General features: G+C 31.6%; 4 protein-coding genes across 8 annotated transcripts; 1 reads left to right on the top strand and 3 right to left on the bottom strand.

Moving 5' to 3' along the window:
* Positions 1-9,337: 9,337 nt before the first annotated feature.
* LOC124914261 (calmodulin-binding protein 60 A-like) lies at positions 9,338-44,019 on the top strand. 4 transcript variants are annotated; one of them, XM_047454786.1, is made up of 8 exons: positions 40,885-41,015; positions 41,190-41,265; positions 41,350-41,407; positions 41,751-41,800; positions 41,931-42,409; positions 42,809-42,972; positions 43,073-43,156; positions 43,249-44,019. In XM_047454786.1, exons 5-8 carry the CDS (start codon positions 41,971-41,973, stop codon positions 43,711-43,713), a joined length of 1,152 nt encoding a protein of 383 aa, XP_047310742.1. In that variant the 5' UTR covers positions 40,885-41,015; positions 41,190-41,265; positions 41,350-41,407; positions 41,751-41,800; positions 41,931-41,970; the 3' UTR covers positions 43,714-44,019. The 4 variants fall into 4 exon arrangements, with proteins under 4 accessions (XP_047310726.1, XP_047310734.1, XP_047310742.1 ...); XM_047454793.1 differs by having other exon boundaries at positions 41,002-41,015; positions 41,205-41,265; XM_047454770.1 differs by lacking the exons at positions 40,885-41,015; positions 41,190-41,265; positions 41,350-41,407; positions 41,751-41,800 and adding exons at positions 9,338-9,594; positions 9,677-9,734; positions 9,998-10,047.
* On the bottom strand, positions 20,336-23,067 carry LOC124914288 (calmodulin-binding protein 60 B-like). Its single transcript, XM_047454805.1, has 6 exons — positions 22,965-23,067; positions 22,821-22,878; positions 22,403-22,452; positions 21,787-22,265; positions 21,557-21,720; positions 20,336-21,029 (listed from the first exon to the last, which is right to left on the bottom strand). The coding sequence occupies exons 1-6, from the start codon at positions 23,051-23,053 to the stop codon at positions 20,493-20,495; spliced, it is 1,377 nt and encodes a 458-aa protein (XP_047310761.1). The 5' UTR covers positions 23,054-23,067; the 3' UTR covers positions 20,336-20,492.
* A 9,457-nt stretch (positions 44,020-53,476) lies between the features above and the next one.
* Positions 53,477-56,609, bottom strand: LOC124921472 (calmodulin-binding protein 60 A-like). Of its 2 annotated transcripts, none has more exons than XM_047462140.1 (8): positions 56,480-56,609; positions 56,230-56,305; positions 56,088-56,145; positions 55,695-55,744; positions 55,086-55,564; positions 54,523-54,686; positions 54,339-54,422; positions 53,477-54,246 (listed from the first exon to the last, which is right to left on the bottom strand). In XM_047462140.1, the coding sequence occupies exons 5-8, from the start codon at positions 55,522-55,524 to the stop codon at positions 53,782-53,784; spliced, it is 1,152 nt and encodes a 383-aa protein (XP_047318096.1). In that variant the 5' UTR covers positions 55,525-55,564; positions 55,695-55,744; positions 56,088-56,145; positions 56,230-56,305; positions 56,480-56,609; the 3' UTR covers positions 53,477-53,781. The 2 variants fall into 2 exon arrangements, with proteins under 2 accessions (XP_047318096.1, XP_047318097.1); XM_047462141.1 differs by having other exon boundaries at positions 56,230-56,290; positions 56,480-56,493.
* A 37,965-nt stretch (positions 56,610-94,574) lies between these two features.
* On the bottom strand, positions 94,575-100,326 carry LOC124914328 (calmodulin-binding protein 60 A-like). The gene is made up of 7 exons (XM_047454849.1): positions 100,304-100,326; positions 99,940-100,000; positions 97,620-97,669; positions 96,636-97,111; positions 95,993-96,159; positions 95,703-95,912; positions 94,575-95,594 (listed from the first exon to the last, which is right to left on the bottom strand). Exons 4-7 carry the CDS (start codon positions 96,949-96,951, stop codon positions 94,842-94,844), a joined length of 1,446 nt encoding a protein of 481 aa, XP_047310805.1. The 5' UTR covers positions 96,952-97,111; positions 97,620-97,669; positions 99,940-100,000; positions 100,304-100,326; the 3' UTR covers positions 94,575-94,841.
* Positions 100,327-119,843: the final 19,517 nt, after the last annotated feature.

A 119,843-nucleotide genomic window follows, 5' to 3' on the forward strand; every position in this document is an offset into this window, starting at 1 on the left:
TTGGTTGTTCGTAAGGTTTCGTATCTAGTAAGGTAGGTGCTCCATCCGTTGCTCTAAGGATTGGTTAAATACTGATCAGAAGCTAACGGTCGAATCTTCAAGAATGATACGTGGCGCTCTTCTATTGGAAAGCCTCCATTGTACACAGCAGGTTCTGAGCACAAGGATCGTGGCCGTACCAAACTGGTAGTGCACCGAATATTCCATCAGGGATGTACCTGCAAAAGGGGTAATGTGAGGAAAATTATCTTACGTGTCATTCCTTAATTGGATGCATATAGCTGTTGTCCTGATCTTCGCAGGAAAATGGGGCAGGAGTAGGGTACAGCTATAACACGTGGGTAGGAGAAATGCTAGATTCAAGTGTACTGCTTGAATAAGAGCATTAGACGTATTTCAGTTAGACAGATTAGTCTAATGAAATAAGTCAACTCCTCTTGATGAAAAACGTCTATTAGACCGCCTGGTCTAATATAATTAGACTCGCGTCTAATATCAATAACCATTAGACGGGTACGTCTAACTCCACTGAATTAGACTACCACGTCTAATTCTGGTTCTACTTCAGACTTATCTGAAGGAGTTAGACCCACGTCTAACTTTCACTAATTAGACAATCCGTCTAATTATAATAACCATTAGACGGGTACGTCTTACTCCACTGAGTTATACTACCACATCTAATTCCCGTTCTACTTCAGACTTATCTAAAAGAGTTAGACCCACGTCTAACTTTCACTAATTAGACAATCCGTCTAATTATAATAACCAATAGATGGGTACTTCTAACTCCACTGAGTTAGACTACCACGTCTAATTCCGGTTCTACTTCAGACTTATCTGAAGGAGTTAGACCCACGTCTAACTTTCAATAATTATACAATCCGTCTAATTATAATAACCATTAGACGGGTACGTCTAACTCCACTAAGTTAGACTACCACGTCTAATTCCGCATATTCATTAGACCATCCGTCTAATTCTTTACGTCTATTAGACTTACACGTCTAACTCCGATAAGTTAGACTGTACGTCTAATTCTATTAGACTTACGTCTAATTCCGTGTATTCATTAGACTACCCGTCTAATTCTTTACACTTCTATTAGACTTACACGTCTAACTCCGATGAGTTAGACTGTACGTCTAATTCCGTGTATTCATTAGACTACCCGTCTAATTCTTTACGTCTATTAGACTTACACGTCTAACTCCGATGAGTTAGACTGTACGTCTAATTCTATTAAACTTACGTCTAATTCCGTGTATTCATTAGACTACCCGTCTAATTCTTTACACGTCTATTAGACTTACACGTCTAACTCCGATGAGTTAGACTGTACGTCTAATTCTTTTAGACTTACGTCTAATTTCGTGTATTCATTAGACAACCCGTCTAATTCTTTACACGTCTAACTCTGATGAGTTAGACTGTACGTCTAATTTCATTATACTCACGTCTAATTCATGCGTCTATTAGACTGCCCCCGTCTAACTCCGTTGAGTTAAACTGAGTGTCTAATTTTATTAGACTTGCGTCTAACTTAATGCGAATGGAGATCAAAATCGGTCTAATGACCCTCATTAGAACCAAGTCTAAAGACATGTTTGTCTTAATACATGTTTGTCTTAATACACCTGTATCAAAACTTATAAATTATTTCATCATCAAAATATCAGAGGATAAATTATTTCAACACTTAGTCAAAATAATTTGACCCAACATTGTATTTGTCACAAGAGATGTACATTGAGAAAGCTAGAAAACTCGGTCGGGTTCTACGGTCCTAACTTAGAAAATCGGTCCTAGGCTAAAGGGAGTGCTCTCGGTCATAGGTTAGAAAACTCGTTCGGGTTGCACGGTCCTAGGATAAGATCCTTAGTCCTTGGTCTTCGGACCCGTGTTAGTTTTCTCAGTCCTTAGTCTCAAACCTGGGTTAAGTTTCTCGGTCCATTGCCTTTAGAACAAGCTATGTTTTATCGGTCGGTTTTCTCAGACCCAGGCTAAGATCCTCGGTCCTTGTTCTCAGACCTAGGCTAAGAACCTCAGTCCTTTGCCTTGGTCCAATAGGACCGAGTGTTCTTCATTTGGTATGAAGAATTGTAGGTTTATAACTTTTAATACAGATCATGAAAACATGATCTGTAAGATGCAAACAACTCATATGTATATAGAGATCATTATTCCTAACCCTAAACCCGATCAATCGAGCTTTACAAGGATTAATTTCTCAACTCGATTTCTAGGGTAAAAATTGGGAACTTTTGATTCAGGCCATCTCTTGCCCTTATTCTTGTTCTAACAGATTTGAAATGATGTTTATAGTTAACACAACAAAAACAAGAACATAAATCAAGTTCTATAACAATTTTTAAAATTGAAATTAATTTCTTTTTAATTTTAGTTGGATCAAACATGATCGACATATTGATTTTATGATTTGGAAATCATCCTAACATGTTTACAAACATGTTAGGTAGATAATTGAATCAAAATTCAAGTTTAAAAGCTCAAGAACACGAAATTCAAAATTTCCAGATTTTCAAATCAAATTTGATTTTTTTATTCAGGTTGATTTGATGAAATATCTTTCGATAGAAAGTTTAGAAATCATCTTATGATCAATTTCGACTATACAGAGCACGATATTGACCATGAAACGAGATCAACCCGATTGAAATAAAAAAAATCAATTATTCATCACAAATTGAAGTATAACAAGTCTGGAAGCTTACTATTGATTGAAAAACACTCCAATAACTTTAAGAAAGCTTTTTAAAGCTCAAGATCGAAGTAGGGATGGCCAGAATGATTTCTTCAAAAATCAGTCGTCAAAACTTTGTTTGAGATCTTTGTTCAGGCTGTGATTGTGGGATTTTCTAGGATGAATTGGAAGAAGAACTCATAATGACAATTTATACTCGAGCTAAGTTGGTTTCATGGACAAATTCAACTTCAATTTCTCTTCTGAAATTGCTTCTTCTTCGTTCTATTTTGTCTTCGGCAGCCTAGTTAGAGGATAAGGTTTGAATTCAAAGTTTAGGGGTAATGATGGCGCGGAAGAGACATGCTCGTGGTTGAAATATTGAAGGATAAAGATAGAAGATGATGGAGATAAGGTTTCTGGAAGGTCGCCGACATCGATCGTGGGCCTCTAGTGTTCGTGAAGGAGACGAAAAAAACAACGTCGTTTTGTTTGAAATAAACGATCCGTTGTGTTACGTTGGCGTTCCGTTAGTGGATCCGGTGAGGACCCGGGCGCGTACATCCTTCGTTACATCCGGTTGTGTGGAAGCGTCTTAGCGTTGGATGATGCCCAAAACGCTCATCTAACGGCCACAGATTCTGCTGCAACAATTAAATATATTTTTTTCACACAAGATCATCCGTTTATATTTTTTAATAAAAGAGTTATTTCAAATCGATTTTTTAACTAATTCTTGCGTTTTTCTTCACCAAATAAATACACAAAATATTTTTGATAACACAATAAAAATTATGTTCATTTATTTTATTTTTGGGTATTTGGGATACTTATTTAATTGTTTTAAGCTATAAATTATACATAATTTATGTTTAAAATCACAATTAAATTATTTCAACCTCTTTTTGGGTTTAATTTTGGTAAAACAAATACAATATTTTATCTTCAAATTATTTTTGGATTTTTAATTAATTTTCCTAATTAGAATGTAATTATTAAAATAATTAGTCCTAATTTGATCATAACCCCTCCTTTTGAATATTTTGAATTTAAAAATTCAAATTATTATTATGAAAATAATAATATTATTATAAATTGGGGCATGTCAAAATTCCATACTTACAGAAACCATATCCATTAATTGGTTGTAACATCAATCTGGTATTTAAACCAATCTGTGTTATTAGAATAACATTGAATGATATTTAAACCAATCGGTATTATTTAAATAATACAGATTAGTGTTATAACCAATCGATAAAAGTCTACTGATAATATTGATTGGTGTTCAAACCAATCAGTTTAGTGCTAAAAACCTTACAAAAAATGGGTGAAAATTTTGTCGCGTTTATCAAGTCATATTAATGATTGGTTTGCCTACCAATTGGTATTTGTTACGTCATAATACCGATTGGTTTGTCTACCAATTGGTAATGCCCATATAATTAACAAAACAACCCGAGAGTTTTTCCTATTACCGTCTGAATCATTCTTCTCTTCCCCAAATTGCGTCGTCCCTTCTTCTATTCCCCTGAATCACGATGTCCAATTGTTGTCGTCCGAATCGCCGTCCCGCTACTATTGTCCAAATCGTCGTTCCCCTGCTACTGTCCGTATCACCGTCCTCTACTACCGTCCGAATTACCCGATCTTCTTTGCCACAAGTCTTTGACTCAAGTCTCCTCTTCCTCACTGCAAGCCCCAAATTGATATATATATATATAGGTTTAAGTTTTGATAATATATATTTTTCTAATATGGATTATGTATTGATTTAAGTTTAGATATAATTTTTTATATGAAATTAGTTTTGATATGTATTTAGGTTTTGATATAGATTTTTTGATATGAAATTAGGTTTTGATATAAATTTAGGTTTTGATATGATTTAAGTTTTGATATGGATTTAGGTTTTTATAGGGATTAGGTTTTGATATGAATATAAATCTTGTATTAGATTGTCATTCTAGATCTTGTGTTTTTTCAATAGTTATAATGGATATCCCTGATAAAAATGGATGATCTATACGGAAAAATATCGACATCTTCCGGAATATATTCAAAGAGTCGTCTGGCCGAATTACTAATATTGCATGTTCATTTAACAGTAATAGAGAATATTTTGACAAACAAGGTGTAAGAAAAAATTCGATTTTGTGTGGAATAAGGAAAATCTATACATTTTGGAATTGTCATGGAAAAATGACAACGCAATGATAGTATTGATGTACAGATTGATAGTAGCACTAATGTACAAAATGAATAAAATAATTTGAGACAACTTCATACTGATGCTACCGTGGATGTGAACTTAGAGCGCAATAAATTTGATGGAGATGATTGTATAAGAAATATCATAAATGACTTATATTCACATGGTGTTGTTGCATCAAATGTGGGTCTTATGGGTAATAATTATTCGAATAGGATGCTAAAAAAAATATATAGGCTCTTAAATAAATCTAATGAAGCGTTATATGAAGGCTCTAAAATTTCAAAGGCATCAAAATTATTAAAACTACTCCACCTTAAGAATATTGAGTAATTGACAAATTATTCATTTAACATGTTATTAAAATTGTTAAAGGAAGTAATATTACTGTTGAGTTCCAATCTTCCCGATTCATATTATCTTTGTAAGAAGTTTTTAAAGATGTTGGTCTTTCTTATGAAAAGATAGATGCTTGTAAAAATAGATGTATGTTGTGTCGAAAAGATGACAAGCTTTTGAATTATTGAAAAGTGTGTGGAGTTTCTTAGTGAAAAAATGAAGAATCAAGTGCAGAATTTAAGAAGAAAGCAAATGGAAGAACTATCCTTCATAAGGTTCTACGTCACTTCCCACTAATATTGAGATCGCAAAGATTATATATGTATTCTAAAACTGCTCCTTTAATGATGTGTCAAAAAGATACAAGTGTTGATGAATTTTGAGACATCCCGCTGATTCTTTGGTATAAAAATCATTCGATGAAGATTATCATGATTTTACAATTGAGCCTCGTGATGTAAGACTTGGTCTCGCAAGTGATTGATTTCAACCATTTACAAATGGAAATACATTGTATAACATTTAGCATGTGATCCTCATACCTTATAACGTTCCTTTGATACTTTACATGAACTCTTATAATTTTATACTATTTATGTTAATTATGGATTCAGAGAGTCTAGACAATTTAATTGATGTATATTTATAGCCATTAATTGACGAATTAAGTAAGTTATGGAGTACTGACGTAGAAACTTATGACATCTCAACTTCTCTAGTTTATTTTAGACAATTAACGATTTTCTTGCTTATGCAAACTTGTCTGGTTGGAGTACAAAGGGAAAATTAGCATGACCATCTTGTAATAAAACACTTACTCAAAGAGATTGACAAATGGTAAGTAAGAGTGTTACATGTGTCATCGACGATTTCTCCCACTCAATCATAAATTTTTGTAGACAAAAGGAATTGTTCGATGGTACTATTGAATCGAGAAGTGCCCCTCAATTATTATTAGGATGTGAGATTCTTAGACAAGTACGCGATTTGAATGGTAGAGTTCTCACTCGAGATCCCACTAAAACGGAAAAGGAGAATCATCAAAGTTGAGGTGACAATTGGAATAAGATGAGTATTTTCTTTGAATTATCTTATTGAGAAGATTTATTGTCGAGACATAATTTAGACGTGATGTATATTGAAAAAAATATATGTGATAGTATTCTTGGAACCATCATGGATCTAACAGGAAAGACCAAAGATAATTTAAAAGCATATCAAGATTTGGAGCTCATGAATATATGTCATAATTTACATGCAGTTGTTGTGAGTGGTGTTCTTCAATATTCAGCCAGTACTTATACATTGCCTCTAAAAAAAATTGAAGCTATGTCTATTTTTAAAAGACTTAAAAATTCTAGAAGGGTTTTGCTCGAACATTGGAGGATGTGTAAATGTTAAAGATTTAAAGATTTTAGGATTAAAAAGTCACAATTTCCATATTTTACTAGAGTATCTTATTCCGCTTGCGACATGTGGTTTACTTGAGCATGAGGTATATGAAGGTCTTGTGCACCTTTCAAAGTTCTTTCATATGTTGTGTTCAAAATCACTATTGAAAGTCGACTTGGAACAACTTTCAAATGATATTGTTGCAACACTGTACAAGTAAGAAAAAAATATTTATGCCCGCATTTTTTGACATTATGATTCATTTGCTTGTTTATTTAACAATGGAGGCTTTGATTAGAGGGTTGGTTCTACATAGATGGATGTATATGATAGAACAATATATGAGAACTTTGAAATTATATGTTTGAAACAAATGTCATCCTGAATAATCAATTAGTAAGAGTTATCTAGTAAATGAAAGTATCAGCTTGTGTGCTACGTATTTTCAAGATTCCTCAGTGCACATTTCACCCCAACCACTGAGTTCTTTTGCCATATTTTCATCTGTTGAAGATCTATCATAAGGTAGAACATACATTTACGAATCAGATGATCGAGAATTGTCTCATTCATATGTGTTAAAATTTGTGAAGAAGTGGAGCCATTTTATCGGTATGAATGTTCTCAAATTATTTTATATGTATGAATGTTATCAAAAATATTGATTATGTGTTTAATTTGAATATGTAACGAGTATATCCAAGAATGCTCAAGCGGACGATGCGATGAAGAATATAACAAATGGTTCAAAATAGAGTGAGTTAACTATTGTGAAATATTTTTTTGACAATTTCTTTAAAACAATTATAAATATCGTTAATTGTAAATTTTAAAGGTTCAACAACTTTCTGACGAGAGCGAAAGAAGTATAAGATACAAACGTTAAAAAATGGTTTCACACAATATACGTCAACTTTTATTTGTTATAAAGTAAAAGAATATAAATTCACCACTAGAAGACATGATCGTGGATTGAAGACATGGAATAGTGGGATACTCATGATTGATTGTCATGACACAGAAACACGAAATTATTATGGTGTGTTTACATATATAATTGAGAGTAATGATAGAGAGAGCGAAATAATTATAACGAAAGGGGTAGCAAATGACCTGGAAGGGTGATTAGATTGATGACTAAGTATAACATTTATTTTTCTTTTTTATCTCCATTAATAATTTCTCTCTCCTCAAATGTTTATAATTTCTCTATAAAAGCTCCATTATATATGTAAGCACAATCAATCAACTATAAAAGCTCAATCAACAACATTCAACTAACACACCATATATGTTATTCTCTTTTAGTGGTTTTTTTTATGGTTTTTTTTATCTATGTTAATTATTAGTAGTTTATGGTTTGAGTTGGATCATGTTAGTAGTTATGAATTTGTCTCCTAGTGGTCCAAATTCAAATGAAGTGAAAGATAACAAAAATAATGGGACTTAAGACCCATAACACAATGAACTATTATTTATTTTAATTTGACTCAATTTTAATATTGATTTTTTTATAATAATAAAAAATAAATTATTAGAAGAGATAAATAATTAAAACTTCGTTTATAGTGAGTGGTATGTACAATAATTAAAAAAAGAATATTTATATTAATAGAATTTTAAAGAGATAAATTATTAAGTGTTTTTTAATAATAATAATTGAAAAAAATATATATATTAAATGTGTCATATTCAATCGAGAGAAAATATAAATATTGAGAAGAGTGAAATAATTAATGGAGATAAAAAAGAAAAATAAATGTTATACTTAGTCATCAATCTAATCATCCTTTATTTGTTACTTTCTTACAATTATTTCGCTCCCCCTATCATTATTACTCTATAATTGAAATGCAATACATTTTTGGTAAATTAATTGATAAATACGAATTTGTTAGCATAAATTGTAAACGAAAGTGTCAATATCAAAATGAGTTGTTTATATTAACAACCCAAACAAAACAAGTATTTTATGGCAAAGACATTGGTGATAAACCGGGTTGGAATATTGTAACAAAGACTAATCCTAAACAGTCAAATGTATGATATGCAGAAAGAACAGACAAATATTGAAGAGAGGCAGAACTTGACAAGGAAGGAGTGAGTCGAGATGATGTGTCTTATGTCACAGTTTATGTCTGGCGGTTCATCAATAAATCTTACAATGTTTGCACAATTTACTAATGTCGGTCAATCATTGGGCCAAGGTTCATCCACATCAATTCCACCCGTGCAGCCCAACAACAAGACGACGGTGATTCTGAGAAAAAAATCGTAGATTAAATAAGGTAATTATAATTATTATTTTGTGTTTGTTTAAAACATTTGTTATGTATAATTAGAATTTAAATTTTGATGTGGTACTGAACAATTTAATATGATTTAATTTTAGTGTAGAATTAATTTTTAATATGATTTAATTTTAGCAATTTCATAGTTTATTTTTTGGTGAAAAACTGATTTTATAAATGTGGTATAATTATATTGTTTGTTATGAATTTATTTTAATAAATTTAAATTATTAAAATAATATTTGATTGGAGGAATTTTTATAATTAAAAAAAACAACCGGAGCATCTTATAAAAACTTTTTGATATTGATTTCAATCTTAAATGCAAATAAAGATGGGGTTAATATATAATAAGAATAACTTAATATTCTTATGAGGTGAGAATTGCCGTCAACTCAACCAAGTTCAATCCCTTATTCTGCACTTACATTCATTCTCGTCTCTTACGCCACTCGGAGAGAGATTACGCGGTTTGAATTGTGCAAATAAATATTCGTAATTTTCTGCTGTTTTTCATCTCTCAACCCTAACAAACAAACAACCCAATTTCTTCTTCTCTTAATCATGTCAAACAATCTTCCGACGTCAGGACTTGCTAATTCCCAAATCAATCCAGCTGTTTTGGAGGAGATCATCTGTTCCGACTTTATAATAAAGTAACGTTTTTGTTCTCTAATTGAATTGATCTGAATTTCACTTTTCATTCATTAATCATAAATGCCTTTGTCTCTTCTGCAGAGAGATCGACGGCGCATCACTTCTTCACATAGCTTCCGAGCAGATAGTTCGACCAATTGTCAGTAACTTCCTTCCTTTCCTTACTAACCCACTTTTCTCTTTCTTTTCATCTTCTTGATTCCATATTTAGTTCAGGGGTTTAGAATGATAGTTTAGAAAGAGATGATAAAATTAGTATGGATAACTTTGATATTTAAATAGACTGAAATTATTGATTAGATTGTTGATATAATGTTTGAGTTTTAAGATAAAAACTGAGATTTATCCCAAATAACTAAACATCAAACAAGCCTATGTTTCACATTTCCTTTGTATGTGTAGGTAAATAAGGAAAATGAACAGCAGCTGAAATATCTGAACAATGGAAAATGGTAAGATTCTACATAGATAGGATCTTTCACTGTTTTCTCCAAGACTTGTCTTTTGGGTTAAAGTTAGTTTCCACTTGACTGACTAATGCTTGAAATGATGCTATGCAGCTATTCTGGTGCCGGCAGCTCTTCTGAATCAAGAGACTTGGAATTACAATTCTCATGTAATGTTTCGGAAACAGTATGGACAGCAGACACCATAAAGGGTGAAGGGAACAGCTCCATTTTAGTAACTCTATTTAATGTTCATACGGGCGAAGCTGTCATCTCCGGACCAGAAGCTTCAGCAAAATTGGAAATAGTTATCCTGAAGGGAAGCTTTGACAGAGATGATTGGACGGCAGAAGAGTTCAGCCAAAATATTATAAAGGAAATGAATGGGAAAAATATCCTCAAGGGAAATGTTGTTCTTGAACTAAAAGACGGCATAGGAACATTGACCGATCTCTCGATCTTGCATGATCGGAATTGGAAGCGGGTTAGTAAGCTAAGGCTTGGAGCAAGATTCATAGATGGTTTTCAAAATATCAGAGTAAAGGAAGCAAAGACAAACACTTTCACTATGAAAGACAGAAGGATGAAAGTTTGTGATACGAGAGCATTTGGGGTTAGGTTTTCTAACTCTTCATAAGTCGACGGATTATTATGAAGTCGGCATCTTATATGTAATTTCTTTTTAATAAGTTGTGTAATATAATTTTTTTTTTATTTTGAATAAGATGTGTAACATTTATACATTGTAGCAGTTGATTAAACTGCAACATTTAGATTTTACTCCACAATGGGTTTGTGGATGAAATATGTTGTTGAGACATTAGTTGAAACTGTTTTTCTTTCTTAGAGCAATTTCAACGGAGCTGCAAACTGATACTAAAAATGGGATTATCAATAACCATACGTAAAATGGGATATCCCAATTTCCCTTTTCAAAGCACGTAAATATGCGTGGCTAAGGTACATAGACGTATATATTTATTTTTTTATATTTTAGCCCTTTAACTTTTATTTTATCTATTTTATATTAAATTTATTTATATAATTAATTTATATAAGTTATTTATATTTTAATTTTATATGTTTTATTTGTTTATATTTATATTTTTATCATATATTTTATATTAAGCTTATTTATATAATTATTAATTTAATTCATTTATATAATAATTTTATATAACATAAAATTTATAATAATATTTAAAAAATACAGTGTTATAATTCTAAAGAAAAAATAAAATAAAAAATAAAACGAGTTAGCTGTCTTCTCTCTTATTAAAACCTGGCCTTAGTGGCCTATCCTTCCTTAATAAACCTAAAACTTTTTCAATCTCCAAACATTCTCAAATATTAAATAACTGTTTTTTTCTTCTTTTAAATCTTGGAAGATTGTATTTATAGTAAGACTATTTCATTTAAAGTTTTTATGTTAAAATGAATGATTTTGAGATTTTAACAACAATATATTAAAGTGTACACAAAACTTCAACTAATTTTTCATATTTCCCTGAAAACAATTTTATATTAGAGTATCGATAGATAAATATCATCATTGAAAGTTGGTTTCAAGAATTCTAATATTTCAAAATATTCATGTTATTCTTTTGAAAACTAATTTATTTTAATCACATGGGTAATTATTGAAAATCTAATAAAAAAGCTAATGCAAGAAGGTAATCTTAATGTAACACATTTGTATTGAAAGTTTATCTTTAAAATTAAAAAAAGATTAAGTATGTAGCCCGCAAACACACTTAATTATTTAACCAAGTGTAGAACTTGCCGCCCAACGGGCTCGAACCTAGGAACTTAGAGTTGGTATCCACCTCTTTTTGCCGCTAGGCTAGAAGAGGAGATTTATCTTTAAAATTATAATTTAGTTTCAAAACATTATTCTCTTAATAGTTAATACATTTAATTAATAGATAATGATCTTTGAATATGTAAAGTTGCATTAATGATCAAATTGGGGCAACTCCGGGCTTAGGTAATACAATTTTGATTATTGATCACAAAAGACACTTAATACGTGATGAGTACTCATTTCTAATTAAAGAAATATAAATATTGAACCTCTTAATTATTTTTTTATCTTTAATTTGTCAAATACTTTTCCTTAACAACACCTATTTACATAATTTATTATTATATTTAGAATATAATAGTTTATATATTTTTATTTAGTTATTAAAATAATAAATATAAAAACAATATTTTAACTCTAAATATTTATATAATTTTTAAATAATTTATTAATTATATAATTATATATCAATTACACATATATTTATATTTTTTAACTTAATATTTATGTGTATATATAAAAATAATGATTGATATTAAATTGTCAAAATTATATAATTAGTTATTTTGTTTAAATTATATATTTTATATTTATAATATTTATGTAAATATTTATCTATATAAGAAGGGCACAAAGTGACAGTGATCGCAATTGGTATATCGGTACCCAATTTTGTGTGGGCTGTAAATTTACATATTTTATTATTTTTTAAATATATTAAATATAAAAATTAATATTTTAACTTAAATATTATATTTGGACTATAATATATCTATAATTATTTAATTTAAATTATAAATTTTGTATTTATTTATAATTTTATAAAGTTATTATATATTTTATAATATTTATAATATTTACACACAAACAAGTATCCAATGCTGAAAAATACTATCCTAAATTGAACTCTCTTTATTATGATATATTTGTTCACTTATAAGCCAAGTCATTTAAGCAACTAGTCAGTGCAACATTGTTATTTATTTATTTTTAAATTATATATTTAATATTTTAATTTAATTATTTAATTATAAAATAATTTAAAATTAATTATTATTTTTAATTTTTAAATAAGAATAAAAATTCTAATTTATATATAAATTTATTTATAATAAATTTTATTTAGAATAATTATTTAAATATTTAAATAAACATGAATCAAATCATGTAAATAATAATAATTTAGATTAAATTATTTTAATACAATGATTAATAGTTCTAAATTTTTATTTATAATATATTATTACAATATATAATATATTTTTTAAAATATTATAATTTTATTTAAATAAATTTTAATAATTTAATTTAATTTTTGTTGGGTGTTTTTTCTTATTTATTAGATAAGTTTATAATATGTAAAATAATTATTATATATTTTAATAATAAAATATAAATTAAAATTATATATATAAATTTAGAATTATTAATCTTATTAAAAGATGTCAAATTAAAATAATTTTAATAAAATATTTTATTTTTAATTATTATTATTTTAAGTGAATTAATTAATATTTATTTTTAAATAAAATGTATTATAATAGATTTATAAATATATATATATATTAAAAATTAAAATTATTATTTAAAATAAATTATTATTAAATTTAATAAGTATAAATAATATATATATATATAAATTTAAATTATTAATCACATTACAGAATTCAGTATAATATTTAATTTTATTTTATTATATTTTATAATAAAATAATTAATTTAGATATTAAATATATATTATTAAAAAAATAAATTCAAAATAATGGTTTTATGTGTCTTTAAAGAAAATTCATGTGTTCTCATATTAACAAATATTAACAAAATTTAATATATTTAAAAATTAATTATTTATTATGATTTGAGTAAGCACTAATAATTTACCCACTAATTTATAAAATTAAAAAATTATTTTAATTTAATTTTAAATAAATAAAATTAAAATATTTAACTCATGGTCAAAGCCAATTAAAACAATTAATTAAACTAATTGATGTGATAATTAATGTCTTATTAATTAAGGAAAATTATCAAAATAATGAAAATAAATATATTTGAGATAAATGTTATACTCATTTATCTTAAAATAATTTTATAAAAAATTAAGGAATAAAATAAATAATTTAAAATGAAATGAGGTACCCATTTCATCTCTCAAAATTATTTATTTAATCCTAAAAATATAAAATAAAATAAATTGATAAAATATTTGCCATATTTATTTTAATATTTTGTGTATTTAAAATGATCAAAATTAAAACTAAAAGATTGAAAGAAAAATCAATTTCAAACAAACCTCTAAGGTTTTAAAATAAAAATAAAACCAATAATCGGGTGTAGCCGAAATTGGGAGATAAAACGACAACCGCAACCAAGGCCATCGGATGAGCATTGAATCTCAATTCAACGCTCTAGGCGCTCCCGCGTAGCCCGTTGTAGCAGAAGACGCGTGCATACGCGAGGAAGAGGATCCACTAATGGGACGTTAGCGTCGTCCTTCAAAACGCAACGACGCTTGACGGAACGCTCAAATGCGCTCAAAATGACGTCGTTTTGAGCGCCACCTTCGTCTTCAACGCGACGCCACAACAGATAAGATCAAAGACCCATATTTGATCTCCTCTTTTTGGAACTCCCTCGTTAATCAACCATTTCGGCTTATTTAAAGCCTAAAATTATCACCCTATGATGGTGATAATTTTTCCTACAAAATAGGGATTGTTAGATAAAATTAGACCGGTTCACAAAACTTAACATAAATAAATCTTTCATGCAGGAACAAGGAACCGGACCAGTCAAACAATTAAACCGGCTAAGAAGACTAGTCGGTCAAGTTATTAAACCGAACAGGACATTCGGAACATGACCGCACAAAGAAAGGATCAGCCAAAGCTTAAAACCGGAAACATCAGACAGCCGATCAGCCACAAGGCAGAGGAATAACCGGAAGATGTCCGGTTAAACCACTCACACCGGAAGCCATCCGGTTAAGTCGAATGACCGACCAGTACAAGAAGACAATTCGGGTATCTGTTGAGAATGATACCAAGGGAACAGACTGAACACTTCCATATCCATACAAGTTTGAGGAAAGTCTGCAGGCTGCAGAAGACAGTCCTACAGGATCTTTCCACTTCGGGATAAGTCAGAAAGGAGATCTTCCAAGTACAGACAACTGTTTAACAGACAGTGTCCACTTTGAGTAAAAGACAAACCTAGCAGGTTTGTCTTACACACCGGAAGAACAGACTGCCAAGTCTGTGAGATTGACCGCCAGGTCTGAGATTGACCGCCAGGTCTGAAAAGATGACCGCAGGGTCTGAATCACTGAATCACTGAATCACTGAACATCTGAACCTCTGCTCAGCCAATCAGATTCAAGGAAGTGAAATATGACTGTTGGCATATTTCACCTATAAAAGGGGCAGTTGAAGAAGAGTAAATGCGGGACAACAAGAGATTCTAAGAGCATTTAATTTACAAGTGAAAAACAGTGTGTTCTATCTCTAGAGAAAGCCTGAGTGCTAAAGTTGAAGTGTGTATTTTACAATTTCGGTGTAAATTGTAAGAGTGTTATCGAGCAGGAAATAAGTCTCGATCGGATTGTACTTGTATTCCTTAGTGAATATCCTTCTCGCGGTTTCGAGAAGAAGGGGTGACGTAGGAGCTTTATCTCCGAACATCCATAAAATCTGTCTTGTTACTTACTTTCTGCCGGTTCCATTTTCTAACCGACTGACACCGCTCTAACCTATTTAACTCTATTCAAACCAGACCGCCAGGTTACAAAAACCGACCCATCAATTTTTCAAACCTTCATCATCCGAAACCGGTTCTGCCTATCATACAAGTGTGTTGTTTCAACCTGAAACAAACCTCTTTCGCGCTTGAACCTAGTTCAAGGGTTTGTAACAGTTTGTGTAGTATTGAAACTCCGGTGTTAATCTCTAACAGGATTAATCACCACCCTTTGAGTGAGACGCGCTAACCGGTCCAACCCCGGTCCTCTAGCCGCGACCTAGATCCTAACAGGGATGATTCATCCCTATTCTGTCCAACTTGAGGAAAAACAACCAGAATACCATAAATGGATTTTGAATGATTCAATCTAATTGAAGCCTCAACCGACATTGGGCAACTATAAATAGCCCCCCTTAAGTCGATCCAAAGGCAAGAGATCCAGTCTCCACCTTCCAATCTTTGATTTTCAGAAATCCGCCATTAAAGTTTCGAGCATTTGGATTTTTTGAAACTTTGGATAAGACCTTAAAGCTTGGATCTGAGCATCGTAACAACTTCCCTAAGGTCTAAGGAGTGTTCTTCAATCATTGGTAAGGATTCAGTCACCCTCTAATTTATATTTACAGTTTGCATTTGAAATTTTTATATTTTAAATTTCATAAACCTGTATGTTTGTTGTTTATGGTGTTTTTTGGTTGAATAATGATCCTAAGATCATTTAGTAACTATCTGGATAAGATAGAACTGATCAATCGATCTTAACAACAAAAACCCGAATTTGAATTTTTAAAATTCAAAAATCGAGTTTGTTATTCCTGGGCTAATTATGTTGAATCACAACATAGAAAACATCCTAACATAATTGTAATGATGTTAGACAACTATTTGAATAATGTTTGATCAAAATCAAATTTTTTAAAAATAATTGAAATTTTATGTTCTTGATTTGGTCAAAACGAACATTCATTGTTCTTATATTGGTACTAATCAAGTATATGAGATATAAGGAAACTATTGAATATCTCATTTCTCCTTAAAACAACTTTAAAATAAAAAATCAAAAGTTTGATCACAAACTGTTTTGAACAAATTGATCATCATTCGGGTTTATTAATACCTTGAGATGATGATCAAAATGTTCCTAGGAGCTTTGTGAAACTACCCAAACCCTTGGATTAAAGATTCCGAGCTAAAAAAAACAAACTAAAAAATGAATATTTGTGTTCTTGAGGACCAATACTTGCTAGTCTAGGACCGAGAGGTCTGACCGAGAATCTTCGATCTTGATCAAAACTTAGGATTGAGAAATTTGAACCGAGGACAGAAAGATTCGACCGAGGATCTTAGCCCAAGACCGAGTAGTTCAACCTAGGACTGAGTATCCCTAAACCTATGACCGATGAACTTATCCTAGAGCTAACCCAAGACCTATGGGTTTATACACCCAGACCGAAGTTCAGCTAGGAACGAGAGTCCTTAACACCTATATCGTGGGACTTTGGCACCCAGACCGAAAATCACGAGCCTCGACCGAGAGGCTCCTCAACCTGGTTAGAGAATCTTTTGACCTCAACCGATAAAAACGAACCTGAGGCTTAGGACTCTAGTCCTAAGCCTGTTTGGTTCCACTTTTCGAAACCCAAAATTATTTTTGTAATTTTGGAACCACAAATCATTTTCTAAAAATCCTAAAAAATTATAAAATGATTTCAAAATATTTTTGTGATATTTCCACAAAAAAATATTGACTAATGCATGTTTAGTGTTTATTTCTAAACCCTAACACCCTTAAAAATGACTGATGTTCTTTAGGTATAAATCCTCCCTAGTTCTCATCAACAACAGGTATCAGGATTTTAAATATTGTTGTTTCAATATTATAAATAACGCTAAAACCTAGAAAAATGACTAGGACTGGAAGAATAATTGCTTAAAACTCAAACGATATATAACCGATTTTCCAAAGCCAATTTTATAAGTAGAGACCATTTTTAAACAGTTATGAAGGATGAAGCGCGAAAGTCTTTTCTTGAGTATCACCAAACTACGAATTAAAAGAAACTTTGGTCAATATGTTTATACACGTATGCCAACTTTTATAGAATTTCAAAAATCAATCGGCGATTCTGTTTCAAATAAATAATATTTTTAATTAATTTAATTAATTTAAACTAATGGATTACTAAAATTCAAATTGTAATTTGATCACCGCAAATCCATGAATTATTTAAAATTGAACCCCGAAATTAAATATTTTTAATTAATTTCAAAGATTGTTAAATCATTTGAAAATCTTTTAAATAATATTTTATTTTAAAAGAAAATTCATGACACGCAAATCGATGTTGAATTCTCGAACCTCGACTTTTTTCCGCAAAACCGATACAAAGGATTTTTCCGGGGGTTACAACATTATGGAGACTCTACTAGGATTAAATGTTTAACTCGTAAACATAAACTTGACTTTTAAAATGTTTATATCACGTTTCTCACTTAATAGGCTTATCTTGAAAGGTACAACACTTAAAAGACGTGTATCTTATACCCTATTTTAATGCCTTCATGTGTAAAGGGTACATCACCCTCTTCTTACTAACAAAGAAGTATACAACCAAGATCAGTACTTCTACACCTATGTGCAAATATTATCAATGAGGAATGACAACTAGTTACAGACCAAGTGATGTTACGAGAGGAAAAACTAGAATGGACGGGATCGACCCCACCCTTTGGCAATGTGTCGTTCGATAGGACATAGACGTTTTGGAGGTGAGGGAAAATTTCCAATTGAATTGATATTCCCTGGTTTATGGCGGCGGTTTTACGCCTTCCACTATCGGTGAATGATACTTTCTTATGATTCCCTTAGAATAAAAAAAACCTGGTTACTATCATCAAGTCGGTTGTTTGTCGTGTTCAAACAACCAAAAGACCTTGTCATTACAACCCTTATGTGAACACTATATATGTATTATGTGTATGCATGTATAGTCTAAGTGATCATCTTAAACACGTTCCTTCATTTCAAAACAAACATGTTTGTAAATGTTTTGAGTTTCAATCTTAGACGATGTCCATGCTGACGGATATCGAGTTAATCCCATGGGTTGAAAACTTTCATGAAAATGGGTAGAACCATGGGATTTACGGACTAACCCCCATCACGAGGTTCACAAACTTCAAAATAAATCTCACATTCATGATGCAAATACAAAGGAGATGGGTGCATACATGACGTGTCTACTATATGGGAGAAAGGGCCATGTGCCCAACCAAAGAAGAGTTTCGAGCTATCCTAATGGCGGACAACAAACACATTATGCACCTAAAACCACATGTAGAATCAATGTCTTTGAGGAAGATCTTGCAAGAGGAATACAAATATAGCAAAACAACATTCAAAACAATCCTCAAGAACAATGCCATTGACTTCTTGAAATGGACAAAAATGAAAATCAGGAATGGACAAATCCCTCTAACCATGGGATCCTCCTTGATGACAATGACAATTCTTTTGGCCCATTTTTTCATGGCTCCAGCGGATGATAAACCATCTTCCAAAATTTTAGAAGTAGCCTATCACATGCGTAGAGGAAACAAATACCCCTCAGGCATCATCCTGGATGAAACTCTGATGGGTCTAAATGACTCATTCGTAATCTCTTCCGTGAGTAAAAGAGGCTCACCTATGGTCTTCTACATCTGGATGCTTGACAAGCTCGAGAGCCTTCCGCTAGCATGATATAAAAAACCGTGAAAAAATTATTACAATAAAAATATGATAACATATTACTTTTATTTTTAACCGTTTTAAGTTTATGAGCGGGTCAACTCACAATCCGACCCAAGTATCCATTTACTCTCACATATATATCCAAATTAACCACAGATCTCGACCCAGCAATCCGGACATTTTAAAAATTAAGCATCATTATATATATATATATATATATATATATATATATATATTAGTTAGTTAAAAAGTTGAACTTATATTGTTAAAATGTCCCGCGTTAATCAAATTTGGTGTTGAATTTAAAATATAAAGTGTTATTTGTCTAGTTGGTTAAAATGTTGTACTTCTTTTGTTATGTTGCAAGTTCGGACCATACTTATAGTTTTTTATTTTTAACCGTTTTAAGTTTATGGGCGAGTCAACTCACAATCCGACCCAAGTATCCACTTACTCTTATATATATATATATATATATATATATATATATCCAAATTAACCACAACTCTCGATCCGGTAATTCGGATAATTTAAAAATTAAGCATCATTATATATATAAAGATTAGTTAGTTAAAAAATTGAACTTATATATTATTAAAATATCCTGGATTCATCAAATTTGGTGTTGAATTTACAATTTAAAGTGTTATTAGCCAAGTTGGTTAAAGGTTGTACTTGTTTTGTTAGATTACAAATTTGAACCATATTTATAATTTTTTTAATTTTATTTTTAACCGTTTTAAGTTTTTGAGCGAGTCAACCCACAATTCGACTCAAGTATCCATTTACTTTCACATATATATTCAAATTAACCATAACTCTCGACCCAGCAATCCAAATATTTTAAAAATTAAACATTATTATATTTATATATATATATATATATATATATAGATTGGGATATTCTCCGCAATGTAGAGGTTGGTTGTTAGCGGTGAGAGCACAAACCAAGAATTAAAACAAAATTCAATATTGTTATGATAAATTCAAGTTTACATTACTATGAAAAAAAAAATAAACATAAAACATACCAACCAAAAGTTTATATCTTCTTTTCCTTAGTCAAATTCTCTATACAGAAAAGAAAACCTTATTAGGACACAGGAACTAACCATCACAGGCCTGAATGCTCGATCACCAATGATGTAAAATTGAATGAATTCAAGCTTGTAGTTCTCAATCAAGCCCATCAAACCAAGTTCCATTCAAGAATGGATCCGGGATACTAAATGATGATACCCGATACATATGATTATTATTCCCGTTAAAATCATCCATATGTGGTACTTGATAGATAATATTCGGATCAGTTTGGTCAATTGCATTCCATGAATGGTTACAAGAATTCGAGATGATTTCCCCTGTTGTAGTAATATCATGCCCATTTTTTATGAGGGAATCATAAAAAAGTGAAGCATTTATCTCTTCTTCACTGAGGATAGCAGTTCCAACAGGTGCCACTGCACCAACATCCTCATCACCCATCATGGGAGAAGAAGGGAAAGTAAAAGGTCCATTAGAAGCACAAGTTGTAGCAGTAGGTGAAACTAAAGGAGGTATAGTTTCATCCAAAACAACTTCCTCTTCCTTCTTATCAAAAGGACAAGAGAGTTGATTGATGAAGCATGCCTTAAGTGCAGCACTTCCCTCGCATTTAAGAGCATGATCTATAGTAGCCTTCCTTTTCGCATCACTCCAGCCACGCCCAAGGATCTGCATCTCCAACCAACCAAATGATCTCAGAAAGAGTAATCAACCAATGCCAAAAGGAACTAATTGCATATCTTGTTGCTGTGTAAGAGAAAGTGTTTAGGTAAGCATGGTTGTTCCGATCTCAATTCAAATCCAAATATAGAAAAAACGTCAATAAATTTTTGAATCTGTATGCTTGAGTAAGTTCTTTTCCCAAACATTATCTCATCTAGATCCAAATCCAGATCAAATACATGACAAAAGAAAGTGTCTGGATCTGAATTCAAATTCAGATCCAGAAACATCCAGTGTTTCTAAATGGGAATGCAAACTTTTACATACTAACAAACAACTTCTAAATAGATCTCTTGCTACCCAGCGGGGACAGCACAAGGTATTTATGTAAGCATGGTTTGAATCGGGTTAATGGTAAGACGTTATTTTGGATTCAAAGTATAAATGCTTTATTATCTCAAAATGATACATCATTTAGTCCTTCAATTTAACTTAATATTGATATGCACAAAAGTAGAACAATTAGCTCTTACCTTCTTGAGCTCTTCAGGGCGTGTAAAATTTAGACTCAGAAAATCTTGTATAGTTTTTATGCCTCTTTCCGTCAAACGGTCAACAATAGGTCCACGTTGTCCAATGTTTTTTAGGCACCATACATTATCCATAAGAGATAATACTTCTACACCCTTCCTATTTTCTGCAAATAAACAAGCAAATAAGATACACAATAATCCCGTTTTAAAGGAGTATAATCAGCACTGACCTTTCATCCTTTTGTCTTTCATAGTGAAAGTGTTTGTCTTTGCTTCCTTTACTCTGATATTTTGAAAAGTATCCACGAATCTTGCTCCAAGCCTTAGCTTACTAACCGGCTTCCATTTCTGATCATGCAAGATCGAGAGATCGCCCAAGGTTCCTATGCCGCCTTTTAGTTCAAGAACAACATTTCCCTTGAGGATTTTTTTCTCATTCATTTCCTTTAGAATATTTTGGCTGAACTCTTCTGCTGTCCAATCATCTCTGTCAAAGCTTCCCTTTAGGATAACTATTTCCAATTTTGCCGAAGCTTCTGGTCCGGAGATGACAGCTTCGCCAGTATGAACATCAAATAGAGTTACTAAAATGGAGCTGTTCCCTTCACCTCGTATGGGTTCTGCTGTCCATACAGTCTCCGAAACATTAGATGAGAATCGTAATTCCAAGTATCTCGGTTCAGAAGAGCTGCAAGCAGCACCAGAATAGCTGATGCATAGAATCATTTCAAGCATTAGTCAGTCAATGGAAAGTGGAAACTAACTTGAACCCAAAAAAGACGAGGCTTGGAGAAAAGAGTGAAAGATCCAATCTATGATGCACAATGAAATGTGAATCTTACTTACCATTTTCCATTGTTGAGATATTTGAGCTGCTGTTCAATTTCCTTTTTTACCTACACAATACACATACAAGAAATGTCAAACAAACAAACACAGATATAGTGAAGTGAAGTGCATACCACAAATCTGATGTCATTAATCTAAAATAGAACTGTAGATATATATATGTTACAAATGGAGCAATCAGATATTGGATTCAGTATCAAACAAACAAAGTGGGACCCAACAAAGAAGAAGAAGAAGAAAAGGAGTTTTTACAAAATAGTAGAACAGATACACAATAGTACTTAATAATCTGCAAATAGGATCGATCTCCAAGGCAGGCATGGATAAACTAAATAAGGAATCAAGAACATGAAAAGAAATAGAAAAACGCTTAGTAAGGAAAACATCTTTAGAAAGAAAGGAGGAAGTTACTCACAATTGGTCGAACTATCTGCTCGAAAGCTATGCGCAGAAGTGATGCGCCGTCGATCCCCCTGCAGAAGAGACAAAGGCATAATGTTGCTTAGATTAACGATTAATGGAAAGTGAAATTGAGATCAATTCGAGAACAAAACGTTACTTCTTTATAAACTCGGAACAGATGATCTCCTCCAAAACAGCTGGATTGATTTGGGAATTAGCAAGTCCTGACGGAAGATTGTCTGACATGATTATTAAGAGAATTGTTTGTTAGGGTTGAGAGATGAAGAAGAACAGAAAATTGCAAATAATTTGATTGAAACAACTTACATTCATATTTATTTGCAGAGCTTCAATCCTCCGCGTAATCTTTCTCCGAGTGGAGTGGCGGAGATAAGAATGCAAGTGAATGAGGGTTTGAGAACAACCAAATGTTGGCTCAAGACCATGAAATATAATATTAACACCTATTAATTAATTAAAGGGAATACACTTTCTTATTAGAATCTTTTATTTAAATATTCACTACTAGTGGGTGGGTGATATAGAGTTTTTTTAATCATTAATTCATTCAAATTCAAATCAACTTGGAGCACCCTCATTGTTCAATCAAATTTACACATTACCTCATTTACCACCTCATGAATGAAAAAGTGTTCATCATTCAATTTTAGATTCCCAAACTATTCAATCATTAATTTCCTAATTGGTAGATAATGATTAATTTGATGCTACCATTACAGGCTTTACATGTATCTCACTTATGAAGTGACAATCATTACATTTCTTATTACCTTTTTTATTTGTTGATTTTTTTTCTCTTTGTACATATGACGTTTTCTTAATGGATAAATGCACTACATGTACTGGTAGCATCGAACTAACCGTAGATAATATTAGTTATTGAATGACTTGTTACGGGGATTAGATATGCTGTAACATTTTCTTCACCAATTATCAAAACAATCATTTTCATTCTCATTAATAATGTTTAGATTTATCAAAAAAGTAAAAAATATAGTTTTTAGTTAGAAATATTAATCATTCTCATTTTCATTAATAATGTGATTTATCAAAGAAAAATTATTATTATTATTTTGTCATTAAAACTAGTTTTGATTTAATTAAAAAAAATTCATATAACTTAGGGAGAGAATACGTTGTATCCTATAATGAGCCACAATATGCATTATTCTTCAAATTGTTTGGTTTGGTATGAGTCAAACAAAATCAAACATCGTTTCACCCTTTTTTCCATCTATCATATCACTCAAATCATAAATCAATATACTAAAATACTTTTTATTTTAATTTTTTTATTTTATATATATTAATATCTTTTAAGTTTTTTATCAAAAATAATTCTCATTTCCTCAAAATCATTTACCATCATTATTTTTTTCTCCCACTAAATTTTTGGAATAATTTTTTTAAATAATTCCAATTTAAACAAGCTCTTATATTTTTTACAGTTGATCTTAATTAGAAAAAAAAAAAACATAAAATCAAATGAACCAAGTCAATTTTATATATATAACTAGACATGTCTTAATAAATAAATGCTTTTAATTTTATTTATTTTTAAATCTCAATATCACAAATTCTAACGTAGTTGATTTTAATTTTCAGGATTAAATATGACGTGAACATATTATTTATATTTGTTGTCAAATTTAGAAAATAATGATTAACTTTATATATATGTAGAGGACAAGCAACTTATAATGTTAACATAATTTTAAACTTAGTTGTACATTAACCCACTGTCTTTCATAATGGAATTATACCATCGAACCAACCACAACAACGATCTCGAACAGAAATTAAGAATAATAGATAAATAAGTCCTATATTAAATAAGGTTTAGGGTTAGATTTGTTAAGGTCGTAGTTAGTTCTTAATTAGCTACTTGCCTTAATAAGAAAGGCTAAGGGGGATTAATCCCAGCCCAGCCAATTTGTTTTTTATATATCCTATTAAATGACTATTAGAGAAGACTTGTATTATTTATTTGAAAGAAACCCCAGATATTTTGGGAATGAGTGATGATATAGAAGTTGTTTGATATTTTAACATGAGTTATTTTATTATTATTGGGAATGAAATGAGAACAGTAACTATGGTTTTATATCCTATTTTTTAATTAATTTTATTTTTCTCATACTTTTTATTTATATATATATATATATATATAAATGATTAGGTGAGAGAATTTGGTGAGAGAATGACTTGTTATAATTTTATTTCGTTGAAAAAATCAAATAATTTCTCTCTTTCCTCCCACTTTTACATTTTCCAACCAATGAAAGTGATGTCAAGTCATTCCTTCACATAATCATTTCTATATATATATATATAATATTTTTTTATGGAAGGTAATATATATAAATATAAAACACAAAAAAATATTTTTAATATTTTTTAAAAAGAAATTTAGTTAGTAAAAAAATGAAATAAATAAATATTGAAAATAAAATTAGGTGAAAAATATTTTTAATTAGAATAAAAATATATACGAGAGAAAAAAATAAAAATAAAAATATTTTTATTAATATATTCATAAAAATTAGTATAATAAATTTAATAATTTTTTTTTGTTATATATAATTTTATATCAATATTAATAGAAATATTTGTATTTAATATTAATATAAAAGATATAATTATTTTTATTATATTTTTGTTTATGTGTATGAAAAAATTTACATAATATATATTATATAGTTATTCAAAATCTAACTTATAAAATATATATACATACACAAAATTATAAATTTATTTCAACAATTTAACAATTCAACATTGGTAGTTGAAATGGAAGCGAAAATGTTGGCGGCTTTTAACACAAACATTGGTGAAAAAAATCTAAGAATTCGTCTATGAAGAAAATGTTGGCTTGAGTAATGCAAACATTGGTGATAAAATCTAAAGGTTCATCCATGGAGGAAATGTCGGCTTAAAGTAAAGAAAACATTGGAGAAAAAGTTAAGAGTTCATAAGGGGGTAATTTAGGGATTAGGATAATGCCCAAAAATGTTTAAGAATGCATACTCGGTTATTAAATAATCAAAATCATTCTAAATATAAAAACTTAAAATTAATTAGTCAATTAGTTTTTTTAATATTTTTATTTTTTTCAAATAAATATATAATAATAATTAATATTAGACTCTAATACATAATTTATATAACAGTAATGGTCCGGCGAATAAAGGATATTCGGTTTAATCACCGAATATTCTCTCATCCTTTCATTAATTTATAATTTAAATTAATTTTTTTTTATCTCCCTTATTAATCAATTCATCTTTTTTTTTTATTTTACGACTCTCTAACCTATGAAATATATATAATTAGTTGGAGTAATTATAATTTTTACATATATTAAAGATTATAGATATTAAGTTTCTTTTATTAATAAATATTGAATTTTTTTTTAAATTATAAATATATAAATAATAATTATATTTTGTCTCTAGTTTCTTTTTTTTCATAATTTTATCTTTAATCTAATTTTTCAATAAAAATAATTTAAAAATTAAAAATGATATGTTTGGTTAAATATCATAACTCAAAAATTAAAAATAATTCCACGTTAAATATTTTAATAATATTTTAAATATTTTAATAATATTTTTGATTAAAAAATAATAGGGGTGGACTTACTAATTAAATTAATTTCTTTTTCTTTCTTTTAACTGATTAATTATCTATTTTAATTTTTTTATTCTTAATTATCTATTTTAATTTTTAATTATTTTTATTTTTATGATTCGTCCTCTTTTTTCTCTTTCTCTTTTTATTTTTATTTTGATTTATTAATATTTTATTTTTATAGCGTATAATTATTTATCTAATATTTTTTATAATCTCTAACCCTTTAACAAATTCAAATCATCAATCAACCTATTCTTTTTTATATTTTTTTTTTTATTTTGATTAATAATATCAAACTCATATTATCAACATATTAGATTAGTAGTGAGGTAATCATTTTTATTTTGATTATTATAATTACCTTTTTTTAATAATTGTTAATTGCATGTATCTTTTAATAAATTTAGGTAGAGAAGTTATTATGGAAAAAGAAAAAAATGATACAAATGAGGTGATTCAAAATAACAATAATGCAAATCAATAATCATCGCCAAGTTTAAAAGAATCGACAAGTTTAAAAGAGGTAAATCCTTCTAAAATTGAAATGTCGTTTTTATCCGAAGATGAAGTACATAATTTTTATAAATCTTATTCGGAGAATATTGGTTTCGGTATTTCCAAATTAAGTGGTAAAATGGAGACGATGAAAAAAAAATATTTTTCCATTGGATGTGCTAATAGTCGTAACAAAGTATCTAGGTCAAAAAATTTACTAAATCCAAGACTTTTGATTAAGACAAATTGTAAAGCTAAGAGTAATATAGTTATTCAATGTGATATAAATTTTGTAATAAGTGGTGTACACCTTGAACATAATCATATATTGAGCCCAGAAAAATTACGATATTTAGATCTAATAAAGTATTGGATGTAGCTACAAAGAGAAGATTGGAACTAAATGATAAGCTGGAATAACTTTAAGTAAAAGTTTTTAATCACTTGTAGTTGAGGTTGGAGGCTATGATAATTTGTCATACGAGTGCTTTTTTTGTCGAATGCAAAGTAGGAACTCAAATTTTTTCTATGCTCTTAATTTATATGGTGAATCTCGAATTATCTCCGCCACTCGCTACCCTGTTCCGGCATGCTTTCTTTCTCTTCAGTCCGATGATAAATATTTTTGGGCAGATGCAAGATTAAGAGTTGCATATGATTATTTTTCTAACGTCATTACTTTTGATACAACCTATTTGACTAATAGTTATGATATGTCTTTCGCTCCATTTGTTGGAGTGAATCGTCATGGTCAATCTATGTTACTTGGATGTGGACTAATATCTAGTGAAGATACGGAATCATTCATATGGTTGTTCAAAACTTTGTTGATATGTATGTTTGGACGTGCTCTAAATTCCATAATCACCGACCAATGTCGTTAAATGACAATTACAATTGCAGAGGTATTTCCAAATTCTCATCACCATTTTATGTCTTTGGCATATAATGAAAAAAAATTTCAACTAAATTAGGTGGTCTTGCACAATATAAAATGATAAAGAAACAAATGAATAACATTGTATATAACTCACTTACAGTTGATGAGTGTGATGAGAATTGAGTGTGATGAGAATTGGCAGATTATGATTGAAGAGTTTAACTTAGAGAATAATGTATATCTTTGAATGAAGTACGTAATAAATGGATGTCTACATTTGTCAAAGATAAATTTTGGGCAGGTATGTCTACATCTCAAAGAAGTGAAAGTATGAATGATTTTTTTGATGAGTATGTGCATTCTAAAACATCATTGAAACAATTTGTTGAGTAGTATGATCATGCTTTAAAGAGGAAGATTGAAAATGAAAAAGTTTTGGATTTTGCTTCTTTCAATTTTATTATCCCCGTAATAACTGGTTATCCTATTGAGAGACAGTTTAAAAATGCGTACACTAATAAAATATTTAAATTATTCCAAGATTAATAAGAGGTTTGATGTTTTACAATGCCTCATTAGTGAAGGAAGAAGGGGCAACTATAATGTTTGAAGTAGTAGAAACTATTTTGTCAACAAATAAAGAACCGATACGAAAAGTTTGTTTTGTAGTGCGTTATACTATGTTAGATTGCCAAGTTAGTTGTCTTTGTCGAATGTTTGAGTTTCGAGGTATTTTATGTAAACACTATGTTGATAATGAATGGGGTGATTGAGGTTCCTCAAAATTATATTATTGACCAATGGAGGAAAATGTGAAACGTGGGTATCAAAGTATCACTAACAATTATGATGATCATAGTTCTGTCGAGGAAAGACATTGTTGGAATGTTAGTTTTGGGATAGTTTGGGGGGTTATTTGTAAGAGTGCTTTTATGCCTCTATATAACTCTAGTCTTTCATTTAATAAGAAGAGCTTTTTCCTTTTTATATAAAACTACTTGGTATTAGAGCTAGGTTTCACATCTAGGGTTTTGTATCTAAAAACTGTGCAACAGCCGCCGGCCTCACCAGACCTCCGCAGCCCCTATCAGGACCTCCGCCCACCAGGGGCGCCGCCGCCTTGCTAGGGACAGAACTAACCCGCCAGTGAGGGTTTGGATCTGGTCTCCTTGATGTTTTGAGATCAAGAACGGGTTAAAAGGAAGAGGAAGAAGTTCAAGATAATGAGTTTTAGATCTTATGGGTTAAAGATCGTGTGATCGTGGTTTTGGGGAAGAAGGAAGATTTGACTCAATCTCGTGTAGATTAGAGTCAGATCGATGACAGGTGAGGGTTCGAACATGGGTCTTGCGATGAAAGAGGCCTTGGAAAAACTGAGTGGTGATGAGATCGCAATGTTGATGCGAGCATTCAGCTTTGCCTCTAGTGACACGGCACCGAAACCAACCCCAGCACCTACACCAGCACCCGCACCAGCACATAGGGTGGAGCTTCCCCCGATTGATGTGAAACTCGATGGTCCAGCTTCGTATCTGCGCTGGTCACGTCGAGTGCGATACACACTAGTAGGGAGGAAATTAGAGGGGTACTTGATTGGAGCGGTTACAAAGCCGGTTGAGGGTACTCCAGCATGGGATGATTGGAGGTCCATTCACATGTTGGTGTATGTCTGGCTCTTAAACTTGATGACTACACCGATTGCGGCCAATGTTGATGGTATGGAGGATGTGCGATGTGTCTGGGAGAAGCTGAAGAAGACTTATGATGGAGTGGGGAACAACCTGAGGGTTTACCAGGTCCAAGGGGAGATCGCTGCTTGTGTACAGGGGAAAGGACTGTTCAGGAGTATGCCATAGATCTGGAGCGCTTGTGGCTGGATCATGACTATTGCACGAGGACATTGTGTTGCATTGATCCTGCGTACAGGAAGACTGAGGCTTGCATGCAGGATAGGACCATGGGGTTTCTCAGAGGTCTGGCCCCAACCTTTGAGTAGAGGACTGCAATGTTATTGGCTCAGCCGAAGATTCCCTCGCTTGAGGAGGCAGTCTCGGCCATGATACAGGAGGAGACCCGGATTGAGCTCCAGGCCGGGGCAGGGGGACTTCCAGGGGTGAAGTCAGCCCTAGCTGTCTCCAACTCAGGTGGTTCCAGGTTTAGAGGTGAGACCCGGGAGTGCTACAATTGTGGAGAGGTAGGCCACTTGATATCGGCTTGCACCAAGTCACCAAAGGCGAGGAACTCCGGTGGACGTGGTCAGTCTGGTGAGCGCGGTCGTGGTCGTGGCCGTGGCCGCAGAGGAGGTGGAAGAGGGGGCTACCGGGCAAACCTGATGGTAGCAGGTGAAGATAATGGAGATGGTGTGCAGGAGGAGGAGCTCTCTACGGAGGATCAGGAGCTCTTGAGATCCTACTCCCAACTTCTTAGGAGAAAGGGAAGAGGTGCGGTAGAGAATGCATCTACCTCGGGTAACATTGCCACTTATGCTCATTCAGTTGCAGGTACTAGTGACACCCATGCTCTTTCCTCTATATCTACCGTTGGTTCACTATGGATTATTGATTCTGGTGCTTCCAGACATGTTACGGGTACTGTTGGAGAATTTTCTTCTTATACTCACTTGGAAATCCTTGAGAGTATTCGAACAGCCGATGGTACGGCCCAACCCGTAGTGGGTAAGGGTACTGTGCGATGTACTGACTCCTTGACTTTGTCCAATGTTTTGCATGCTCCATCTTTTCCAGTAAATCTCTTATCCATTAGTGCTATTATCCTCCAACTGAAATGTGTTGTCACTTTTGATATTCCCAAGGTGATCTTCCAGGAGAAGGGAACGGGCAAGAGGCTTGGGACTGGCACATGGCGTAATGGCTTGTGGTTTCTTGAGAGAAAAGAGATGGACTCAGCCCTCGCATCTGTGGTGGAGAGATCCGGAGGAGTGAGGAGTAGTGTGGAAGACTTGTTGTTGCTCTACCATAGGCGAATGGGTCATTCTTCTTTTAATTTGTTAAGTCGTTTGTATCCAGCTATGTTGAAAAAAAGCTAATAAAGAGAGACTGGTTTGTGATGCTTGTGAGTTTGGCAAGCACACTAGGAGTTTGTATGTCAGTACATGTAGTAGGAGCACCTGTAGTTTTGATTTGATACATTCTGATGTGTGGGGGCCTTGTTCCACAACTTTTGTTAATGATTTTCGATATTTTGTGTCTTTCATTGATTGCTTTTCTCGTACTACTTGGCTGTATTTGATGAAAAACAAGAATGATGTGTCTGCTTGTTTTAAAAATTTTCACAAAGGGGTTCAGACTCAATACGGGGCAGTAGTGAAGGTATTGAGGTCTGACAATGGGACAGAGTACACAAACAATGAGTTCAGAGAGTACTTATCCTCTCAGGGAATCCTGCATCAGACCACGTGTCCGTACACACCAGAACAGAATAGGGTGGCAGAAAGAAAGAACAGGCATCTCCTTGAGGTAGCAAGAAGTATGATGATCTCAATGAATGTACCAAAGTACTTGTGGGGACATGCAGTCCTGACAGCAACGAGACTGATCAATAGGATGCCCTCACGTGTGTTGGAGTGGAAGTCCCCGCTTGAGTTATTGAAAGGTGAGATTAGTGATAGTCTCCCCTTGAAGGTATTTGGTTGTGTGTGCTTTTTGCAGAACCACAGACCAAATGTGGGAAAACTTGATCCGCGAGCGGTTAAATGTATCTTTATGGGATACTCGGCTACTCAAAAAGGCTACACATGTTGGAGCCCAGTGGAGAGGAGGTTTTTTGTTAGTATGGATGTCACGTTTCGAGAGCATGAGCCATACTATTCTTCCCAGGATACATCACCCTTTGGAGACTCGCTTGATAATGGAGGTATGGCGAGAGGGGGAGAGTAGCAGTGGTAGTGAGAGGAGGATGGTGGGCGTGAGCGATGTCCCTTGTGCACCGACAGGTGAGGAGGTGCCAGAACGAGGCGGGGATGACCCTGATAACGGTGGTACTCAAGCTCAAGGGGAGCTGCGAGTATACATGAGGTGAAGGAAGCAGATTGAGGATACCATGCCTACAGTGCCGCTTGTGTCAAGTCCCTTGTCCCTGCCTACCTCGACTTCTGAGACACCACTCGCTGAAGAGGAGTACACAGGTGATATGATTCCTCCCTCTTCCATTCCCACTCACATGTCCGTAAGGAGGACTCCTCGCCTCAATGCGGGAGTTCCCCCTGATCGATACGGTTTCCCACATGATATTGCCCAATTTGTTTCTTACTCTCACATCTCACCTGCACACGGAGCATTCATTGCATCTCTGGACATTGTCTCTATCCCTAAGTGTTGGCAGGTTGCTAAGGAGGATCCAAAGTGGAAAGCCGCCATGCTTGAGGAACTTGAGGCTCTCGCAAAGAACAAAACCTGGAAGCTTGTGCCATTACCACCAGGGAAGAAGGCGGTTGGATGCAAGTGGGTTTTCACTGTGAAGCAAAGTCCAGAGGGTCGGGTTGAGCGTTACAAGGCCCGGTTGGTGGCAAAAGGGTACAGTCAGACGTACGGTATTGACTATGATGAGACTTTTGCACCCGTGGCGAAGATGAGTACAGTGCAGACACTTGTTTTCTTAGCAGCGGATGAGAGTTGGAGGTTACATCAACTTGATGTGAAGAATGCTTTTCATCATGGTGAGTTGTTGAAGGAGGTATACATGGAGGTCCCACAGGGTTTTGGCACGAAACAAACGGAGGGTAAGGTGTGCAGACTTAATAAATCTCTTTATGGGCTGAAGCAGTCCCCTCGAGCCTGGTTTGACAGGTTTAGGAGGGCTATGGTAGGCATGGGGTACCGGCAGACCAATGCAGATCATACAGTGTTCTTCAGGCGACATGAAGTTCACATTACGATGCTGGCAGTGTATGTGGACGACATGATTATCACTGGTAATGATGAGGGTGAGATTGCATTATTGAAGAAGAGGTTGAGTAAGGAGTTTGAAGTGAAAGACTTGGGGCAACTCAAATATTTCCTTGGGATTGAGATAGCTCATGGTGTAGAGGGGATTGTCTTATCTCAAAGGAAGTATGTGCTGGATTTACTTACAGAGACAGGTATGCTTGGGTGCAAGCCTGCGGTGGCCCCGATCGATCAAAAGTCTAAGCTAAGTGCTGAGGCAGGAGAGCCAGTTGATAAGGAGAGGTACCAGAGGTTAGTTAGTCGCTTGATTTATTTGAGCCACACTCGTCCTGACATCTCCTTTGCGGTGAGTGTGGTGAGTCGCTACATGCATGACCCTAGGGAGGGTCACATGGATGCGGTGTACCAGATCCTGAGATATTTGAAGAGTGCACCAGGCAAGGGGTTGATCTTTCGCAAGAATGGGCATTTGAGTATTGAGGGATATTGTGATTCAGACTGGGCTAGTTGTGCCGATGACAGGAAGTCCACGTCTGGATATTGCATGTTTGTAGGAGGCAATCTGGTCTCCTGGAAGAGCAAGAAACAGTCGGTAGTTGCGAGATCCACAGCCGAGGCAGAGTACAGGGCTATGGCTTTAGGTGTTGCAGAGATGATATGGTTGAGAGCTCTGTTGGTGGAGCTCAAAATGGACCAAGAGGCACAAATGAAGCTGTGGTGCGACAATAAGTCAGCTATTAGCATTGCTAATAACCCTGTGCAGCATGACAGGACCAAGCATGTGGAGATTGACTGATTTTTTATCAAGGAAAAACTGAATAGCGGACTACTTAAACTAGGATATGTAACTACTAGAGAGCAAGTGGCTGACTGTCTCACTAAAGGGCTTAGTTCGTTAGAATTGTCGAGACTATGTGACAAGATGGGCCTTGTGGATATCTTTCGTTCGTAGGCTCATCTTGAGGGGGAGTGTTGGAATGTTAGTTTTGGGATAGTTTGGGGGTTATTTGTAAGAGTGCTTTTATGCCTCTATATAACTCTAGTCTTTCATTTAATAAGAAGGACTTTTTCCTTTTTATATAAAACTACTAACATCGACACAAAACTCTCACTCCATTGATAAATGAGGTTCAACAACTTAGAGAAAAATCTGACGAATGTTGTTCTCTGTTGATTGAAGTTTTGAAAGACGTGAAAGACAAACTAATTGCTATTAATATTGAGCATTCAATGACGGAAAATAATTGCAATTTGTCGTTAATACCTCAAAATGATGAAAAGTTGAAAGAAGTGTCTACATCTAGTACAAAAATAATACACTCCCCAATCTCCATTAAAGGTACAAGCTCGAGTATGAGAAGATATGTGGTGTGGTAGAGGCTCGATAAAATGTTTGATTTATTTTATTTTAGGAAGTTATAGAATTACTATTTTATTAACAATAATATTACTTTTATATATGTTTTAATTGATGATCGTAGATATGAATGCTCGCTTTTTGGTGGTCAATTGAAACACATGATAAAAAAACATTGATGATTGTAGATATGAATGCTCGCTTTTTTGTGGTCAATTGAAACACAATGATAATCAGATTTATTAATCATATTTTGTATTCCTCTTGTTATTATTATATTATTATTATATTAAAAGTAATTTTATTATTATTTTTTTAGTTATTTTTATGAATAATTTTATTATTACAGCACATTATTATTTGTTCAAAAATATTATTACGATATTTAATGAGATATTATTTTTAAATTTTGAGTTATTTTGTTTGAAAAGAGACGAGAGAAATAGAGAAGAAAAAAAGATAAAAAAATTAATTTATTAACGAGAGAATAAATTAATTAGTTGAAAATTAATAAGAGAATAAATTAATTAGAAAAAATTAATTAGTAGAATTTAGTCCTAAAAAGAGATAAATTAATTTTAATAGAAGAGAAATAAATTAATTAGTGAAAGGAAGGAGAGATTATTTTAAATTTTTGAGTTATGATATTTGTTTTGAAATTTTATTTTTAATTTTTGAGTTACTTTTGTTTGGAAAGAGAGATTAGAGAAAAAGGGAAGAAAAAAGGATAAAAATTTAATTTATTAATTAATTATTCTAAAAAAAAAGAGAGATTAATTAATTAATAAGAGAATAAATTAATTAGTCATATATATAAGAGAATTTAGTCGTAAAAAATGATAAATTAATTTTAATATAAAAGGAAAAAAAATTAATTAGTGAAAATGAAGAGAGATAAATTAATTAATTAATGAGAAGAGTGAGAGAAATTAATTAATTAATTATATATATATATATATATATATATATATATATATATATATATATATATATATATATATATATATATATATATATATATATATATATGAGAATACAGAGAATAAACCAAATATCCTTTATTCACAGACATCCCTATATTACTCTTTATAAAATTATTAGTGTTAACACTTCATAACTAAGGTTTAAATCCTCAAAGATTTGTTTTATTGAAATTATTTTTATTTTTATGTAAGGAATTTAGTATTTGATAAAAGTACTTAAAGAGTTTAATATATAATATTAAGATAAAAAATTAAAATGATAAATATTTTAATTAATAAATTAAATAATGCATGAAAATATATTTTTTGAATTTAAGTTATTCTATTAACATCAAACAATCCCAATGATAATTATTGATTTAAATTAAATAATCTTGTTATTTGATTAGACGATTCTTTGCCATTTGATTTCAGGTGTCACAAATGATGTCATTTCCCTTATTAAATCAATTATGCCATGTGATGATTCTTTGCTATTTGATTTTAGGTGTCACAAGTGATGTCATTTCATTTGTGAATCAATTGTTTTCCATTCATTAAATATTTGGAACAAATCTATCATATTATTTTATTTTTATTCCATTAAAAAAATAAAACAAAAAAATCCCTTTAAATATATAAAACTTAAAAAAAATTCCCCAAAACATGATTTATTTTATGTAAATTCCATTTTATTTATTGTAAATAAAAAATGAAAGATCTAGTAAAATAAAATAAAATAAAAAACCTTTCAAGAATTACATAACATTGAAAATGTTTTGAAAACATATTTCTAAATATTTTTATTTTGTAATCAATATAAAAAAATGATTGGGAAAATGAATTAAGAAATTTGAGAGGGAATTAAGAAATTTGAGAGGGAAACGGCCACCTAAAAAATAACAAATTTTCTCTATCTTTTTTCTCTTCACCATTTATCATTTTTACAAATCAGTGATATGTGGTGACACGTCATTCTCTCTCATTTTCTTTTTAAATTCCCCTATCACTCCTTATAATTTATTGAGCAAACTATTATTTTAACTATAAAATTAAAATTAATTTATTAATACAATTTAAGTATAAAAAGTTTCATCTAAGAATAAATCTCTCCAATTCAATTTTTATTAAAAATAAGTTAAGTTGAGTTAAAAAGATGATATTGATATCTTACATTACTTTTCTTTTTTTTTTAATTCACTTTCTAACTTATGACCTTTTATATTAGTTTAACATTTTTTTTGTTTGGAATCCAAGATTTTTATTTACTAGCTTGTTTGATTTTTTTTTTTTGGAATTTTACCTAAAATTCAATCTTTTTTTACTTTATTTATTTTATAACTTTTTTTTTATCTATTTAAATATCAAAATACTATTTTTTTCATCTATCTAAAGAGTGAAAGATAATTAAATTTTAAAAAACTATTTTTTTTTAATTAAGTAAAACTAAAATTTTATTCAAATAATTGAATTTTGTTCTCCTAATTAGAGAGACCCAACTTGGTATGAACTTTGTTTAAGCCCACATTATTTATTCATCTAGGTTATCTAGTTTTTGTGAATTGAACCAAAAAAAAACAATAGAGGAGAGATGAGAGAGAACATATTCATGGTTTTGGGTAGTAGTTGGAGAAAATTTCAGTTTGTTGCAGTTTGCACTGTTTGATCAACTTCAAACGTTGACAGCTTGTTGGTTATTTATGAGGCTATGTTTTGAATGGTGAAGATGCATTCTGAATCTTCTAAGTTAATCAAACAGAAAACCAGAATTGTAGAATTGGTATGGTTGGTTGATCTTTCTCTTTCATTTTCTTAGTTATAAGATTGTTTTGTTATCTTGATGCAATTGATTAGACTATAGTTTGGTTATATCTAGAGTGAACCATTATTTGTAATTTTGCTGATGATAGTAGATTGTTAAGTGACCTATACACCGTCCCGTGGTTTTTTAATTTTGATTTAGAAAAGTTTATCCACGCTAAAACTTATCTTGCATTGTCGATTTAATTTCATTTTATTTTGCTCATATCTTATACTCAATTTATTGAGAGAGTGTTATGTTTTGAAAAATATATTTTCTCATCAAAATGGTATAAGAGCTTAGTTTTATTGAAGTATAATGATGTAGACTAACACATCTAGAATGATGAGCTTGAATGGTTCTAATTATAATATCTAGAAGGCTAAAATGGAAGATTTATTGTATGTGAAAATTTTTATTTACTAGTGTTCTCTTCAGCTAAGCCTGTAGAAAAAAGTGTGGATGGTTGTAAATTTTTGTATAGACAATTAGTATATGGTTATATACTGGTCAATGAGTGGATGATAATATTTTGAACCATATGATCTCTATTGCTGATGCTCGTACTCTATGGACTAAACTTGAAAAATTGTATGAGAGAAAGAAATGCAATAAAAAATTGTTTTTGATAAAAATAATTGATGTCCTTAAAGTATCAAGTTGGTTCTCCGATGACTGCCCACTTGAATACTTTTTAGAAATTATTAATCAATTAGAAGCAATGAAACTCAACATTGATGACGAAATACATGGCTTATATTTACTTGGTACTCTATCTAACTCATGAGAGACTTTTAGAACAAATATGTCCAATTATGCTCTAGATGATGTTCTCTCAATGGATTTAGTAAAAAAACAGTGTGTTGAATGAAAAGATGAGACGAAATACACAAGACTATTCTTTACAATCCGAGGTCATGATTACACAATCTAGGAGGAGAAGTAAATAGTGAGATGTAAGTAATCATAACAAATCTCGTGGGACTTCTAATAAGTGGACAAATGTTGAGTTTCATCATTGTGGCCTGAAGGAGCATATCAAGAAAGATTGTTTTAAATTGAAGAAGGAGAACAAGAATAAAACTCAGAACACATCAATTACTTCCAACCATGAAGAAGGTAAAAATCATGATGATGTTGCTATTGTTGATAATTTTCTTATTGTTTGTTATAATGATGTTGAGAATATTAATGTGTCTTGTGATGAGATGGACTAGATTGTAGATAGAGTTACTTCTACTCATGCTACATCACGATGAGATTTTTTTTCAACATATGAGGCTGGTGATTTTGGTATTGCTCGTATGGACAATACTGATCAAGCTAAAATGGTTGATATTGTTAATATTTGTGTTGAGATGACCAATAAAACTACTCTTGTTCTAAAAGGGGTTAAGCATATTCCTGATATTCGCTTCAATCTTTTATCGATTGAAAAATTAGATGTTAAATATTTATGTAATTTTTTTGGTGATGAATGGAGGCTTAAAAAGGGATCAATGGTTGTTGCTAAAGGCAGGATGCTTTCAAATTTGTATATTGTTCGTTCTGGAATATCTAAATGTTACATCAATACTTGTGAAACTGATTATTCTTCTGAGTTGTGGCACAAATGTTTGGTTCATATTAGCGAGAAAGACTTAAATATGTTGGCAAAGAAGAATGTGATATGTGAGGTTTCAAAGGTGCACTTGAAGAGATGTCTAGATTGTTTGGCTTGAAAATAAAGACGAGTGTCATTTAAATCATCTAAATCAAAAAGAAAGTCATAATTATTAGAATTGGTGCATTTTGTTATATGTAGGCCAATGAAGTTAAGATCACTTGGTAGTGCATACTACTTTGTAACCTTAATTAATGAATATTCTCGAAAGATCAAGTACTAGACACATTTAAAGTGTTTCAAGTCTCAATTGAGAGGGAAATTGGAAAAAAATGTGGTGAAAATGCAATCTATTCGCGCGGTTCTTGGTTTAGCCGTTAATCTTAATCTAGAAGTTGAACAAATGGATGTGAAAACAATCTTTCTTCATGGAGATTTAGAAGAAGAGATATGCATGAAGCAACTAGAAGGTTTTCAAAGAAGACTGTGTTTCTAAATTAGTGAAGATTTTTTACGGTTTGAAACAAGTGTCGTGACAATGGTATCGTAAGTTCAGTTCAGTTATGATTGAACATGGGTATAAGATGAATAAGACAGATCATTGCGTTTTTGTGCGAAAATTCTCTGATGATAATTTTATTATTCTTTTGCTCTATATAGATGATATGTTGATTGTTGGAAGAAATATTTCTTAAATTAGTGAGCTAAAAAAGACTTTGAGTAAGTCGTTTGCCATGAAATATTTGGGACCAACACGTAAAATTCTTGGGATTCAAATTATCAATGATCGAGATACCAGAAAGTTGAATTTATCACAATAGATGTACATTGAGAAAGTTTTTTGACGCTCCAATATAGACAAAGCTAAAGTGATGAGTATTACTTTAGCTTCTCACTTTAAACTTATATATATTGATTGTCCTTCTATTGATGATAAAAAGTTGTCTTTGAAGAATATTCTATAAACTTCAGCAGTTGGTAGTCTTATGCACGCTATGGTTTGTACTAGATCTGATATAGCGCATGTTGTTGGCTTAGTGAGTAGATATTTATCAAAATTTGGGAAGACATTACTAGGAAGCCGTGAAGTGGATTATGAGATATCTTTAGGGAACGACGGATCTTCAACTAACTTTGGGATGTGAGAAACTTATGTTAATTGGATATACTAATTTGAATATGGCCGGAAACTTGGATAATCAAATATCTACTTCAGGATATTTGGTGACTTTTGTCGGGGGAGTCGTGTCTTTGTAATCTAAATTGCAAAAGTGTTCTACTCTTTCTACTACTGAATTCGAGCTTATAGTTGTAGTGGAGGTAACAAAAGAGTTATTGTGGTTGAAAAAAATTCACAATAGAACTTGAGTTGAGACAAGAAAGGTTCGTCTTAATTTGTGATAATCAAAGTGCAATTCATCTTTCCAAAAATTATTCATTTCACTCAAAGTCGAAAAGATGTTAGAAGTCGAAAAGATTCATATATATGATAATGGATCAGATATTATGACAAATGTGTGACATTTGTCACAAAATAAGTTTGAGTTATGTCGCTCGGTTGCCGGGTTGACATTGCCCTCCAACTAGTCGATTGGGGAGTTTGTTGGGTTTTGTCCTTCTAGTTGTAGAGACTCAACTTGGTGTGGGCTTTGTTTAGGCCCACATTATATAATGTGAATGAACATTATTTATTCGTCTATGTTATCTGGATTTTGTGAATTGAACAAGAAAATCAGAGAGATAAGAGAGAACAAAGAACAATTTCAGGGTCTGGGTAGCAGTTGGAGAAGATTTCCGTTTGTCGGAGTTTGCACTGTTTGTTCGACTTCAAACATTAACAGTTTGTTGGTTATTTATGAGCTACCTTCTGAACGATGAAGATATGTATTCTGAATCTTATAGTTTAGTCCAATAGAAAACCAGAATTGAAGAATTGATATGGTTGATTGATCTTGATCTTCTATGTTCTTAGTTGTTATTGTCAAGATTATTGTGTGACATTGATACTATTGATTAGACTCTAATTTGATTATATTTATAGTAAACTCTTATTTGTAAGATTGCTGATCATAGTAGATTGTTAAGTGTTTTATACATGTCCGTGGTTTTTATTATTAATTTGAAAATATTTTCCACGCTAGAATTTGTCTTCATTGTTGCTCTAATTTCATTTTGCTCATCATTTATATTCAATTTATTGAAAAAAATGTTATATTTAAAAAAAAAATGCATTTTTTCATGAAAAACTGAGGCTTTGTTTGTTATGAATTTATTTTAAAGAATCCAAGAATAATGTTTCACTTTTTATATATATAAAAAAAAACAACTAACAATATCACACTTATGGATATTGATTTAAATCTCAAATGCAAATGAAAGATGGTGGTAATATAATAAGAACGGCTTAATATTCTTATGACGTGAGAATTGCCGTCATTTAGTTAGTTAGTCATCCAAGTTCAAACCCTCATCATTCACTTACATTCTTATCTCTACCGCCACTCGGAAGGAGAGAGATTACGCGGTTTGAAGCTGTGCAAATAAATATGTTTGTAAGTTGTTTCAATCAAATTATTATTCATAATCCTACATTGTACTACTGTGTGATCCATCCATCCTCAGAGAAAAGCGTAAAAGAAAATTGAATTTTTTTCTGTTGTTGTTCATCTCTCAACCCTAACGAACAATCCCTAAAATTATTCTTCCTGTCTTAATAATCATGTCAGACAATCTTCCGTCAGGACTTGCTAATTCCCAAATCAATCCAGCTGTTTTGGAGGAGATCTGTTCGGAGTTTATAAAGTAACGTTTTTGTTCTCTAATTGATATGATGTATCTCAATTTCACTTTCCATTCATTAATCATAAATCTAATATCTTTCTGCAGAGGGATCGATGGCGCATCACTTCTGCACATAGCTTTCGAGCAGATAGTTCGACCAATTGTGAGCAACTTCCTTCCTTCTTTCTTTCTTTCTTTCTTTCTAAACATGTTTTCCTTTCCTTACTTACTAACCGCTTTTCTCTTTCTTTTCATCTTCTTGATTCCATATTTAATTAGTTTATCCATCATGCCTTTGCCTTTCTTTGGGTCCTACTTTGTTTGTTTGTTTGTTTGATACAGTAATATTTATGCTTGCTCTTTTATGTTTGAATCCAATATCTGATTGCTCCATTTGTAACATGCTCCTTTATTTAGATTAATGACATCTCAGATTTGTGGTATGCACCTCACTTCACTATATCTGTGTTTGTTTGTTTGACATTTCTTGTATGTGTATTGTGTAGGTAAAAAAGGAAATTGAACAGCAGCTCAAATATCTCAACAATGGAAAATGGTAAGTAAGAATCACATTTCATTGTGCATCATAGATTGGATCTTTCACTCTTTTCTCCAAGCCTCGTCTTTTTTGGGTTGAAGTTAGTTTCCATTGACTGACGAATGCTTGAAATGATTCTATGCATCAGCTATTCTGGTGCTGCTGGCAGCTCTTCTGAACCGAGATACATGGAATTACGATTCTCATCTAATGTTTCGGAGACTGTATGGACAGCAGAACCCATACGAGGTGAAGGGAACAGCTCCATTTTAGTAACTCTATTTGATGTTCATACTGGCGAAACTGTCATCTCCGGACCAGAATCTTCGGCAAAATTGGAAATAGTTATCCTAAAGGGAAGCTTTGACAGAGATGATTGGACAGCAGAAGAGTTCAGCCAAAATATTATAAAGGAAATGAATGAGAAAAATATCCTCAAGGGAAATGTTCTTCTTGAACTAAAAGGCGGCATAGGAACCTTGGGCGATCTCTCGATCTTGCATGATAAGAATTGGAAGCCGGTTAGTAAGCTAAGGCTTGGAGCAAGATTCGTGGATACTTTTCAAAATATCAGAGTAAAGGAAGCAAAGACAAACACTTTCACTATGAAAGACAAAAGGATGAAAGGTCAGTGCAGATTCTGCCCCTTATGTGAAAAGATCTTTATTATGATATTTATTTCTAAACTGGATCAAAATGATACCTGTAAAATAGTTTATAATTCCTAACCTCCATAGGAAAGGTGCAGGCAGGTCTTTAAGAATATATTGGAACTCATTTTAGTGTGCATCTATGATCTATGAGGACACCACTTGTATAACTAATTGAGCTCTATTACAAACTCATCTTCTTATGTTAAGGCACATTGACTGCGTAGTGTAGATATTCAAGTAATTCAATTCAAGAGTACAATGTATATTGTTTTTTGTTTTCTGAAACTTTCATGGTATGATTTATTCTTCCAGTTTCATTGGGATTCAGCCACATATACAAAAATACTAAAATGAGCTCATTGTGTATCTGCAGATAATAGGAAGGGCGTAGAAGTAGTATCTCTCAGTGATAATGTAAGCCGCCTGAAAAACATTGGACAACGTGGACCTATTGTTGAGCGTTTGATGGAAAAAAACATAAAAACTATAAAAGATTTTCTAAGTCTATATTTTGCACGCCCTGATGAGCTGCGGAGGGTAAGAGCTAACTAACTGTATCACTACTTATTGAGTGTCTTATGGCATGCAATTTTTCCTTTTAATTCGGCATTGGTTGATTACTCTTTCTGATATGCAGATCCTTGGGCGTGGCTGGAGTGAGGCGAAAATGCAGGCTACCATAAATCATGCTCTTAAATGCAAGGGAAGCACTGCACTTAAGGTATGTTTCTTCATTCAAGTTTCTCTTGTTTTTCTTCCCCTATTTCACTCATTTCCATATCTTTCTAATTCAAATTCTAATTTTGATGGCAGTGTGATGCACACAAACTTGTGAAATATGCTTTTGATAACAAGGAGGATGGGGAGGGAGTTGTTTGGGATGAAACTTTACCGCCTTTAGTTTCACCTACTACTACTACTGCTTGTGCTTCTAATGGTCCTTTCTCTTTTTCTTCGTCTTCCATCATGGGTGAGGATGTTGTTGCAGAGACATCAGTTGGAACTGCTTTCCTCAGTGAAGAAGAGAGAAATGCATCACTTTTTTATGATCCTCTCTTAATCATAAAAAATGGACATGATCATTCTACTGCTACTACTACTTCAGGGGGGATAATCTCGAGTTCTTATAATGATCATTCTTGGAATGTTATTGGCGAAAATGATCCTAATAATATCTTTCAGGTACCAGATATGGATGATTTTAACTGGTATAATCATCATATGTTTCGGATACCATCATTTAGTTACGAGGATCAAATATGGAATGGATTGCAATGAGGTTTGATGCTTGCTCTCCAAACAATGTTCCTAAGAAAACAAAAACAAAAACAAAAGTGAGCTTCTTTCTTTCTGTCTATTTTACCATTTTTGTGAGCCGGTGATAGTTCATGGGTCCAACTGCACAAAAATCCAGATGGATATCTATCACATGGAGCTCCTTTCTCATTTTGTGTAGAGAAATTGAAAAAAAAAAAAAAGAAAAAAAAAGAAGAAAATATAATCCTTTTAATTTATATTTATGTTTATTTTATCATTGTAATGTAAACTTGAGGTTACCATAGTAATATTCAGCTTGTGTTTTAATTTGTGTTAGTGACTCCAATTGTTTTCAATTTCGAGTAAACTGTTCTAAGTTATAATACTTTTTTTTATGCTAAAAGAATATGGGTTTGGTTGAATCATAAGACTCGTATTAGCTATTATGAAATGACTAGTTGAATACTTGAAATTTAGATAAAAAAATAAATAAAAACAAATTATCTCCCTTCCATTCTATCATTTTTATATTTTTCTTTCTTTTCCCAATAAATCTCTTAGCAGTCCACACAATTCCCTTTTCATTTTCTCACCCATTTCTCTTAGCAGTTGTCAATTCTCTGTTAGTCCTAAACTTAATGCTATGTTAGTCCTAAGCTAAGTTTGACTTGATAACTTCAACGAGTTTATATATTTGAGTTGAAAATTTGGCTGCGAAAATTAGTCCGAATAATGCTATAATAAAAATTTTAAATGTTGCGGCATCATTTGAACTACCAAATTATCCTGAAAGTTCATGTTCACATTTTGGTACCATAATGAACATGTATGCAGACTTCTTCATGTGGAATGAGAACAACATAATTAATAATAATTTTTTGGGTTCTGGGTTCTTTTTGCAATGTTGTTATATATTATTGTGACCCAAATGAGTTTTGATAGGGGTATGAGTCTAGACTCGTGATATAATAAAATAATAATTAATATGGGGTCTGTTATGCTCAGTTATATGACTTATAAATATATGGTCTTAATTAGAGTTTTATTTACAACATAGCACGCAAAATATTTGTCATTCGTCTCTATCTCTAAATTATAGTTTTTTACTTTAACCATAGTAATTTTTTCCTCCTCTGCTCGTGGTTTTATCGTTTTGAGTTTTCACGTAAATTTTGTGTTATTTATGTGTTTTCTTGCTTTATATTTATCTCTTCTTTATCTTGATTATCTTAGATTCATATTATATTTTTTAACCGTTGTCTTTGCTAGGTTCCTAAACATAAAAATGACTTAAGGTTCGTTAAATTTGAACGGAAGAACTTGGTTCAATATGCAAATAAATAAATATATATATATTTATATATATATATATATATATATATATAAATATATATATATATATATATATATTTATAGGGGGCGTTTGTTAAGTGGTACTAGTTATATAGGTATATATAGTAAGGGATATAATTTATATAGGGTATTAAGATGTATAGATTATATAGATTATTAATGGTTGATTGGAAGAATAAAAGAAGTATAAATTATATAGGTTTTATAATTTTGTGTTTGGTTGTTAGTACAAATAAATAGTAAAAATAATAAAAGACTATTTCATCATTGTATTTATATTAATTACTTTAATATTTATCTTTTTTATTAATTATATTTTAACTAATAAAAAAACTAATCATCATATAAATATTTTTAAATAAATAATAATGCTATATAATTATATAAATTATTTGTATATATATATAATTTTTTTATATTATTTATCAATAATTAAAATTATTAAATATATAATAACAAAATTATTAAATCTTAATGAAACTTATAATGAAAAGAGTTACTGCTCTCATGAAAACAAATCATTGGTCTCTTTTGAATTAAGATGGCCTCCAGAGAGTAACTCCACCACAATTAGACAAGAAAATAAATTGTTCTAAAAAATTAGGTTAAGAATAAGAAAAATTATTTAAATATTTAAGAAAAGAGAAAAAAAAAATAGTGAAGGATTAAAACTGGAAAAAGAAAAAATTAAAAGTTAATAGGGTTAAAAATATGGAAAGAAAAAATTTAAAAAGTTGTACTTGGTCATACTTGTTACAATATTATACCTAGTTTGAGGTATAAGTTATACTTATCACCCTCACTGTTTATATAAATATTTTTGACCAAACATCAACTAAGGTCTACTATTAATACTAATATCATATATTTACAATATTGTACCTCTAACCAAACGGAGCTCTAACCAAACGGAGGCTATATTGTATAACTGAAAATGAAATGAAAAACATACTATTTCTGTTTTGGTATAAATGAAATGAATAAATTTAGGGATTTGTGTTTTGAGAAGATTTTCGCAGTAGTGAGATTTGATAATTTAGTCCAAATATAATATTGAGGTTTAAGTATTATTTTTATATTTAAAAAAATAAAAAAATATGTAAATTTACACTCACACAAAATTGGGTACAGATATACTAATTACATGGAGATAAATAAAAATATTCATATATAGGTCTTAGAAATATAAATCGGATTTGAAATAGTTTCTCAATATTTAATGAATAAGTTACTCTTTTTTTTCTCATTATTTAAGGAGACACACAAAAAAGATCATTACAATTTTCCGTGTGGTTTGTTAATAGATAAACATTTACATAATAATAAATTAGGTAAAGGGTAAAGTTAATCAAAAGTATTTGACAAATTAAAGGGAGAAAAATAATTTAGAGGTTCAATAATTATATATCTGTAATTAGAAATGAGTACGCATTAATTGTCTTGTAATCAATAATCAAAATTGTATTATATAAGCTGTGGAGTTGCCCCATTTTGATCATTAATGCAACTTTATATATTGACAGATCTTTATCAGTTCATTAAATGTATTAAGAGAATAATGCTTTGAAACTAAATATTATGTTTATAAATATAAGTCTTTCATTATAAATGTGTTATATTAAGTTTAGCTCTATTTGTTAGCTTTTTTTATAAAATCCAATGTTTATATTTTCAATAATTACACATGTGATTAAATTAAATTAGCTTTCAAAAGAGAATAACATGTATCTTGTAAACTTTATTCAATACAAAATATTTTATTTGCGCAGATTAACTGAAATTCTCGAAACCAACCTTTAATCATGATATTTATCTATAGGATGCTATAACATAAAATTGTTTTCAAGTAAAATGAAAATTAGATGAAGATTTGTGTACACTGCAACATATTGTTGTTAAAAGCTCCACCAAATCAGTCATTTTAATTAAGTACTGAATTAAACTTCAACTTCAAATGAAATAATCTTACTATAAATACAATCTTTTAAGATCTAAAAAAGAAAAAACAGTTATTTAATATGATTTAGTGGGGAAAAAAACATAATCCTATTGATGTACGGTAAAACTATAATTAATAGCTAGAATGTTTGGAGATAGAAAAAAGTTTGAGGTTCATATTTATTTGGTTTTGAACAAGTTAAGAATATTTTTCTTATTCTCACCTAGAAGAAGAAGATGGAGAACACGTTTTATTTATTTATTTATTTCTTTAGAATTAAAATACTATGTGATGTAAGTAGTTGTTTTGTGATAGTGGTTTTGTGGGTATTATTATGTGGTAGTTGTTTTGTGATAGTGGTTTTGTGGGTATTATTATGTGGTAGTTGTTTTGTGATAGTGGTTTTGTGGGTATTATTATGTGGTAGTTGTTTTGTGATAGTGGTTTTGTGTAATGGTTTTGTGATAGAGATTTTTTTATAGTGGTTTTGTGATAGTGGTTTTGATGGTGATTTTATGATAGTGGTTTTGTGATAATAGTTTTGTGGAAGTATAATTGTAGTTGTTTTTTGATAGTGGTTTTGTGATAATGGTTTTGTGGAAGTATTATGTGGGAGGAGATTGTTATACCACAACAAAGATCCTCCTCTATATCCACACAACACAAGGCAAAAAATTTCAGACGGTTAAAATTTGGAGAAAATATATATATATATATATATATATATATATATTTTGGAAAAGGGAGAAAAGATTTTTGACTTATGGTAAGTAATCCTCTCCCGTAATAGTATTACGTTAGTGATTTTTTTTATCCAATTTTAGGTAGGGAGAATATGTTTTCCTTTGGATTAGGATGAGTCGGTATCATTATTTAAAATTAGTAGATTTTAAAATTTTATTTAGGATTCACATTTATTTTTGTTTGTAATTTTGTTTGAGAAATGATTTGGGGAGAAAATTTGAAAAAGGGAAATGTCGTGACACGATCTAATTCGTTAAAAAAATAATAAAAAGTTTTTTTATCTTTTTTCCGGCCAGTGATCGGTGACATGTCCTCCCTTCCTATTCACTTCCCATTTTTTTATACAACAGAGAACGATGATGACGAAAATGGATGGTTGTTGATGTATTAAATTGGTTGAATATGACAAGTTTATTTATTTTAATTAAAAATTATTAAATCATAAACTTATTTAATATTTATTTTAGTTAATAATTAATTGAAATAGTTGTTATTTGTTTCTTAATTTTTTTTATTAGTTGTTAAATGGAAAGAATGTCAATTTTACATACCAAGTTGTAAGAAAGTGTCAAATTTACTTATTAAGTATCAAAGTTTTATTTATATATACTAACTTGTCAAAATGTGTCAAATTTATTTTAAATAACAAAAAAGTTAAACGGAGTTAAAATTTTTGTCACATGTAATATCCACCTATTTTTTTTTTTTTAATTTACATTACTTTAATTCTTTTTCCATTCAAACAAAACATCCAAAATTTTCCTTTATCCATTTTTTTTCTCTCTTTACCCATTAATTCTTCATTTTCATCTAATTGTCCTATTCATCTCTTCACCTTTAATATGAGTAATTATCATGAAATAAAAAGCTAAAATCCATAGCAGGTGGGATCCCATTAATGCCATGGAAAAATTTTAACCCACCGTTAATCATATCTGATGAAGAACCGTCGAAATCTTTGGAATCAACTCAAAGCCTATATCAGGATTTCATTTTCCTGTTTTTCTGACATCTCCGCCGATCGGTACACTACGGAGGGCCCCACTTTTTGTCCAGTACCTTCTACAAGTCTTGCATAAATGTCTTGGCTCCGCGAGGCTGTAGTTGTTGTATTAACATAATTTTGTATTTGGAGAATCGCATATCGAACACTTCATCGGTTGTTCCGCCACCTTCACCGCCGTCATAGTTTTTAGGCCACCGGGTTGTTCTTCCGTACCAATATTATTATTTGACTTTGACATAGTTGGTTCTTTAATTTTCTGGGAAAAATTGAGAAAGAAAAGATTTTTATAGATGATTAGTTCATTATTTCATAATTTAATCTTCATTGCAGTAACTAATACTCTATCGGATCAATTTTAATTACAACTATAACCTAAACAAGAATAGACAATCAGAGCTATAGAAATGATGTTCATGAACATTATAGAGATTTAAAAAAAAATAGATTACGCATATTAGAGATGAAGAGGAACAGTTAGAAGAAAATGAAGACTTGGGGGTAGGGTTGTAAATGAGCCGAGCCGAGCTCAAACTTGCTGAAGCTCGAGCTCGACTCGATTAAGTATTTATTAGCTCGACTCGAACTCGAATGAGCTCATTAATTTGAGCTCGAGTTCGACTCGACTATATTACCTACAAGCTCGGCTCGACTCAAAAACTTGAACAAAAATTTAATTTTCAAGCTCAAACTCGAGCTCGAACTCGAACTCGATTCGAGCTCAAATTAAAATATCAAACTTTCATACATATTAATAATTTAAAACATGATATTTCAAAATTAATATATGAAACAATCATAACTATTGAAAATTCTAAAATATAATAATCCAAAACATTAAATCACCATTACTAATCAAAATTCTAAAACATAAAATTCAAAAATTAAAGTACAAAACTATAAAAATTGTTTGAACATTTAATATATTAATCTTTTTAACTCATGTTCTTCAATCATAGTACACGTACTTCTACCTGCATTCAATAATATAAAATGTTTAATCTTAAAAATAATTAATATAAAAAATAAATGTTAAAACAAATCGCTAAACAAATAATTTAACTTATTTTAAGAGATAATTTTTTGATATGTCTTCTCTTTCTGGAAATGTGAAAAATTAATTAAATAAGTAATAAAATTCAGTATGTAATTAACATATGTCAATTTTACCTATAGTATAGGTAAAATAAATTATCAAACATCTAATATAAAAAGAATTAACAGAAGAATCTAACTTATAACAACAATTTATTATTTTTTTTATATATTATAATATATATTATTAATCTCATAAATTATTTTTTCTCTAAACATATTATATATAATATATATATATCTTTTTTCTCTCCATATTATATATAATAAGAGGAGTGATAGAGAGAGGAAATTTGGTGAGGGAATGACTTGACATCACCTTCATTGGTTTGGAAAATGTAAAAGTAAGAAGAAAGAGAGAAAAAAGAGAAATTATTTGATTTTTTCAGCGAATAAGATTATGCTAAGTCATTCCCTCATCAAATTCCCTCACCTAATCATTTCTCATATAATAAATATATTAACTTTTTTTTCTCTTTAAATATTATATATATTATACTTTTATTATATAAAATATATTAACATTTTTTATCTCTTTCAATATTATATATAATAAATATTTTTTATATATAATATATTAACTATTTTTATCCATAAATAATTATATATTATAATATACTAATTATTATATCCATAATATTTATTTTTATTATATATAATATATTAATCTTTTTTTTATCTCTTTTTAATATAAAATATAAAATATAATATACTTTTATTATAAATAAAATATTAACCATTTTTATTTCTTTTTATACTAAACTAATTATTATATCTTAATATTAATTTTATTATATATAATATATTAACCAACCAATATATTTTTATTTCTATATATTCTTCCAACCTAGTTATAGAATAATCAAAGTCTAAATTTATCCTAATACATAAAAAAAATATATATAACTATAAATTTCTTTTAATACATGAAAAAAAAAGATAAACAAGACTTACATTACCACTGAATGAGAAAATGAATAGATGAAGAGTAAAAAATATTTGAAGACTAAAAAATAAGAGATTAAGAGCTAAAGAATGGTGAAGAGTGAAAGAAGAAGATTGGAAAGAAGAATGAAAAAAAGAAGCGAAGAAAGAATGAAAAAAAAGCGATTAGATGAAGAAGATTAGGTTAGATGAGAATGAAAGAATATGCGATTATATAAGAAGTTTAGATTATATGAAGAGAAGAAGAGGCGATTAGATATGAAGATTAGGTTAGATAAAGAGTCAAGATTAGATTAGATGAAGAGAAGAAGAGACTATTAGATAAGAAGATTATGTTAGATAAATTAGATAAGAAGATTAGGTTAGATAAAGAGTCAAGATTAGATTAGATGAAGAGAAGAAGAGGCTATTAGATAAGAAGATTATGTTAGATAAAGAGTCGTAGATAATAGATATGTTAGAAATTAGGGTTTTACTTATGAATTGTGTGCCTTCATAAAAAAATTATATATTATATACTTAGGCTCGAAAAAGCTCGACAAGCTATCGAGCAAGCATTATATGAGCTCGAGCTCGACTCGAATTTTAAACGAGTCGGCTCGAGCTCGGTCAAAGTCAAGCTCAAGCCGAACTTTGACCGAGCGGCTCACGAGTGGCTCACAAGTAGCTTGACTCATTTGCAGCCCTACTTGGGGGTAAAGACATAGAAAGAAAAATTTTGGATGTTTTGTTTGAATAGAAAAAGAATTAAAGTAATGTAAATTAAAAATAAATAAAAAATAGGTGAATATTACATGTGGCAAAAATTTTAACTCCATTTAACTTTTTTCGTTATTTTAAATAAATTTGACACTTTTTGACAAGTTAGTATATATAAATAGAATTTTGATACTTAATGAGTAAATTTGACATCTTCTTACAACTTGGTGTGTAAAATTGACATTCTTCCTGTTGTTAAATTGTAAAAACTGTATCAATAAATAAATAAAAGTATTATTTGTTTTATCATTATATATCATAGCCAATAACCAACCAAACAGGACATAAAAAAGTTGTGAGACTGAGAGAGTAAGAAACCTAGATATTCACTTAAGAAAAATAGAGATGACTCAAGAAATCCACTTTCAATGAAGCCTTTCAATTCTTTATTTCTCTTTATCCTTTCTTACACTCAACAAATATAACTACTAATTTATAAAGATCTAGTTAAACTTCTCTAATCAATATATGGATTCGGACAGATCTTTTATTAAAATGATTTTTTTATTTTATTTAGGACACCTCACAAAAACGTTTGAAAATATCTTCAACAGGCAAAGTTAAAAATTATTTAGAATTCATTAAAGAGTGAGTTTGGAAAAAATGTTAAAGTGAAATTTTTTAATTTAAATTATTTGTTGAGACACTGAGAGACTAAATGAGTTTAGACCATGAAACAGTTTTTCAAACTAACCTTGTTTGATGTTCACTTTCCCAAACTAACCTAGTTTGTTTATTTATTCCCAAACTAACCTAGTTTACTATTTAAACTTATTATTATTATTATTTTTTTTCAAATTTATTATACATATATATGTATATTTAAATTATTATTTATATAAACTAAATTATTTATATTTTGATATATATTTTAAATTATTATTTTTATAAATTTAATTATTTATATTTTGATATATAATTTAAATTATTTTTTTATAAATTTAATTATTTATATTTTAATATAAATATTTAATAGTTCATTAACTTAAGACATATTTTTTTACAACCATTAAGTTAGAAAGACAACACATTAAAATTGATAAAATTTTTATTATGAAATTATATCACAAAAAGTTGTCAAAATTATTGTGATAAAAGACAGCCTAATAAATATAAATAATAATTTGAATGAAAAGTTGTCAAAATTATTTTAATAAAAGACAACCCAATAAATATAAATAATAATTTGAATAGTAAAAAAAAAATTTATAGAGATAAAAATCATACTGCCACATATATATAAATATATATATATAATAAATTTGAAATGTAAATATATATATATATATATTAAAATATAAATAATTAAATTTATAAAAAAATAATTTAAATTATATATCAAAATATAAATAATCAAATTTATAAAAATAATAATTTAAAATATATATTAAAATATAAATAATTTAGTTTATATAAATAATAATTTAAATATATATATCTATATATATATATATAATAAATTTGAAATGTAAAAAAAAAATAAAAAAACTAAGTTTGAATAGTAAATTAGGTTAGTTTGGGAATAAATAGTAAACTATGTTAGTTTAGAAATAAATGAACAAACTAGGTTAGTTTGGGAAACTGTTCTTAGACCATGTTACGTATAGGTTATTTAAATAAATTATAACACAAAAACATAAACATTGCATCACTTTTTCTCTTCTCTTTTTAAGTCTTTTTTTACCAAAGATATACCCATCTCAAAATAATCACCAATCATCTCAAAATCATTTAAATAAGCAACACTCACTATTGGGTAAAAAAAATCTTTCAAATCTTACCAATAAGAGGGATTTTTTTTAAACTAAATTTAACTGGCCATTTCATAATAGCTAATACGAGTCTTATGATTCAACCAAACCCATATTCTTTTAGCATAAAAAAAAAGTATTATAACTTAGAACAGTTTACTCGAAATTGAAAACAATTGGAGTCACTAACGCAAATTAAAACACAAGCTGAATATTACTATGGTAACCTCAAGTTTACATTACAATGATAAAATAAACATAAATATAAATTAAAAGGATTATATTTTCTTCTTTTTTTTTCTTTTTTTTTTTTTCAATTTCTCTACACAAAATGAGAAAGGAGCTCCATGTGATAGATATCCATCTGGATTTTTGTGCAGTTGGACCCATGAACTATCACCGGCTCACAAAAATGGTAAAATAGACAGAAAGAAAGAAGCTCACTTTTGTTTTTGTTTTTGTTTTCTTAGGAACATTGTTTGGAGAGCAAGCATCAAACCTCATTGCAATCCATTCCATATTTGATCCTCGTAACTAAATGATGGTATCCGAAACATATGATGATTATACCAGTTAAAATCATCCATATCTGGTACCTGAAAGATATTATTAGGATCATTTTCGCCAATAACATCCCAAGAATGATCATTATAAGAACTCGAGATTATCCCCCCTGAAGTAGTAGTAGCAGTAGAATGATCATGTCCATTTTTTATGATTAAGAGAGGATCATAAAAAAGTGATGCATTTCTCTCTTCTTCACTGAGGAAAGCAGTTCCAACTGATGTCTCTGCAACAACATCCTCACCCATGATGGAAGACGAAGAAAAAGAGAAAGGACCATTAGAAGCACAAGCAGTAGTAGTAGTAGGTGAAACTAAAGGCGGTAAAGTTTCATCCCAAACAACTCCCTCCCCATCCTCCTTGTTATCAAAAGCATATTTCACAAGTTTGTGTGCATCACACTGCCATCAAAATTAGAATTTGAATTAGAAAGATATGGAAATGAGTGAAATAGGGGAAGAAAAACAAGAGAAACTTGAATGAAGAAACATACCTTAAGTGCAGTGCTTCCCTTGCATTTAAGAGCATGATTTATGGTAGCCTGCATTTTCGCCTCACTCCAGCCACGCCCAAGGATCTGCATATCAGAAAGAGTAATCAACCAATGCCGAATTAAAAGGAAAAATTGCATGCCATAAGACACTCAATAAGTAGTGATACAGTTAGTTAGCTCTTACCCTCCGCAGCTCATCAGGGCGTGCAAAATATAGACTTAGAAAATCTTTTATAGTTTTTATGTTTTTTTCCATCAAACGCTCAACAATAGGTCCACGTTGTCCAATGTTTTTCAGGCGGCTTACATTATCACTGAGAGATACTACTTCTACGCCCTTCCTATTATCTGCAGATACACAATGAGCTCATTTTAGTATTTTTGTATATGTGGCTGAATCCCAATGAAACTGGAAGAATAAATCATACCATGAAAGTTTCAGAAAACAAAAAACAATATACATTGTACTCTTGAATTGAATTACTTGAATATCTACACTACGCAGTCAATGTGCCTTAACATAAGAAGATGAGTTTGTAATAGAGCTCAATTAGTTATACAAGTGGTGTCCTCATAGATCATAGATGCACACTAAAATGAGTTCCAATATATTCTTAAAGACCTGCCTGCACCTTTCCTATGGAGGTTAGGAATTATAAACTATTTTACAGGTATCATTTTGATCCAGTTTAGAAATAAATATCATAATAAAGATCTTTTCACATAAGGGGCAGAATCTGCACTGACCTTTCATCCTTTTGTCTTTCATAGTGAAAGTGTTTGTCTTTGCTTCCTTTACTCTGATATTTTGAAAAGTATCCACGAATCTTGCTCCAAGCCTTAGCTTACTAACCGGCTTCCAATTCTTATCATGCAAGATCGAGAGATCGCCCAAGGTTCCTATGCCGCCTTTTAGTTCAAGAAGAACATTTCCCTTGAGGATATTTTTCTCATTCATTTCCTTTATAATATTTTGGCTGAACTCTTCTGCTGTCCAATCATCTCTGTCAAAGCTTCCCTTTAGGATAACTATTTCCAATTTTGCCGAAGATTCTGGTCCGGAGATGACAGTTTCGCCAGTATGAACATCAAATAGAGTTACTAAAATGGAGCTGTTCCCTTCACCTCGTATGGGTTCTGCTGTCCATACAGTCTCCGAAACATTAGATGAGAATCGTAATTCCATGTATCTCGGTTCAGAAGAGCTGCCAGCAGCACCAGAATAGCTGATGCATAGAATCATTTCAAGCATTCGTCAGTCAATGGAAACTAACTTCAACCCAAAAAAGACGAGGCTTGGAGAAAAGAGTGAAAGATCCAATCTATGATGCACAATGAAATGTGATTCTTACTTACCATTTTCCATTGTTGAGATATTTGAGCTGCTGTTCAATTTCCTTTTTTACCTACACAATACACATACAAGAAATGTCAAACAAACAAACACAGATATAGTGAAGTGAGGTGCATACCACAAATCTGAGATGTCATTAATCTAAATAAAGGAGCATGTTACAAATGGAGCAATCAGATATTGGATTCAAACATAAAAGAGCAAGCATAAATATTACTGTATCAAACAAACAAACAAACAAAGTAGGACCCAAAGAAAGGCAAAGGCATGATGGATAAACTAATTAAATATGGAATCAAGAAGATGAAAAGAAAGAGAAAAGCGGTTAGTAAGTAAGGAAAGGAAAACATGTTTAGAAAGAAAGAAAGAAAGAAAGAAGGAAGGAAGTTGCTCACAATTGGTCGAACTATCTGCTCGAAAGCTATGTGCAGAAGTGATGCGCCATCGATCCCTCTGCAGAAAGATATTAGATTTATGATTAATGAATGGAAAGTGAAATTGAGATACATCATATCAATTAGAGAACAAAAACGTTACTTTATAAACTCCGAACAGATCTCCTCCAAAACAGCTGGATTGATTTGGGAATTAGCAAGTCCTGACGGAAGATTGTCTGACATGATTATTAAGACAGGAAGAATAATTTTAGGGATTGTTCGTTAGGGTTGAGAGATGAACAACAACAGAAAAAAATTCAATTTTCTTTTACGCTTTTCTCTGAGGATGGATGGATCACACAGTAGTACAATGTAGGATTATGAATAATAATTTGATTGAAACAACTTACAAACATATTTATTTGCACAGCTTCAAACCGCGTAATCTCTCTCCTTCCGAGTGGCGGTAGAGATAAGAATGTAAGTGAATGATGAGGGTTTGAACTTGGATGACTAACTAACTAAATGACGGCAATTCTCACGTCATAAGAATATTAAGCCGTTCTTATTATATTACCACCATCTTTCATTTGCATTTGAGATTTAAATCAATATCCATAAGTGTGATATTGTTAGTTGTTTTTTTTTATATATATAAAAAGTGAAACATTATTCTTGGATTCTTTAAAATAAATTCATAACAAACAAAGCCTCAGTTTTTCATGAAAAAATGCATTTTTTTTTTAAATATAACATTTTTTTCAATAAATTGAATATAAATGATGAGCAAAATGAAATTAGAGCAACAATGAAGACAAATTCTAGCGTGGAAAATATTTTCAAATTAATAATAAAAACCACGGACATGTATAAAACACTTAACAATCTACTATGATCAGCAATCTTACAAATAAGAGTTTACTATAAATATAATCAAATTAGAGTCTAATCAATAGTATCAATGTCACACAATAATCTTGACAATAACAACTAAGAACATAGAAGATCAAGATCAATCAACCATATCAATTCTTCAATTCTGGTTTTCTATTGGACTAAACTATAAGATTCAGAATACATATCTTCATCGTTCAGAAGGTAGCTCATAAATAACCAACAAACTGTTAATGTTTGAAGTCGAACAAACAGTGCAAACTCCGACAAACGGAAATCTTCTCCAACTGCTACCCAGACCCTGAAATTGTTCTTTGTTCTCTCTTATCTCTCTGATTTTCTTGTTCAATTCACAAAATCCAGATAACATAGACGAATAAATAATGTTCATTCACATTATATAATGTGGGCCTAAACAAAGCCCACACCAAGTTGAGTCTCTACAACTAGAAGGACAAAACCCAACAAACTCCCCAATCGACTAGTTGGAGGGCAATGTCAACCCGGCAACCGAGCGACATAACTCAAACTTATTTTGTGACAAATGTCACACATTTGTCATAATATCTGATCCATTATCATATATATGAATCTTTTCTGTTAGAAATTAAAGTAATAATAATAATAATTAAGGAGTCTTTAGTTGTTAAAGAGAGCCTCTTGGATTGTCCAAGACTCTTGATCTTATCTAGTAATGAGACCCTTCATGTCTTTTGTTTAATGTCTTAGTTATGCTTTATTTTTAAGGATTGTAATCGTGTTCTTATTTACATCAATTTCAATAGACAGATTCTCATTCCAGTTTGTTTTTCATTCTATAATTTTCTATTCACTTTCATATATATTTTTTCACTGTTCAATCATCGAAGTCTTGATTGTGACTTCTTTACATGGTATCAGAGCTTTGGTAATATTGTTGAAGAAGATATCGTTGTTATTCGATATGGAAAGTGGTGGTCGTGTAGCTGGACTCGGTTTGGAGTTATTAAACCAGTCAAACTACCGGATATGGAAAACTTGTATGGAATCGTATCTGATTGGGGAAGATTTGTGAGACATCGTCGTAGACGATGATGATGTAGCTCTTGAGGATGTTGCTGAAAATGCGGAAGCATCGAAGAAGCGGAAGAGACTCGACGCGAAGGCAGAATTTGTGTTGAAAAGGTCAATCTCCCACAATCTGTTTGAGCACATCATCGGTTGTGGATCTGCTCGTGAGATCTGGGAAACGCTTGATCGTCTTTTCAATAAGAAGAACGAGGCTCGTCTCCAGATGCTTGAAAACGAGTTGGCAGCCGCAAAGCAAATCGGATCTGTCTCGGAGTTCTTTCTTAAGGTAAAGAACATATACTCAGAAATTTCCTTATTGAATCCAGATGAGAAAATCTCAGAGGCTCGAACAAAGAGGCATATTGTTCGAGGACTTCGACCTGAATATACACCATTCATCACATCGATTTCAAGGTTGGGCTCAACAACCTTCACTCGAGGAGTTTGAAAATCTCTTGTCATCTCAAGAGTCGTTGGCCGCACAAATGGCTGGAACGAGTATAAAGGAGGAGTCGAACAATGCGTTGTTTGTAAAGAAATCGAGCTGGAAAAAGGGAAAGTCGAAGAAGGAAGAAACAAGTCAAGATTCTTCAAATATTCCTAAGAAGTCCCTTACACTAGTGAAAAAATAGGTTTCTGTAACGATGCTTAGTAACGGCGGTCGAACGCTCTTACTGAAGATTTTTATCAGTAACGGCTATTAAAGACCGTTACTGTTATAAACATATCAGTAACGGCTTTTAAAGACCGTTACTAATAGAAGGAAACGGATATAAGAAAGAACCGTTACAAATAATAACAAGTTAATTTTATTTTTTCAAAATAAATGTATCAGTAACGGTTTTAGTATAACCGTTACTGATACTGTCTCATGATAAGATTTGTGAGAATCTTATTAGTAACGGATTTGGACAGATACCGTTACTGATAAGTATCAGTAACGGTTTTAGTATAACCGTTACTGATACTGTCTCATGATAAGATTTGTGAGAATCTTATTAGTAACGGTTTTGGACAGATACCGTTACTGATAAGTATCTGTAACGGCTTTAGTATAACCGTTACTGATACTGTCTCATGATAAGATTTGTGAGAATCTTATTAGTAACGGTTTTGGACAGATATCGTTACTGATAAGTATCTGTAACGGTTTTAGTATAACCGTTACTGATACTATCTCATGATAAGATTTGTGAGAATCTTATTAGTAACGGTTTTGGACAGATACCGTTACTGATAAGAATCTGTAACGGTTTATCTAAAGCCGTTACTAATACTCTAATTTTATCCGTTACGCCGTTCTTTTTCTTTTTTCTTTTTTCTTCTTTCTTTCTTCTCTCTTCTCCTTCGTTTTCTTCCTCCGCAACCGTCGTCGATCTGCAAACAGGTAAGTTCTTCTTCTTCTTCTCCGCTATGTCTTCTTCTTCTCCGGTTCCGCCACGGGTTCTTCCTCTTCTCTGCTCTGTCTTCTTCTTCTCTGGTTCCGCTGCGGGTTCTTCTTCCTCTTCTCCGCTCTGTCTTATTCTTCTCTGGTTCCGCTGCAGGTTCTTCTTCCTCTTCCGCCGCTGGTTCAAACAGAATTCTTCCGCCGTCGCTAGTTCTTCTGCATTCAGGTAAGTAAACACTTCTTCATTTGTTTATCTTAGGGTTTCACTTCTTCTGCATTCTGATATTTATTTGCTGCCCTTGGCTTATTTATGATATTGCTTTCTTCATTGAACAAGATAGATGGCAGTCTATCTAGTTTATTTTTCTTAGGGTTTATCCTTATCTTGATTTATTGCCAGTTTTTTTGATGCATAATTTAAGTTGAATCATAAACTTGGAACTTGATTTTGGGTGTTTTTGGAATCATAGTTTAGCTTGAAATTATCCAAGATGAAATCATCACAGAGTGTATTTGAAGCTGAATGAGATGATTTGGCAAACAATAAACGTTCAGGTAAGTTCTTTCTTTCAATATTTGACAAAATTTGTTTCTTTTTGAATGTATTTCATAAATCCAGGTTAGTTGATTCGATTTCTATTTCTCTATTTGGCAGATTTTTTTTATGTTTTGCCCTGTTTGAAGTTGTCCCTTCTGTTGAGTGTCTAACGCTGCTTCTCTTTCAAATCCAGGTTAGTGTATCAAACACTAACCTCGATGATGATGATGAGACACAACCCCCGTCTGAGGAGCAAGATGGAGGTACTGGTGTTTGATTAAGTATTTTGTTATGATCATATATAATTCTGTATTTAATTTTAGGATCAAGATAGTTTTTGAAATGTATGTGTTATTTGAATTACATTAATTAATGGTTTTTGTGGATTTAAGATATGATTGTAGTTTGTGGATGATTGTTGTTTTGAAATGATGATTGTGGTTTTTTATTATTGATGATTATGGTTTTGGTTATTGATGATTGTGGTTTTTGGTTGTGGTTTATATTTAAATATATAAAAAAAACGATTATTGTTTAGTAACGGTTTTATACATTAAAAAATCGTTACTATAATTTTGCTCTGTAACGGTTTAACAAAACAAAGACCGTGACTGAAACTTCTCAAGCATCAGTAACGGTTTTCGAAAACCGTTACTGATATCCAATACATTCAGTAACGGTTTTACCTCGGCTAATACCGTTACTATTATCCAATGACTATTAGTAACGGCTTTCGAATGCCGTTACTGATGCCTAAGAAGTTTCTGTGACGAGCGTGTCTGTAACGAATGGTAACGGTTTTATTTGCCGTTACAGATACTTATTAGTAACGACTTTTGATACTTTTAGTAACGGTTTTCGCCCTTACTGATACCTCTTTTTCTACTAGTGTTAAGTGTTTCAGGTGCGGCAAGACTGGACACTTCAAGAGAGACTGTCGAGTAAATTTGAATGGAAATTTTGCTGGTTCAAATTTCGGAGAAAAGTCTAACCAGCGTGTTGAGGAGGACTGGGACAAGGCTTTTCATGTCGATGTGACGACTTCGAAGGAAAAGAAAACAGAGGCTTCTCATGATAAATAGGAGATCGATCAAAGGTGGATCGTCGATTCAGGGTGCGGACATCATGTTACTGGAGATGGTTCTGTGTTCTCGTCGAGTCGAGTTCATAATGGGGGCGCTGACATTGTCACGACAGATAACTCGGTTCACGAAGTTAAAAAGGAAGGATCAGTTGTCATTGAAAGCGATAAAGGAGAATCTATTACTCTGAAGAATGTCTACCATGTTCCAAGAATTCAGAAGAATCTATTCTCGGTTGCAAATGTTGTAGACGCTGGAAATCTGGTGTTGTTCGGTCCACATGATGTGAAGTTCTTAAGGAACGTGAAAGAAATCAAGGCGGATGTGGTTCATACTGGAACTCGGGCAAATGATCTCTTTGTCCTTTCAGCTTCAAATTCATACATAGAAAAGGTGAACGACAAAAGCATCTCTTTTCTATGGCATGCAAGACTTGGGCATGTCAATATGACTAAGCTTAGTGTTATGTCTCGAAAGAAACTTGTCGAAGGTCTACCTGAAGATCTGAGAATTGAGGAGGGCAGTGTGTGTGAAGGATGTCAATATGGGAAGACTCATCGAATTCCATTCGACAACTCTGTATCGAGAAGTAAGGGTCCTTTGGATCGAGTTCATAGTGACTTGATGGGACCAACTCGAACTGCCTCATACTCAGGAAGTAAATATATGCTGTTGTTTGTGGATGATTTCTCCAGGTTCACTTGGGTGTACTTTGTGAAAGAGAAGTCTGAAGTGTTCTCTAAATTTCTCGAGTTCAAGGAGACGGTAGAAGGAGAACAAGAAAGGAAAATTCGAGTATTGCGAACAGACAATGGTGAGGAATTTTGCTCAAAAGAGTTTGAACTGTTTTGTAGGCAAAATGGCATAAAAAGAGAACTCTCCTGCCCTGAGACCCCGCAACAGAATGGGATAGCCGAAAGGAAGATTCGACACCTTACAGAGACTTATAAGTCTTGGTTGCATATGAAGAATATACCAAGGCAGTTATGGGCAGAAGGTATGAGTTGTGCTGCTCATGTCATCAATCGAGTTCCGCTTAGCCCGAATGAGTTCAAATCTCCATTCGAGATGCTTTTGGTTTTAAGCCAAATGTTAAACATTTTTGAGTTTTTGGATCTACTTGTTATGTCCATATTCCAGACTCGAGAAGGAGCAAATTGGATGCGAAGGCAGTCAAATGCGTGTTTGTCGGCTATGACCAGAGAAGGAAAGGGTGGCGGTGTATGGATCCGTCAACTCACAAATGCACTGTGTCGAGAGATGTTGTTTTCGACGAAATTTCTTCGTACTATATGAAGGATGTTGAAGAAACTGTTCAGACTGATCTTCCCATTCCCACGTCTACGAGAAGCTCCTGTAGTAGTGATAATAGTGACAGGGGAGCCCTGACATAGCTCAAGATACTTCAGTCGATAAAGGAGACAAAGGTGAAAGGTTACTAGGAAGTCCACATCAGGAAGAATCAAGTCAACAACAGAATGGGGAATATCGACCAAAAAGGAACATTGTAAGGCCCCTTCGATTTAGGGATGATAATTTTGTAACAACCTTCTCTTGTTTCTTGGCAAACGCAATAGACGACGAAGAACCCACTTCTTATAATGAAGCAAAAAATGTCAAGGAATGGGTGACAGCAATGGAGGAGGAAATGCATGCTCTCAAGAAGAATGAGACATGGGACGTTGTTCCAAAGCCTCCTGATACTCAAACAGTCACATGTAAGTGGGTGTATCGAATCAAGCGAAAGGCTGATGGAAGCATAGATCGATACAAAGCTAGATTGGTCACTTGAGGATTCTCACAGAAGTATGGAGAAGATTACGAGGAGACATTCAGCCCAGTTGCGAAGATGACGTCAATTCGCACTGTGTTGGCCTTAGCAGCAAGTTCTCGATGGAAGTTGTGGCAATTGGATGTCAAGAATGCATTTCTCTACGGAGAACTTGATCGTCCAATATATATGGAACAACCACCTGGATTCGAGAAGACTGATGGTTCCCAGTTGGTCTGTAGACTTAAGAAGGCACTATATGGATTAAAGCAAGCCCCGCGTGCTTGGTATGGAAAGATTGCGGAATATCTTCAATTTTGTGGGTACAAGGCTTCAGAATCCGACTCAAGTCTATTTATAAAGAAGAATCATGGACAGATGGTGGTGGTGCTTCTTTATGTGGATGACATAATCTTGACAAGCAGTAACTATGATGAGGTTGCTCGTCTACAAGAGGAGCTCTCGCTTCGTTTTGAGATGAATAAGCTTGGTGAACTTGGAACCTTCCTTGGTCTACAAATCGAAAATTTCGATAAAGGGTTGTTTGTATCGCAGATCAACTATGCAAAGAAGTTGGTAGAAAATTTTGGTATGACTAATGGAAAAAAGAGTTATACTCCTCTCGACGTAAATCCTAGACTTAGTCGAGACGAAGGAACATGTCTACCAGATCCTCGTCCTTATCGTGCTCTTGTGGGAAGTTTGATTTATCTGACTATAACAAGGCCTGACATTGCTTATGCAGTTGGAGTGGTGAGTCGATACATGCAGGAGCCAAGGAAACCACACCTCGAAGAAGCGAAGAAAATTTTGAAGTATATTAATACCTCACTAGATATTGGTCTACTATATGAGAAAGATGCGAAATTTGTCTTGCAAGGATATGCAGTTGCTGACTTTGCTGGAGATCGAGACGATCGAAAGTCCACATCTGGGTTTGTTTTTCTTTGTGGAAACACTAGCATATCTTGGAGTAGTAGGAAACAAGGATCGGTATCCTTGTCTACAACAGAAGCGGAATACAAAGCATCAACTCACGCAACACAGGAGTGCATATGGCTTCGTAGACTATGGGAGGATTTTCATGTCAAATTTGATCATCCAGTTCCTATACATGGAGATAATTTGAGTGCTATTAAATTGACTTCAAATCCTGTGTTTCATGCGAGGACAAAACACATTAAGTTGGAGCATCACTTCATTCGTGAAAAAGTACTAGAGGGAATCATTGAGATGGTTGCAGTAAGGAGTGAAGACAATGTTGCTGATATTTTCACAAAAGCACTTCCTAAAGGTCCGTTCGAAAATCTACGATCTAAGTTGGGACTAGTTCATCGGGCATCACTTTAAGGGGGAGTGTTAGAAATTAAAGTAATAATAATAATAATTAAGGAGTCTTTAGTTGTTAAAGAGAGCCTCTTGGATTGTCCAAGACTCTTGATCTTATCTAGTAATGAGACCCTTCATGTCTTTTGTTTAATGTCGTAGTTATGCTTTATTTTTAAGGATTGTAATCGTGTTCTTATTTACATCAATTTCAATAGACAGATTCTCATTCCAGTTTGTTTTTCATTCTCTAATTTTCTATTCACTTTCATATATATTTCTTCACTGTTCAATCATCGAAGTCCTGATTGTGACTTCGTTACATTTTCGACTTCTAACATTTTTTGATCCAAATCATCATGAATCCAGTGATAACGGACTTCAATGTGTTTCAACTTTGAGTGAAATAAAGAATTTTTGAAAAGATGAATTGCACTTTGATTATTACAAATTAAGACGAACCTTTCTTGTCTCAACTCAAGTTCTATTGTGATTTTTTTTTCAACAACAATAACTCTTTTGTTACCTCCACTACAACTATAAGCTCGAATTCAGTAGTAGAAAGAGTAGCACACTTTTTCAATTTAGATTACAAAGGCACGACTCCCCCGACATAAGTCACCAAATATCCTGAAGTAGATATTTGATTATCCAAGCTTCCGGCCATATTCAAATTAGTATATCCAATTAACATAAGTTTCTCACATCCCAAAGTTAGTTGAAGATCCGTCGTTCCCTAAAGATATCTCATAATCCACTTCACGGCTTCCTATTGATGACTTCCCAAATTTTGATAAATATCTACTCACTAAGCCAACAACGTGCGCTATATCAGATCTAGTACAAATCATAGCGTGCATAAGACTACCAACTGCTGAAGATTATAGAATATTCTTCAAAGACAATTTCTTATCATCAATAGAAGGACAATCAATATAACTAAGTTTAAAATGAGAAGCTAAAGTAATACTCATCACTTTAGCTTTGTCCATATTGGAGCGTCAAAAAACTTTCTCAATGTACATCTATTGTGACAAATTCAACATTCTGGTATCTCGATCACTAATAATTTGAATTCCAAGAATTTTACGTGTTGGTCCCAAATCTTTAATGGCAAACGACTTACTCAAAGTCTTTTTTAGCTCACTAATTTTAGAAAGAGTAATGATAGGGGGAGCGAAAAATTTGTAGCGAATGGGGCAGCGAACGACGTGCAGCGCTGATTAGATTGCTGACTAGGTATATATTTATTTTTATCTTTTATCTTCATTAGTAATTTTCTCTCTCTTCTTATTACTTACATTTTCTCTCTCTATTTTAAATAAGACTGGTTCAATAAAATAAATTCAATTTTTATTATTAAAAAATAGTTAATAATTTATCTCTTTAATTTTTATTATTATAATTTTTTAAAAATTATTATAAACACATTTTAATTATTTCTCTCTCAATAATTTATTTTCTTTTATTTTTTGAAAAATTAAAATTCATAATAAAAATGACTCAAATTAAAATAAATAATAGTTAATTGTGTTATATTTAATTAAAAACATTTACTTGAGTTAATTACTATTTTATATTAATAAATTCCATAATTTAAAGAGTATAAATAAAATAAACTTACCAAAAAAACATGATCCGTAACATAACATCTACTTTTACAAATACAAACAATATAATATAATCCATAAATTATCTTTAATCATTATGCAATAATAGTTTTTACGAGTCTTCTATCGTTAACATCGTTAACATAGTGACATCTAAAACTTCATATCTACCAGATAAATTAGAAATAATATATAATATAAAATAAAAATAATTTAATTTAATACTAAAAATAATTGTCTAAAACATAATAAATCAAACCTTTTGTCGAGCCTTTATAATCGATTTCTTCACAAGATCAATTAAGAAGTTTTGATTTATTATGTTTTAATACTAAAAATAATTGTCTAAAACATAATAAATCAAACCTTTTGTCGAGCCTTTATAATCAATTTCTTCACAAGATGAAATAATTAAAATGTGTTTATAATAATTTAAAAAAAAATTATAATAATAAAAATTAAAGAGATAAATTATTAACTATTTTTTAATAATAAAAATTGAATTTGTTTTATTAAACCAGTCTTATTTAAAATAGAGAGAGAAAATGTAAATAATAAAAGAGAGAGAAAATTACTAATGAAGATAAAATATAAAAATAAATATATACCTAGTCAGCAATCTATCTAATAAGCGCTCCAAGTCGTTCGCTGCCCCATTTGCTACAAATTTTTCGCTCCCCTATCATTACTCTTTTAGAAATATTTCTTCCAACAATCAGCATATCATCTATATAGAGCAGAAGAATAATAAAATTATCATCAAAGAATTTTCGCACAAAAACGCAATGATCGGTCTTATTCAATTTATACCCATGTTCAATCATAACTGAACTAAACTTACGGTACCATTGTCGCGACACTTGTTTCAAACCGTAAAAAATCTTCACTAATTTACAAACATAGTCTTCTTTGAAAACCTTCTAGTTGCTTCATGCATATCTCTTCTTCTAGATCTCCATGAAGAAAGACTGTTTTCACATCCATTTGTTCAACTTCTAGATTAATATTAACGGCTAAACCAAGAACCGCGCGAATAGATTGCATTTTCACCACATTAGCAAAGATCTCGCCAAAGTCAATACATTTTTTTTTGAAAAAACCTTCTACAACCTACTGAGCCTTATATCTAGACTGTGAAGTATGCTAATCTTGCTTCAACCAATAAAGTCATCGATTTTTCAAAGTCTTCTTTCCCTTAGGCAGCTTTGTTAGCTCAAAAGTGTTAATCACACAAAGAGAGTGCATCTCATCCTCCATGGCATTCATGCATTCTTTTTTATTTTCACTTTCCAATGTTTCTTAAAAAACTCTCAAGTTCTCCACCATTAGTGAAAAATACATACTAATTTGTTAGGTATCTAATTGAAGGACGTCTATGTCGAGTTGACCGTCTTAATTCATTAGAAGACATGGACTCCTCAACATTTTTATTTCCTTGCTCATTTTCATTTTCAGTATTATGTTCACTGTTAAAGCCAGCATCAACAAAATCATTAGTATTTAAAGGATTACCAACATGTAAATCCATACATTGATTTTAGTTTGATCATTGTTTGTGTTTATCGAGTTAGAAGTGACTAGAACTGGATTCATTTCAATCATATTCCCATTTACTTGAGTGGGAACAACCCCGTTATTTGCTCAAATACACCTCACATATTTTTCCAATTTTCTTCTCAATTGAGACTTGAAACACTTTAAATGTGTCTAGTACTTGATCTTTCGAGAATATTCATTAATTAAGGTTACAAAGTAGTATGCACTACCAAGTAATTTAACTTTATTGGCCCACATACAACAAAATGCACCAATTCTAGTAATTATGGATTTCTTTTTGATTTAGATGATTTAAATGACACTGGTCTTTATTTTCAAGCCAAACAATTTGGACATCTCTTCAAGTGCACATTTGAAACCTCACATATCACATTCTTCTTTGCCAACATATTTAAGTCTTTCTCGCTAATATGAACCAAACATTTGTGCCACACCTCAGAAGAATAATCAGTTTCACAAGTATTAATGTAACATTTAGATATTCCAGAACGAACAGTATACAAATTCGAAAGCCTCTTGCCTTTAACAACAACCATTGATTCCTTTTTAAGCCTCCATTCACCACCAAAAACTTACATAAATCATTAACATCTAATCTTTCAACCGATAAAAGATTGAAGCGAATATCAAGAATATGCTTAACCCCTTTTAGAACAAGAGTAGTGTCATTGGTCATCTCAACACAAATATTAACAATATCAACCATTTTAGCTTGATCAGTATTGTCCATACGAGCAATACCAATATCACCAGCCTCATATGTTGAAAAAAAAATCTCATCGTGATGTAGCATGAGTAGAAGTAACTCTATCTACAATCTAGTCCATCTCATCACAAGACACATTAATATTCTCAACATCATTATAACAAACAATAATAAAATCATCAATAATAGCAACATCTGTTGGATTTAAATATATATGTAGAACATATTATTAGATTAAAGTCATGGGCTTAATGATTATGAAATGAATAATTGTAAATACCCGTTTAGTATTTGTTTATTTGGTGATGTGACAAAACAAGCATTAATAATATGGCGTGCCTTCTTTTATTGTGGGCTTTAACAATATATGGGTTTCAACTAGGGTTAGGTCCCTGAGATAAGTATTATTTAAGAAACAGGAGAGGGAGATTCAAAAGAAGAACTCTCACGCCTTCTCTCTCTTAACTCTCCTCTGTTTTCTTGTCCTTTGATTTCCCCCGTCAATATCAGAGGAGAATGAATAATACTTAGTCTTGGAAGACCTAGCCGTCCTTTCAAGAACAGATCAATCTGGATCTACAATGGGATCATCTTTAGGTACGCTTCCGCTGCGTTATAATTATAGTCTATATTCATGATTAAGATAATGATAAACATTCTATCAGTTGGTATCAGAGCTATCCTATTTATGAATCGATAATTTTTATAATAATCGTATTTGAATCTGGATTGGTTTATTTATTTATTTTTTAATTAATAATAAATAAAATATATTATTTTATTTTTATTATCATTACTATTAAACTACAAGATAAACAAGGAAATAATATTCTCTATTAAGAAAATAAAATAAATAAGAAATTGATAATATAATATTTTATATTATTATTAAATAAATAAGGAATTGATAATATAATAATATTAAATAAATAAGAAATTGATAATATAATATTTTTTTTATCATCATTAATAAAGAATTTATATTATATTAAATAATATTAACGACTAAGAAATGAATCATTAGAATCTGTTTTATTAAATTAGATAATAATATTAATAATCTAATATTTATTTCATTTAAATAAAATAATTTTATCTTCAGATGTCACCAAAGTGATCTCTATTTCGTAATTGTTTTATTTAAATTCTTAAGGATGGTTGTATATTTTTTTTTATTTCATGCGTTTATTGATTAACCCAAAGGTTGATCAATACTTGGCAGAAATATAAACATACTCGTGGTAATAAATCTGTGACAGTTATAAAGTTTTCATGTGGATTATATTTTTATCTTAAGATAAATTTATTAGTTTTACAGAATTTATTGTCAAGATTTTATTATTGCAACAAGAGTACCGCTTACAATTAAAATTATTATCCAAAGATTTGGTTTTAATGATGTGTTTGGTATCTTGCGATGAGGTTAACCATAATTTGTTTATTATTTAAATATTTGTAATAATCTGAGTGTTTATATTTTTTGTTAACTTCAAGATCTATTTCTTTAATATCTACTAACTATCCAGTCCCCATTTTATTGGGGGACAACTTTAAGAACTGGAAAGAATCCATTTTGATTCATTTGGGCTGTATGGATCTGGACTTAGCATTAAGGATAGACCAACTCGCTTCTCTTACGGATGTAAGCACTGCTGATCAAAGGCAGATGTTTGAGAAGTGGGAAAGGTCTAATCGTTTAAGTCTGATTATCATAAAGAAAAGCATTCCAGAAATATTTCGGGGTACAATATCTGATGATATCACTAAGGCTGAAGAATTTCTCATCGAGATAGAAAAACGCTTTACTAAAAGCGATAAGGCAGAGATGAGTACTTTTCTTAAGTCACTCATTACCATGAGGTATCTCGGGAAGGGGAACATAAGGGAGTACATCCTTAATATGTCCAATTTCCTTTCAAAACTGAGAGCACTCAAGTTAGACCTTTCAGAGGACATGTTAGTCCTATTGGTCATACTCTCACTTCCTACTCAATACAATCAGTTCAAAGTTAGTTATAACTGTCAAAAGGAGAAATGGACTCTTAATGAACTCATTTCTCACTGTGTTGAAGAGGAAGAAAGAATGAAGCACAAAAGGACTGGGGAGGTACATATGATTGGAACCTCGAAATATGTCGGCGGTAATAAAATAAAGTTTAAAGCCGTGAAGATTGAGACTTCTAAGGCTCCAGTACCAGCTCCTCAGGCTCGTCCTATGGAGAAATCTTGTTTCTTTTGCAAGAAGACTGGACATGAAAAGAAGGATTGTGCCAACTATCACAATTGGTGTGTGAAGAAAGGTATTGTTCTTACTTTGATTTGTTCTGAAGTTAATCTAACTTCAGTGCCTCGAAACACTTGGTGGTTAGACTCTGGTTCAACTACGAACATCAGTGTTTCAATGCAGGGTTGCCTAAGCCACCGAAGCCCAATTGATGCTGAAAGACGCATTTACTTTGGAAATGGGGAATCGGTCGAAGTGGAAGCAGTTGACAATTTTAAATTGTTGCTAAGTACTAGGAATTTTCTTGAATTAAAAGACACTTTTATTATACCGTCATTTAGACAGAATTTGGTTTCTGTTTCTTATTTGGACAAATTCGGTTATTATCGTTCGTTTGGAAACAATGAAGTTACATTGTCTTTGAATTAAAATTTGGTTGGTTTTGATACTTTTATGTTGAATTACAATTTATACATGCTTGACACTTTAACTTCATATCATGAAACCCTAAATGTGAAAACGGGAGGTACTAAGCGAAAATTAAATAATTCAAGTTTATTATGGCACAAACGTTTAGATCATATTTCGAAAAATCAAGTTGAAAGACTCATTAAGGATGAAATCCTTAATTCCATAGTTTTTTTTCGGATATTGAGGTTTGTGTTAACTGCATTAAAGGTAAACAGACCAAAGTGAAGAGGACAAGTGCTTATCGAGCTATAGAAGTCTTAGAGTTGATACATACAGACATTTGTGGGCCATTTTCCACACCTTTGTGGAATGGTCAACAATACTCTGTATCATTCACAGATGATTATTCTCGATATGGCTATCTTTACCTCATAAGGGGAAAATCTGAGGCAGTGGACATGTTCAAAGCATTTAAGGTTGAAGTTGAAAATCAACTCAACAAACGTATTAAGATTATCAGATCTGACTGTGAAGGTGAATATTACGGTAGAAATGATGGATCGGGTGAACAACGTCCATGCCCTTTTGCTGACTTCCTTAAAGAGTGTGGAATAGTCTCTCAATACACCATGCCGGGTTCTCCTAGCATGAATGGTGTTGTAGAGAGACGTAATCGCACATTAAAAGATATGGTTCGAAGTATGATATGTCAAACTACTTTGCCAAAATTTTTTTGGGGGGAAGCATTGAAAACTGCAGTCTACATTCTTAATCGAGTACCGACTAAAGCGACAATCAAAACACCTTATGAACTCTAGACTGGGCGTAAACCTAGCTTACGTCATTTTAGGGTGTGGGGATGTCTAGCTGAGGCAAGACGTTATATGCCAAATGAACAAAAGCTAGCATCTCGTACGGTGAGTAGTCACTTTATTGGTTACTCAGAACGGTCAAAGGGGTATAAGTTTTATGATCCCACATCAAGAAACATTTTGAAACGGAAACTGCCACGTTCTTTGAGAATGTTGAGTTTGGGGGGAGAAATATAGTTTTAGACTTTTCTTTAGAGGATCAAGAAATCACCAAAGTGATTGACCTGACACCTCAAGAAGGATTAGTCATTCCGACTCGCATAGAGTTTCAAGATACAATTGAGGAACCCATTCAAATTGAACGGGAACACCAAATTGTAGCTGAAGAAAAAACTTAAGAAACTCAAGAACATATTGTTCAAGAGCCAACGTTATTACGTAGATCCACTAGAGAACGGAGAAATGCCATTCCGAATGATTATGTGACATTTCTTCAAGAAAATGAGGACAATGGTGGCATGACTGAGGATGATCCTATCAACTTTTGTCATGCCATGAAGGGTCCTAATTCGGATAAATGGATCGAAGCAATGCGTGATGAGTATAAATCAATGCAAGACAATAAGATTTGAAAACTTGTCCTATTGCCAGAAGGTGCAAAACCCGTTGGTTGTAAATGGATTTTTAAAACCAAACGGGATCCTAATGGTAATGTGGAGAGGTATAAAGCACGTCTTGTAGCTAAAGGTTATACTCAGAAAAGGGGAATTGACTGTAAATAGACTTTCTCTCCGGTTTCTTCGAAAGACTCTTTTAGGACAATCATGCCTCTAGTGGCACATTTTGATTTGGAGCTTCATCAGAAGGATGTAAAGACAACGTTTCTGAATGGTGACATTGATGAAACAATCTATATGGTACAACCTGAAAGTTTTGAGGTCGATGACCCGAAACAAATGGTTTGTAAATTAAGAAAATCTATCTATAGACTAAAACAAGCGTCTCGCCAGTGGTATCACAAATTTCATCAAATAATTCTTTCATACGGTTTTGAAATGAATGTAGTTGATGATTGTGATATCAAAAGTTTAGAGGGAGTAAATTTATTTTGTTTGGTTTTGTATGTGGATGACATTTTGCTTGCCACAAACGATATGAGCTTCTTGCACGAAACTAAGAAATTTCTTTCAAATAACTTTGAAATTAAAGATCTTGGTGAAGCATCTTTTATATTAGGGATCCAAATATACCGTGAAAGATCTTAGTATATTCTTGGATTATCTCAAAGGAGCTATATCGATAAAGTGCTTGAACGATTTGGCATGCAGAATTACAAACCAGGAAATACCCTAGTTACCAAAGGAGACAAATTCAGTTTAAATCAATGTCCAAAATCAAGTTTAGACATCCGGGAAATGCAAAAGATTCCATATGCTTTTGCAGTTGGAAGTCTTATGTATGCACAAGTATGTACGCGTCCGGATATTGCGTTCATAGTTGGTGTGTTAGGCAGATATCTCAATAATACTGGAATGGATCATTGGAAAGCAGCTAAAAGGGTGATGAGATACCTAAAGAAAACAAAGGATTATATGCTCACATGTTACCAGCTCTACTATGGAGACTATATTTGTGGCTTGTTTTGAAGCATCACATCAGGGAAATTGGTTAAAGAATTTTGTCACAAGGCTGCGCATTATTTCGGGGGTCGAAAGACCTATTAAGATTTTTTGTGACAATAATTCAGCTGTTTTGTATTCCAATAACAATAGGAGCTCGTTGAAGTCAAAGCATATTGACATTAAGTTCCTACGTGTGAAAGAAATAGTACAAAGTGGTTAGATTTGCATCGAGCATTTAGGAACAAAATCTATGTTAGAAGACCCCTAACTAAAGGTGTAACACCTATGGTATTTTACGGGCATACTGCACGTATGGGTGTGTTACAACATAAGGAAGCTTCATTATAGTGGGAGAGTATGCTATAATTAATTTTTTGTCAATTGCACGATGTTTTCTAAAGCACTTTTCTGATCAGAAATAAAATTTATTTTTGACACTTTTGTACATTATATTTAAAGATAACAATATCTTTAAGTTTGGATCAGAGAAAATTGACATATTCAGATCACATTAATGTGATTTTCTCTCTACATGTTTCATAATTGATCTATGTCGTTTGATTGCAGTAGTATCAGTGATTATTGTTAGTTTAGCCATAAATATGACGAATGCTTCTTTAGTCCTATATGGCTATGATTGATGGACCAGATTGTTATAAGCCTTTTATTTTTATTGACTGATAAATTGAGCTCTTGAAGAATAATGTGTTCATTCGGATACATATTAATTCCAGTGGGAGATTGTTGGATTTTGGATTTAAATATATATGTAGAACATATTATTAGATTAAAGTCATGGGCTTAATGATTATAAAATGAATAATTGTAGATACCCGTTTAGTATTTGTTTATTTGATGACGTGACAAAACAAGTATTAATAATATGGTGGGCCTTCTTATATTGTGGGCTTTAACAATATATGGGCTTCAACTAGGGTTAGGTCCCTAAGACAAGTATTATTTAAGAAACAAGAGAGGGAGATTCAAAGAAGAACTCTCACACCTTCTCTCTCTCAATTCACCTCCGTTTTCTTGTCCTTTGATTTCCCCCGTCAATATCAGATGAGAACGGATAATACGTAGTCTTGGAAGACATAGCCGTTCCTTTCAAGAACAGATCAATCTAGATCTACAATGGGATCATCTTCAGGTATGCTTCCGCTACGTTATAATTATAGTTTATATTCATGATTAGGATAATGATAAACATTCTATCATTTAGTTGATGACAACTCTACTATTAGTGAGTTTTCAGCTGATGACAACTCTGTTGTTAGCGAACTCTGTTTTTGAGTGACTCTACTGCTAGCAAACTTCTGTTGTTTGAGCAACTCTGCTGTCATCGAACTCTACTATTTGAGCAACTTTGCTCTATGAGTGACTCTGTTGCCAGCGAACTTCTGATGTTTGAGCAACTCTACTACCAACAAACTCTATTGTTTGAGCAACTCTGCTGCTAGCAAACTTCTGGTGTTTGAGCAACTCTGCTACCAGCGAACTCTGTTGTTTGAGCAGCTCAGCTAATAGTGAGTCTGCTGATAGCAACTCTGTTGTTAGCGAGTCTTTAGTTAATGGTAACTTTACTGTTAGCGAGCTCTGCTTCTAGTGAACTCTATTGTTTGAGCAACTCTACTGCCAATGAACATTATTGTTTGAGCAACTCTACTGTCAGCGAACTCTGCTGTTTGAGCAACTCTGTTGATAGCGAGTCTTCAGCTGTAGCAACTCTGCTGTTATTAAGTCTTCAGTTGATGACAACTCTACTGTTAGCGAGCTTTGCTGCTAGCGAACTCTGCTATTTGAGCAACTTTGCTGCCAACGAACTCTGTTGTTTGAGCAACTCTACTGCTAGCGAACTCTGTTGTTTGAGCAACTCTGTTGCTAGCGAGTCTTTTGCTGATGGCAACTCTGTTCACGATGTGTTGCCTAGAATAAATGTCTTTGATTTTACCTGTGCATTAACACTTTGTTGAACTTAGTTTTATTCATTAATCAAAACCATGCGTGTTCATTTTAATTATTCTAAGTTCATTTTAATCAATTAAAACGTTTTTCATAATTCAACTTAAGTTAACGATTTCTCTTTTAACTTAATTTAACGATTTCTTCTTTAACTTAATTTAACAATTTCCCTCTTTTACTTAATTTAACATACATATTAATTTAACTATCACAATCAACGACAACGACAACATCAATTCATATTGTGTATTTTGATGTTAATTTCATTTCTCAAAATGAAATTGTTTAGAAAAAAATAATTTTTTTTGAAAAAATAGAAGAACATGGCCTTGTTCTTGTTTTAATAAGGTCATGTTCTTGTATATTCTTCAGCTAAAACATGACCTTATTCGGTACCTTTCGGGTTCAACGGACGATTTATTTAATGTTTCCGACGTTGTCTCTGTTGCATTCTTGAAAAGAAGCTATACGTTATCTACAAAAATAAAAAGTCTTTTGCATAGCTAAAGCTGAAAAACCTATAATTACGACGAAAAATTTTGTAGTGTTTGAGTTTACGCAATAAATAGATCTAGAATTTTGGGTTTATAGACAATTTTCGTCGAAGAGAGTTGAAAGAGAGATAAAATGACATAAACGTGTGGGAAATGAATTTATAAATTTTTTTCATTTTTATTTCGTTTCTCTCCTACCTACATATGTGATAGATACGTTCAATTCGTATCCTTTGTTTTTGTTATATTGTCTTTGTCCGTATCATTTCTTTAAGGAAAAATATGTGTATCATTTATAAGCTCGATTCATATTAAGTTTCTTGAATTTTATTTAAGGTTTGAATAAAATATTTATTTGACTTAATTTAAAGAAAGAATAGTTTTTTAAAATTTATTATCATTCTATTATTTAAATAAATGAGATATTAAATGAATAGTATATTGGTATTTGAATAGATAAAATAAATAAAATAGAAAAAGATAAAATATTGAATTTTGAGTAAAATTTCAAAAAATAAATTCAAACAAGCTCGTAAATATAAATGTTGGATTCTAAACAAAAACGGTAAAATACAGTGGATTAACCTTCTAATTAATAATAATAGTAATAATAATATAAGAGTTTCAATCTACTAATATAACTTGAGTTTTTTTTTCTTAATCTTGAAAAGTAACCAATATCAAAAAATTTATTTAACTTAAGTCATTTTATTTAAGTAAAAATTAAATTTGAGATATTTATTTTAAAATAAAAATTTTAATACTTAAACTATATTAATAAATTGCTTTTAATTTTATAGTTAAAATAATAGTTTACTCACTAAATTATATTGATTCACAACAAAAATTAGTGATTAGAAAATATGCTCTCAAACTAGTTTACTACTTTGAAGGTTGTTAGTTTTATTTTAGTGCATCTTTCATTTTTTATTTTCAATAAATAAATAATATTTTTTGAGTTTTTTATTTTTAAGTTTTTATATTTTTTTAAAGGGATTTGTTCGTTTTTATTTATTTTTTATTAATGGAAGAAAAATCAAATGATATGATAGATTTGTTACAAATATTTAACGGATTGAAAACAATTGATTCAAGACGAAAATGACATCACTTTTGACACGTGAAATCAAATGGCAAAGGATCATGAATTAAAAAAATTAATTTTTAAATGGTAATTACATTGTTATTCTTATATTTTCATTCTCTCATATAATCATATTCATAAGTTAAAAATACAAAATATTTAAAAGAAGTGATATTTGAGTATTATGTATATTAAAAAAATATGATTTGATGGATGAAAATAAGTTATTTAAATTGGACAATTTAACGAGATGATGACCTTAAAAAATGTTCTTAAAATGTGCAGATAAATTTAATTACGCAAATGACTATTTTAAAATATTTTGACGAAATTATTCCTGTCGCGTAACGCGAAGCGCAGGATCGTCACGCGAGAGGAAATCCTGTGAAATTACCACGTCGCGTAACGCGAAAGGGTACGATCGTCACGCGAAGGGCACGATCGTTTTAGACTTTTTACAGATTTTTTCTTCGCATTACGCGACGTGAGTAATTTTGTCAAAATATTTTGAAATAGTTATTTGCGCAATTAGATGTATTGCATTTAAGATTTTTTATGGCCATTTCGTCAAATTTCCTTTTAGATGTTTAGGGTTTTAAAAACCAAAACCAAAATGGACAAGCCCGTGTCACAAGTGATGTCATGGTGGGACATTCCCTTATGAATCAATTGTTGTCAATTCATTAAATATTTGTTGAATAGACATTTACTTATTTTTTAAAATTAAATTAGATATTTTAAACCAATATTTTTTTATTAAAATAAACTCAGGTTGGTAAGCTTCCTCTTTGTTAGCCGTTTGGAAATGGCTAAAAGTTAAAGTATTAATATAATAAAAAAATATATCCAAGCGTTCAAGCTTCTTTTTTTTTTTTTAATTTGCAAGAGCTCCAAATACTTTATATAATTTATTTACAATCACTCTAAATTGGAACTTTTAAATAATTTTTACATAACTAAGTTCTTGGGTTATTACACACATTGTTATCCTTATATTTAAATATTGAAATCCGATTATCGAATAAAAAAACTCAATTTTGATTAGAAAAATTAAGAAATGAAGTTGTTGTTCTTATCTCTAACTCAAGAATTGCAACCAAATAAGCTCCCTAAGAAATTTTAAAGGATGTTAAGAACATTTTCCAATTCCGAGATTTTGTTGACTTTTGAACAAAAACAAAATTTTCTTAAATTTCTCGGATTTTGAATTAAAAACTAATATGGAACTATTCTAGGTTAGTTTAGGTCGATCAAGATTAGTTCTAATGGTCATAAGGAAGATATCCACGAGCTTGAATTCGAGTTTGGTAGAATTCGAATTTTCGGCCCAGTTTCGTAGTTTCTTGTGAAGCTCCGACCAGGCCTCCTCACGTTGATTGAGGATTTCGTGAGGTTGCAAACAATGACTTTCTATATGGTTAATTTCGGGATTAAATGTTTAGAACAAAAAAAAAAATGAAGTATGGAGGTTGAAGACGGGTCCTTTGCCTTGGCCAAAACTCGGACATCAGCGTTTGAGTCAACTCTATCACCCGCGCCTGGTCCACCCGCGTGTCGACCCAACTCCCTCTCCACGTCCGTTGACTCTTGTTCAGACTTCAGACCACGCCTAGACCGCTATCCGCGAACCGTCCGGTCCAGTAGCCCTTAGGCCTAGTTTGCTTTGGGCCTTTGATATTTAAATGTTTTTAGCCTTTTAAGGTTTTAAATAATTTTTTTAAAACGTTTTAAAATAATTATTAAAACAAAAATAAAAAAAGCTTTTATTAAGGACCAGTTTGATTCCTTCTTAAATATTATGTTAGGTATTTATTTGTATATACAATTAGCCTTTACAAATTCCAAAAATTAAAAATTATAACTTTTTATTTTTTATAAACTAACTTTGTTAAATCAAATCTAATCATATACACAAATATAATTTAAATTATAAATTTTCAATACATTTTCATGATTCAGATTTGGATAATCCTTTAAAATAAAATAAAAAGTATAAAACAATACATTTTAAAAATTGGTCAGAAATTTAAAATAGAGAACGTTATTACGACAGAACAAAGGAAAAAGTTATTTTCCGAGTATAACTAAGTCCCGAACCGCAAAACATAATCTCTAAAATACGTAAAAAAAATATTTTTCTAATTTATGAAAAAAATTATGTGCAACTCTACTATAAAGTTGATTTTCAACTCATTTAAAATATTTTTTAAAATTAGGTGGAAATTAAAAACTTCAATTTAAAAAATAAAATATAAATAAAGAACCGTAAAATTAAATGGGAGAAATAATCATCTTGAAGCAGTTCATGAAAATGAAGAGCAACAAACTCAACAACAAGATGACTATGATAATATCACTGATAATTATGATTGTTTTTGATGGCCTAAGGCCTCAGATCATTAGATTGAAAGAATTGTGTCATTTAATTCAATGTCCAATGACTAAACTTGAATAGGGATTTGTAATGTTTTGCTAGAAGCAAACTACGATTAATGTGTTTAAACTTATAGCTATAATAATTGGATCCTATGAGGTCACACACTTAGAGTTGACGAATAAATTAAGTGAGAATGATTTCTAATTAGTGTATATATTAGATATTATTAATAATTAGAAATATAATTTTATTGTTTTATTTACATAAATGGTAATATTAATTACGTAAACGTAATGAAAAATATCAAAGATTGTCTGTAATTATAAATATTATTTTATGATTTTATTTATGAAATAAAACAATCATAAATGATAATATTAATTACAGAAATGGAAGGAAGAATATTAAAGATTGTCTGTAATTATAAATATTATTTTATGATTTTATTTATGAAATAAAATAATCATAAATAGTAATATTAATTACGAATACGGAAGAAAAAATAATAAAGATTGTGAGTAATTATAAATATTATTTTATGGTTTTATTTATGAAATAAAAAAATCATAAATGGAAATATTAATTACGAAAACGAAAGGAAGAATATCAAATATTGTCTTTTGATATTTTAAGAGGGAATACTTATAAATTAGCAAATCAAACAATCGAAGGCAACAAGATCTAAACGGACTCGTGTGAACCGACTAAAGGAGAAACACGTGTGGCTCTTATTTTTCTATATTGCAAGATCTATGAGTTCGCATCGAAGGTATAATTTAATAAATTATATCTTTAATAGATCGATTATACATGAATATCCTGATTAGATATTTAGATTAGATCTTTTCCCGCAACATATATCTAATAAACTTTCAAAAAATGGTATCAGAACTAAGTTGCATAAAATTATTGTATATAGTTATTGCTAATTTTGATACAATAATCGATAATAGAGATCTTGTTGAATTTTTTATTTGTTTGATAATCTTACATGAGTAAATGTAAAAACTAAAATAATGTATATATATATATACTCCTAAAACATGTTTGTATGATCTAATCTGGAATATATATATATATATATATATATATTATTTTAGTTTTTACATTTATTCATGTAAGATTATCTATCAAATCAAAAGTTTAACATCTCTATATTATCATTATTGTATCAAAATTAACAATTAATATATACAATAAATTAATGGAACTGAGTTCTGATATCATCTTTGGAATGTTTATTAGATATATATTGCGGAAAAAGATCTAATTATGATATTCATGCATAATCGATCTACTAAAGATATAATTCATTAAGTTATACATTCGATGCGTGAACTCGGTAGATTTTGCAATATGGAAAAATAATAGCCCCACGTGTTGCTCCTCTAGTCGGTCCACATGAATTTGTTTAGATTTTATTGCTTTCGATTGCTAGAACAAGAGAACAACAAAGACAATTTTATTGTATCTTGGAAAAAATGTGAAATATCGCAAAAAAAATATTTCTCTCTCTAGTTGATTAAAATGAGAGTTATGAAAGATGGGCGTGTTAGAGAGATGGTGTGATTTGCTAATTTATAAGTATCCCCTCTTAGAATATCAAAAGACAATTTTTGATATTCTTGTTTCCGTAATTAATATTATCATTTTTTATTTTTTTATTTCATAAATAAAACCATAAATAATATTTATAATTACAGACAATTTTTGATATTCTTCCTTCCGTTTCCGTAATTAATATTACCATTTATGATTGTTTTATTTCATAAATAAAACCATAAAATAATATTTATATTTACAGACAATCTTTGATATTCTTCCTTCTGTTTCCGTAAAATAATATTATCATTTATGATTATTTTATTTCATAAATAAAACCATAAAATAATATTTATAATTATAGACAAAATTTGATATTCTTCTTTACGTTTCCCGTAATTAATATTATCATTTATGATTGTTTTATTTCATAACTAAAACAATAAAATAATATTTTTAATTATTAATAATATCTAATATATATAATTATTAGAGATCATTCTCGACTTTATAGGACCCCCCAATTATTATAGCTATAGGTTAAAACCATTAATCACAGTTGGCTTTAGCAAAACATTACGACTCCTAAAATAATTGGATTAAATTATTTCCGTTAATTGTCCTATCCATGTTTAGTCATTGCACATTGAATTAAAGGACACAATTCCTTCAATCTCCCGCTTGTCCTTAACAAGTGTGCAATATAAGATACATTTGTCTCTTAATGTCTTATTTGATGATATGATGACATTCATATATATTGTCAAATATGTTTCTTGAACTTTGAGTTTGAACTTTCAATTAAATGGATGATTCAAATAATCCATTCGAGTATGGCCATGCATTTTTAGTTCTCGCTCTTCAAGTGACTGAGACACCATTCCAGTTCAATGTATCATAGTATACACAAAGGGAATCTAATAGTTCTTTATATTGAAATCAACGATGAAAGAGAGTATAAATATGAATGACCATGGATACTCAAAAATATGATACCCACGAGTATTTTCCATATGGGATCGGAGATGGATAAAGCAAATTGAGTTTGAGAGGATAGGGAATAAAAATGAAATATCCATGAGGTTTGGAGATGGTTATGAGTTTTTAGAGAGAGAATTTGGTGAAGGATTAAAGACTTCAATTTTTTTGTTATTCATAATGAATGAAATACATGAATATTTATATAAAATAAAGATAAGTAACCAACCATTACTTTAGTTGATCCCACTAAGGTACCGAGCTAACTAAAACACAACACCCATGATGTAATTTATAACTACTAATTTATATCTACTAGTTTGAATATTTCCACACTCCCATCAAACTAGTAATTCTAGATTAACTTAGAAGACATATAAGATCTTGATACAACTAAAAAACAATGGCTTTAAGGATCATCGCCAAACAAGAGGTCAATGTTAAGATTCTCGCAAAGTGGCGTCGTAAAAAATCTATATAGTGACCCACTTGTTTAACATAGTGGGTGAAATTTTGCAGATAGACGACGCTTGAGTTTTGCAGTTGTATTGCCAAAATAATGGCTTAAATCATCGTCGTAACAAGAGGTCGATGTCGTTATTCTCGCAAAGTGACATCGTGAAAAATCTATTGAGTGACATCCCACTTGCTTAACATACTGGATGAAATATTGCAGATGGACGACGCTTGAGTTTTGCAGTTGTAAAGACAAAATAATGGCTTTGATTATCGCCGTAACAAGAGGTCGATGTTGATATTCTTGCAAAGTGGCATCGTGAAAATCTGTTGAATGACATCTGTCGTGATCTTCCTGTCAATCACGATATAAATCTCACAATAATAATTTCGTAGAATAGATAGAGAAGAACAGAATAAGAATAGAATAGGTAGAAGAACAGATTGAATAGAAGAATAGATTGATAAAGAAACAAAATGAATAGAAGAACAGATTGAATAAAAATTGGGAGTTTAGGGTTAGGGTTACTAGGAGCGACGACTCTGGTAATTAGAAAGAGAAAGTATAGCAATTAGAATACCAAAAATACAATACCCTCTACTTAACAATTATAACCTTATTTATAGACTAACAAATTATAAAATAACCCATAAAAGATATAACTACGTCTATTTCAAGCCTAAGCAATTTTGGAAATATAATCCTCATTTTTGGAAATATAATCCTCATTGTTGTGAATATTAGATTCACAACATCTCCTTACCCTTAAGAACTTCCTTGCCCTTTTCGAATGTGGCTTCTGCATCGGAAACTGTTTACAGAATTCAGGAATTTGGGCTGATAACAGAGTTGTAGGCTCAACATTCATAAAAATAGTTGACCCCCAAAACAATCGTAACCCTTCTTCACATTACGAGCTACGTCGTCCCCTATCATTAAATAAAAGGAACTGCCCTCATTATCACCAAACAGTCGAATCTTCTCACCGGATAACCTAGCTTTCATAACTCTCTCCTCGAAATCAAGGCTCACTAGTCCATATTTAGTCATCTAATCAACTCCCAAAACCATATCATAACCTCCCAACTTAATCGTTCGAAAGTCTAGTATAAAATCATGACTCTACATTTTCCAAGCCAAATTCGTGCATAATAATCGACTAAATATTTTACCTCCGCCTGCAATAGTCACCCCCATAAGCATTGTTTCCTTTAGAACACAACCCAACTGAGATATAGTACCCTCATCAATAAACGAATGCGTACTGCCACTATCAATTAATATAGTGATTTTCCTTTTCTTGAGCTGCCCAAGAATATTGAGCGTAGCATTATTAACACTTCCATTAAGAGCGTGCATTGAAATCGAACCCCCATCATTATCCCTTTCGACTCTGGCCTCCTCTTTAGCCTTAAGACAATCATTTTCGTCATCATAGATATATTCGGCTTTGGACTCCTCTTTAGCTTTAAACCAGTCGTCTATCTCGTCTTACATTGCTTCAATATTGAATAGTTGATGATGATTGGGGTAAACATTATCTTTGGAATACTTCCCATCACATTTGAAACAAATACCTTTAGCACGTTTTTTTCTCATTTCTACAAACGTGAGATCTCTAGCTGGTATTTCAGTAGTATTTTCGTTAATAGTTGGTCTAATCGTACCTTGTTGGCTATTGCTCCATGGAGGTTTTGGTTGTGTTTCATTTGAGGTCTGAGTTGGCAATTTGGTGAACAATTTTTTTTCCTTACTAAGAGGTTCGAGGAATTCGTCCTTCACCTTAACTAGTTTTATTGCCCGATCTAATGTTACTGGTCCTGCCATCTTTAAAACCTCTTTAAATTCAGGTTGTAAGCCTCCCATAAAACTCTTCACATAGTATTCGTCGTTCTGTGGAAAGCATTTAGCTACAACCAATGCTCTTAGCTCTCGCCATTCATAGATATAGTCTTTCAAAGTCTCTGTCTGTCTCAACTAATTAAATTCTATTATCACATATTGGTGTCCCTCTTCTTAAAATGCTAATAACACCTCTTCAGAGAATTTTTCCCAATTTGGTAATGGACGATCTATCAGATAATCGTAGAACCACATATCAGCCTCACAAAAAAAAAAAAATAAGACACGCAACTTACCTTTTCTTCTTCAGGCATGGTGAAGTGATTGAAAAATTTATTGACTCTTCTGATCCATCCCCTAGGGTTTGAACCATCAAATTTGTCCAGATCCATCTGTGGTTTCTTAATAAACATACCTCCCATAGTCCGTATCGAATTAGGACTTGAAGTTTGCTTCCGATTACTAATAGGAGTCTCAGTTGTTCCAAAATTTTGTCTGACCGACTATTTGTCTGGCCTTCTGTAAATACCATCTCTCTCATAAGGGGTTGTTACGTATCTAGATCTCGGCTGTAGTGGAGGTGTATTTGAACCTCCTCCTTTGTCTTCGGTTGATTTATTATTTGTGTTCGAATTCTTAGTTTCCAATAGCCTTATTATAGATTCATACTTTTCAGCGCTATCTTTCTGCATAATCTCGAAGTTATGAGCAGTTTCTTCAATATTCTGATTAATTTTGAGATTCTCTAGCTGCAGTAACTAGAACTTATCATTAATTTGTGATTCCATCATCTCGATGCGTTCAGTCAGATTTTGGATCATCTCTTCATTACTTATGTTACGTGAATTCACCATTCTCAACGGAAGTTTGAGGATCGTAAGCTCTGATACCACTTGTCGTAATCTTCATGTCAATCACGATATAAATCCCACAATAATAGTTTCGTAGAATAGATAGAGAAGAACAGAATGAGTAAAAGAACATAATAAGAACATAATAGGTAGAAGAACAAATTGAATAGAAGAATAGATTGATAAAAGAAACAGAATGAATAGAAGAACATATTGAATAGAAATTGTGTTAAGATCGGAATTGCCGATAGGGGACCGAGGTTCGGCTAAAGGAGACCACTTATAAACACACACACAACGGTTGACTCTAATTCGGTTAAGAATTAAAACCGGTCTAAACACTTCACAAACTGTCACAAACTCTTGAACCGGGTTCAAGTGCGGAAGTAGTTTGTTTCAGCTTGAAACAACACACACGAATCGTTTGGAGATGAGAGTGGAGAGAATTCGGTTAAAGTGAAAGAAAATCGGTTCAGTTGGTTTAATGTTACTTTGGTTCGGTTGATAATGTAAATGAAATATGGAAATAATGCAAGACAACGGTTTTATGGATGTTCAGAGATAAAGCTCCTACGTTACCCCTTCTTCTCAAACAGTGAGAAGGATATTCACCAAGGAATATTCAACAACACAATAATACACGATCGAGTCTTATTTACCGCTCGATGTACACTTTACAATACTCACACAGTATTGTAATACACTTTTACACTTTATGTAAATACACAAAACTCAACAGCTTGTTCTTATCACTCAATGACTTGGTAGCTCTTCGAAAGATTTAAGGTTCAAAGCTTAGATAAAAGATCAGACCGTGAGAGAGATTAACTGAACCACAAAGAATCTCAAAGAAAGCAGATATTACACGAGCCAATGATCGAGAGAGCGCAAGAGTCGAGAGTATTTTCTTCAGCCTTTGTGTTTCCTTTTATAGTAGAAATATGACAACGATCATATTTCTCTCTCATCCGGTGATTGGTCAAAAGGATCCGTGCCGGTCTGGATTAGGTAACTTACGCGCTTTGTCTTTGTACACATAGCATCTGTGCAATGGGCGGCCGCCTGCTCCTTAAAGGTTGTTTGTGGACTTAGGTAAGGTTAGGTAATCATTATCCTGCACCATGCCTGGTTTCAGAACCTTCTTTTGTATATTCCCAAGGAATATTTTGTTTGTTTTAACACGTTATCTTTAATGTATTTATTATTGTTTGGATGATCTGCCCGTTGGAGATATATGGTAGCTTTAGATTTTTCAAGAGGTTGAACCAGCCGGATATATTCAGTCGTATATTTTCGGTTTGCAGTTCAACCGGTCTTAAGGTGAAGCCGGTCCGGATTTCTAAAAAGATAGATCAGTTGAGGAATTTCGGTTTGAGCTTTTTTAGAAGAATCGGTTTGACCGGTCTGGTTGAATATAAGCACTTGCAATTGTTTAACCGGTCTGGTTGAAGATATGCAGCTGCACATAAAATTGAATTTGGTTAAGTTCTTTTTAGATAGTTAATTACTTGTTAGTTGACTATCTAATTTTTCTAACAATTTCTCCATTTTTGATTATTTAGAATAAATATTCAAAATTTATAAATGTCGGTCGGTTTAAAAGAGTTGATGAAAATTCTAACAAATTAGGAGTAGGGGTGTTCATCGGTTCGGTTTTCAGGTTATTCGAGTTCCTCGATTCGGTTTATTTGAATTTTTAATTTTTTTAGCCAATTCGAAAACCAAACCGAATTCGAATAAATTTTAATTAAACCGAACCGAATTCGAATGTGATATTTGGTTCGAATTTCGAATTTAAACCGAATTCGTTTTTTTTTTTATTTTTGGAACTAGCATAACTCAAAATAAATTGAACCAGCCAATAATTGAACCCGGGTCTATACCGTGGCAGGGTATTATTCTATCACTATACCACTGATGCTTTTGTTTTATTTTTCTTTTATTATAATTTGATTATTTTGAACTTTTTCTTAAGCTAAGTTTGGAAAAATAAATAATAAAAAATGGAAAAATAAATAATAAAAAATGAATTCGGTTTTCGGTTTTGTTTTCGAGTTGAAACCCAAACTCGAAAACCAATTCGAAAACTATATTTGAATTCAAATTAGTTTGAAATTCGATTCAAAAACCGAAAATGAAATTCGAATTCGGTTTATTCGAATTCGGTGAATTTGAATTCGCTTAGGTATTCGGTTCAGACCAAATATTGAACACCCCTAATTGGGAGTTTATGGTTAGGGTTATCAGGAGCGACGACTTTGGCAATTAGAAAGAGAAAGTATAACTATTAGAATACCAAAAATACAATACCCTCTCCTTAACAATTCTAACCTTATTTATAGACTAACAAATTATAAAATAGCCCCTAAAAGATATAACTACGTCTATTTCAACCCTCAACAATTTTGAAAATAGAATCCTCATTGTTGTGAATATTAGATTCATAACAACATCTCACTTGTTTAACATAGTGAGTGATAGAATGTCATAGATGCACGACGCGTGAGATTTTTTAGATAGTGGTGCTATAATTTTTTTTCCTTTTTGTTTTTTTGATACATCTAAATTGATTACATTAACCTTTTGAATGACTAAGCAAAGTGAAAGAGGGACATGGGAAGAATTGAGTAAATTGTTTAAATATATTTAGATTATGGGTGTTTATGGTGGATTAACTATACATAAAAATGTACTTAAAATATGAGATAATAGAATCATTTGAGTTCTCCTCCAATGGTTGTTTCCACCATTGAAGGATGTTGGAAAGTTTATTAGATATATGTTGCGAAAAAGATCTAATCTAAATATTTAATCAGGATATTCATGCATAATCGATCTACTAAAGATATAATTCATTAAGTTATACATTCGATGCGTAAACTCGGTAGATCTTACAGTATGGAAAAATAAGAGCCCCATGTGTTGCTCCTCTAGTCGGTCCACGCGAGTCCATTTAGATCTTGTTGCCTTCGATTGCTAGAACGATAGAACAACAAAGATGATCTTATTGTCTCTTAGGAAAAATGTGAAATATCGCGGAAAAATATTTCTCACTATAGTTGATTAAAATGAGAGAGATGGAAGATTGGTGTGTCTAGAGAGATTGTCTGATTTGCTAGTTTATAAACATTCCCTCTTAAAATATCAAAAGACAATCTTTGATATTCTTTGTTCGTAATTAATATTACCATTTATTATTGTTTTATTTCATAGATAAAATCATAAAATAATATTTATAATTACAGACAATCTTTGACATTCTTCATTCCGTTTCCTTAATTAATATTACCATTTATGATCGTTTTATTTCATAAATAAAACAATAAAATAATATTTCTAATTATCAATAATATCTAATATATATACAATAATTAGAAATCTTAATATATTCGTCAATTCTAAGTGTGTGATCTCATATGACCCAATTATTATAGTTATAGGTTTAAACTCATTAATCGCAGTTGGCTTCTAGTAAAACATTATGACTCCTAAAATAATTGGATTAAATTATTTCTGTTAATTGTCCTATCCAAGTTTAGTCATTACACATTGAATTAAATGACACAATTCCTTCAATCTCCCACTTGTCCTTAACAAGTGTGCAATATAAGATACATTTGTCTCATAATGTCTTATTTGATGATATGGTGACATTCATATCTATTATCAAATATGTTTCTTGAACTTTGAGTTTGAACTGTCAATTAAACGGTTGATTTAAATAATTCATCCGAGCATGGCCATGCATTTTTAATTATCGCTCTTCAAGTGGCCAAGACACCATTCTAGTTCAATGTATCACAGTATACACGAAGTAGGAGGACTTCTCCAGTCATGTATGACTATGGCTCCCACTCAACTTTTGACACTCCCAACTACAACTTTTATAACTCCCTTTAATAGAAAGCATTTAAAAGTGTCAAAGAATGTCAATCATCAAGCAAGATCACAACATACTCATGTCTGAGGAATCTACTAATCATGGTTTAACTTAAAATTCTACAACTTTTGAAAAATCTTAAGATGGCCAGTCTTACATGTATCCTTCATACACATATATGTAAATAACTAGACATCTCCATGTCTCTATAGCCCATGAAACCTGATACTATCAGTCAACTAATAATATAGTAATATATAAAATTATCTATGTCCATTTGATGATTTAAAACTATAGATTTTTTAAAATTCAAAACTTCATTTACTTAATGAGGTTTCATTCACCAGAACATTTAAGGTGATCTCATTTGTTAATAATAAATTATTTGGATATATTATTCAATATTGATAAGAACAATATATAAATAAGGATGAAATATCATATATCATAAAATTATGCAGTCAAACATAAAATCAGTTTCAAACACTCATAAATTCATAATATAATACAAAAGTAAAATTAAAGTCATTCTCCAATGTGCTTGAGACCCTCATCCCTAGTGTGACTTTCATGTTTGGGCCTAGGCATAAGTTTGGTCAATGGATTTGCAATATTGTTATCAGTATGCATCTTACACATCTTAATATCACTCATATTGATGATGTGTTGAATAAGGTGATATTTTCTCATAATGTGTCTAGATTTGGAGCTCAAACTTTGTTCATTTTCCTGGGCTATGGCACCATTGTTGTCACAATATATGTCAATAGGTTTTGAAATGCTATGAACAACACTTAGTTCATCTAGGAACTTCCTTATCCAAATAGCCTCCTTTGCTGCTTCACTAACAACAATGTACTTAGCCTCTGTTGTAGAATCCACTACTGTATACTACTTGGAGCTCTCTCATCTTACAGCTCCTCCGTTAAGGATGAAGACATAACCCGATTGAGACTCAAAGCCATCCTAGTCTATCTGAAATCTTGTATTAGTATAGCCTTATACGATTATTTTTTCATTTCCCCCATACACTAAAAAATCATCATTGGTCCTTCTCAAGTATTTTAGGATATTCTTAGTTTCACTCTAGTGTGCTTCTCCAGGACTTGACTGGTATCTGCTACACATGCTTAAAGCATATTCAACATTTGGACAAGTACATATCATGGCATACATGATAGATCCAATAGCATAAGAATATGAGATCTTGGTCATTTTCTCGAGCTCAACAAGTGTTGTAGGATATTGCGTCTTACTGAGATATATGTCATGTTGAATGGGTAAAAATCCCCTTTTAGAATCATGCATCTTGAATCTTTCCAGAATCATATTAATATAAGTTCTTTGACTTAATCCAAATAGCATTTTAGATCTATCTCTATAGATCTTGATTCCAAGTATGTACTCGGTATTGCCTAAGTCTTTCATTGAGAAGCATTTCTTCAGCCATTCTTTGACGAACTTTGGCATCAGAATATCATTCCCAATAAGTAGTATGTCATCCACATACAAGACTAAGAATGTTATATTACTCCCACTGAACTTATTTTAAACACAAGGATCCTTTTCACATCTAATGAATTCAAACTCTTTGATCTTTTCATCAAATCGAAAGTTCAAAATCCTAGATGCTTTCTTAAGTCCATAAATAGAATTCTTAAGCTTGCATACTTTCCCAGCATGATTTGGATCTTTAAAACCTTCAGGTTGTGTCATGTACACATCCTCTTTCAAAAAACCATTTAGAAAGGATGTTTTGACAGCCATTTACCATATCTCATCGTCTTAATATGCAACAATAGTTAGGACTATCCTAATGGATCTAATCATAACAACTGGTGAAAATGTTTCATCATAGTCTATACCATGAATTTGTTTAAAACCTTTGGCAACTAATTTTGCCTTATGAATAGATATATTTCCATCTTTGTCATTTTGAGTTTAAAGATCCATTTTCTCCCTATGGGTTTTACCCCATTTGGAAAATCTATTAAGTCCCATACTTGATTTTCAAACAACGAATCCATTTCGGACCTCATGGCCTCAAGCCAATTTTTGGAGTCTAGACCCATCATTGCTTGATTATAGGTAGAAGGCTCATTATATTCTAGTATAAGAACATCAAGACTTGCACTTAAGATAAAATCATTGTAACGTCTTGGCATAACTCTTGGCCTTTCTAATCTACGAGTGGGTTCAACTTGTTCAACAATAGAATCTGGAATATCATTCACTCTCATTTATGGTTCCTCTTGTTCTAATTCTTGAATGATCTGAGGCCCTAGGCCATCAAAAGTAATCATATCATCATTGATATTATTATAGTCATCTTGTTGTTGAGTTTGTTGCTCTTTATCTTCTTGAACTATTTCAACACGATTATTTCTCCCACTTGACTTGTTGGAAAGAAACTCTCTTTCCAAAAAGACATTATCCCTAGCAATAAAAATATTTTGCTCAGATGGATTGTAAAAGTAATATCCCAAACTTTCTTTTGGATATCCTATAAAAAATATTTATTTAATTTTGGGACAAGTTTATCAATTTGTAAACGTTTTATATAGGTTTTACATCTCATATTTTAAAAATTGATAGCTTTAGAGTTTTATCTATAGTCTTTGATGAAGTCCTGTTTAGTGTTAGTATAGCGGTAGTGAGGGCATATCACCAAAAAGATATCGTAAGATTAACAAAACTCATCATTGATCGGACCATGTCTAACAAAGTCATATTTCTCCTTTTAGACACAACATTTAACTGTGGTGTTCTCAGGGTTGACAATTGTGTTACAATACTAAAATGTTTCAAATGATGATCAAATTCAAGGCTCAAATACTCACCACCACGATCATATCGAAGTGCTTTTATTTTCTTGTCACATTGAGTCTCTATTTCATTTTGAAATTCTTTGAATTTTTTAAAGGATTCTGATTTATGTGGCATAAGATAAACGTACCCATATCTACTCATGTCATCAGTAAATGTGATGAAAATCTATAGCCACCTCTAGCTTCTGTGCTCATTGGCCCACATACATCAGTATGTATTATGCCTAGTAGTTCAGTAGCCCTTTCAAACTTTCTTTTGAAAGGTGACCTTGTCATTTTCCCCATCAAACATGATTCACATGCAACAATGGATTCATAATATATATCTTTTAAAATTCCGTCTTTGTGGAGCTTCTTCATGCCATTCACACCAATGTGACCCAATCAACAATGCCATAGGTAGGCTTCACTCAAGTTACTTAATTTTTGTCTTTTGTTAATTATGTTATGTAATTCTGATTTGAGATCCAAAATGAAAATCTCATTATTCATCTAAGCACTCGCATAGAAAATATTATTCTTAAAAACATAAATACTCCCATTTTTAATATTAAATTCAAAATCATCGGAATGTAATCTAACAACCGAAATAAGGTTCTTAGTAATGTAAGGAATATAATAACAATTATTCAGTTCAAACACTAATCTAGAAGGTAAAGATAGATTATAAAGTCCTATAGTAATTGCAACAACATTTGCTACATTTGCAACACGCAAGTCTATCTCCCCTTTCTACACTTGTCTTCTATTTCTTAGTCCCTACACATTTGAAATAATGTGAACACCACACATGTAGTATCAAATATCCAAATGGGACAATTATTTAATGTAAGGACATCGATTGTCATAATATCAATAACATAAATACCTGAAGTGGAACTCACAATCCCATTCTTTTTATCTTCCAAGTACTTGAGACAATTTCTTTTTTAGTGTCCTTAGGACTTGTAGTAAAAACAATCATGATCAAAAGTTACTTTTGGCTTCTCACCACCCTTGGGTATGACAACTTGTTTGCATTTTCCTTGGTAATTGTTCATTTTCTTAGCCACTTTCTTAAAACCCTTCCCATTGTTGATATTCAGAACTTCTTTCCTCTTGTCATCAATCATATTGTCTTCAGTATTTTTCAGCATGTTATGGAGCTCATTCAAATCATGTTTTAGACCATTCATATGGTACTGCATTCTGAATGGTGCAAAACCATCATGTAAGGATCTAAGAACAATATCAGTGGCCAACTTTTGGTTATATGGGGTCCCTAGATTTTCCATCCTCTTGAATAGCCCAGTAAAACTAATTACACGAGGACTCACAGGGTTTCCCTTCACAAGTTTGCTATCAAGTATAGCCTTGTGAGTTTCATATCGTTCTATTCTTGCATGATCTTGAAACAGTGTTTTAAGTTCAGTTATGATGGTATGAGCATCAGAGTTCAAAAACATCTTTTGCAATTCAGGTTCCATCGCTACAAGCATTAGGCAAGTGACAGACAATGCTTTAGTTTTTAACTGCATTATCGTTGTCTTCTCCTCATTTGATGAGATTTCTATCACTATAGGGATAGGTGTAGCCAGGACGTCCTCACGTCCTTCGGACCTAAGAATGATTCTCATATTTCTTTCCCAATCAAGAAAGTTTGTTCCATTGAGCTTGTTTTTCTCAACAATTGAGCGTAAAGAGAATTTAAAATTATCGTTTGTCATTATCTAAAATATATAAAAATTAGTTAATGTTTGAAATTACAAATACTTATGATTAAACAATTTAACAAATATGATTGCGCATTTTATTCAAATTATTATAGTCCCTCATGAATAAAATTATTCCAAGATCCCATTACAAACAGAAAACCAATGTATTGTGTTTAAGGTAAGTAACAATTTACTAATTATAAACATTCATTTATAGTTTTTGGTTGATGATCCACATCCAATGTAAGAACTGACGTTTTGATTACCTTTTATTCAAAATAGAATAATGCAAACCAAATAATAATCTTTCATGAATCTCCATCCATGAACCCAATGGCCTTAAATTTATTAAAATTATTTATAATATATAATTTAATAAAAAAATTTATGAATTATAAAATAATTCAACCATATTTTCATGATAATAAAGATATAAAATCATTATTTTCCTAACTCTTATAAAACAATTAAAATAAAATATATTTATTTATTCAAACAAGTTCGTATGATCTAATCTCTGGAATATATATATATACATTAGTTTAGTTTTTACATTTACTCATGTAAGACTATCAAACAAATCAAAAGTTTAACAAGATTTTTATTATCGATTATTGTATCAAAATTAACAATTAATATATACAATAATTTTATGCAACTTAGCTCTAATATCATTGTTGAAAAGTTTATTAGAGATATCACTGGTGAAAAATGAGTCAAAATCGAGAGTAAAATCTCTCGATAATGACCCTATATCTCTCGGTATAGACCTAATACCGAAAGTTTCGGAAACTCTCGCCATTCGTCGGTATTGCCACTTTTGGTAAATATAATTGAGTGTTTACCAAGAGATATCGTAAACTTTTCAGTTTAGATACCAGAGAGAAAACCCAAGAATTATTTATAAAACTTTCGATTTTTTTTGAAAGAGAAAAACCAGGAGTTTTCCTTATAACTCTCAGTTTTTCTCCTTTAAGAAAAACCGAAAGCTTTCTAAATAACTCTCAATTTTTCTTTTTCAAATAAACCCGAGAGGTATATGAAAAACTCTCGGTTTTTCCCTTTCAAGAAAAACCAAAAACTTTCTAATTAACTCTTGGTTTTTCCTTTTCAAATAAACCTGAGAGGTATTTGGAAAACTCTCGACTTTTCTCTTTCAAGAAAAATCGAAAGATTTCCCAAATATCTCTCGGTATTTTGAAACCGAAAGCTTTCCAAATAACTCTAAGTTTTTCTTGAAAGTGAAAACCAAGAGTTTCCATTTAACTTTCGATATTACCCATATAAAATGTACAAAATAAGCTGATTGTTTTGTACGCAACCAAAACTTGTTCAGTCAAACCAATATATATATATATATACAAATAACATTCATAAACCAAATGACTATTATCATTCCAAAATATTATATTAATTCAACCAATTAAAAACTCAATAAACAATTTTTTTTTTCTTTTTTAAACAAGTTTTTTTTAGACAAAACTCAAAAAAAAAAAAAAAAAAAAAACAAAAAAAAAAAACTCAAATGACCAACATCAAACAAACTCAAAGTATACATTACAGTGAAAATTATAAAATATGAATTCCACAAACAGAATTTTTTTTTTTTTTTTTCATAAATCAACTGTTTCTATCAACCAGAAAACCGAAGGAACTCCATGTGATGGATACCTGGATTTTGTAGGAGAACCCATGAACTATCACCGGCTCGGCTATTTAATGGGCATTGCGGTCCACTACTAAAGATAGAGTTCATCCTCGTTATTAAATGATGGTATTCGAAGGACACAATTCTAGTTAAATCGATTCATATTCATCATGACTGATAGCAGAAGGATATTATTGGGATCATTTTCGAACATTGCATACCCATGGTCATCAGGGGAGAAGATTTCTCCCCCTGTAGTAGGATCATGTCCATTTTCCAAGCCATGTGAACTGAACAGAGGGATCTTATCCATAACTGAAGCATTTCTATCTACTTCACCTTCCTCTCCCCAACTGAAGACATCTGTTCCAATTGTTGCTTCAGAAGCAACATCATCATCAATCATGGAATAAGAAGAAAAAGGTTCATTAGAAGAAGCACAAGTTATAGCAGTAGGTGAAACTAGAGGATATATAGCTTCAGTTCCAATTGTTGCTCCAGAAGCAACATCATCATCCATCATGGAATAAGAAGAAAAAGGTTCATTAGAAGAAGCACAAGTTATAGCAGTAGGTGAAACTAGAGGATATATAGCTTCAGTTCCAATTGTTGCTCCAGAAGCAACATCATCATCCATCATGGAATAAGAAGAAAAAGGTTCATTAGAAGAAGCACAAGTTATAGCAGTAGGTGAAACTAGAGGATATATAGCTTCAGTTCCAATTGTTGCTCCAGAAGCAACATCATCATCCATCATGGAATAAGAAGAAAAAGGTTCATTAGAAGAAGCACAAGTTATAGCAGTAGGTGAAACTAGAGGATATATAGTTTCATCCCAGACAACTGCCTCTTCTTCCTTGTTATCAAAAGCATCTTTGACACGGTTGCGTGCATTACACTGACATCCAAATAGAATTATACTTAGAAATGGGTAAAACTGGAAAATACAAATAAATTAATTTAAAAAAGAAGAAGAACAAGAGAGAGTTTATTGGGAGAAGCATGCCTTAAGTGTTTCAGAGAGCTTATCAAAAGGAATGAATTGGCTTCCCTTGAAGATCCCCAAAACATTAAATACCTCCGTATAAACTACTCCATAGTTCTCCTCAGAATCATTTGGGTGTGGGGCCAAGTACCTTTTCTCAAGCTTCTTGCATTTAAGACAATGATCTATCGTTGCCTTCAATTTCCTTTCAGTCCAGACACGCCCAAGAATCTGCATATATCCAACCAACCAATGCTAAAACGAAATTGCATGCTATAAGACACTTAACAAGTATAACAGTTAGCTCTTACCTCCCTGAGCTCTTCAGAGTGCACAAAATATAGACTCAGAAAATCTTTTATAGTTTTTATGCCTCTTTCCGTCAAACGGTCAACAATAGGTCTATGTTGTCTAATGTTTTTTAGGCACCATACATTATCCATAAGAGATACTACTACTGCGCCCTTCACCATATCAGCTGCATATGCACAATAAGCCCAGTTTAGTAATTTTGTGGTTGTGGTTCAATCCCAATGAAACTAAAAGAATAACTGGTTTCTATTAGGGAGCCTGCAATTTTCAAAGGTATGGACTCTCATACCATGAAAGTTTTACAAAACAAATAGGAATATATATTGAACTCTTGAATTGATTTACTTTAATACATGTTATGAATATATACAAAAAAAAAAATCAACTATGCAGTCATGTGCCCTAAGATAATACTTGCATAAGACGATGAGTTTGTAATAGAGCTCAATTAGCTATTTAAGTGGTTTGCTCATAGTTCATAGATGCAACCTAAAATGAGTTCCAATAAATTCTTAAAGACCTGCACCTTCCCTATGGAGGTTAGGAATGATAAAACTATATTTCTGGTATCATGTTGATCCAATTTAGAAATAAATATTATAATAAAGATCTTTTCACATATGAAGCAGAATCCACACTGACCTTTCATCCTTTTGTCTTTCATAGTGAAAGTTTGTGTCTTTGCTTCTTTTACTCTGATATTTTGAAAACTATCCATGAGTCTTGCTCCAAGCCTTAGCTTAGTTACCCGCTTCCAAATCTTATTATGCAGAATAGAGAGATCGTCTAAGGCTCCTATGCCTTCTTTTAGTTCAAGACAAGCATTGCCCTTGAGGATTTTTTTCCCATTCATTTCCCTTAAAATATTTTGGCTGAACTCTTCTTCTGTCCAATCATCACTCTCAAAGCTCCCTCTTAGGATAAATATTTCCACTTTGGCTGAGGCTTCTGGTCCCATCTTGACAACTTTTCCAGTTCGAGGATCACGTAAAGTTACTAAAATAGAGCTATTCCCTTCACCTTTTATGGATTCTCCAGTCCATACTATTTCCAAAACATTACATGAGAAATGTAATTCCAAGTATGTTGGTTCAGAAGAGATGCTAACACCAGAAGAGCTGCATTGAATTTCAAGCATATGTTAGCTGTATGATAGTGTCTGACTTGAGATATCTTATGGATGAATCAGAGAAGGCATAACATATATATACCTAATAATATTCATTGTCAAATTGGATTTTCAGGAAATGTCAAACAATACAAATAAATCCCTAGTTATAACTTTTCTCCTGTTCTAGTTGGCTTGACGCCGATATTTTTCAAATCAATTTTTCAATCAAATAACTTTCCATCAAGCTAATGAGATTTTCATATAAATCCCTCAAAATAATTTTCCACTTAAAAGAGAGGTTCTATCACTTAACTTTTCAGAAATAATGTAAAAAAATATGAGACAAGAAAGCACCATTTTCTCTTAAGTTTCCAATGCGAGATAGGTTTTAAACTGACTTTACCAGAAAGACAAGGCTTTGTATTTTTTCCAGCCATCTTTCCCTCCCTTGTCAGGGGAAATACAACAGTAAAACTAGAAGATCCAACCTATGAACAATGAAATGTGAATCTTACCATTTTCCATTCCTCAAATATTTCAGCTGCTTCTCAAATTCCTTTGTTATCTACACATACAAGTAAGAGTGAGCAAATGGTTAAATCCCAATCTCTTTTATCATTTCCATATTAAATAAATTAAATCCAAATTATATTTATCAATTTCGTAATCCAAACTATTATATTGATTAATATATATTAGATTTGGATAGGATTGGGTATGGTTTGAATAATACAATTTAACATTTTTTTATCTCATTCCTTAATAAGTTTATTTATTTTACTTCCTTTTTGCTAATTAATGTTTAATACGTTCACTTTACCTTTTTTATAAACCACTTAATTCAAAAAAATAAAATTATTGTTATATTTAAAATTTTTAATAATACATTTTATTATATTTTTTTATTTATAATAGTATTTTATTTATGCAATAGTAATTCTAAATTTATTTTATTTACTTGTACTAATAATAGACCTCTAATTTGTTAATAGAATGAATGAATTAAGTTTTTAACTTAAAACATTTTTATTGACTAAATATAAATTTAATGGTTACAAAAAAAAATATGACCTACCTGATTATTATAAAAAAAGAGAGTTGAAAACAATAATAGATTTTGGTGAAATATAATCTAATAAAAAAAGAATTGGAAAATATATGTTTATTTGAATAAAATCATAATCCAATCCAATCCAATCCGAATTTAATTGAATCCGAACTCAATCCAATTCGAAATAGTTAATCCAAATTAGTATTTCGGATTAATCCGTTAAATGCTCCGCCCTGCATACAAGAAATGTCAAATACAGATAAAGTGATTATTTGCATGTCACTAATCTAAAACCTGTGTTGCACGGATACTTCAAAAACGAAATTTGGAATATCGGATACGGCAAAACACGTATCATTGACTTTTCGTAGGGTTGACCAATCCGATACGGTTTGGATATGGCTTGTATATGTTTTGGGTAAAAATAAATAAAAAAGAAAATTTGAAGGACATCAATATTTGACTTAATTAAAACTTTTTTAAAACGTAATTCTTTTCTTACTTTCTCCCTTTCCTAAACATCCATTGTAATGGATATTATGAAAAATGAATGTGTTTATATTTTTATTTATTTCAATATTAAATTTATATAAATATTATACATATAATTTGCGTATCTTAAATGTATCGTATCCTATATTTTCAAAATTTACCGTATCCCTGTATCCGTATCGTATTCGATAGTACCCGTATCCGTGAACATAACAAGATATATGAAAAAAATCTCAAACTTTTAATGAATCAGTAGATAATGCAAAATTACAAATGGAGCAGATTAGATTCAAACATATAAAACAAGACGTGTGAGGAAGACAACACATCCTGAAGTTATCATTTCTTAAAGTTCACTAATGAAGTTTTATCAGATTCTTGTATCTATCTATACAAGAACACAAGGTTCAAGAAATTAGCATATCCCAAAGGAAAGAAAAACTACTATATGTATAAAAAAAAACTATCTAAATTGTACTTTGGAGAAGGCATAAAATAAAATAAAAAATCAGACATTGAAAGAACAGAATGCAGCCAAAGAACTACATCATGAACATGCTTGAGCTGATAAGGATATTCCAAGCATCAGATACAGACATGCAGGGAGATGTTAAATCCACCTTGATGAGGACTTTTACTGCAGATATATCATGATGTGTGGGCACTTTTTTAATTTCCTTAATAGCTTATAGATTTCTGTTAGGTTTTTGACTCATATTTGATTAGATAAATTGTAAAGGTTTCAAGTTTTTAATAAGATTAGGAGTAATAGTTTAGTCTTAATGACTTTTGATATACTCTTATAAATATAGATGTTGTAAACCTAGAGTTACTTGGACCATTAATTCATGAAAAATATATAAGATGGACGACTCCCTAAAGATGATGTAGGCATTTGTTGACTGAACCTCGTTATATCTCGTGTTCATTATTTTTATCCTCTATCTTTTATCTTATCTTTTATCTTGTATAGGGTATTTTTAGTAAGAATTTCATTTGGCTTTTGGGATCTCAGAGTATCAAACAGAGTGGGGGCCAAAGAAGCACAAGTGTTAAACAAAATAGTAGGACAGATCTGAGCAAAACAAATTAGTTGGAAAGTACTTAAACAGCAAAGAGGATCTCCAAAGCATGGATGGATAACATAGTTCAATAAAAACAAATATTGAATCAAGAAAATCAAGCACAATAAAGTACCTCAATAGTTAAACCTTGATGAAGATACTCAACAAGTAACATAAAGGCACTATAGTACAAAAAAAAACATCTTTAAAAGGAAGCTAGCTACTCACAAGTTGTCGATCTGTCGGCTCTAAATTTCTCTGCAGAAGTTTAGCGACGCCGATTCCTCTGCAAACACAAATTAGATTTATGAGTAATGAAAAGTGAAATTCAGTTCGCGTCCCTTGATCATTTCAATTCGATTCGAGAACAAAAACTTTACTTTATAAACTCTTGGATTTCGGAATTAGCAATTCCTAACGGAAGATTGTCAGACATAGTTAAGATTAAAAAAAGGAATGGATTGCTTGTTTGTTTGGGTATAGATGAATTAGAAAAATAATTGAAGTTTGTTTGTTTGTTTGATTCTTTTCCAGTTTGAGGGAGGATCAATAATAGAATGTTGAATCGCGAGTAAATTGGTAGGAAACAACTTACTTGTATTTGTAAACCCTAGTTAGAGAAATTGTAGAATATTTCAAACCGCGTCATTTCTTTCCGAGTAACGGATAGGATGGAAGTGAGTGAGAGAGAAACTAGCTAGTGTGAGTATGGGTGTGGATGTGGGTCGTCTAGAGGATTTCATTCGTGACCATGGGAGTGAAGACATCGCTGGATCACTTGGAAGATCAAAAGAGAAAACTATTACATGTTTTTCATAATACTTATTTGTATGGGAAATTTGAGAAAATGACGCTCCAGAGCATAATTACGAAGCGGCCCATAATTTTAATAGCGTTGATGACCTTTTTTTTTAATGACAATTATACACTTGTGTAACGTAACCGATTTTTTTTTTCAATTTTTTTTTGTCTCGCGGTTGCGTGACTCACCTGGGATTGCGTGACGCAACTGGAGTTGCATGACGCGATTGCGTAACGCAGCGGGGGTTGCGTGACCCAATTGGGGCATTTTCCTCCAAAAAATTTCATAATTAAAATTTTTTGAAAAATAAAAAAATAAAAAATTGCGTCACGCAACCTGAGGATGCGTGACGCAATAGAGACATTTTCGTTAGAAAAAAAAAAGGTCATCAGCGCTATTAAAATTATGGACCCGCACCATATTACGCCCATCTGAAGGGTCATTTCCTCAAATTTCCCTTTTTGTATTAATGCGTATACTTTTTTTTATATTTTTTATCTAATGATCATACTATTCATCATATATTTAATAATTAATTCTATAATCTATTAGGATATGTTTGGAATTGAAATTGATATTGAAATTCTAATTTTTCAATTTTAATTCTATGAGAATTGACATTGAATTATAATTAAATTCTTATGTTTGGGAAAATTATAAAATTATAAAATTATAATTTAATCTCAATTCCTATGTTTAGGAAAATTAGCATGTATCCCGTGCAATTACACGAGTAATATTATAAAAAATTGTGAAAAAAATATTACGGTAAAAATACCTATAGCATTTTTAATTTTATTTTTAACCGTTTTAAATTTATGAGCGGGTCAACCCACAATCCAACCCAAGTATCTATTTACTATCACATATATATCCAAATTAATCACAATTCTCGATCTGACAATCCGGACACTTTAAAAATTAAGCATCATTATATATATATATATATATATATATATATATATATATATATATATATATATATATATATATATTAGTTAAAAAGTTGAACTTATATTGTTAAAATGTACCGTGTTCATCAAATTTGATGTTGAATTTATAATATAAAGTGTCATTAACCTAGTTGGTAAAAGATTGTACTTGTTTTGTTAGGTTGCAAGTTCGAACCATACCTATAGCATTTTTAACCAGTTTATGGGCGGGTCAACCCACAATCCGACCCAAGTATCCATTTACTCTCACATATATATCCAAATTAACCACAATTCTCGACCCGACAATCCGAACATTTTAAAAATTAAGCATCATTATATATAGAGAGATTAGTTAGTTAAAAAGTTGAACTTATATTATTAAAATATCCCGCGTTTATCAAATTTGGTGTTGAATTTATAATATAAAGTGTTATTAGCTTAGTTGGTTAAAGGGTTATACTTTTTTTTTATTAAGTTGCAAGTTCGAACCATATTTATAGCATTTTTAACCGTTTTAAGTTTATGGGCGGGTCAACCCCACAATCCGACCCAAGTATTCATTTACTCTCACATATATATCCAAATTAACCATAGTTCTCGACATGGCAATCTGGACACTTTAAAAATTAAGCATTATTATATATATATAGATTAGTTAGTTAAAAAGTTGAACTTATATTATTAAAATATTCCGTGTTCATCAAATTTGGTATTGAATTTAAAATATAAATTGTTATTAGCTAGTTGGTTAAAAGGTTTTACTTGTTTTTGTTATGTTACAAGTTCAAACCATACCTATAACATTTTTTATTTTATTTTTAACCGTTTTAAGTTTATGGGCGGTCAACTTACAATCGGACCCAAGTATTCATTTACTCTCACATATATATCCAAATTAACCGCAACTCTCGACCCAGCAATTCGGACACTTTAAAAGTTAAGCATCATTATATATATATATATATATATAATATAGAATTTTAATTTAATCTCAATTCTTATATTTATAAAATATAATAAAAATAATTTTAATATATATTATCTATTTTATTAAAATATTAATTTGACAAAACTAATTAAGATAGTTTAAGATCAATTTTTTTTTTAAGTTTCGATTTTCATTGAAAATATATCAGTTCAATATTTAACTTAATATATTAAAAATAAAAATATCGGATTATATTTTAACTTCATAAATTCAAAAATAAAATATCGGTTTAAAATGTTAACTTCTTAAATATGTTTTCACGTTTATGGCACGTTTTTTACATGTTTAACACATATTTGACATGTTTAACACGTTTTTGACATGTTTAACACGTTCAACACGTTTTTCACATTTTTGACATGTTTAATATGTTCAACACGTTTAACACATTTTTCACGTTTTGGCACGTTTTGACATGTATAACACGTTTTCACACTTAAAACACGTTTTCACACTTAAAACACATTTTCACACGTTTAACATGTTTTCCATGTTTTTGGCACGTTTAACACGTTTTTGATATTTTTAATACGTTTAACATGTTTTTCACACGTTTTGACAAGTTTTTCACGTTTTTAGCATGTTGAACACATTTTTGGCACATTGAACACGTTTTTGATATTTTAAATACGTTTAGCATGTTTTTCACACGTTTTGACAAGTTTTTCACATTTTTGGCACGTTGAACACGTTTTTGACATATTTAACACGTTTAACATGTTTTTCACATGTTTCACACATTTAACATGTTTTTCACGTTTTTGGCATGTTTTTCACATGTTTAACACATTTTAAACATGTTTAACACGTTTTGGCACGTTTAACACGTTTGACAAGTTTAACACATTTTTGGCACATTTAACATATTTTAGCACATTAAACATGTTTTGGCACATATAACACGTGTTCACATTTTTGGCACATTTAACATGTTTAACACGTTTTTCACGTTTTTGGTACGTTTGACATGTTTTCACGTTTTTGGCACGTTTAGCACATTTTTTTACATTTCCACACGTTTAACATATTTTACAAGTTTTAACACGTTTTTGGCACGTTTAATACATTTTTGGCACATTTAACACGTTTTGGCATGTTTAACATGTTTAATGGCACATTTAACACGTTTTGACATTTTTGACATATTTTGGCACGTTTTATACGTTTTTAACATGTTTAATACGTTTTGGCCCGTTTCACATACTTGTGAAACATTTAAAATTTTCGGTTCATTTAATTTTTGCTCCGTCTAATATTTCTTTGGCATTATTATACGTTTTTTTATCTGTTTAACATAATTTTGATTTTTTTAATATTATTTTAATATTTTAATTACTAAATTAGTTGAAGAAATAATATGTGAGTTTAATATGAATTATTTAAATAATATTTAAATCATTTATACTAAATAAAGTCTTGAATATGATAAACCCTGTTAATTTTCTAAAATAAATTAATTCATTAAACAGACCGAAAATATTAAATGTGTCACAAGTATGTTAAACGTGTCAAAAAACTGTTAAATATTCCAAAATGTGTTAAACGTGCTAAAAACGTAAAAAACATGTTAAATGTGTCAAAACGTGCTAAACATGTAAAAAACGTATTAAATGTGCCAAAAATGTGGAAAATGTTAAACGTGCCAAAAACGTGATAAATGTGTTTGGTGTGTGAAAAATATGTTAAACGTGTCAAAAACGTAAAAACGTGTCAAAATGTGTTAAACGTGCCAAATATGTAAAAAACGTGTTAAACATGCCAAAAATGAGTCAAAACGTGTTTAATGTGTGAAAAATATGTTAAACGTGTCAAAAATATGAAAGTATATTAAACGTGTCAAAAACGTGCCGAATATGTGAAAATCGTGTTAAACATGTCAAAAATGTGTGAAAATGTGAAAATACGTGAAACATGTCAAAAACGTATTAAACGTGCCAAAACGTGAAAAATGTGCCAAAAGGTGAAAAATGTGTTAAGAATGTGTTAAACGTGTTAAAAGTGTCAAAAACATGAAAAACGTCTTAAACGTACAAAAAATGTGTTAGACGTGTCAAAAACTTAAAAAACGTGTTAAACGTGCCAAAAATGTGAAAACATGTTAAATGTGTGAAAAACATGTTAAATATAACATAAACGTGATAAACATGTTTAGTGTATAAAAACGTGTTAAACATGTCAAAAATGTAAAAAAAACGTGTCAAACGGGCAAAAAAACGTGTTAAACGTGTCAAAAACGTACCAAAAACATGTTAAACGTGTCAAAAACGTAAAAAAAAACGTGTTAAACGTATAAAATATGTGTTAAACGTGTAAAAACTATTAATTATTGATTTACCCATTATCATTAAGAAATTTGACGAAATGACTCTCATAATAGGCAGTTTTTTGAAAATGACTCAATCCTAATAAATATTGTAAGAATTACTTTTTTTCAGCACGTCTAAAGTTAAAAATTACTATTCTTTATTACATAAACGATAATTTATTTCAAATGTGCAGGTTGAGATGGAGGAAGTTCTTAGTAACGAACTGGAAATATCAGATTTTGAATTGACGGAGAGGGTGTTCGGACAACAAAAACACGGGCTAGTGTTCGGAATGGGATCAAGCGTCCGGTCCACACACTTTCGTGATGATCGTCGAAGTGAAAACAGTTCACAACGAAACAATGATCGATTGTACAAAGAGAATCAAAGAATGGCGCTGAAACTGGAAGAATTGGAGAAGAGGGATGAAGAAAGAATGCGCACAATTAATAAAATACAAGCGGAAAAGCAAGAAATTGTGACAATAATGGAGATGGAGAAGTTAGAAATGAATGCAAGAATGGAGAGTTTCGAATTGTTTATGAGGCAAAATCAACAACCACCACCTCCTCCCCCACCAGCTAATTCTAGTACATTTTGATTGGTTGTTTCGATTGAAAACAACAGGTTTATGAATTGATTGAGTACGTTTTCATTTATATTTAAAACAGATTGTTTGGATGATTAGTTTGGTTGAGAATTTTGTAATGATTAGGGATGGCAATGGGGCGGTTCGGGGCGGGGAATTCAATTACCATCCCCGCCCCATTTTAATTTCGGGGATTTTTTTAATACCATCCCCGCCCCGTTCGATTTTTTTTGGTTTCAGGGAATCCCGCGGGGCACCGTTAATAATTTTTATTTAAAAAAATAAATAAATATTATACAATAAAATTATATAAACCAATTTTTTAATATAATATATATTGTAATATATTAAAATTTTATATTATTATAAAGAAATAATTTTAATACTCTTATAAAATATAGTAAATAAATAAATATATTGATAATTTAATATATTTAATTATGTGTATGGTATTCGGGGCAGAATCGGGGTGAAAATGGGGTGAAATCGGGGCGGGTCGGGGCGGGGGACACAAATACCATCCCTGCCCCATCCTCGTTCGGTTTCGGGGGAAAACCGTCTCAGACGGGGCAATTCGGTTCGGTTTTTACGGGGCGGTTTTAAATTGCCATCCCTAGTAATGATAATGATCATTTCATGTTTGTGTCATTTGTTTTATTATTGATATATTGGTTTGGTTGAATAGGTATTGGTTGCGAACAAAACAATCAGCTTATTTTGTACATTTTGTAGGGAAAAACCGAAAGTTATATGAAAAGTTTTCGGGTTTGACATTGAAGAAAAACCGAAAGTTCTTAATAAACCTCTCGGTTTTGTATCAAAGGGAAAACCGAAAATTATATGTAAAACTTTCAGTTTTTCCATTTTAAGAAAAACCGAAGGTTCTTCATAAACCTCTCGGTTTTTCTTCAAAAGGAAAACCCAAAATTTAAATGTACAACTTTCGGTTTTTCTTTTTGAAGAAAAACCGAAGGTTCTTCATAGACCTCTCGGTTTTTCTTCAAAAGGAAAACCCGAAAGTTAAATGTACAACTTTCGGTTTTTCCTTTTGAAGAAAAACCAAAGGTTCTTAAACCTCTCGGTTTTTCTTCAAAAGGAAAATCGAAAGTTAATTGTAAAACTTTCGGTTTTTCTCCAAAGGGAAAAACCGAAAGCTTTCCATATAACTCTCGGTTTTCCTCTCAGGTATCTAAACCGAAAACTCTATGATATCTCTTGGTAAATGCCCAATTGTTTTTAACGACAGAGTCAATACCGAGGGATGACGAGAGTTACCTAAACTTTCGGTATTGGGTCTATACCGAAGGTTATATGGTCAAAACCGAGAGTTTTAACTCTCGTTTTTTACCCCTTTTTCACCGGTATATATTTATTTTATTTTTTTCATTTTCTTTCTCTCTTCCTCTTAAACCTAAATAGACAAATATCAACTCACAAATGGTGATATCAAACTCATCAAATCAAATAAAATCTTCAGATCTAAAATTTTAAAACAAAGCAAAAACTTTAAAACAAAGCAAACAAAACAAACATACATATAACATCAATAAACCAAGTTCAAACTCAACCAAACAAACAAAAACTTCATATCTATGACATTTTGTGAGTTGATTCTCTAATTTAAGTTTAGAGAGAATTTAGGGAGAAAGAGAGAATTCAGGGAGAAGAGAGAAAAGAAAATGAAAAAAAAAGTATAATGTATAATAAAATAAGCGAACGGATATTTTGGTCCAAAAAGATTATTTTTACCAACATTTTCAGACTTCAGTCATTTCCCCAAAAGTTACAATTATTGGGATCATTTTGTCAAATTTCCCTTCTCATTGTTATTATATCAATTAAGATATTAATACACAAAATTATAATATAATAAAAAAATCTTAAATTGTTTAATAGTTAAAATCTAATAATACATGGAAATTAAGTGATTTTATATGAGAGGGTAATAACAAATGAGATAGTCAAAAATAAAATAAGAGGTGGTATGATAAAAAAATAAAAATTAATACTTGATTCTAATGTGAGAAAAGTAAATTTGGAAAAATCTTACTTATAATTATAATTATTATTGAATTACAATTTAATTAGTATCGATTTAAAAAACTATAGAATTATAATTTAATTTCAATTCTTATGTATAAAAAAAATAAAAAATAAATATATATATATTATCTATATTTTTGTTTGACACATATTATGATAGTTTAGGTACCAATAATTTTTGTCTAGAAGTCGATTCTGACTGTAAAAAAAAATATAAGTTCAACATTTTAAAAATTAAATTAAAAAAAAAAAATTACTTCAAAATGTTAACTTAAAAAAAATCAAAAACAAAATATTGGTTTAACAAGTTAACTATATAAATTAAATATATATATTAATTCAAAATGTTAATTTAATAAACTAAAAAAACATTAATTCAACATTTTAATTTCATAAATTAAAATAAAAAATTTATCAGTTCAACAGGTTAATTGTGTTTAATTGATAAAATAATAAAATATTTTTATTTTTGTTTAAAAACATAAAAAAAACAACATTTCAAATTATAATTCCGAATTAAAAATAATAGAATTGAGAATTATAAAACACGTTTATTTCAATTCCATTGAAATTTTAATTCCAAATTTAATTGGTTTATTAAACCTAAGAATTAGACATTAATTCAAATTGCATCTTTATAGTGGATAAAATTTGAAATAGAGATTCCAAAATGGTTTCTTGCCATAAAAAAAAAATCCAAAAATACAAACAACAAACAGTGCTCAATGTATAAACAGGGCAGGCAACTTCTCAAAGAGTCTGCCATCACTTTCTTTCTTGCCCTAGTATAGGGTATCTCCACTCATATATCATAAGGTTGCTCACCAAACCACAAACAAGGATCATACTCTCCTCCAGTCAAACCATTCAACTCCATACCATCAATCTCCAAGCAATTAGTATCCATGATTGTAAGTCCTTCAGGCTTATAACCATTGATCTCATATTCAGCGTTTGGGCAAGAATCTGCATTTTTCTGAGTTGGACCTTCTGGCTCCATTGGAAACAAGAAAGGTTCACTCCAAAGAACTAGTTCTATCTTTTTCTCAAATACCTCCTTTGTTATTTTTTTTAACTTCCTCTTGTTTTGCTTTTCATCATCAATTACTAAGTGAGGTTGAGGAAATAATAAAACTATAAACATCAGGATGAAAGAAAGTGGATGCATACCTCCTTTGCTATTTTTTTAGCTTCCTCCTATTTTTCTTTTCATCCTCAATTACTAAGTGAGGTTGAGGAAATAGTAAAACTATAAACATCATGAAAGAAAGGGGATGCATACCTTCTTTGTTTCTTATACCAGACTATGAGGAAGGTAAGCCTCCATGAACAGTGGCGGACTTACAAGGGGGCCTTGGGGCCCGGGCCTCCCCCAACCTTAAAATAATTTGTTTTTATACATATATTTAACGAATAACTTTTAGTCTAGTTGGCTCACCTTTTAGACTATGAGGAAGGTAAGCCTCCATGAACGGTGAACCTGAAGTCAGATGTTCGAACCTTGCCTCACCTTAAATTTATATAATAATTATAAATTATTTTTTATTTATTTCAATATAATAATACAAATTACTTATAAGGGTAAAATATAAAAACTAAAATAATAATAGTTTTTTATATTTCTTAATTTTAAACTATTTCAAAAATTTATAAGAAAATATAAATTAATATTAATAAATAAGTTAAAATAGTTACATTGGTTTTGTTCGGTATTTAAACAAAGAATTTGATATATTGTTTTTATATGCATTAATATTATATAATCGTAATCTCGAGTGTCTATTCACTTGATAATATATGTTTATCACGTTTTTGTATTTTTATTTTTATTAATATTTTTATTTTTTTTATATTCTCATAAAATTAGGCTGAAACCTATTAAATTAGATTTTCATATTTTTTATATAGTTAGTTTTTTATGAATTTGTTTTTGTGTTGTATTTGATGAAAAATTTATTGGGAATTACAAGTGAGTTATCACTTTGCCTACAAAGAGGAGATCAAAATATAGTTCAAGCCATGTCATTGATTGCGAGTTCGAAAAATCAATTACAAAAATTTAGAGAAGATGAATGGCATGATATTTTGGACCAAGTTAACAGTTTTTGTCAATTACACTCGATCTCAATACTTGATATGAATGAGCATATGATAATTGATAGCAATGGTAGGCGAAGAGGAAAATGAGAACTCATCACTAATCTTCATCATTATCGTGTGGAAATCTTTTGTCAGGTATAATAAATATTATTTCTTATCTATTAATAGTTATTATATATTATCTATTAATAGTTATTATATATTATCTATTAATAGTTATTATTTATTATTTAATGTTAGGTTGTTGACTTGATTATGCAAGAAATAAATAATCGTTTTTTAGAAGTTAATATAGAATTACTTGATTGCATATCATGTCTTCATCCCAGAAATTCATTCTCCAAATTTGATATTCGTAAACTCATTCGTCTTGCCAAACTTTATTCTTGAGATTTCACAGGCAGTGATTATTTATTTTTGGAACGACAACTTCAGGCTTACTTATTTAATTTGCGGGATGATCCTCAATTTTCTTCAATTGAAGACTTGGAAATTTTTGCTCAGAAATTGGTTATAACAGAAAAAACATATAGTTTTTCCATTGATTTATCGATTGATGGAGTTGGTTTTAGTTTTACTAGTTGCAACTGCATCCGTTGAAAGAGTTTTTTCTGCAATGAAGACCGTGAAAACTGATTTGCGTAATCGAATGGAAGATGAATGGATGGATGGATGAATGATAGTTTAGTTGTATATGTTGAGAAATATATTTTCTCAACAATTGAAAATGAGCCAATATTGCAATATTTTCAACAAATAGAATCTCATAGAATAAATTTGTCTTCTTTTGTACCGACTCATGGACAAGAATAATTTAGTAATTGTGCTTATTAGTATTTTGTAATTGTGTTTGTTAGTATTTTATGTAATTATCAAGTAAAATTTTAATTAAAAAATGCATTTATTTGATCGCCAAAAAAATGCTACGTTACTATGTATTCGGCCCCCCCGAGAAAACATTTCTAGGTCCGCCATTGTCCATGAATCATCCCCACATCAAAAACCTCAGAAAACACGATTATGTCAACAAATGATGGTACCCATATTTTCTTTCAACTTTACACTTGGGAGCATGATTAACAATTTCTATCAATTTCATATTGCTACATGGAAGGGTCTGCACATTGCATACATAATCTCCAAAATCAAGCATGGGAAGAACAATAAATGTCATAAGGAATTGTCCAAAATATTAGTTAGAACAAGCTTTTAACAAATTCATGATTCCACACTAAAAAGATTTATTTTTTGGAATTGAGCCTAGGCTTTTGATGCCCAATTTGGTGTGCCTCAATGTTAAGTAAAAAAAGGAAGATATGTGCGATTATTTGTTGAATTCAAAATATCATGAAATCTCATAATGGTGAAAATTTCAATCAAATCACATTATTATAGAAATATAAACTAAATTTCCACGAGGTTATATCATGGCGGAGATGCCAAAGATATCACATGATTTTTACCCTAATTATGAATTCTAAAATACTATATATATACATTATAAACGAGAAGAGCGAGTATGAGACTAAATCTTAGAACAAATAGAGAGAGTTAGAGTTTGTAATCCCTATTATAACTCTATTAAATCAATTATTCAAAAATAGGACGTAAGACATTGTTAGTTCGAAACTTGGGTAATATTCTTGTGTCGTTATTTTATTATATCTTACTTTTACGCTATTGTTCTGCATACCACTACGGTTGCTATAATTCTTCTTTTATTCTTAGAGTGATATTTTCACCATAAACTGATATCAGAGCCAAGTTGAGTTAAGGCGGTCGCGGTTCGATTTTTTGATTTGAGATGGAGTCAACTTTTAGGGTTGATATCGAGAAGTTTGGTGGGACAAAGGACTTTAGGGTTGTGGAAGATGAGGGCATACTTAGGCAATATGGGAGTTGCTAAATCACTTGAGGGGGAATCACAACTACCGGTCTCGATGGACACGGAGAAAAAGATGGAGGTGTTGGAAAGAGTATATAACACCTTGATTCTTAGTTTTAGTGATAAGGTGCTACGAGAGGTTTCTAGTATCACGATGACAATAGAGGTGTGGCTTCAGTGGGGGTCTTTGTACATGACTAAGACACTTTCATCTCGAATCTACATCAAGCATAAATTCTTCAAGTTTGGAATGGTTGAGGGGAAGAACTTGTAGACACATCTTGACGATTATGTCAAGATTCTCCTTGATTTGGAAAACATCAGGGAGAAATACAAGGATGAGGATAAGGCAATGATGCTTTTGAATTCTTTATTGAAGTCGTATGAGACATTTGTAGACATACTCGAGCATGGAAGGGAGGAGCTTACCCTCGAGTGTGTTGAGATCGAAACACCAAAAGAAACAGAATGAAGAGAGAAATATAAATGGAGATGGACTATTGGTTTGAGGGAGAATCGATAGGAGAAACAATAAAATCAAAATGAAGAGGCGTTCGAAATCTTGGGAAGTAATCTACTAAGTGCTACAATTGTGACAAGAAATGACACTTTAAGCAAGATTGTCCATATTTGAGTAACGATGGAAAAAAGAGAGGAGAAACGGCGGTTGTTCAAGAGGTTGAGAATGTGTACGAAAGTGTGGACATTCTCGTTGTTTCAATTAATCATTCCAACAAGTGTTGGATTATGGATTTTAGGTGTTCATTCCATATGACACCTAACGAGAGTTGGTTTGAGACCTATGAGAAGACTTTGGTGGGGGAGGTTCTGTCAGGTAATAACAAGTCTTGTAGGGTGATGTGATCAGAATAGTGCGTTTGAAGATGTATGATGGAATCGAGAGGGTATTGATGGACGTACAACATGTCCCAAACATTCAGAGGAATTTAATCTCTCTTGGCTCACTAAACCAACTTGGTTTTTCATGGAATGGTGAAAAGAACATATTGAGGGTCACAAAGGGGTAACTATTGGTAATGAGAGGCGTGCGAGAGAAGAATCTGTACGTCTTTCAAGGTAACACCTTGGATGATGATATGGAGGCAATGGTAGAGCCTTGAGATGCATCGTTCACGAGTCTATGGAATAAGATATTAGGGAACGTGAGTAAGAGAGACTATTTTGTCAAGGAGAAACTTGATGATTTGGAGTTTTGCGAGAACTCCATATACGGTAAAGCTACGAGGGTGAAGTTTGGGTAGTCGGTTGAAGTGACTCGTGAGATGCTTAGTTATGTTCACTTAGACTTGTGGGGGGCGACGAGTACTACAACTCTAGGTGGAGGTCGGTACTTTATCACTTTCATTGATGGTTGTTCGCAGAAGGTTTGTGTATACATCTTGAAGCCCAAGGATGAGACATTTGTTAAGTTCAATGAGTGAAAAAAGATGGTAGAGACTCAGATTGGGAAGAATTATAAAGAGTTCCGAAAATATAATGGTTTGGAGTACATAGGCGAGGAGTTCAATCATTTTATCAAGGAAGAAGTTCATCACAAAATCATTTAACAGACACCGCAATATAATGGTTTGGTAGAGCAAATGAAAAAACCGTTACTTGAGTGTGTCCGCTGTTTTTTGTTTGAGGCTGGTTTACCAAAGCAGTTTTGGGGTGAGGTGGTTAACATTTTTAGAGAGAGGACCAAATTTGGAGCAATATAGTTAGTCAAAGTTGGCAAAGTCTCTAGAGAGAGGACCAAATTTGAGGTGGATTTCCTATGAGAGACTAGTAAAGAATCGGTAGACACGGGGGGAGATAGAAACCGTATGACAACCCGAGCTCCGGAGAGATTTGACTACTCTGATTTGGAGACTTTGCATTCCTTGTGGAAAATAAGGTACAAGATTGAGAGCCGAGATCGTTTAGAGAAGCGATGTAGAGCAAGGATATCACTGAATGGAAGCGTTTTATGATAAAGGAGATGACATCGCTTGACAAAAATGAGACGGGAGAATTGGTGGAAAAACTCAAGAATCGGTGGGTGTTTGGTTCAAGTTGGTGTTCAAGTGCAAAGAAGGTGTAGAGGGTACTAACAAGTCAATGTTTAAGGTGATATTGGTAGCTAAGGGCTTCACACAACGCGAATGGGTCGACTTTAACGAGAACTATTCCTCGGTAGTGAATCACTCGTCCATTCGTGTGTTGATCGCTCTATTGAATCAATTTGACTTGAGCTCGGGCAAATAGACGTGAAAACGACATTTATTCACGGGAACTTGGAATAGAAGATCTTAATGACACAACTCGAGGGGTTTGTCAAACCCAATGATGAAGGCAATGTTAGAATTAAGCTAATTCTATTAATGAATAGAAATAAGATTGTAAATAAATAAATCAAATAAAATTCACACAAATTCAAATGTGAATTAACGGTGAATTTAATCCCAATTATAATTAAATATTAATTATTTAATTAATATTTAATGCCTAATTAGAAAATTAAAGCATAATGTTAGAATAAATATTTAGTTTTAATTGGCATATTGACTAACGTATGGGCTCTTCAATTAACTAGCATTGAATGTCTAACATTGTATTTCTGCAAATCAATGTATAGGCTGATGTTAATTAGTTATGGATTAATTAACAAATGAATGAGCAATATTTATTGCTAATAAACGTTTGGATGATTTTATTTGAAGGTTTAGTTCTCAGTAATATATACCCATTCATTATTCATTTTACATCACTTAATCATCTTCTATTTTCTCACTCTAGAATTCAAAAGCCCTCTTCTTGTTTTTGTGAGTGTTTTTCGAGTTCTTTACTCGATATTTCTGTTGAAACCCGGTGATAGTTCAAGTACGCTGATCAAGTTCGACGAGTAGTGATTTTAGTGCAGAATCACTATTAGATTCGTTGTACCCTGGGAGATAGCCATCTACGATAAGCTCCAGCACAAACGGGAGACGGTGGAACTGTTTTAAGGGAAATGTGTCTAACACATGCCTCAAATCAACATTTTATCTTGTGATTTTTTTCTTTGTAATATTATATTTATTTAATTTATTTGTAACATCATTTTATATATATTTTCTGTTATTTCAAGACATTATTTCTAACAGGCAATGTATGTCTCCTTAAATGCTCATTTTATGGTTTAAAACAATCACTAAGACAATGGTATTTTCATTTGGTGAGTTCATGGTTCATAACAATTTCGTGAGTAGCAATTTTGATAGTTGTGTCTATGTCAAGTGGGTTAATGGTTGTAAGATCTTCCTATTGTTATACGTGGATGATATGTTGATCATATCGGGAAACAAGGAAAATGTTGGCAAGGTCAAAATTTTACTAGGGAGTGAGTTCAAGATGAAGGATATGAGACCAGTAAGGAAAATTTTGGGGATGGTGAATAAGCGAGAACGTGAGAAACGCTCAATGTTTGTGTCTCAAAGAGATTACCTCCAAAATGTGGTCGTCAAATTTGGGATGTCTGACGCTTAGGCGGTTCAAACGCCATTAGCTACTCATTTCAACCTCTCCTTACAGATATAACCGAATACCAAGAAGGAAAAGGTGAGAATGACAAACACCCCATATGCGAGTGTCGTTGGGATCCTAATGTATGTCATGGTACGTACACGACCCGATCTTGCTCGCACAATTAGTCTTGTTAGTCACTTTATGGTGAACTCATAGAAATAAAATTGGGAGGCGATGAAGTGAGTTCTCCATTACGTTGGGATCCTTAGATGTCAGTCTTTGTTTTAAACGGGCGGGTGTAGGTGATGATAAGTTGTGATGATATGTTGTGCTGATTTTGTTGGTGATTTGGACAAAAAAAAAGTTCCCTAACGTTATATGTGTTTACTAAATGATGGTACCCGAAGCATACTATTATTATTCCAGTTAAATTCATTCATATCCATGATCATGTCTGGTACCTGAGAGATATTGTTCGGATCATTTTTTTCAATTGCATCCCAATGGTTATAAGAGCTCGAGATTACCCCTGTGTAGTTAGGAACATGTTCATTTATCATGAATAGAGGATCAAAAAGTGAAGTATTTCTCTCTTCTTCCCCGATGAAAGCAATTCCAACCGCTGCCTCTGCACCAACATCCTTACTCATCATGGGAGAAGAAGAAAAAGAAAAAGGTCCATTAGAAGCACACACAATAGTAGTAGTATGTGAAACTAATGGCGGTAAAGTTGTTGGTTAATTAGATGTTCGCAGCGGAATAATTTATAGATCTAATCTAAACATCTAATCATATGATCATGCATAATTGATAGAATCATGATATATAGCTTATAGAAATATACCTTTGATGCGTGAACCGGATCAGATCTGGTAGTAATGAATAGTCGAGAGCCCCACGTGTTGCTCCTCTACTTGGTCCACACGAGCCCGACTAGATCTCTTTACTTTCGACTGCTAGGACGAAAAAGACAAAGGGGAAGCAATCCAATTGCTAGATTAAAAGATGATTTCTTCCTCTTGGAGTTCTCACTGTAATATAGCAAAAGCCGTTTTAAAAGAGGAACAATTCTCTCTTTATTCACTTCCGTTTTCTTGCAAATAAGTGAATCCTTTTGTATTAAATAAAATTCCATAATTAACCATTAATTATATATTATTTTATTTCACAAATAAATAATATTTATTATTATTAATAATATCTAATATGTATTAATTATATATTATTTTATTTTACAATCTTAACTCCATAATTAAACATTAATTATATATTATTTTATTTCACAAATAAATAATATTTCTTATTATTAATAATATCTAATATGTATTAATTATATATTATTTTATTTCACAAATAAATAATATTTCTTATTATTAATAATATCTAATATGTATTAATAATTAACCATCTTTCTCGTTTATCTAGTCGGTCAACTCTAAGTGTGTGACCTCATAGGACCCGATTATAATAGTTATAGGTTTAACCCATTAATCGTAGTTGGCTTCTAGCAAAGCACTACAACTCCTAAAATAATCGGATTAAATTATATCTGTTAATTTGTCCTATCCAAGTTTAGTCATTGCACATTAAATTAAAGGACACAATTCCTTCAATCTCCCACTTGTCCTTAAACAAGTGTGCAATATAAGATACATTTGTCTCTTAATATTTTATTTGATGATATGGTAACATTCATACCTTTCTATCAAATATGTTTCTTGAAATCTGAGTTTGAACTGTCAATTAAATGGATGATTCATATTAATCCATCCGAGCATGGCCATGCATTTTCAGTTCTCGCTCTTCAAGTGGCCGAGACACCATTCCTGTTCAATGTATCACAGTATACATGAAGTAGGAGTACTTCTCCATTCTTGTATGACTATGGCTCCCACTCAATTTTTAGCAATCCCAACTACTGCCTTTATAACTCCCTTTTACGGAAAGCGTTTAACAGTGTCAAAGAAATACCAATCATCAAGTGAGGCCACAACATACTCATGTCTGAGGAATCTACTAAACATGGTTTAACTTAAAACTCTACAATCTCTTTTGGAGAGTCTTAAGGTGGGTCAGTCTTACATGTATCATCCATACACATATATATAATTGACTAGACATCTCCATGTCCTTATAGCCCATGAAACCTGACGCTATCAGTCAGCTTACAATATAGTAACTTATAAAATCAGCTATGTCCATTTGATGATTTCAAATTATAGACTTTTAATAATTCAAAACTTCATTTCACTTAATGGGGTTTCATTCACCAGAACACTTAAGGTGATCCTATTTGTTAATAATGAATTATTTGGACATATTATTCAATATCGATAAAAACAATATAAATAAGGATGAAATATCATATATCATAAAATCATTAAGTCAAACATAAAACTGGTGTCTAACACTTATAAATACATAATGTAATACAAAAGCAAACTCAAAGCCATTCTCCAATGTGCTTGAGACCCTTAGCCCTAGTATTACTCTCATGCTTGGGTCTAGGCATAGGTTTGGTTAATAGATCTGCAATGTTGTCATCAGTATGCACCTTATACATCCTAATATCACCCATAGTGATGATGTGTCGAATAAGGTGATACTTTCTCATAACGTGTCTGGATTTGGAGCTCGAACTCGGTTCCTTTGCCTGAGCTATGGCACCATTGTTGTCACAATAGATGTCGATAGGCATTGAAATGCTAGGAATAAACTGAGTTCATCTAGGAACTTCCTCATCCAAACGGCCTCCTTTGTTGCTTCACTAGCAACAATGTACTCAGCTTCTGTTGTAGAATCTGCTATAGTACCTTGCTTGGAGCTCTTCTAGCTCACAGCTCCTCCGTTAAGGATAAAGACATAACCCGATTGAGACTCAAAGTCATCTCGGTCAGTCTGAAATCTTGCATCAGTATAGCCTTGTACGATCAATTTTTCATCTCCCCCATATACTAAGAAATCATCCTTTGTTCTTCTTAAGTACTTCAGGATATTCTTAGTTGCACTCTAGTGTGCTTCTCCAGGACTTGATTGGTATCTGCTACACATGCTCAAAGCATATGCAACATCTGGACATGTACATACCATGGCATACATGATAGATCATGCGTATGGGATCTTGTTCATCTTCTCAAAATCAGCAAGTGTTTTAAGACACTGCGTCTTGCTGAGATATACACCTTGTTGAATGGGTAAAAATCTCTTCTTGGAATCTTGCATCTTGAATCTATTAAGAATCTTATCAATATAAGTTCCTTGACTTAATCCAAGAAGCCTCTTAGATCTATCTCTATAGATCTTAATTCCAAGTATGTACTCGGCCTTTCCTAAGTCTTTCATTGAGAAACATTTCTTTAGCCATTCTTTTACAGACTCTAGCATCGGAATGTCATTCCCAATAAGTAGTATGTCATCCACATACAAGACTAAGAAGGCTGCCTTACTCCCACTAAACTTCTTGTAAACACAAGGATCCTCTTCGCATCTAATGAATTCAAACTCTTTGATCTTTTCATCAAATCGAAAGTTCCAACTCCTGGATGCTTGCTTAAGTCCATAAATGGACTTCTTAAGCTTGCATACCTTCCCAGCATGATTTGGATCTTTAAAACCTTCAGGTTGTGTCATGTACACATCCTCTTCCAAAAAACCATTTAGAAAAGCGGTTTTGACATCAATTTGCCATATCTCATAGTCATAATATGCAGCAATAGCTAGGATTATCCTAATGGATCTAATCATGACAACTGGTGAAAATGTCTCGTCATAGTCTATACCATGAATTTGTCTAAAACCTTTGGCAACTAGTCTTGCCTTGTAAACAGATGCATTTCTATCCTTGTCATTTTTGAGTTTGAAAATCCATTTGCTTTCTATGGGTTTTACCCCATCTAGCAAATCTATCAAGTACCATACTTGATTTTCAAACATTGAATCCATTTCAGACCTCATGGCGTCAAGCCATTTATTGGAGTGTGGACCCGTCACTGCCTGCTTATAGGTTGAAGGATCACTATGTTCTAACATAAGAACATCAAGGCTTACATTTAAGATGAAATCATCATAACGTCTTGGTTGTACCCTTGGCCTTTCCGATCTACAAGTGGGTTCAACTTGTTCAACAACTAAATTTGGAACATGATCTACAATTGTTTGTAGATCCTCTTGTTCTGGTTCTTGGATGTTCTGAGGCCCTGAGCCTTCAAAAGTAATCATCTCTGCATCGACATCATCCATGTCATTTTGTTGTTGAGTTTGTTGTTCTTCATCATCTTGAACTGTTTCAAGATGAATATTTCTCCCACTTGACTTGTTAGAAAGAAACTCTCTTTCCAAAGAGACACTATCCCTTGCAACAAACACCTTTTACTGAGTTGGATTGTAGAAGTAATATCCAAAACTTCCTTTTGGATACCCTATAAAAAAGCATTTATTTGATTTTGGGGCAAGCTTCTCTGTTTGTAAACGCTTTACATAAGCTTCACATCCCCATATTTTCAAAAAAGACAACTTTGGAACCTTTCCAGTCCATATCTCATATGGAGTTTTGTTTACAGTTCTTGACAGAGTCCTATTTAGTGTAAGTACAGCGGTAGTGAGGGCATATCCCTAGAAGGATACCGGAAGATTAACAAAACTCATCATTGATCGGACCATGTCTAACAAAGTCTTGTTTCTCCTTTCAGACACACCATTTAGCTGAGGTGTTCCTGGGGTAGATAACTGTGTGACTATCCCACAGTTTTTCAAATGATGATCAAATTCGTGGCTCAAGTACTCACCACCACGATCAGATCGAAGTGCTTTTATTTTCTTGCCACTTTGAGTCTCTACTTCGTTTTGAAATTCCTTGAACTTTTCAAAAGACTCTGATTTATGTGACATAAGGTAAATATACCCATATCTACTCATGTCATTAGTAAATGTGATGAAGTATCTATAGTCACCTCTAGCTTCAGTGCTCATTGGACCACATACATTAGTATGTATTACGCA

This window comes from Impatiens glandulifera, chromosome 1 (genome assembly GCF_907164915.1).
Source record: "Impatiens glandulifera chromosome 1, dImpGla2.1, whole genome shotgun sequence".
Taxonomy (NCBI): domain Eukaryota; kingdom Viridiplantae; phylum Streptophyta; class Magnoliopsida; order Ericales; family Balsaminaceae; genus Impatiens; species Impatiens glandulifera.

What these genes read in the sequence shown, in the direction of transcription:
- LOC124914288 (XM_047454805.1), bottom strand. Translation starts at nt 23,053, where the DNA reads ATGTCAGACAATCTTCCGTCAGGACTTGCTAATTCCCAAATCAATCCA. An exon ending in TGTTCCGAGTTTATAAAGAA is followed by an intron (nt 22,879 to 22,964) that starts GTAACGTTTTGT and finishes TCTCTTCTGCAG; the next exon opens with GGGGATCGACGGCGCATCAC. An exon ending in GCCCTGAAGAGCTCAAGAAG is followed by an intron (nt 21,030 to 21,556) that starts GTAAGAGCTAAT and finishes TTGGAGATGCAG; the next exon opens with ATCCTTGGGCGTGGCTGGAG.
- LOC124914328 (XM_047454849.1), bottom strand. Translation starts at nt 96,951, where the DNA reads ATGGGACCAGAAGCCTCAGCCAAAGTGGAAATATTTATCCTAAGAGGG. An exon ending in ACTCTGAAGAGCTCAGGGAG is followed by an intron (nt 95,913 to 95,992) that starts GTAAGAGCTAAC and finishes GGATATATGCAG; the next exon opens with ATTCTTGGGCGTGTCTGGAC. An exon ending in AGCTCTCTGAAACACTTAAG is followed by an intron (nt 95,595 to 95,702) that starts GCATGCTTCTCC and finishes TTTGGATGTCAG; the next exon opens with TGTAATGCACGCAACCGTGT.
- LOC124914261 (XM_047454770.1), top strand. Translation starts at nt 9,503, where the DNA reads ATGTCAAACAATCTTCCGACGTCAGGACTTGCTAATTCCCAAATCAAT. An exon ending in GAAAGACAAAAGGATGAAAG is followed by an intron (nt 42,410 to 42,808) that starts GTCAGTGCAGAT and finishes GTGTATCTGCAG; the next exon opens with ATAATAGGAAGGGCGTAGAA. An exon ending in GCCCTGATGAGCTGCGGAGG is followed by an intron (nt 42,973 to 43,072) that starts GTAAGAGCTAAC and finishes TCTGATATGCAG; the next exon opens with ATCCTTGGGCGTGGCTGGAG.
- LOC124921472 (XM_047462140.1), bottom strand. Translation starts at nt 55,524, where the DNA reads ATGGAATTACGATTCTCATCTAATGTTTCGGAGACTGTATGGACAGCA. An exon ending in GAAAGACAAAAGGATGAAAG is followed by an intron (nt 54,687 to 55,085) that starts GTCAGTGCAGAT and finishes GTGTATCTGCAG; the next exon opens with ATAATAGGAAGGGCGTAGAA. An exon ending in GCCCTGATGAGCTGCGGAGG is followed by an intron (nt 54,423 to 54,522) that starts GTAAGAGCTAAC and finishes TCTGATATGCAG; the next exon opens with ATCCTTGGGCGTGGCTGGAG.